Here is a 144,179-nt window from a genome sequence, read left to right on the forward strand (position 1 = left end):
TAGAGTCTAAGGTGGAGGGGGGGCTTTTTTGACGCCCCCCTGCAAAGTGCCGTCCTAGGCCTGGGCCTTGTCGGCCTAGGCCAAAATACAGCACTGCTCTAACCCTAACACTAAACCTCCCTGTACCACTAACCCTCCCTGTAACCCTAACACAAATCCTCCCTGTTGTTGGGTGGAATCTACTTTTGAGGGAAAGTTCTATTGTTGCTGGTGGGGGATCTATTGTTGCGGGAAGGATCTATTGTTGCTGCGGAAACCGACTGTTGAGGGAAAGGTCTATTGTTGCTGGGGGGTCGTTAATTGTCGCTGGGTGGGATCTACGGTTGAGAGAAAGGTATTTTGTTGCTGGGGGATCTATTGTTGCACAGTGGGATCTACTGTTGAGGGAAGGGTCTATTGTTGGCAGGGGTTCTATTGTTGCTGCAGGGATCTACTGTTGTTAGAGGAAGTAATTGTTGCTGGGTGGGATATACTGTTAAGGGAAAGGTCTGTTGTTGCTGGGGGGGGGGGGGTTAATTGTTGCTGGGTTGGATCTACTGTTGAGGGAAAGGTCTATTGTTGCTGGAGGGGGGGTTTATTGTTGCTGGGTGGGATCTACGGTTGAGATAAAGGTATTTTGTTGCTGGGGATCTATTGTTGCACGGTGGGATCTACTGTTGAGGGAAGGGTCTATTGTTGGCAGGGGTTCTATTGTTGCTGCAGCGATCTACTGTTGTTAGAGGAAGTAATTGTTGCTGGGTGGGATATACTGTTAAGGGAAAGGTCTATTGTTGCTGGGGGGGGGGGGTTAATTGTTGCTGGGTGGGATCTACTGTTGAGGGAAAGGTCTATTGTTGCTGGGTAGGATCTAATGTTGAGGGAGGGGTCTATTGTTGCTGGGGGGAGGGGATATTTGTTGCTGGGTGGGATCTACTGTTGAGGGAAAGGTTTATTGTTGCTGGATGGGTTAATTGTTGCTGAGTGGGATCTACTATTAAGGGAAAGGTATAATGTTGCTGGGGGATCTATTGTTGCTGGTGGGGGTGTACTGTTGCTGGGTGGGATCTACTGTTGAGGGAAAGGTCTATTGTTTCTGGAGGGGGGATCTATTGTTGCTGGGTGTGATTTACTGTTGAGGGAAGGGTCTATTGTTGGTGGGGGATCTGCTGTTGCTAGAAGGGGTAATTGTTGCTGGGTGGGATCTATTATTGAGTAAAAGGTCTTTTGTTGCTGAGGGAAGGGTCTAGTAACCCTAACACTAATCCTCCTATAACCCAAGTGCTAATACTAACAAACCTTCTTTAGAAAGTGTAACTTCCCCCCCTCCCCCCAACTTTGTCTTGCCCCCCCCCCTCCACTCCATGGTCTGCCCCAGCTCTGGATCTCCTGTGTAAGCTCTGTATCGATTTCTTCTAGAGCTTTCACAGGCCCAGTGACCTGCTCCCCTCCCCCATATGAGGCCGCTTAGTCAAGCCAAGTAGATGAATGGAGAAGGATGAGAACCTGGCGAAGGTGAATAATAATATGAAAGGACGTCTATCTGCCCCATTCAGGCTGCTCTTCAGATTGTACTCATAGCCCACACTTTTTGTTCTCCCCGGTTCTCTTGTATTGAAATGCATAGGTTATCGTTGCTTTGTAGTATGCTGCCACCTAGTGGCAGTTTTGAGCTACTACAACTTGTTTACTACCGTTATGTGATTTTGGTATCTTCATCTGTCCTCCCCTTCTGTTTAGTGCTAGTTAGATTGTAAGCTCTAATGAGCAGGGCCCTCTGATTCCTCCTATATTGAATTGTATTGTAACTGTGCTGTCTGCCCTCAAGTTGTAAAGTGCTGCGCAAACTGTATAAATCCTGTATAATAATAATAATCATTGCTTTGTAGTACGGTGCCATCTAGTGGCAGTTTGGGGCCACTACTTGTTTACTATGTGATTTTGGTATCTTCCTCTGTCTTCCCCTTCTGTTTAGTGCTAGTTAGTTTGGCCACTGCTAACCCTTCAAATATGCAGCAGGAAATCTCCCAAAGTGAGCGGAATTCCCCTCTAAAGGTGCCCACACACATGACAATCCGATTGTACAATCTCTTTTAGATTTACCGCCAATGATGTAGTACAAGGACCAGCCTGAGTGGATTTAAATTGAATGAATTGTTTAGGTGTGTCCACGTATTACATAGTTGATGTTAGATCTAAAGGAGATTGTACAATCAGATTGTATTGTGTATGGTGACCTTTAGATTGAACAGGTTTTCCATTGAAAGATTCCCCCTCGCCTCTTCTTCTAAGATTTCTGGATTTCCCCCTCGGCGATAATCTTCACCAAGGGCAGGTGAGTCTTCCCAGTAAGGACACAGACAGCGATGAAAACATGACAGAGGGTCTAACCTATGGGTGCTCAACCTGTGGCCCCCCAGCTGCTGCAGAACTACAAATCCCAGGAGGCATTGCAAGGCTGCCAGTTACAAGCATGACTCCGAAAGGCTGAGGCATGATGGGACTTGTAGTTCCTCAACAGCTGGAGAGTCACAGGATGAGCACCCATGGTCTAACCCAGTGATGGCGAACCTTGGCACCCCCAATGTTTTGAAACTACATTTCCCATGATGCTCAGCCACACAGCCGAGTGCATGAGCATCATGGGAAATGTAGTTAACCCACCAGCAACAGCCACACACAGCGTGGAGACAGAGCTGCCATCCGCCTGCTCAGCAGGGGATCAGCGGATCGATCCCCCACTGAGAAAAACAGAGTCCCCTGTGTGAAAGGGGCCTAAGGTTGAAAAATGACACAAGTCCATCTAGTTCTTAAAGCGGAGTTCCACCCAGTGAACGTTTTTTTTAAATAAAAATACCCCCAGGACAGTCAGGGCTAGTGCATTCCACAATGGCTAGCCTCTGATCTGTCCCGGGTCGCACTTACCTGCAATAAGAAATACTTACCTTGAAAATGTCTTCTCCAGTGCTGCCATCTCAGATGTGGGTAGCTGAAGCCAGCGCGATCCTCTTCTGTGTCCTCTTCCGTCCTCTTCGGTCCCACGATGCACTGCACCGGCCCCGCCGTCACTTCCGGTGCCGCAGCGTCATCCCTGCACAGCTTCTGGGCATGCCCAGAAGCTGTTTAGCAAGGTATGACGGTGCCCGCACCAGAACTGACGTCGGGCCCGGTGCAGGCGCATTGATTCCTGGGAGCGATGACTTTCAGCTCCCAGGAATCATTGCAAAGCCAGGAAGTGACGAATCGCCGTGGCTGCCGAGGGGAGGAAGAAGGAAGTAAGGTAGGTATATTTTCTTCCAAACGAGGTAAGTAAAAAAAAAAAAAATTGCGATTATCCATTTGTTTTTCAGGTGACCGGGAGCGAGAAGATGGAGGTAAGTATAATTTTAGGGTGGAACTCCGCTTTAAAATAAAAAAAGAGAGATCATACAATTCCTAATAAACAATCCTATACCCACAGTATATTGTGGGGAAAAAACGACGTACATTTTATTTGGGTACAGTGGCGCACAACCGCGCAATTGTCGGTTAAAGTAACTCAGTGCTGTACCGCAAAAAATTGCCTGGTCATGAAGGGGGGGGGGTAAAAAATCTTCCAGTGGTCGAGTGGTTAATATAAAGCATGTCACTTTCGCCAAAGGCAACGAATGCAGTTCTGTGCCCCCCCCCCCCCCCCGTAACCACCCCACAATTGCGGCATTCAAAGTGTTAAATCAGGTGCTGATGGGGCGACATAGCGACAGTTGTGTGCGAGCCCCTAATGGCGTATACAAAGCAAGGGTAATTAGCGTCTTTTACGCCTGCCTCAAGTCCAGATTTAATGGACGCAGCCCGGAAAAACCGCCATTTCCTCCAGGGGTTAAGAATCCACGACCTACGATTTCACAAATCTGTGCAAAAAAATAAATAAATAAATAAAATGAAAAGAAATATGAAGATCAATTCTTTTTTTTTTTTTCCCCTTTGCGGAGAATGACGGCGCGGTTCCTTTGCCCAATTATGCAGGAGGGCCCCCTTGGCAGCAGCGCTGGAGTTAATTCCGTCTCATGCCTGAAGATGATCATTACACAGGCTCAGTGGTGAAAATGACTCAGAAATCCCCAGGCCCCCACTTTCCTGTGTAACCTGACATCAACCCAGGCCTCTGGTACTGTGCACAGCCCTCCCTGAATCCCACATCAGCCAGAATGGAGAGCTGGGCCGGCTTTCAGGTTGTACACAGCTTGCACGTGTACTGGGAGGAGGATACTGGGGAGTGATGGAAGGAGAGGAGGAGGAGGGAGGCACAGCCAGGGCTTGCTTCATTTTTTTTCTTTTTTTGTAAGAGGAAACAGCCACCAAGCTGAGCTGGAAATCATTAAAAGTCTTGCCTGCCTGCCAGCGTGCAAAGACAAGAGGGAAAGATTGAAGCAGGTTCTGTCTCCTTTTTCCTTGGCCATCCCTAAGCTCCCTGTTCTGCATGGACCGCATCAACAAGGGTTATGTGTTCACTTTACCCACAGCTGGCCAGGTAAGGCTTTTCCATACTGAGACTCTACTGTCTGCATCTGGAATGGGTGCTTGAGGAGCTCAAGTGAGCTGCAAGGAAGTCCTTTCCTCACCGAAAAAGGGTGGAGGATTTGTAGGAACACCAGGGCTGGGGGGCTGGGGGGGGGGGGGGGAGAGGCGAGCCTAGCAGAGGAATGAAATAGGATGTATACAGATGTAGACTGGCTTACTGTAGCAGTGGATGGGGAGATCACAGCATTGAGTCCAAGCGTGCCATTCGTTATTCAGTTTGCGAGGAAAACATATTGTCCTTTTTTGACCCAAGCGGAAGTTACTTTGTTTTTGGAAGAGGTTGGAACAGTTTTGGCAATGTTGGTAAAGGGTTTGTTTGCCTAAAGCAGCCTTTCTCAACTGGGGTTTCTATAGAAGCCTAGGGTTCCTCCGGAGGTAGCTAGGAGTTCCTGGAATAAAGAGCAATCACTGCCTCTTAGATATGTAACCATTGACACTGAACTGTTTCTGAATTGTTATGTACAAGAATTTAATATGGAAGTTGGGTCTAGTAAAGGAGTAGATGAGTTAGATGACCCTCATCCCTATACTCAACAGTAGAGAAAAAAGGAGGGACTGTAATGGGTCCCCAGGACCCAAGACCATTCTAAGGTTCCTCCATGTTATACATGGTATACTATACACACAATTTGTTCAGTCGCTATCACACACTATACAATTTGTTCAGTCGCTATCATTCATTTTAAAGGTCACTTTTTGTATATGACAATGTATATCTATTGTTTGTTTTCTACTTGTATTTATAAATAAAAAATATAATTTTTACATAGCTTTGAGTGATCACCCGTTACAGTCCCACCTAAGGGGTCTTCCTCCTATTTTCTCTATCGTTTCTGAATTGTTAAGGGATCAGCTCGCTTTTAGTAGTCATCCTCAACCTATTTTTTTTTTAACCTTAGAACAGCCTTTTTTAGCCATGGCTCTTCGGGACCCTAGGGTCCTTTAAAGGTTGCTAGGAGTTCCTCTCAGATATGCAATGAACTACACTAAAATGTTAATGAGTTATTAAAGGGTCAGTCCATTTAAAGTGGAAAGAAAAAGGACAAGAAGGGCCCCCAGGGGTTTTTAGGCAGCAATGAGTAGAACTATATGTATAAAAATAATATCGAAATTTTTTTATAAAATCCATTAAAAAAATAGAACGTAAGCTATGAGCTTGGTTACAATGAAAAATGCATTAGTCATAGATTACTCAGATATAGTCACAATTGCAAACCATCCCCTATGAAGAGGAAACACCGACGCGTTTCGACCTGTAAGGTGAGGTCTTTCTCAAGGGGTATGTGACATCTAAGCAATAGTGACTATCTAATGGGCAAAAAGCATTTTCATGGTTTCTTGAGCTTCCCCAGAGATGGAGAGGGTTATCGTGGTCCTAAAGAGGAAGACCCGGACATACACTGGACTGCAAGGAGCCATACCAGAGGCCCGACATGGCGGGAGAGGGCACATATAACACTGTGGCAATGGGGCGACAAAGGTTTCACACACTCTCGCCAGACGCTGGCAGGACTACACTCTTAACATCTCCACAGGATTATTTCCTTCAGCATATTGCCTCAGTGTTATATGCAAGATCTTTATCACCCCAATGTCACAGTGATACAAGTGGGACATTTGTCGCCCCATTGCCACAGTGTTATATGTGCCCTGTCCAGCCATGTCGGGCCTCTGGTGTGGCTCCTTGCAGTCCAGTGTGTGTCCGTCCATGAGAACGCTTTTTGGTCATTAGATAGTCACTATTGCTTAGATGTCACATACCCCTTGAGAAAGACCTCACCTTACAGGTCGAAACGCGTCGGTGTTTGCAATTGTGACTATATCTGAGTAATCTATGACTAATGCATTTTTGATTTTAACCAAGCTCATAGCTTACGCTCTATTTTGTAATGGATTTTATAAAAAAATGTCAATAAAGATATTATTTTTATACATATAGTTCTACTCATTGCTGCCTAAAAAACCCTGGGGGGCCTTTTTGTCCTTTTTTTTTTCCAGATACATTGGGGCGAGCAGCCTCTCCACATAATGTGTTGTCCCCTTCTTGTCCGTTTAAAGTAGCCTTTCTGGACCCTTTTTACCCAAGAGCAGCCTTTCTCAACCAGGGTTCTGTAGAACTCTAGGGTTCCTCCAGGTATTGCTAGGGGTTCCTCAGGACAAGAGCAAAAATCTTCTTCTCAGATATGTAACCACTGACACCAAACTGTTAATGAATTGTTAAAGGGTCAGTCTGTTTAAAGCAGCCTTGCATGACCTTTTTTACCCCAGAACAGCATTTCTCAACTAGGGTTCAATAGATCCCAAGGGTTCCTCCAGAGGTTGTTACAGGTTCCTTGGGAAAAGAACAATCTCTGTCTCTCAGATAGGTACCCACTGACACTGCACTTGAAATTAATTGTTAAAGGGTCTGTGACGGGAGTGACTTTGGGCATGGGGGTTGTGGACCCCAAATTCCTTTAGAGAGGTTGGGGGGCACCATGCCCAGCCTTATGGGGCTCTCTTATGTTTAAGTCAACCTGCATCTGTTATGGATGCAGGGTGACCAGGAGGGTGGTGAACACCGAGAATATGGTTTGGACTACTACAAATGGGACAGTCATATTCAGGAATAATGTCTCCCTTGTAATATGAAGATTTTATTCCCAGTACAGTATGAGGTCTCTGACCAGGAAGAACAACTCCTAATATGGTCATTCCAGGAAGTTCAATGAGGAGACTGACTGTCTAACAATGTTGCTTTTGTCTGAGGTGGCTTTCCATTCACCTATTGTCGGGTGTGCTAATGAACTCACCTGTTGTCTGCTAAGGGATGTATTGACACTCAGAGTAATGTGTATTGGGGGCTCGTTATGGAACCATTGTTCTGTGTCTGGCTATTGTGTACATTGATTGTCCCCTGGGGGTTTCTGTCTCATTAAACATAACAGTCCTTCTGGTCAAGCTATCTGACCAATCCCTGCTGGCTCATTTTCAAGTCCTCATTTGCATGGCTAAGGAGGACCTGAAGGAGAACGGCATGTACTTTGCAATTGACCAATGGGAAAGCGGTTGTTGGGGGCAGGATGTTCCAAATTCTGTATATAAGTGTGTTGTGTACTTCCAATAAATCGTCTTCCTGTTTGAACTTACATACAGCCTGCCTGGTGTTTGTTCTAATGGATTCCGAACGGCACATAGCTGTAGTTCGGATCCCGGAGCCTTGGTTGACCGAGCCATCAGACGTTGCGATCTGCAAGCTGACTCACTAGAAGCAGAGGAGTGTCGGGAGAGCGGAAGCGAGCGAGCAAGGGTCTCGTTACAGGGTCAGTCTGTTTAAAGCGGCCCTTATTGACCTTTCTTTTTAGCACAGATCAGTGTTTATCAACTAGGGTTCCATAGAACCAAAGGGTTCCTCCAGAGGTTGTTATAGGTTCCTTGGGAAAAGAGCAATCTCTGCCCTTCAGATATATAACGAATGACACTAAAATGTTAATGAATTATTAAAGGGTCAGTCCGTTTATAGCAGCCTTTCTCTAACCTTTTTACCCAAGAGCAGCCTTTCTCAAACAGGGTTCTATAGAACTCTAGGGTTCCTCTAGAGCAGGGGTCTTCAAACTATGGCCCTCCAGTTGTTCAGGAACTACAATTCCCATCATACCTAGTCATGTCAGTGACTGTCAGAGTTTTACAATGCCTCATGGGAAGTGTAGTTCCGCAACATCTGGAGGGCCGTAGTTTGAGGATCCCTGCTCTAGAGGTTGCTATGGGTTCCTTAAGACAAGAGAAATCTCTGTCTCTCAGATATGTAACCAATGACACCGAACTAGTAATGAACTGTTAAAGGGTCCGTCTGTTTAGAGCAGCCTTTCTCTGCCATTTTACCCAAGAGCAGCCTTTCTCATCCAGGGTTCTGTAGAACTCTATGCTTCTTCCAGAGGTTGCTAGGGGTTCCTTACGAAAGGAGAACTTTCTGCCTCTCAAATGTGTAACCACCAACAATGAACTGTTAATGAATTGTTAAAGGGGCCGTCTGCTTAAAGCAGCCCTTCCCAACCTTTTTCATTGTAGAGCAGCCTTTCTTGACCAGGGTTCTGTAAAACCCTAGGGTTCCTCTGGACCTTGCTAGGGGTTCCTTGAGAAAAGAGTAGTCTCTACCTCTCAGATATGTAACCAATGACACTGAACTAAATTAATTAATTGTTAAAAGGTGAATCCACTTAAATCAGCCCTTGACAACCTTTTTACGCTAGAGCAGCCTTTTTCAAACAGAGCTTCTCCAGAGAATGCTAAGGGTTCCTTAAGAAAAAATAATTTTCTATATAACCACAGACATGAATTACCATTTTAGCTATCTGTAAGGAAGGCTTTCTTCACACTGACAACCAAGGTAAGAAGCATTCTTCCCACTGACCACCGTGCTAATGTACTGTGAGCTGTAAATATAGTTATTATTGTCACGGGTTCCCTGGGGCCTGAAAGGTAATTTAAGGGGACCTCTGTCTTAAAAAGGTTAAGAAGGGCTTCCCAGAGGAACCCTTAAAATTATTTTCTCCTACCCTGTATAAAAATGGGAAGGAGTTTTGGAGTTTTTCTAAGCTTTTATGGTCTGATGATTTTAAATATCGATAACATGATTTCATAACATCTAACTAAACTGCACTAGACAGGGAACCCCTAAAGGAACCCTTAACATTATTTGCAGGTCTCAAGAAACCCTGCTAAAACGAATGCATGGGGGGTCAATGGGAAACATGTTCCTTATGTTGCTGCTCTGTTTGGAAGACTTCCCTGATTGCCCCCCTTACAGACAAATAAAAGGGTCATTGGTGTCATGCTGCTTGCTCTGCCATGTGGCTTTGGCTCCGTAAGTATGAAGACAACATCAGCACAACTCAAGGAACACCAAGCAACATCTCAAATAATTTTCTGTTCTCAGGGAACCCCTGCTAAAGTGAATTTTGTGGCGATCAATGGGAATACCCCCTACAGTAGTGGTATGAATGCCCCCTTACAAACAGAGTCTGTTGGTTTTATGGTTCTGCCAAATGGTGTTGTCCTCATAGGCACCATCAGATAGGAGGCAGAGGTGTAAGTAGAACCTTCAGGGCCCCAGTGCAAGAACCCATGAAGGGCTCCTTGTCAGGGTGCCAGGAAACCAGACCACACAGAAATGCAGGTAAAAGTGAGGAGCGAGATCAGGAACAAGCCGGGGTCAAGTCCAGAAGCGGGTAGTTATCCAAGCCGGGGTTGAGTCCAGAAGCGGTTAGTCACCCAAGCCAGGGTTGAGTCTAAAAGCGGGTAGTCACCCAAGCTGGGGTTGAGTCGCCTGCAGATGTGGGGTCGAAAGCCAGGAGAGTCGTCAGCCAAGCCTGGTCATACACAGAGGAACAGAAGACTGCTAGCAGTGATGGATCTTGGAGCACAAACGCAAGGGCAAGGACTGCAACCCATCAGGTGATTGATATATTCAGGTGTGCAACATCATCACTGTGTGACACCCAGGCAGCAGGCAAGTGTTCAGAATTTATTAGAGGCAGCAGTCTGCACATGTCCAAGATAGCTGCCAACAGGAGGGCAAGGTAAGACCTTGACACTCCCCCTTACCCCTGGCCAGGACCCTTCCCCCTGAGCCTGGTGGCTTAACGCCAGGGCCCAGTTGCAAGTGCGACCTTTGTGACCCTGGTAGTTCTGCCACTGGTATCAGTCGTTTTTTTTTTTTTTTTTTTTACCATTTTTTTGTTTCAATTTTTTTTTTACAATATTACTTTTTACAATTTTTTTAGGAGCCCCATTGGGGGGGCTATGGTGAAATATGTAAACAGACCTCTGATGTTCCACCTTTGAGATAGAGAAAGGAGATTGAGGACACAGCCCTCCATCTCTGCAGCCTCAGAATGAATGGACAGGAATAGCTCATAATACATTTACTGGCTTCTTCCGGACTCTCCATCCTGACAGCATCCCTAGCAGCAGCTGGCAGGGGAGGGGGAAGCCTGCAGAGCTGCGCGGGGCGAGGGGGGGGGGGCAGGAGAGAGCACAGGGAGGCTGGAAAAGAGCACAAGGGGGCAGGAGAGCACACAGGTTGGCAGCAGAAACAAGCTGGATAGGAAGAGTGGCGGGGCAGCTGCATACAGAGGAACCAATCTTTCCATTTTACTCCCGCTGAATGCCTGCTTCTCCTCCTCTCCCTCCCGCAGGCATTCAGCGAGAGGAAATTGGAGATATCAGTTCCTCTGTATGCAGCCACCCTGCCACTCCTCCTGTCCAAGAGTACAGGGGGGGCCGCATGACCCCCCTAGAACATGGGGCAGGATCACAGTTGTGACCCCTGCTACTCCTGTAGGTACGCACCTGATAGGAGGTTAGTCAGCTGAAGCTCAAGGAACCCCTAGCAGCCTTTGAAGGAAACCTAGGGGTCCACAGAATTCTGGTTGAGAATGGGTGGTATAGGAAGTAGTAGATAGAGACTATTCACACATTAACATTTTCAGATCTATAAAATCTAATACTAAACTGCAAAAGATGCACATACAGGTCCAATTGTAGTGCTCATCTCTTTAAAGGCTGTTGATTTGTCCTAGGTTCTTTTCCCAGTTTAGTGCAACAACAGCCAGGCACTCAGCAACAGTCACTCCTCTGGCCCATTGAACAGTCTAGGGGTTGCCTTTTTTGAATAGAATTGAAATTTATAGCAGATTAGCATAGGATGGAGTAGATACCACCAAGGGTTGTCAGCTTTTAGAAGAGGTTACAGTGAAATCCTACCATTGTTCATAGGATGACAAAATAAGGCTCTGTATACAGTACAGGGGCTCATCAAACTTGGCTGTAAAAAAAATGTTCTGTCCGGTAGTTATCTGTTTGTATTTACCAGCTTTCCATTAAATCCAAAATTTCCCTTAGTCCAAGTTTTAATTGTCAAAATTAAAAATCCATTGAAACACTCAGGAAAAGAGTAATTCGTAGACAACTGGCTTATAGGCAGTGGCCTTCTGCAGGTGGACATTGGCAAACATAAGAAAAAAATGTTGAAGGCCAACCCTGCTCCTAACTTCATATTGAGTTTGGTGAGCAAGTAGCTTTTCGGCTTCAATTGGGTAAGCAAGCAGTACAAAGGGATATTAAACACAGAGGGTTGTCCTATGTTCTTCAATGGACTTCAAGAAAAATATTTTTCAAGTACAAAAATCTTATGTTCTTTATTGTCCATAGAGTGACATGGGACAACAGCAATTTTTAGACAATGGTGAAGGCCAAAAGGGGTGGACAACTGCCATCCAACGGATGTGAAAAACCTATTAGAAGAATATTCGAAGGAATCAATACCTGAACAAGGCTAGATGTAAAACAAGGTATAGCAAATATGGAAATTGCTGCTAACGAGCAAAGTCTTCATGAAAGAAGTTGGTGTTCAAGAGAAGGGCAGGTAAGATTACTAAGGGGAGAGTGATATTCTGAAAGAATGATGGACCTCAACAATAATGTGGAGGATAACAAAGCAACCACCATAAGGAAAACAAACAGGTGATAGAAAGCTCAGACCAAGGTTCTGCAAACTTTCTAAACCAGGGGCCAGTTTACTGTCCTTTAGACTTTGAGGGGGCCAGACTGTGGCAAGTGTGAGTAGAAAGTGCCCCAACATCAATGGGAGTAAAATTTGCCCCATTATTGGTATCAGTAGGAGGAATAGTGCTCCATCATTGGTATTGGTGGGAGAAATAATGCCCCATTGTTTGTATTGGTGGGAGGAATAGTGACCCATTGTTGGTAGCAGGGGAAGGCATAGTGCCCCATCGTTGGTGTCAGTAGGAGAAATAGCGCCCCATTGTTGCTTTCAGTGGGAGAAAGAGCGCCATGTCATTGGTGTCAGTGGGAGGAATAGTGGCCCATTGTTGGTATCAGGGGAAGGAATAGTGCCCCATCATTGGTGTCAGTGGGAGAAACAGTGTCCCATTGTTTATGTCATAGAGCTCCATTGTTGGTATTAGTGGCAAGAATTATGTCCCACTGTTGGTGTCAGTGGAAGGAATAGTGCCTTGTATCAGTGGGAGGAATAGTGCCCCAAGGGCAGGATAAAGTCAAGCAAAGGGCTGCAGTTTGGAGACCACTAGCTAAGAACAACAGCAAAAGTGGTTAACAAAATAAGAGTGTTGATAAACTAAAAGTAGAAACCTAGGATATTTAACACTTTGACCGCAAGGAAAGAAATGGTGGACAAGCAAAATATGTTGAAGTTCAGCTTGAATTTCACAAGCAACTCTTAAATTTAGGGCACATGTACGTTTCGTATTATTAATGTTGAGAAGTTTGCTCTTTATTTCTATTTTTTAAAGCCTTGACAGCTTAAATCACAACTTAACCCTACCCCCTTGCATGCCAACCAAAAAATCTAAATAACATATCAGATCTCAGCTGCAGAAATATAAATATTTTACCTGCCTGGCCTACCTGGCACAAAACAGCCTTTCCATCATGTGGTGCCCAGTCCTCCCTACAGGTTCTATTATATTCAGTACACATGCACTGCAAGTTAAAACGTCCTCTTCCCTGGCCAGATCTCGACTGGCCTAGAGCGTGAGGCTGGGCCAGGAGCCGAGGGCATGGCTATCGACTAGAGCAGGAATAAAAGACAACACTTCAATATGTTTGGTTTTCAAACTGATCCACTCTTTACAATCACATTATTGCAATTACATTATTTTGCTTCCATCTTTTCCTTGATCATATCTGCATCACAATTTAGAGTGTTTATTGCCATAAAGTCTCAATATTCATCTGAGCTTTAGGTTTAGTGTTAGGGGTGTAGGGTTAGCGATTATTAGCATTTGTTTGGATTAAAGTGTATCTAAAGTGTATCTATAGGTAAAACCTTTTTATAGTTTTGGATAGAGTGATGAAGGCTAAAGCTGGCCATATATGGTAGAGCTTCAAACAAAAACTCTTAGGAAAACCAATAAACCCCAAAACCCGCTCAAAGCTTTATCAAGATCACCTGGTAAATTCAACCCCAACCTCTACGACTAAGCCCATGAGTGGGTGATATGGGTTAAGGGGCGTGGCTTCAGGGGAGGCAAAGCTGAAGCCTTTCTGATGGAACACATGGAATTGTTGGTTGTGCTGGTGTGAGATTTTGTTTGCTTTTAAAGCCCCGTACACACGCAACGATTATCGGCCGACCGATCGTCCGTCTTTTGTCCAGAGTTGTGTTTTGTTGGTTGGAATGTGCCTAGACTGCACACAAATTTTCTCGCCCAACAAAATTCTACTTCAGAAGTGATATCATGTGTTGGATTGCTTTCTTTGTGTTCTTTCTTCTCTGAGCATGCCCAGTCTTGCTCATTAGATTTTTCCCTGTCGAAATCTGTACTGACTGCACGTAAATCGGCCGTGTTTTGACGGCGGACAAAAATTTTATTGCCTGCACACCAGATTTTTTTCGGCCGAAAAGTCGGAGTCGGTTGTCGGAAGCATCATACTAACAAGCCGAAAATCGGCCGATCGTACGTCGGACGAAAATTCCCTGCCAATTTTCGACGCGTGTGTACGAGGCTTAAAATGGAAGAAAACCCATTGATTTAACTGTTTGAGAAAACAGTTATGTTTCCGGCACGTGGGGGGGGGGGGGATGTAACTGTCACATTGGTTGTAATGTCAATCAAACTGTCAAACCATCCAATGACTGGTGTCATAACTGATCACATGTGCAGCATCATGGCAGTTGAAGATTAAATAGAGGCCAAGATGGCAGCTTCCTTGGCTAAAAATGATAGAAACATAGAAACATAGAAACATAGAATGTGTCGGCAGATAAGAACCATTTGGCCCATCTAGTCTGCCCAATATATCTGAATCCTATGAATAGTCCCTGGCCCTATCTTGTATGAAGGATAGCCTTATGCCTATCCCATGCATGCTTAAACTCCTTCACTGTATTTGCAGCTACCACTTCTGCAGGAAGGTTATTCCATGCATCCACTACTCTCTCAGTAAAGTAATACTTCCTCATATTACTTTTAAACCTTTGCCCCTCTAATTTAAAACTGTGTCCTCTTGTGGTAGTTTTTCTTCTTTTAAATATGCTCTCCTCCTTTACCGAGTTGATTCCCTTTATGTATTTAAATGTTTCTATCATATCCCCTCTGTCTCTTCTTTCTTCCAAGCTATACATGTTAAGGTCCTTTATCCTTTCCTGGTAAGTTTTTTCCTGCAATCCATGTACTAGTTTAGTAGCTCTTCTTTGAACTCTCTCTAGAGTATCTATATCCTTCTAGAGATATGGCCTCCAGTACTGCGCACAATACTCCAAGTGAGGTCTCACCAGTGTTCTGTACAGCGGCATAAGCACTTCTCTCTTTCTACTGCTTATACCTCTCCCTATACATCCAAGCATTCTGCTGGCATTTCGTGCTGCTCTATTACATTGTCTTCCCACCTTTAAGTCTTCTGAAATAATTACTCCTAAATCCCTTTCCTCAGATACTGAGGTCAGGACTGTGTCAAATATTCTATATTCTGCCCTTGGGTTTTTACGCCCCAGGTGCATTATCTTGCACTTATCCACATTAAATTTCAGTTGCCGGAGTTCTGACCATTCTTCTAGTTTTCCTAAATCCTTTTCCATTTGGCGTTTCCCTCCAGGAACATCAACCCTGTTAAAGCCTTGACAGCTTAAATCACAACTTAACCCTACCCCCTTGCATGCCAACCAAAAAATCTAAATAACATATCAGATCTCAGCTGCAGAAATATAAATATTTTACCTGCCTGGCCTACCTGGCACAAAACAGCCTTTCCATCATGTGGTGCCCAGTCCTCCCTACAGGTTCTATTATATTCAGTACACATGCACTGCAAGTTAAAACGTCCTCTTCCCTGGCCAGATCTCGACTGGCCTAGAGCGTGAGGCTGGGCCAGGAGCCGAGGGCATGGCTATCGACTAGAGCAGGAATAAAAGACAACACTTCAATATGTTTGGTTTTCAAACTGATCCACTCTTTACAATCACATTATTGCAATTACATTATTTTGCTTCCATCTTTTCCTTGATCATATCTGCATCACAATTTAGAGTGTTTATTGCCATAAAGTCTCAATATTCATCTGAGCTTTAGGTTTAGTGTTAGGGGTGTAGGGTTAGCGATTATTAGCATTTGTTTGGATTAAAGTGTATCTAAAGTGTATCTATAGGTAAAACCTTTTTATAGTTTTGGATAGAGTGATGAAGGCTAAAGCTGGCCATATATGGTAGAGCTTCAAACAAAAACTCTTAGGAAAACCAATAAACCCCAAAACCCGCTCAAAGCTTTATCAAGATCACCTGGTAAATTCAACCCCAACCTCTACGACTAAGCCCATGAGTGGGTGATATGGGTTAAGGGGCGTGGCTTCAGGGGAGGCAAAGCTGAAGCCTTTCTGATGGAACACATGGAATTGTTGGTTGTGCTGGTGTGAGATTTTGTTTGCTTTTAAAGCCCCGTACACACGCAACGATTATCGGCCGACCGATCGTCCGTCTTTTGTCCAGAGTTGTGTTTTGTTGGTTGGAATGTGCCTAGACTGCACACAAATTTTCTCGCCCAACAAAATTCTACTTCAGAAGTGATATCATGTGTTGGATTGCTTTCTTTGTGTTCTTTCTTCTCTGAGCATGCCCAGTCTTGCTCATTAGATTTTTCCCTGTCGAAATCTGTACTGACTGCACGTAAATCGGCCGTGTTTTGACGGCGGACAAAAATTTTATTGCCTGCACACCAGATTTTTTTCGGCCGAAAAGTCGGAGTCGGTTGTCGGAAGCATCATACTAACAAGCCGAAAATCGGCCGATCGTACGTCGGACGAAAATTCCCTGCCAATTTTCGACGCGTGTGTACGAGGCTTAAAATGGAAGAAAACCCATTGATTTAACTGTTTGAGAAAACAGTTATGTTTCCGGCACGTGGGGGGGGGGGATGTAACTGTCACATTGGTTGTAATGTCAATCAAACTGTCAAACCATCCAATGACTGGTGTCATAACTGATCACATGTGCAGCATCATGGCAGTTGAAGATTAAATAGAGGCCAAGATGGCAGCTTCCTTGGCTAAAAATGATAGGAGAGTTTATTTCCACTTTAACATTTTGTTTTGGAATGAACTGAACTAAAACCACATACGCTGTTAGAAATTTGGGCTCTTTCACACGGGCGTTCCGTATGTCCATTTTTCATCCCATCCGTTTGCGTATCTCTATGTAAATACGGATGTCATCGGATGATCATCCTCTGACATCCGTTTTTTGTCAGTTCAGTTCAGTTCAGTTCAGTTCAGTTTTTTTGAACGGAGGAGAACCCTATTTTTTCTTCCTTTCAAAAAACGGAACGGAAGCAAAAACGGATGTCAGTGGTGTCATCCGCAGACATCCGTATTTACATAGACATGCATTATGTCAGTTTTTCATCCGCAAACGGATGGGATGAAAAACGGACATACGGACCGGATGACACAAGTGTCATCCGTGTCCGTTACAAAAAAAAAAAAAAAAGGATCTGATCGGGCAAAAAAAAAAAGGAACGCCCGTGTGAAAGAGCCCTTAGCTCATTCCAAAAAAAAAATTTCCATCCTGCTCTTTCAAATTTTCTAATTATTACAGTCGAAAAATGAAGACACTTTCTTGGAACATTCTTTTCCTAAGAATTTTCGTTCAAAATTCTACCCAAGTCTGTCAAGTTTGTTTTTGCTATCTTTGTCCCTCTTGGGGAAATTAAACCTCTATTTGAACTGGTGACCATTGTTTCAAGAAAGACATTTTAGAGTTGTCCTATCAAAAAGAGAGCAAAGAAAAAACTTCCACTGGGGATACCTGTTTTGTGGACAGCTGTCTAAGGCTGGGTTCACACTATAGCATGTGATGTGGCTCGGATTTGCTTGGGCACAGCAACCTATTCATTTGAATGGGATGCTGTACCTGCATTTCTGTAGGGAAAAAGTCCCTGACCCTTGTTTGAAAACGCGCCTGCATAGAACCACATGGTGCTTTTGCGTCATGTAGTTTCACGCACCAGAAAACACACCACTTTTTCTGGTGCTTGGGGGTGCCAGTAAGAATTAACGGCACCACGTGTACCAGCCACACAGCAGCACGTTTTGGCTGTGGGTGCCTACGGGAACATCGATTTACACGCATTCCCACACCCGCAATAGTGTGAACTTAGGCTAAGATGGAAATTATCGGCACTTGGGAGACTTCCTGTTGCTTCTCGGACAGGAAGTGAGGGGAAATCCCCCCCCCCATAAAACAATGCAGATGTATGCAGGTGTAACATGTAACATGTAACATAAAGATAGCCTTTATGGCTTTTATAGCCCAAGAGAAATACATAGAGCAGTAACCAATGGCAATCAGTCACACAATCAACTTTCTAACTCTTGTAGAATAATAGTTCTAGTTTACAAAAGTCAGAACATTACCAAACTATAGACAGATGGTGGTATTTAGTAAGAGTATAAGAACTGACAGAAACCAATCATCTTCCCTTTTCACCAGTATACAAGCAGCAGCAGAGTCTTGTACAGTGTTAGGCAATAGGCATTGAAAAAGTATAAATTGGGATTTACAGTGATACCCTTTTTTGGTTAACTAAATTATTATTATTATTATTTCAGGTACTTATATAGCGCTGTCAATTTACGCAGCGCTTTACTTATACATTACACGTTCACATCAGTCCTTGCCGTCAGCGAGCGTACAATCTAAGGTCCCTAACTCACATTCATACATACATAGTAGGGCCAATTTTTTTATTTTTTATACAGGATCCAATTAACCTATCAGCATGTCTTTGGAGTGTGGGAGGAAACCAGAGTACCCGGAGGAAACCCACGCAGGCACAGGGAGAACATGCAAACTCCAGGCAGGTAGTGTCGTGGTTGGGATTCGAACCAGCGACCCTCTTGCTGCTAGGTGAAAGTACTAACCACTACACCACTGTGCCGTGGTAAATAAATTGTCATGTTCAAGGCACTCTAACTGTGTTTTCAGGCATTTCCTGAAGAGGCCAATGTGCCTTGAAAGCTTTCACTATAGTCCAATTAAGTACCTAATAAATGGTATCATCGTAAATTCCAACTTATACTTTTTTCGATGGCTAACATGGTACAAAACTATGCTGCTGCTTGCAAACTGGTAAAAAGTGGAGACTGTTTGGTGTCCTATCACTGTAGTTCTTACTGAATACTCCCATCTGCTGAGTTGTTGTTGTTTGCCCTTTAATTGCCCTGACTATTTATATTGTTATCCTGATCTGGATGATAGCCATGCCCTCGGCTTCTGGCCCAGCTTCACTCTCTGGGCCAGCCGAGACAGCAGTCTGGCCAAGAAAGGGGACGTTTCAACTCGCAGTGGTGGCAAGATGGCATTCTCTGCGGGATTATCCATTCCCCATGGGAACACTTGACCCCCAGGGATGTCACCTCCATGGCCCTGCCAAGAGTCCTGGACAAATTTTCAACAACGCTTCTCCAAAGAATCCTTTTCATTTTCTGATGTTTCATATTATAAGTACAGAAATGAGCCTGTTGTGAGAGGAGGACATTTGTCATTGTTTAAGAGTCAGAATTCCAAGAAATACTTCCCCTTTCCCAGTGGTGGCTTTAGCTTGGGAGTGATCAAATGGAGTAATGAGTATAGATTACAGAAATTGTCTTACTTTACTTCTTCTCTCTCTTTGTCTTTGTCTCTTCCCTTGCTTTCTATCCCATCCCTTTCCTGCTGCCCTCTTGTTCCATCTCCTCTGTCTCTCCTCTTTCCTCCCTCTCTCCAGCACGGAGGCGAGCGACACATTTTCCATGCTCTGTAAAGCTTTTGATTCCCGAGTAGGGATGTAACAGCTTCACACAGATTCCTGCCCAGTCTTTGCTTCCAGGCTGATGGTATAAAGGAGACTTTGTCCGGGAATATGATGTTGTGGTGAAACCACTAGATGGAATTTAAGGGGGGATTGCTAGAGGCAAAATACTTCTATGATTTTCATGGAGGGGACAACCATCTAAAATAGAATGATAAAAAAAAATGCATTTCGTATGTCTAAAAATACAGCATTTTGAAGCAACAGACAAAGCGGACCTTCTTTTCCCTGGAGCATTGTCTTGGTTTGTCCTAGCCTCATTCTTAAATTTCTCTTGTGTGCTTGGCTTCAATGTCATTTTTCACCGTGTTGGAGTTTTAAATGCCAAGTTCACACAGCATGTATTGTGACTATCTTGTAACCTTCCCCCTTTATCTCTGGGATTTCCCATTTGCTTTTATTCCGATGTTTCCTTTTTTTTTTTTTTTTTGCTTCACAATCTTTTTATGTTTGTAAAAATGGTTCCTGCAAGCAGAGTGCCCTTGTGGGCAATAGTAGCACTATTAAAATCAGTAACTCAGAAAGTATTGGAGTCGGAGGACAACCAAGTTAGTCTCTCGTAGACAGGTTGAGTCAGAGATGGCACGCAATCTAAAATTTTTTTGACCTTTGATGTAGCAAGATAAATAGTCATGTCATGTGAGCATAATTTGTAGACTACTCCTCAACCAGAGGTTCTCACAAACCCCTGGAGGAACTTGGCAAAAGCATGGAGTACTAAAGACAGTAGTGTGCAAAAAGATAGGAGGAGTAAAATTATCAAAATAGTAAACTAGGTTTTTATTTGTAGTCAATTGTCAACATGTTTCAGGGGTTAGATAAAGGCAAGAAAAGGAGCATACATTAATCAAGATAAATTCATAAGGAAAAGATATATAAATGGCACGAGGTACATCTACAACCAGGGTTCCATGGAATCCTAGGGATTCTTCAGAGATTGCTATGGTTTCCTTGAGCAATGAGCACATTCTGCTACTCAGATAAGTTCCCCCGACACCATTGCTATTTTTAGCTATCTGTAAGGGGGTAATACACCCCAATGACCACAAGTGTAAGGAGCATCCTTCTCACTGACCATCACACTAATGCATCAAGAATTGTAGGGATAGTAACTTTTAGCAAGGGTTCCTGAGACTGGAAAGGTATTTCAAGGGTTCCTCTGTGTTGATAAGGTTGAGAAAGGCTGTCCACAACATTTAAAAGACATGAAGTAGCTGAATAACTGTTTCAGGAATGGCCATTATGGGCCTGGTGAGATGTTTATTGGGCATAATATTATCTCTGACTGGTGTGTAGCAAGTTAATCATGGATACAGAGATAATACAAATGAGCACTTGATCCCGAGAGACAGCAGGTGGCTCCAGATCACCTATTGGACCTCCTTCAGTATTGCTTAGACCATTCTCATCTAGGATTCTGTGAAGCCCTAGGGTTGAGTTTCATAAGGGTTCCTTAAGTTGTTGCTATTTGGCCTCCCATCTGATGGTGCCTGGAAAGTTTTGGGGCCAACGCCACTTGGCAGAGCTAACTGATCTTTTTACCTATCTGTAAGAGGATGTTCTGATCACCAATGTAGAGAGAGATTTTTTCCACCAACCTCTAATTTAAGAGTTATTCTTCCCACTGACTGCTGATTAATTTGTTTTAGCAGGGGTTCCTTGATATCTGAAATTTTATTTAAGGGTTCCTCAGGGTTAAGAGGGTTGAGAAACGCTGGCTTAGACAGCTATGATGGTAGCTGATTCCCATGAGGTCCTTTTTGGTTTTTAATGTCTCAGAGATAGATACAGCATTATGTAAATGCAATTTCTTGTATTGAGATTGTTTCTGTTTGTTTCCACTTCGATTGTTCATAATGTGTATTTATGCAATACTCCCTGCAATGGAATTCTCAAAAAATGCTGAGTTAAAAAAATAAAGATATATACAGTAAATGCAAGCATACAAATAATGGTGGGGAATTAATATTATCTTTATCACCAGAAATAGTAATATAACTTGCCAAAAAAAAGTATTGAAAATAAGCCAAAACATTCATGACCTCGTGTGTCAGGTTCCTATGGTAGTGAGCCTATGTAGAAGGCCAACTCTGGGTTCCCCAGGGTGCGGAGTCTAAGTCCCAGCCTGCTTTTTTATCAGGGCCCCTGATGGTAGGTATGGACTTGCAGCAGACTGGAAGAAGGACACGCCCCCCTAGGTACACCCAGTTGAAGATGCGGAGACCACTCATGTGTGTACAGATGGCAGGAGGCAGGAAGAGGATCTGGGGAATGAGCCGAGGTCAGGCCATGCGTTAGGCAGGCAAACACGGTAGATGAAGCTGGGGCTGGTATATGGAAAGTCAGACACAGAATAAGTAATACGCGGGAAAGCAGGAGCACAGAGAAACTAGGAAGTTGCTCAGGCAACGCCAGCTGCACTGAGCATGTCAATATTTAGAGAAGCAGACTGGGAGGCGGACCAGGAAGTGATAGAAGGGAAAATAATATAAATCCACAGTAGAGCAGGTGACCCATAAGTGAACACAGAAGCCAGCAGCACATGTGAGTAGAAGCACAGGTCTAGCAGAAACACTGCAGCAAGGAGGTAAGAATTTCACAAGCAGGAAACTGCAATCTAGACCGTGACAGTGTGGCAAACAGACGCTAACAAAAAAAATAACAACATATGCATTATTACAAGACATCAGCAGACTGCAAAATGGCAAGGGTGGTTTTAAAAAATCCAATGAGCTTACTTTTTAAAAAATTATGATAAAGATAGACTACGAAAAATATACTGTAGTGTGTTAAGATAAACATAAACTGTCTTCACAGATGGTCTATATACTATATTTATCGGTTGAGTGACAAAAATGTTTGATAAAGGCAACATGACCCAAAGCCCAACTTAAATTCTTGCATGCAAGAGGTCCCTGAAATTTTTTAGGTGAATTTATAGCCATAATTTAAATCTCCACATTTTTTTTTTTTAGTGTTGGATGGAGTGGGGTGGATTAGAACCTCTATCAGATCACCACTGGAAAGGTTCACCTTCTCTATTGGTTCGGAGGACCACAGAAGGTGATGGGAATTTCAAAAGTTTTGAGTTGTCTCAGGAACAGAAGGTGAAGGGAAATTTTCCATCTGGGACACCTGTTCTGTGAAAGCTGGAGGTGATATCCCCTTACCCGCCTTACCCTTTGCCAGTATATGATAAGATATGTATTAGATATAAGATATGTATAAGATGTAGGGACATCTTCAAAGAAATTAACAACTTCTGGTGGTTTAATAGTTATAACCCACTGGAGTGCCCTTTTAATTTACTTTGTTTAAGTAACAGTTCAGCTATTTCCGTGGTTATTCTGCCCTCTATGCTATACCATAGTGGTGTCCAAAGAGAGATGGGGGTAAGGAGCTCGATCCAGATCCTCAGCTATTACAAGGTTTCATCAGTTATGCCTAATTCTTCAGAAGCTCTCCACAAAGCAGGGCCCCCCCTTAGAAATACGGGTCACCAAATTAGAAAATCCACTTGAAAAACCAAAACAAGCAACAAACATCAAGCAACAAAGTATCATTGGTGGTCAATATTCTTGACATAGGAGACCCCCAAAATCACCAAAGGACCACACATACTATTCAGTGAATGTAATGCTACAGAAAGGTGTCAGAGACTGCAAACTTGCAATAGCAGATGGACAGCAGACATGATATTGTCTGACAGACATGAGACTGCTAGAGATCATTGCTATTGTAGTCCCTTTAAAAATCAATGCATCCACATTTGTGTTCCCCTAAATATAACCTTTTAGGGGGATACCATTTATTGGATAATTTAAAAAAAAGTTAGACCTTGAGGGACACACTAATGGCCAAAGGGCCCTTGCCCCAGATTGGGCAGCAGAACCAAAGATTCTATGTAGCAATGCCAAGTTAGCTATGCAAATGAACAACTTCTCAAACTTGTATATGCATTGGCAGGCCTTAGGGCCCCTGTTTGCCGAAGCCTAGATCTTCCATTGGAGCTGGTATTGGGATAGGAACATCTGAATTCCTCTACAATAAAGAGGAGATGACTGGTTAGACTTTGCTAATATTTCAGACTCTTAGAAAAGTACAATATATTAGAGTGCCTTTAATTACAAAAAATTTTTTAGCTTTGGAATGTGAAGGGTTAGAACCTCTCTCAGGTCCCTACTGGGAAGATCCAGCCTCTCTATTGGTCCTAAGGAACATTTTCTCCTGTACAAATGGGATGTCCCATTGCTTTAGAGAAATGTTATCTTACTTCCTGCTGTGTAACCAGGACAAAAAGCAAGAAAAAGCTCACGCACAGGGCTCAGACACAAGATGAACTGACAGTGGTTGTAACTATTCTCTACTCTGTCCAAAACTGAAATGTATGGGCTTTAGATATATTCTGTCACTTTTCCTAAATAATTTCTTCAAAGCCAACCGACAACTCCTCATCAACTATGTGTAAGCTCTGATGCCATCTGATAGGGAGCTTTTACAGGGTTGAAGATGTCCACTCTTAAATCATGTGACAGTGTGGCCTACCAATTACCCACTTAGCCCCAAGCACTGCATTGTGGGAGGAGGTCACATGTTCCCCTACACCCAGAAGGACCAGTTATTCTGTGGCTGCACCCTGAGCTCTCTTCCTTCTGTAATTACTCCTAAATAGCTCACTAATGTTGCACTTTCTGAAACCTGATTGATTTACTGACCGGGAGAAAAATATGATCAGGTGATTGAAAAGATTGTTCAGTGAGCCATACTGATCATATTAATCTTTCTATTGTCTTATGATCGGCTTTTCTGTCCAAACGAACAGAATAATTTTGATGGAATCTATTGGTTTTGCTCAAAATGAAGTGATGACTCAGTATGTCTCTTTTCGAGAATTCATAGACCCAATCCTGAATCTGTGATGGGCCACTTTTACTCCAAAAATGTGAAAGATTGTATCAAATACCATAACTTTCCTTTCTTGGCATCAATCCATGGCAGGATTCTACCAGTTGTTTGCTACCATGTTGGCTCCAGGAAAATTGTATCAAATGGTTACCATGATTTTCTTGTTCTTGTGGCAATTCCTGGCAGCATACTATCACATGTATGCCATGATGTTGTTGCCAGGAAAATGGAAAATTGTAAGTACTACAATTACTAATTTTGTTTTCCTGGCACCAATCCTTCGCAGCATGCTACCGTATACAGTATCTCACGAAAGTGAGTACACCTCTCACATTTTTGTAAATATTTTATTATATCTTTTCATGTGACAACACTGAAGAAATTACACTTTGCTACAATGTAAAGTAGTTAGTGTACAGCTTGTATAACAGTGTAATTGTACTGTTCCCTCAAAATAACTCAACACACAGCCATTAAGCATTTGTATATACTGTAGATATGCAAAGATTTATAAGGAAAGTCAATAAAAAAACATTATATGGGAAAAGTGGACAATAATGATAGCAGTAGCTACTTACACAGTGGGCTCAAAAATAAATCCACCTTCAACCCCAAAATGTGGGTCAAACCACTTTGTGGATACCTTTAAATCACTTGTAGAACAGGATGTACAATGCATAAAGAAAAAATGGAACAGACCCAAGAAGGACATATGGGCGAGAATTCAGGAAATAGAGAAAAGGAAAAAATGTGGTAATTCGTCCAGCAGAGAAAGGGGAGGGGGGGATTGTGGTCCTTAACAAAGAGGACTACTATAGGAAACTTAACAAACTGGTACACAACACAGAAACCTACGAAAAAATGAAAAGCAACCCTTTAAATAAGTACAGGAACAAATGTAAGAAATATTTTAAAAGAGGACATAAAAAGGGAATTCTTGACAATAAGGAGTATTGATATCTCTTACCAGAAGCACCCAGGCTACCTATCATATATCAATTTCCCAAGATCCATAAGAATGCTGCGATACCTCCAGGAAGGCCCATCATAAGTGGGATAGATTCCCTTTTTTCACGCATAGGGGAATACATTGATGTATTCCTGCAACCGATGGTACAAAAATACCCATCTTATTTACTGGATAGCAAACATCTTATAAACTTATTGGAATCCTTGACAGTAGAGGGGGAGGTCCTTCTGGCCCCTGTCAATGTGGAGTCCTTGTACACCATTGGCCAGGAGGATGCCCTATGTGCAGTGGAATGGGCGCTAGTTGAACAGCACTCTATCAACAATGAACAACGCAGTTTCATCTTGAAGATATTAAAGCTGGCCATGGGTAGCAACTATTTTTGGCATCAAGGATCCTACTACCGGCAACATAGAGCGGTTGCAATGGGAGCAAAGTACGCTCCAAGTGTGACCAACCTGTTTTTAAGTAAATAGGAAGATGAAGACATTTTTGGTAAAATGAGAAAGGAAATATGTATGTACAGAAGGTTCATTGATGATATTTTTATTCTCTGGAAAAGCTCGGAGGAATCACTAAAAGAGTTTTTAAGAGAAATTAATGTCAATGCTTATAACATCAAATTTACTGGAACTTGGGATAAAAAATATATACATTTCCTGGACCTCACTGTATATAAAAAGTCCAACCATCTATATACCAAGATTTATTTTAAATCTACAGACTGAAATGGGTACATCCTGGTCCATAGCTGCCATCACCCTAGTTGGATCAAAGGTATACCAAAAGGACAGATCATGCGTATACAGAGAAATTGTAAGGAGGAGAAGGATTTTGAGGAACAGACCAAGGTGCTGGTCAACAGATTTAAAGAAAAGGGATACAAACACCAGGTCTTACACAAAGTAAGAGAGGAGGTAGCTAGAATGGATAGGAGATCACTATTGAGCGACAAAAACCAAATAGTGGATGACTCCTCCCTAACCTTCATCACAGATTTTAACATCAGATATAAGGAAGTAGAACACATCATACGTCAACACTGGCCCATTCTTCTAAGGGATGAACAGTTAAAAAGCCTTCCCGCCGAATATGCCTAAGTGTGTGTACCGTAGAGGCCCAAATTTAAGGGACAGACTGGTTAAAAATGTATCCGATCCCCCAAAAACATTAACCCCATTTTTAGACCACAAATAATTATTTTCTTGTGGAAGGTGCAAACCTTGTAAAACTATTAAAAATAGAGAAAGGAAGGTTCTGAAATTTCACTCCCAAGTCACTAAAAACGAATATAAGATAACAAAATGAATCACATGCCAAAGTACCCATGTTACATATATGTTGTCCTGCCCATGCGGTTTACAATACATTGGCCGCTCTACGAGACAACTAAGAGTGAGACTGGGGGAACATATTGATAACACCAGGAAGGGGTTCAGATACCATAGTGTATCAAATATCTTTCGGTTAGTACATAAAAGGGACCCCACCCTAGTGTCCTTTTGTGGAATAGACAAAATAGAACCCAAGTGGAGGGGGAAAAATATGAGGATAGCGGTATCCCAAAATGAGTCTAAATGGATCTTTGAATTATGTACAATGCAGCCCAAAGGTATAAATATTGATATGGATATAAATTGTTTCCTATCCAACCCATAGGTAAACCATTCAACACACCTTGATAATATAGGGAGGTACTGCATAACTATTAGAATTTATTTTAGGTATACTTAGTAAGGTTAATATAGGTTTTAGTGGTTATACATTAATATGAGCCATGGGTAATTTATATATATATATATATTATAATGGAGTAATAATAAAAGCTTTCAGGTGGTATAGTATTGAAATCATGTAAAAAAGAATAGCCCATTGGGATGACGTAGCTCACCCGTGTTGTAGTGTAGAATCTGCATTGAGTGGCCCCTCATATAATTATGACATTTCTTGTACCTATATGAATTTTAACAACCTAAAATTTTAACACTTCTAAATACAGGTTATCAATATTGGTATCGGGGCATGGTTATTTGTTTTAATTGTTTTACATGTAGCACTACTCCCTTGGGAGCTACTGGTGACAGGTTCCCCTGGGTTACCCATAGCAACAGCACAATAGTATAGCGACTTTAAAGTGCTTGGCTCAGTCAAGAAACAGTCTAGGGCAGGCATGTCCAACCTGCGGCCCGGGGGCCACATGCGGCCCAGAACCGCATGCAATGCGGCCCACTGCCCCCTGACAATTTTTATTTTTTGCTGGGGAGGAAGGAATTAGAGTCGGGGGCACGGCCCCAGCTGCTTCCAACTAACTGTAGGCAGAGGCTGCCTCGGAGGGGATCATACACTAATTGTGTTAAATTAGTGCTGGGGGAGGGGGGGCCCAGTAGCGCACGTAGGGCGCGGCAGCATTTTTTTACTTATATACCTTAACTAAAGTATATATTTTATATGCGGCCCGAGAAAATTTCTCTACACTGAATGTGGCCCAGAGAAGCCAAAAGGTTGGACACCCATGGTCTAGGGGTTTTGGTTTTTGTGGTTTTATTGAGAACTTGGATAGGAAAAGGGAATGAGTGGGATACTCCAACTTGAACAACTATGCACAATTTGCTGGGATGTTTAGATATAACTGGGTGCGGCAAGGCCGCTGCTTCACCATGTCACTATCAGTGAAGAAGAAATTTACTGAACTTGTATTACTCTGTGCATCGCTCTTCAGGGCCCAACTAGGCACCCCCTTTATCCCTATTCTTCAGGGTCCTACACGGCACCCGCTTTATTGTAATTCTCTACGTGTTTGCTAGCTTCTTGATCCCCTGACTTCACTGGAGTGGTCCCCCTTCCTGGGCCAGACCCTTTGGCAAGTCCCTGAGTACTCACGGACGCTGTTTTTCCTGAGAGACTCTGCCAGCAACTCCACCGTCAGCTACAATGGATCCTCTGCAGCTCAGCTCCACACCTAGTTCACTAGGCCGACCACCTAAGACCACCTTCCTCACACACTGCAGAAGGAAAACCAGCTGTCTGCCTCCTCCTGGCACTCTGCTTCCCGCCAAAGATGCCCTGTCATATCCCCCCTCCGTATTTAAGGTCAATCCCAGGATGCATTGCAGGAATGCCCTCCCACTGGGACTGCCATAAAACATGATGTGTCACTGGCTGGGTTTCGACTCCATCGGCTCCCGGGAAACTCCTGTGCGCATTAAAGATTATATCCAGGAGACCATAGCCGATAGTATACATCTGGTTGCTAGTGCAAGTATGCCTAGGAGCGAGCCTAAGACCAATGCACTCATGAGCACAAACAAGTGTCACCTCTGGTACTGGAAATATCCTTGAGAGCATCATTTGAATTGGAAAAGTTTTCCAAACACTTGTTAGCTTTTTAACTTATAGATCCATATATCATGGCAATAAAGGAGGCCATAGAATGGGAGCAAGACTCTCAGCCTCCAGAAAAGATAAAAAGATACTTTCCAAACCTGAAAACATAAAAAAGCAGGGAGCGATGTTTCCGTTTATGATGGAGATCTGCCAATTGTTTGAGGAGAAATGGGAAAGGCCAGAGAAGAAGACAAATGCCCAAAATTGATTTGAAAAATTATATCTATTTAGGGCCACAGATGCCAATTTCTGGGAGACACTGCCAGGAGTGGACGCAGCCTTGCAGCGCCTAGTGAGGCAGGTATCTCTTCCCTTAGAGGACTCCACCACCTTTAGGGACCCAATGGATAGATGAGCAGATGACAATTTGAAGAAAATCTATTGGTTCGCAGGTGCAGCCTGCCGTCCTACCATATCGCTAACCTCCATCTCAAGAGCCTTAAAGTTTTGCGTCACAAACTTGGAGACAGCACTGAGATCAAGAGTGGAGACAAGCAGAATTATTATGGCGCTGGAGGAACTAAATATGACACAGGCTTTTCTGGCAGAAGCATCCATAAACCTCGTAAAGTTGCTAGGAAGGCTCATGGCGCACTGTGACAGCGAAAAGGGCCCTTTGGATACGGCATTGCACGGCAGACAGCGCATCAAAACAGGTGCTTTGCAATATCCAATATAATTGCCAAAATACTCTTTGGTAAGAAGACCTTAGAAGAGGCAATTAAATGGTTCACTGAAGGGAAGACAGGTCTTTTACCACAAAGGCAGCCATCCTTTTGCCCAGGACAGACTGATTTTAGGAGGGCTCGAGAGGCGAGATCATAAAAACCTGGCCAGGAATATGCTAGGAGCTAATAGAAAGGAATACAGAGCTCCTTTTAAGGGGTGAAAAACCCGGGGCAGCCCAGATGGCCAAAAGAGCCAAAAAATATTTTTGACAGTGTAACTGTCCAACTCCTCCAGGTGGGCGCCAGGCTGACATCCTATTGGAGGCTATGGATGGAAAATAACAGGGACCAATGGGTCCAGAAGACAGTAAAGTGGGGCTAAAAGATAGTATTTCAAGAAAAACCACTGAATGTTTTTGTCCAGACAGAATGGCCACAGGACCTGAGGAAATGAGAATACTTACTTGAATATGTAACCGAATTGCATCATAAGAATGCAGTTTCACGGTTCCACTGGAGCAGCAGGAGAAATGTGTTTATTCCTAGATCTTCTTGGTGCCTAAAGCATCAGGGGACCTCAGACCAGTCCTAGACCTGAGATCTTTGAACCTATTTATCGAACCCCAAGAATTCAAGATGGAATTTTATCAGTTATACAGCCAGAGGACTAGCGGATATCAATCGATCTGGGAGATGCATATCTACAAATTACAATCAACAAGCACCACAAGAGATACCTGAGAAGAAGACCATTATCAACTAGGATGCTTGCCCTTCGGGATCAGCACTGCTCTCAGAGATTTCTCCAAGATTCTATTAGCCACCATTGTAAACATTTGTCTAAAGAGGTTAAAAATCTACCATTACTTTGACGATATCCTGGTAGTGGCCCAATCAAACGAATAACTGGCGCAACAGCTGACCAGGTGTTACAGATCTTCACCCATTTTGGCTGGCTTATAAATACTCAAAAGAGCCATTTAATACAATCCCAGGAGATGGAGTACCTGGCTTGATATTCAACACACAGGAGGGACAGATTCTCTTGCCCAACCCACAAGGTGGCCGAGTTAATAATTTGTGTTGACAGCGTGATGAGATCAGCTGCACTTTCAGCAAGAGACTGCATGACACTCCTGGAGAAGTTTACGGCAGCAACACCCGCAGTGCCCTGGGCAAAGTTTCACACAAGAGCTTTCCAGATGTCTTTTCTAAGCCATTGGAACAGTGTATCTCTAGACCAGAGAAACTGTTTGCCAGCAAGAATCTACCATAACCTGGCATGATGAATATCGCCAGAGACCCTGTTGCGAGGCATGCTCCTCAGCCCAGGTTATTGGATCTTGGTAATCTCGGATGCTAGTCTCCGAGGCTGGGGGGCCCACTTTTTAGGGCAGGTGGCACGCAACAGAGACAAAACACTAATCTCCTGGCGTTGCAGGCAGCTTACCAAGCTCTGCTTACCTTCGAGAGGCTGATTCTTGGGGCCCGGGTTAAGCTAATGCTGGACAGCATTGGCCTATATAGTCCGACAAGGTGGAACCAAGAGCCTTCTATTATTACCAAGATTTTTGTCTGTGTCGAGGCACATCTGGAGGCCTTAACAGCAGCCTACATTCCAGGCAAACAGAATTGCATTGCAGATCAGCTGAGTTGGAGGTTTCCCAGCAGCAGCGAATGGCCAGTCAACAGGCGCTACCTGGAATGGTCTTTTGCAAATGGGGGATGCCCTCCATAGACTTAATGGGAACTCCAGAGAATGCACAGGTGCCAACATTTTTGACAAGGTTTAGAGACAGCGAAGCAAAAGCACAGGATGCCTTTTCAAGTTTGTGGAATCTTCCCCTTACATACATCTTCCCTCCTGCTTCTCTGATATTGAGGACTTTTTTGAAGATTGAGAAGGAAGGGGCCCATGCCATCTTAATACTGCTTTTCTGGTCTCGAAGACCGTGGTTTTCGCTTCTATTACAGATGGTGTCAGCCCTGCCAATATCTCAGTGGAGCCATCCAAATCCAGAGAGACTGCAAATAACGGCATGACTCTTGAATCGGCCAGATTGCGGTCGCAGGGCCTCTCAGGAGATGATGTGATTACTGCACTATTGGGGGCAAGGGAAGCCTCAACAAATGCCACATATTCCAGAATTTTGGGGAAAATTCATAGACTTTTCTTCAAAACAAGGGTTCTCTCAGCTCGGGATCGCAAATGTGTTGGAATATTTGTAATCAGCTCTGAATATGGGCTTGGCCTACAACACAATCAAAGTGCAAGTGTCAGAATTGTCATCATTCACAGGCCACAAGTGGGCAGAAGAGCCCTTGATAAAACAATTGCTTAGAGCGACAATAAGAATTGGGCATAGTACTAGGGGCCCTGCTCCAACCTCCTTCCGTCCCCGCAGTAACATGTCCATTGTGGTTTATAATAGTTGAATTAACCTTTCTCACAGCCATTACGTCAGCGAGAAGAATGTCGGAACAAACAACCCTATTTTGCAGAAACCTGTTTTGCATCATTTTGGCAGGTAAAGGTATTCTGTGGCCCTCACCCGCCTTAACCAGTTTCATGTGAATCGGAAGTCGATATGACCTTAAATCACTGGATATGGTCAGCTTATTTACAACGTATCTACTTTACAAATATGTAAATCCAAAAGTTTACTCACTCTACCATTGGGACCAAAAAAAGAAGAGGTAGCATCAGCAAGGATCATAGCTACCTGGATCACCAGGACAATTAGCCTGGTGTGTAAACAACAGGGCCTAGCTCCTCCACAAGTGTTACAAGCTCATTCAATGAGAGGGGTGGCAGCCTCATAGGCAACACTCGCTAAAGTGTCAGTAGAAGACATATGCAGAACCGCCAGCTGCAGTTCCTGTGAGACCTTTGCCAAACACTATAGAGTCGACGTAGTATAAACGAATTCAACTATATTCGAAGCAGTAACGTTAGCACCCTTTTAGAGGAAATAAAAGGATTATTCATGAAGCATTAGGATGGCTTGTTTTTTATTTTTTGTTATCCTGCCCTAGATCAGCGAAGTTATATTCCAAGTATGCTGACGTGAGGCTGGCCAGGAAAACATAAATGATTTACCAATACTTACCGTAATTTTCCTTTCTTGGCTGGTCCTCACAACAGCACAACTTTTATTCCCTCCCTAGTGGCCTGTCATCGCTAAATATAGAACACAAAGGAAGGAACTCTTTTTTATTTTGCTAGGGGAAGGTGGTCCTGAGGGTTCGGAGGAGGATTAAACCCAGGTGCTGACAGGAGGACCGGCCAGAAAAGGAAAATTACGGTATGTATTGGTAACAATTTTCTGTTTTCCTGGTGCCAATCCACGGCAGCATACATGTGGTAATTGCCACTTTAAGGTATTTACACCAGTTGCAATGTATAAAAATAGACATAATTAGTTTGAAGTACATACGTGAACCTAAATTTGCGATTTGCATATATGTTTGGCATGGTTCAATAGTAAATTGCAGTTACTAGCTCCTACCATACTCTCACTTTTGGAGAAGAGAAGCCATCCTCTTCATGGTTAATTAATGAACTACATCTGTTTACAGCACAAATTGAAACCAGGCCCCTGCGTCCGAGGAATCGGGGCCAAACTGATTACTTCCATCATTTCCCGCAGAGGAAGAAAGCTGCACTTCCCTCCACCGCTCACTACAACAGATACTTTAAACTGAATAGGATATATTTTTGAATTGTTTTTTTACTGAAATTATAGCTTTTTGAAAATATTTCATGGTGAATCATTGATTCGAAATAGCTGATGTATATAGGACCTGATTTACTACTGCGAGAGGCGAGGTTAAATGAAGTGATTGTGCAGCTGACTTACTAGATCAGCCTTTCTCAACCGGGGTGCCACGGCACCCTGGGGTGCTGTCTGATCTCATCTGGGGTACAGTCATTTGAGATAATACATATATGCACACCTCACCTCTATAATGACTACAAAGGATGAGGCTCAGATCATAACACTTGGCCTGCATTTTCTGCAAACTCAGATTTGAGGCCATTCACAAAATAAGATTACCAGAGGGATTTAAAGGATGGCGTAGCCAACAAAGATGAATGGCAGGATAAAAGCTAAAGCCACAGAGCAGGTCAGCTGCGTCCAGTGAGGTTTTTATTTCTGCATACTGTAAAAGATTAAAAAGGGAAAAATGTATTCCATTTACCACACATGCTGCAATGGAGAGTAAAACAAACAAAAAAAATTCCACCCTGACTGGTACTTTCCATTGACTCAATTGATTAAAAATCACCCCCACACACGGTTTTATTTCTTCTAGATTTATGAAACGTGTGGATACCATTTGTAATTGATAGTCTTGGATTCCTACGCAGTGTATACCAGCCCCTCTCAAACTTGTTACCCCAGAAGAACCCTTGAAATTAGTTTCAGGCCTTGGGGAACCCCTACTAAAAATTATCTACAGTTCATGGTACATGAGCATGTCTACTATGTTGTATTTACAAAATTAAAATTAATAATAATATTAATTTTGGTCAGAAAAGAAATGCAAACAGACTCCCTTACATTGGTGGCCAGTGCAAGGACCCCTTATATTGTGGGCAGTAGGAGAAGTGTGCCCTTACATTAATGGTCATTGAAGAATTGGCCCCTTATATTGCGGTCAGTGAGAGGTGCCTCCTTACATCTATATTCAATGAGAGGAAGAATGCCTCTGACACTGGTGGTCAGTGAGGAAGGGGCCCTTACATTGTGCGCTTGTAAATTTTTGGTCATTGAAGAAGTGGCGCCTTATATTGTGGTCAGCAGGAGAGGTGCCTCCTATGTTCAATGAGAGGAAGAACGCTTCTTACACTGAGGGTCAGTAGGAAAGGTATGCACTTACAATGGTATCCCCTTATATTATAGTCAGTAAGGGAGGCTCCTCCTTACGTCTACTGTATGTTCATTGAGGGAAAGAATGGCACTTACATTGTGGTCAATAGGAGAGGTGAGCCCTTACATTGGTGGTCATTGAAGAAGTGCCCCCTTACAATGTAGTCAGTGAGAGAGGTGCCTCCTTACATCTATCTTCAATGAGAGAGAGAACATCTCATACATTGGAGGTCAGTAGAAGAGGTGTGCTCTTACATTAGTGGTCATTGAAGAATTGTCCCCTTATAGTATGGACTTTAAGAGAGGTACCTTGAGGAAAAAAATTGCCTCATACATTGCGATCAATGGGAGCGGTGTGTCCTTACATTGGTGGTCATTGAAGAAGTGGTCCTTTACATTGTGGTCAGTGAGAGAGGCACCTCCTTAAATTTATATTTTATATTATTATCATATTTTATTTTCATTCATGGTTTCTTCAATGAACTGTAGCTCCCTAGTGTCCGCAGCACTCATGCAGCCCCAGACCATGACACTCCCACCACCATGCTTGACTGTAGGCAAGACACACTTGTCTTTGTACTCTTCACCTGGTTGACGCCACACAGCTTGACACCATCTGAACCAAATACGTTTATCTTGGCCTCATCAGACCACAGGAAATGGTTCCAGTAATCCATGTCCTTAGTCTGCTTGTCTTCAGTAAACTGTTTGTGGGCTTTCTTGTGCATCATCTTTAGAAGAGGCTTCCTTCTGGGACAACAGTCATGCAGACCAATTTAAGGCAGTGTGCAGCGTATGGTCTAAGCACTGATAGGCTGACCCCCACCCCTTCAGACTCTGCAGCAATGCTGGCAGTACTCATACGTCTATTTCCCAAACACAACCTCTGGATAGGACGCTGACCATGTGCACTTATGCCCCATACACACGTGCAGATTATCTGCAGACTTTTGTCTGCAGACTTACCTTTTCTATGTAGTGCAAGGGCCTGCCGGATTGCATACAAATTGAAAGTGTTTAGGTTTGACCTCATATTATATGGTTTTGGTAAGTCTGCAGACAAAAGTCTGCAGATAATCTGCACGTGTGTATGGGGCATTAACCTCTTTGGTCGACCATGGCAAGGCCTGTTCTGAGTGGAGCCTGTCCTGTTAAACCGCTGTATGGTCTTGGCCACTGTGCTGCAGCTTAGTTTCAGGGTCTTGGCAATCTTCCTATAGCCTAGGCCATCTTTATGTAGAGCAACAATTATTTTTTAAGATCCTTTAGACTGTTCTTTGCCATGAGGTGCCATGTTGAACTTCCAGTCTAAAGCAGTTGCAGGAATTTGACAAAGAGTGTTCATTGAGTGTCAACAATATCACAAATTCTCCACAAATGTGGCTTGTATGGAAGGGTTGCAAGAAAAAAGCGCTCAAGAAAGGCCACATGCAGCCATGACTGAGCTTTGCTAAAAACGCACCTTGAAAATCCTACCTGAGGCCACATGGAAAAAGGTGTTCTGGTCAGATTATACTAAAACTGAATTATTTGGCCTCAATCTCGAATGATATATCTGGCAGAAATTCAATACAGCTCACCATCCAAATAACACCATTCCTACAGTAAAGCATGGAGGTGGTAATATCCTATTATGGGGGTATTTCTCTGCAGCAGGAACTGGAGCACTTGTCAGTAAAGATGGAAAAATGGACGGGGCAAAATACTGTCAAATTCTTGAGGAGAACTTGCTTCCCTCTGCCAGAAAGTTGTCAATGGGAAGAAGGTTTACCTTCCAACATGACAATGACCCAAAGCACACAGTGGTTGAAAGGGAAATAGGTGAATGTCCTTTCATTGCCTAGTCAGAGCCGAGACTTAAACCACTTCAAAATTCTGTGGAATGACTTGAGGACTGCAGTACACCAACTGTCACCATCAAATTTAACTGAACTTGAGCAGTTCTGCAAAGAAAAGTGGGCAAATATTGCAAAGTCTCGTACACACACGTCGAAATTCGGCCGGGAATTTTCGTCCGAAGACCGATCCACCGATTTTCGGCTTGTTAGTATGATGCTTCCGACAACCGACTCCGACTTTTCGGCCGAAAAATTCTGGTGTGCAGGCTATAAAATGTTTGTCCTCCGTCAAAACACGTCGGATTTTCGTGCAGTCAGTACAGATTTCGACAGGGAAAAATCTTATGAGCAAGACTGGGCATGCTCAGAGAAGAAAGAACACAAAGAAAGCAAACCAACACATGACATCACTTCTGAAGTAGAATTTTGTCGTGCGGGAAAATTCGTGTGCAGTCTAGAGCACATTCCAACCTACAAAACACCACTCTGGACAAAAGATGGACGGTCGGTCGGCGGGAATTCGTTGCGTGTGTACTAGGCTTAAAGGCTGTAATTAAAGCAAAAGGATGTTTCAACGAAATACTGACACAAGGGGGTTATTCTTTTTCCATTTTTTTTCAGTGATTCTGTTTTTGATATTTTTTTCTCGCACGTTGGCGTTATATCTTTTCACATGGACATTACTCAGTTGCACTGAGTAAATATAGCTGGATAAAAAAAAAAAAACTGTGTCTGTCTTCATTTTAGGCTGCAAAGCAACAAAATGTGATTATTTTAAAGGAGGGTGATTATTTTCTATACCCACTGTATGTTCAATGAGAGGAAGAATGTCTCTTACATTGGAGGTAAGTTGAAAGCACTGACTATTTCAATGGGGATGAGTGAGAATAATGAGACCCTACAGATAGCTAAAATAATCTTGGTGTCATACCACCAAATGGTGTCAGTTCTGGAACTATGCAGGGTGGTAGGTCAGTCCTATTATATATGAGGTATTGGTGTGTGGGGAAGAGAGGTCTGTCTAGTCCAAAAATAATTAGAGAACACAATTGTGAGCAGAAGATGGTAGGTCAGTCCGCCACTGTGCAAGGAACCCCTACAACTCCTCAAGGAACTCTAGTTGAGAACGGCTGGTGTATGCATGGGTGTGAAGCAAAAACTGATGGCATCTCTGGGGGTAGAACTGATGGCAGGAGGGAGGGGGTACGGAAACAAAGGCAGGAGCTGATGTTGGAATAGTGAGGGAGGAGGGAAGCTGAAAATGAAGGTATTTATGGGGGTGGGGGGGGGGGGGGTGAATTGTGTGAAAGATGACAGGAGGGTACTTTTCTATCCATGTACTACAGATATACACTATATTACCAAAAGTATTGGGACACCTGCCTTTACACGCACATGAACTTTAATGGCATCCCAGTGTTAGTCTGTAGGGTTCAACATTGAGTTGGCCCACCCTTTGCAGCTATAACTATTCTGGGAAGGCCGTCCACAAGGTTTAGGAGTGTGTCTATGGTAATGTTTGACCATTCTTCCAGAAGCTCATTTGTGAGGTCAGGCACTGATGTGGAACGTGAAGGCCTGGCTTGCAATCTCCACTCTAATTCATCCCAAAGGTGTTCTATCGGGTTGAGGTCAGGACTATATGCAGGCCAGTCAAGTTCCTCCACCCCAAACTCGCTCATCCATGTCTGTATGGACCTTGCTTGTGCACTGTTGCGCAGTCATGTTGGAACAGAAAGGGGCCAGCCCCAAACTGTTCCCACAAAGTTGGAAGCATGAAATTGTTCAAAATGTCTTGGTATTCTGACGCCTTAAGAGTTAACTTCACTGAAATGAAGGGACCAAGCCCAACCCCTGAAAAACAACCCCACACCATACCCCCCCCCCCCCCCCTCCACCAATTGATTTGGACCAGTGCACAAATCAACTCCATAAAGACATTGATGAGTGAGTTTGGGGTGGAGGAACTTGATTGGCCTGCACAGAGTCCTGACCTCAACCCGATAGAACACCGTTGGGATGAATTAGCGGGGAGACTGGGAGACAGACCTTCTCGTCCAACATCAGTACCTGACCTCACAAATGCGCTTCTGGAAGAATGGTCAAACATTCCCATAGACACACTCCTAAACCTTGTGGACAGCCTTCCCAGAAGAGTTGAAGCTGTCATAGTTGCAATGGGTGGGCCAACTCAATATTGAACTCTATGGACTAAGACTGGGATGCCATTAAAGTTGATGTGCGTGTAAAGGCAGGCGTCTAAATACGTTTGGTAATACAGTGTATGTTGCGTTTTGACTGGCGAACAGCTTTAAGGATCCTTTTCCAAGTCTCCATTTCAGTGCGTTTTTGTAATCTGCATGTTACCAAAATGCAAGGTAATACATTGGCATGCATGAATATAAAGGACACCGCTTTCCCGGCCAGCCCAAATAGAAGCAACCTCAGCCTACATTTCTCTACATTTCTCTGCCAGACCACCCCCCACTGATGTTTCGCCCTACCCACCGTCACTTGGCGGGGAGGAACCTGTCAAGGGTGTGGTCTGGTGAAGAATTGTAGACTGAGGCCGCTTCTTAGTTCTACTTTGCACAGGCTAGTCTGGAGAGCGGCGTCCTTTCTATTCATGCATATTACTTTCTGGATAAGTGTACCGACATGCCGGCAGCCTGTCCTTTGTGAATTTAGGGAAGAGTCTCCTCTTCAGCTTCGAGCAGCACTCCAAGCAATTTACCTTTAATGCATTGGCATGTTGCAGTACTGTTCATTTTAAATGGCACCCTTAACATACCAAGGCAATGCACCTCTGATTCGTGACATGAGTTTCAGAACACCACAACGCACAGTAACGTATTACTGTGCATTGTGGGATGCACTGCATTGGAAGAATTGCTGCATGTCTGTTTTTTGTCTTTTCTGGTGTGTTAGCAGCCCATTCATTAAAATAAGCTACTCTAATGCAATGCACAGTAATGCGTGACTAGACATGCATAAATGCAACGCACCAAAGCAAGGGCTTGTTTACATTGGCATTGTTCTCTGAAGGCATTATGTCGCTTCTTCACTGCCTGTTTTAACCCCTAAAAACTCGCTCCACTGCATATCAACCAGTTCACTAGGTCCCTTATAACCACAGGCAGCCTCAGGTCTCATGGGGTCAGGGGCGAGACAAGGGGTTGGCAGAAGGAGAACCTGCCCTGGGCACTGTGGTATCATGTGAGGTGGGGGGGAGGGGTGCCTGGGAGGAGATTGGGGGGGAATGGGCTTGTGTTGGAAGGGATAATTTGGTGGGGGGGGGGGGGTGCCGGGCGGTAAGAATTGGTCCTGGTAGGGAAGTTTGGGGGGGTGGTAGGATTGGTGATTTAGGGTGCTTTGTGATGGGAGAGAGGATTTGCACTTGGAGGGGGGATTGAAGGAGTTTGTAATAGAAGAGGTGATATGGTAGTGGGGGAGGGTAATTGTGCTATGATGGGGAAGGGAGTTTGTGCTTGGAGTGGCGTGGGGAAGCGGATGTGTACTTGGAGGGGAAAGCTGAGGGGAAGAGGATTTGTGTTGGGGGGGGGGGGGGCAAAAATCTGTGGTAGGAGGTGGGATTTCAGCAAGGGGGCGAATTTGTACTGGGAGAAGGGGGAATTTTCACTTAAGGGGTAAGCATTCAAATTAGTGCTCATTTTTGGGGGGTTTTACTGACACATAATGCTGATACATCTTGGGGGGGTGCGCAGCTTGGCATTTTCACCCTGGGCTCTAGATGACCTTGTACTGGCAGGGATGCCTAGGCCTGGTAAGGCCTGGTAAGAGGACTGCCTTCACTCCCCTACCGGTGACCCTAATGCTAACATGATAAGACAGGGGGATAACTTTAGTGCAATGCAAAGAACATTGAACTTGGAATTTGTACACCCTCATCTGCTGCCTTAGTAGTTAAAGGAGGAGCGGTTGGGGGTAGTAAAAACGCAGCTAAAACACGTGTTTTTTAGCAACCTGCACTGTAAGAAATACAAACTCTACCATTTCTGGCCTCTGTTTGACAATTGCTAGTTACCTGACCATAAAGCTGATCCTGGGCCAATAACAAGTCTGCAGATTAGAAAGCTCTGATTTCACTGGCTGCACACTTGTTTTTGGGTCAATGGACTGGAAAGCACTGAAGTCAGGCAGCCAAGCAACCAGCATTTTTGTATGGAGGTCCCCAGTTTCAGCCTCCAAATTTTCCTAAGTGCGTGTTTCCTTTAAATATTCTTTTCTTTTTGACTTAGAAAAGAGTGGTATCTGCGGGGGCCTGATGGAACAGAAAGAAAATGAATTGCCGTAGCGTATTTCTTCTTTATGCCGCTGACAACATTTGCTGAGACTCGGCTTAATATCCCGGATTCATTCACTTTGCTGCTGGTCCAATATGCATAGATTAAAAATAAAAGGGCTTTAGCTCTAAAGCCAAAGCCAGCCTCACTCGAGTCGCTTCCGGGAGAACACGTTTTGCAAAATGAAATTGACCAGATCAACGCTTAATCCGAATATTATTCCTTTAAAATGAACCCCTGGCAGATATAAAACACACAATGTAATGCCACCGTGTACTCTGGGAAAGTAATGGAATGTATTTTTGCTCACGACTAGTATCAAGGCCAAATCTCTGCATAGAAATTGTTGGCTATGACCTAAGGTGGCAGAGATGCCAGGGGCAGCACACGGCTGCCCACACGTTATGTCACTGGCTGACAGAAATACATGTATGCAAGGAGTCCTTATTGCTGCTCACCCGCCTGTACCCTTTGATGCAATTTTATTGGTGTTTTCCCACAATGTTTTAGTCATTGGTTCTAGGCATTCCAGAGTGGGCAGACTGTCTCTTTCAGCCTCTCTGCCCCCAAAATATTGGTGGCCATATTAGCTAATAGAGGAATACAGGCAGCCCTCCCATACCAGGCCAGAGCACCCCTGCTGGCCCAATGGGGTCCAGGACTACCTGCAGTTGGCCTTAGTGCAGCATCATATGGGAACCCATCCCCATAATTTTTAATGGTGGAACAGGGACCCTGCTGAAAACTCCAGAGTAGAACGTGACACTCCAGCCCCCATCCACCAGCTGCTGATTGGGACTAGGGGCAGGTTCCACCAATTCAACTCTCTCTGCAGTCTGAATTACCCCCCCCCCGTATCTATGGATCCTGCTGCTGGCTCTCATCTGTTGGGGGGCCCTTGAATAGTTTGTCATAAGAGGTCCTGTGCACTGGGCTGTATATCTTTTGGATTCTTGCATTATATACATTGTAAACACCTGACCCCAACACTTTGTGCATTACCCACCCCTGACCTCTGCACACTCTGGATGTTAAACACTTGTGATCCCTGCATTCTGTACTTTACCCGCTCCAGACTCCTGCACTGTATATGTTACATACATCTGAGCTCTGTACATTACATACACCTGACCCCTGCACTATGTACAGTGCATACATCTGACCTTGCACTCTGTACATTACATGCACCCGACCCCTGCACTCTGTACATTACCCACTCCTGACCCCTGCATTCTGTAATTTACCCAAACCTGACTCCTGCACTCTGTACATTACATACACCTGACCCCTGCACTCTGTAAATTACACACTCCTGGCCCTTGCAATCTGTACATTACATACACCTGAGTTTGCACTCTATGCATTACCCACTCTTGGCCCCTGTGCATTTCCCATTCCTGACCCCTGTCCTTTCTGTATTACCAATTCCTGCCCCTTGCACTCTGTACATTACCCACCCCTGACTTCTGCAGTTTTAAATGGTGGATTTGATGTGAATTTGTACAGGTAATGTAGATCTGGCGAACACAGTCACAAGACTTTTTATATTCCCCTAAAAACAGAATGAGAACCTTTTTTGGCAGTTGCCGGGAAGGAGTTTTTACACAAATAGATTTTATATACATATTTTCTCCCAGCTTACAAGAGAAATCTTGGCAGGTTCCTGCTGTCATCCTCTCTTATAGCGTTCACTTATTAACGCCTCCGAGACTTCTGCCAAGCTGCACCTCATTTATATAACTCAATGCTTCCTTGTAAGAGACTCTCTCTGAGCTCTGATATTCTTCAATGTTCTAATGGAGCTAATTCAAGAAAATCTAAACCTCAACATCTAAGCAGTATAATGAATCTGCATATCAGAGGCATCTACTTTCAGATATGAAAGAGATCAATGATTAATATTCCATCAGATCTAAAGTCATGGGCGCTTATGATAAGATGCTGCCGAATGTTGGATGTACCCAAGCCATTTCTTTTGTCCGTTACATAGGCTTCTTCTGGTAATTTAATATTTTAATAAAGAATGATAGCAAATCAGCACTTATGAATGAGCAGAATCTTTTGAATTGGTTAGACGTGCCTTTCGGAAATACTGAAAATCTCTGTTCAGTGCCAAGACCTTTAAAGTCAATATGTGAAAAATGAGTATAAGCCAGCATTCATCTGTATTTTCCTCCCAGAGGTGCCCCTTAAAATAATGTTAAGGTCTCCAGGAACCCCTTCTAAAATTAATTAATCTGGGTAAGGGTGCCATTTTCGCTGGTGGCCAGCAGAAGAGTGCCCCTTATGGTGGTGGTCAGTGGAAAAAAAACAAGAATCCCCCTTACTTTGGTGGTCAGTGGGAAGAATGCTCCTTACATTGGTGGTCAGTGGGAAGAATGTTCCTTACATTGGTGGTCAGTGGGAGAAATTCATTCATCTGGGGAAGGATGCTCTTCATGTTGGTGGTCACTGGGAAGGATGCCCCTTACAGTGGTGGTTAGTGGGAAAAATCAAGAATCCCCCTTACTTTGGTGGTCAGGGGGAAGAATGCTCCTTACCTTGGTGGTCATTGGGAAGAATGTTCCTTACATTGGTGGTCAGTAGGAACAATGTTTCTTTCACTGATATACACTGGGAATAGTCCCCCTTTAGTTTGGTGGTCAGTGGGAAGAATGCCTCTTTGGTGGTCAGTGGGAAGAATGCCTCTTACTTTGGTGGTCAGTGGGAAGAATACCCCTTTTGTTGGTGGTCAGTGGGAAGACTGCCCCTTACATTTATGATCAGTGGGAAGAATGCCCCTTACAATACGCTGGAGATCAGTAAAAAGAATACTCCTAACATTGGAGGTCAGTAGAAGGAATGCCTCTCTTACATTGGTGGTCACTGGGAAGGATGCCCTTTACATTAATGGTTAGTGGGAAAAATCAAGAATCCCCCTTACTTTGGTGGTCAGGGGGAATAATGCTCCTTACATTGGTGGTCAGTGAGAAGTTTGATCCTTACCTTGGTGGTCATTGGGAAGAATGTTCCTTACATTGGTGGTCAGTAGGAACAATGTTTCTTTCACTGATATACACTGGGAAGAATCCCCCTTTACTTTGGTGGTCAGTGGGAAGAATGCCTCTTACTTTGGTGGTCAGTGGGAAGAATACCCCTTTTGTTGGTGGTCAGTGGGAAGAATGCCTCTTACTTTGGTGGTCAGTGGGAAGAATACCCCTTTTGTTGGTGGTCAGTGGGAAGAATGCCCCTTACATTTATGGTCAGTGGGAAGAATGCCCCTTACATTTATGGTCACTGGGAAGAATGCCCCTTACAATACGTTGGAGATCAGTAAAAAGAATACTCCTAACATTGGAGGTCAGTAGAAAGAATGCCTCTCTTACATTGATGGTCACTGGGAAAGATGCCCTTTACATTGATGGTTAGTGGGAAAAATGCCTTTTACATTGAATGGTAGTTAGTTGGAAAAATGCTCATTGTCGCATTTGCGTCGAATGGTGCAACAAAACACTCCAGTGTAAATGGGTCAGTTGAGAAAAAAATGGATTCTTCATCTTGAGTGTTGTTGCGCTTTGGGAACATGCATCAAAATGCTTGGGTGTGAATGGGCCCCCGGAGAATACTGGGATTCTTCATCTTAAGCATTGTTGCACTTCAGCTATGGCGCAACAAAATGCTTGGGTGTGAATGGGCCCAATGAGAATAATGGGATTCTTCATCTTGAGCATTATCGCACTTTAGCAATGGCGCAACAAAATGCTTGGGTGTGAATGGGCCCATTGGGAATAATGGAATTCTTCATCTTGAGCATTGTCGCACTTCAGCAATGGCGCAACAAAACACTTAGGTGTGAATCGTCCCATTGAGAATAATGGCATTCTTTATCTTGCGCATTGTTGCACTTCAGCAATGGCACAACAAAATGCTTGGGTGCGAATGGGCCAATTGAGAATAATGGGATTCCTTGTCATGCTTAGGGAATCCGGTGTGAATGTGGGTTTACTGCTTCGGTAAGGACATATAGCGTTTGGGCACATTAAGTGGAAATTAAACGCGCCAGTGTATATTGTTCCTTTGTTCACAATAGAGATTATCATAAGAGAGAATTCTCAGCACGACCACATTTGCATGTTCTGACTTACAGTGGGAATGTACAATAACTGTGAATGGTAGGAAAACTGTTATTACACTGTTGCTTCCTTGGGTTTTTCATCAGTTTTCACCATCTCTCTGGGGTTAATGGTAAATCAAACTGGTGGGTAACCCTGCAGCGGGGTTCTCCAGCGTGTTCCAGCGTGCCATTCCTCACCTCAAACCGTCAGCCCCCAAACAAGTCACTGCACGTTCTCTGTGCCAAGTCATTTTCTTAGGCCAACACTTGAAAATAACACACAGGCTGTTCCAGGAACCTGAAATTACACATCCAGGAAAGAGACAGAGATTAGTGACTTGTCCCACTGTGTCTTCCCTTGGAGCAGAGCTTCTGTAACCCTTCAACTACCACGACAGCATCCCAGGAGGGGCTTAGTGGGCACCATGATGTCAGTTCTTTTTTTATTTTTTTCGTATTTTGTTAGAAAAGGCTTAACTATTCCCTGGCAGAAGGAAGTTATTAGGCACACAGCTTTGGGACCCTGTTAAAAAAGTGCTGATAGAAGTGCCATTGTTGGGAAAAGAGGCTTGCAGCTGCAGGCACACTGTGGCGGTCTGTACTCGGTCACGAGTTGGTATGGGGACAACTAGAGCAAGCTCACATGATTAGCTATATGCAATGATGAGATTACGTCTGTAGAGATACCACCCAGTACCGGCCTTGGTAAAGCCTAGGGGTGCTTTGTATCACATTTCCTGTCTCCAGACTATCCATCTATCTTTCATTGATCTATTCTAAAATAGATCTTAACCTAATAACTGATAGGGCTCGTGCACAAAGCCATACATCCCCCAGATCAGCCCATTTCAACAGCTATGGCCAAGTTTTTCTAATCAGCCGTGGACAGAAAGCCTGTAGAAATCAATGACAGGCCAGCACTGTCTTTGGCTGTCCATTGCTGTTTGCTGTGGTTACCTGTGCTTAGGGATGGATGTGTGCCTCTGGACCCAAACAGTTTGCATCCAGGGGTGCACATCTGTCCCTAACCACAGGTAATCACTCAATGTGTGATCACCCCATGTGTCAGCCTGTCATTGATTTTTACAGGCTTCCTGTCTGGCTGTACGTGCCACAGAAATACGCTGACCTGGCCAGTAAACTACCCTTATTAGACGCGTGCATGCTGTTAATGTAGTTTTAACCACTTGCCGACCGCCGCCAGTACATATACGGTCAGCCCCTCCTGGGCAAAGTGACGTACCGGTACGTCACTCGCCCGCAAGCTAATAGGAGGCGCGCTCCCACCCCCGCTCGTGGGGAATTTTCAAAATTGACGCAATGTTTTGTTTATAGTGCAAAAAATAAAAATCGCACAGGTGATCAAATACCACCAAAAGAAAGCCCTGTTTGTGGGAAAAAAAGGACGTCAATTTCATTTGGGTACAGCGTCGCACGACCGCGCAATTGTCCGTTAAAGTCATGCAGTGCCGGATCGCAAAATACAGTAGGCCCTGGTCTTTGAGCAGCCAAATCCTCCGGGGCTTAAGTGGTTAAAAAGTACTGTCTTAAATTTAACATTAACCCCTTACCTGAATTGTGACTTGGAAATGCTTGATGCTCTGCTCTAAGCAAGAGGAAAAGGTCTCTCTCCCTGGTCCTCAGATGTGGGGGTGCTGGCTTCCAAAGTAACACATCTAGCAGGAATGATAGCAAACATCAAGGACGCCACTCTCTCGACCCTACACGTGTAAAGTATTAGTCAGCCTAAGCCCGGGGTTACTCCACTGACCCCATCCCCACTGATGCATCTCTCCCTGCCCATGGGGGGCTTAGTCTATGACTAAGGAGAGCAGGAGAGGGGTGTCCTGGATGTTTGCTATCATTACCCTTAGGTGAATTGCTGGGTTGAGCTGAAATAGCATACTCACCCATCCCTTGAATCCAGCACTGTCCTGCTGTGATCCTCCTAAAGCCGTTGCATGCCAGTTCCTGCTCTGCCACTTTTTTTTTTTTTGGAAAAATTCTTTTTATTCTTTTTCAATAAAAAAAAGTTTAAACAAAACAGAGCCTCTGGCCATTCCCCGGCTCGAAAACACATCTCGATATAAAACTGAAAAAACTTTAATTGCTCGTTCCGCCAACAGACTAGGATATATGTTACCATTAATACCATATATGATCTCCCACTCCCCTATCCCCTCTTAGAAGAGCAAATTAAAGTTTGGATATTATAGTCAAGGGGGACCCATCGAAGGTAAGCAGGAAAAAGGGCACCTCATAAGACATGGGAGGCTAGGTCATAAGAGCATCTACTAGATGACCTTTTTTGTGATTTTATCAGGCGGTGATGAAGAAACAGGTACTGTACACCCTCGAATGTATATATACTTTTTTTTGCAACTTACAGAAAGGGTGGGGTGGGGGGGGGGGGAGCAGGATGCAATAGAGTTTAAAAAAAAGTGAGGTCCTGCTAAAAACTAATGCCAGTACTTGCTCCTCCACCTTTTCTGTGACGTCATCAGGAGGCGATGAAGAAACAGCACACCCTCTTTTTTTTTTTGTAAATTGCAGAAAAGGTAGGGGGGGAGCAAAATGAAATAGAGTATAAAATGTGGCAGGTCCGCTAAAAACGGACATGCGCCAGTTTCTGCTCTGTCACTTTTTTTGTGACTTAATCAGGATGTGACAAAGAAATAGTCACACCCCCTACATTTTTATGTATTCATTTTTTTTTTTTTTTTGTGCAAATTGCAGAAAAGGTAGGGTAAGGAGCAAGATGGAACAAGATTATAAAAAGTGAAAAAAGAGTAAAAACAGAAACGCACCAGTACCTGCTCCGCTACCTTTTTTGTGACTTCATCAGAAGATAATGAAAAAAGGGATACACCCCCTGAAAAACATTTTTTTTTTCAATTTTGGGCTTGTCTACTGCTCTCTAGGAATACTCACCTCTCTAGTGTATGCAGTGTTGAAACTTTGCTTCCCTATAGAGCTTCATATGCCTCTGCTACTAATTGTGTCGATACTGTGTCACAGGTTGGTCGCTGTGGTTCCTCACAGCAACCACTAAACCATTACAGAATGCTGTACCCAACCTGAATACGTGGATAGCAGTGGGGTTGTAAGGTTAGGATGCAGAAACTTTAGTGGGAACAAATAGCGGTTGAGTATAACTTTACCTTTAGCAGCCGCCGTAGCCCTAAGGCGCGCAGTACTATTTGGGCTAGGTTGTCCTCAGGACTGGCACTAGCGGACCCAAGGTAGAAAAGAGTAGAAGTACTGATGGCAGGGGAGAGAAACAACATTAAAACTTCAGTGGAAAAGTCAGGACTGGCAGGTGGCAGTTGGCATAACATTTGATAACAATTTAATACCATGTCAAAGGTCAGGATGGGCTGTCGACAGAAAATGTTAAATGTAGCAAAGATCAGAACAGGCAGCAGACAGGAGAGATATCCTTTAAATGGAGCAAAGGTCAAGACAGGCAGGAGAAAGGAGGTGTTCAGTATCATAGCAAAGGTCAAGACAGGCAGCAGCCAGAAGAGGTATCCAATAAATGTAGCAAAGGTCTGGTTAGGCAGTGAAAGGAGAAGTTTTCAGTAATGTAGCAAAGGTCAGGACAGGCAGCAGACAGGAGAGGTATCCATTAAATGTGGCAAAGATCAGGACAGGCAGCAGACAGGAAAGGTATCCTTTAAATATAGCAAAGGTTAAGATAGGCAGCAGACAGAAGAGGTATCCAATAAATGTAGCAAAGTTCTGGTTAGGCAGTGATAGGAGAAGTATTCAGTAATGTAGCAAAGGTCAGGACAGGCAACAGCCAGAAGAGGTATCCAATAAATGTAGCAAAGGTCTGGTTAGGCAGTGAAAGGAGAAGTTTTCAGTAATGTAGCAAAGGTCAGGACAGGCAGCAGACAGGAGAGGTATCCATTAAATGTGGCAAAGATCAGGACAGGCAGCAGACAGGAAAGGCATCCTTTAAATATAGCAAAGGTTAAGATAGGCAGCAGACAGAAGAGGTATCCAATAAATGTAGCAAAGTTCTGGTTAGGCAGTGATAGGAGAAGTATTCAGTAATGTAGCAAAGGTCAGGACAGGCAGCAGACAGGAGAGGTATCCAATAAATGTAGCAAAGGTCTGGTTAGGCAGTGAAAGGAGAAGTTTTCAGTAATGTAGCAAAGGTCAGGACAGGCAGCAGACAGGAGAGGTATCCATTAAATGTGGCAAAGATCAGGACAGGCAGCAGACAGGAGAGGTATCCATTAAATGTGTCAAAGCTCAGGACAGGCAGCAGACAGGAGAGGTATCCATTAAATGTGTCAAAGATCAGGACAGGCAGCAGACAGGAGAGGTATCCATTAAATGTGTCAAAGATCAGGACAGGCAGCAGACAGGAGAGGTATCCATTAAATGTGTCAAAGATCAGGACAGGCAGCAGACAGGAAAGGTATCCTATAAATATAGCAAAGGTTAAGATAGGCAGCAGACAGGAGAGGTATCCATTAAATGTAGCAAAGATCATCAATACCAGGAAAAAAATAAAGGAACAATTGATCAGCAGGCAAACGCTATCACAAGCACAGAGGCACAGGATGATGCACTTTAAATAAGGAGCCTTCTGCGCCATGGGCCAATCCCAGAGCTGGGGGCTTATGGCCAGACTTGTTATCTTGCAGTTGACAAGGAAGATGGGAAAAGTATAGGGTGGCTGCCAGTAAGCTCTGGGAGAAACTGGGAGGCTGCCCAACAGACCTTCATTACCCAGCAGCTGACAAAGGGGACAGGAAGAAACTGCCTAATAAGTACATAGAGATGTGCATAAAAGTGACGTTTCAACATACCACCTGCCGATTGAATGAGCATTCATCCTTATCTTTGCAAAATACTTTCAGATTTATTGTGTTTGGGAAGCAAAAGGGTTATTTTATGTGGCGGAGTTAGGAGAATGGGCAAAGTACAGATTTCGATTTGCAAGATGGCTTTTATTGTTAAAATACACAAAAATAATACAATTAAACATATGTGCAGTAAATGACTGAATGGCTTCAGTATTGCTTTTAATGAATTGAAAACAAAAAAAATGTGAGCATTAAGCAGGTAACATAGGGGAATGAAAATACCTCATGCGTTATGCTTTTGTTAATTGCACGTAACAGACATGACCTAATTACTCTCCAAATTCAAGGTTGAACAGTATTTTAAAGGATGCTATACATTGGCCTTTTATCAGCCAAGGTTCCCTGGAAGCCTAAGGTTCCTCCCGAGGTTGCTGGGGTTTCTTTGAGGATTGGTGAATTGATCTCCCACTTACAATGACCACTTATGCAAGGGGCAGAGGCGTAACTAGAACCTTCAGGGCCCCGGTGCAAGAAACCATGAAGGGCACCCCGAACCCCTGGCCGGGGCCCTTACCTTCAAGCCTGGGGCTCTTCCCACTGATCCTGGGGCCCTTTACTCTCGTTGCGGGGCCCTTTATTATGGTCCCGCAGTGGGACCCTTTCACAAGTTCTGCAGTGGGCCCCCTTCCTGCCATCTTGGGGCCTCCCCACAGTGGTGGAATGCCAGGGCCCGGTTGCAAGTGTGACCTTTGCGATCCTGGAAGTTCACCCACTGGTGTCAGTAGTTTTTATTTTTTGTATTTTAATTGTATTATTTTTTATCATTTTATTTTATTTTTTTACAATGTCACTGACTAGGACTCTGTCCATTCAGAAAAGGAAGGAGCTGGTAAATTACATATTTACCGACCCCTTCCTGGTTTTCTATTGTGACACGTCCCCTGAAGCAGCCAGCAGGGGAGGGGAGGGAGCACAGTGGGGGGGGGGGGGACCAGGGGAGCACACAGGAGCCCAGAGACAGCAGAACAAAAGTGAACTGGATAGGAGGAGTGGCAGGAGCCGCATACAGAAGAACCAATCTCCTCCATTTTCCTCCTGCAGCTACAGGAGGAAAAAGGAGGACAGTGATTTCTCTACATGCTTCCCTTGCCGCCCCTCCTATCCAGGTGTACAGGGGAGCCGCAAGGGCCCCCTGGAGCATGGGGCCCAGTTGCAATTGCAACCCTTGCAACCCATGTAGTTTATCCCCTGGCAAGGGGGCAATTTTCAACTGACCACCAATGTAAGGGGTTATTTGTACACACACCACTAGTGTAAAGGGTTATCACAATTTTCACTGTATTCTCTTATGTTCATTTTTTTCAATTCAATTTTATTACTAAAATGTATTTTATTGAGAACAGCAGGTGTGTGTTAAAAAAAATAACTGCTCTCAATCTTAAATACTTCAGGAGACTCTAAAACTTTCTACAACTTACTAATCAGTCTACGTTAGGGGGTTGTAGGCATAATCAGGGCTTTATTTTCTCAGAGAATAAGTGCAGGTACTCCCTCCTTCCAATTCACTCCTTGTCTTTGCACCTACTCATTCCTTGTCTTTGCCCTAACTACCTATTGTCGCAAGAACCAATAGACCCTTCCCTCAACTGTAGATCCCACATAGCAACAATAGATCCACGCCGACAATAGACCTCCCTAGCAACAATAGTTCCCCCAAAACGACAGTGGAAACCCAGAACTGCAGTTGTCCACGTTCCGCTGAAAAAAAAGCCCTGGGTATAATAATTTTTTAACAGGGGTTCCCCGAATCCTGAAAAGTATATCAATGATTTTTTGTTGGAAAAATGGTTTAGAAAGATTACTATACATGTACATATCAACTGGCTATAGAGGGGATAATCCCTAACCTTTCCTTTATAGCAGCCATTCTCAACCAGGATTCTGTGGAATCCTAGGGTTCCTCTAGAGCAGGGATTTTCAAACTACGGCCCTCCAGCTGTTGTGGAATTACACATCCCATGAGGCATTGTAAAACTCTGACATTCACAGACATGACTAGGCATGATGGGAATTGTAGTCCTGAACAACTGGAGGGCCATAATTTGAAGACCCCTGCTCTAGGTGTTGTCAGGGCTTACTTGAGCTATGCCTAAGTGACCTCTTATTTGGTGGCCCTTTACATAGTTCAGGGATAAACGTCACATTCTCTTTACTTATTCTATTTATATTATATATTCCTTATTTTTTCTACTGTTTGAACTAGATGGACTTTTTAATATGACTAATCATTCTTCCCACTCAGCGCCATCGTAAGTGCCATTTTTCCCATTGGCCACCAATCAACTGGTTTTCGCAAGGGTTCCCCAAGACCTGAAAATTATTTCAAGGGTTCCCTGGGGTAAAAGGGTTGAGAAAGGCTGCTTTATACTGTATGTTTACTTTCTTTGCATTGGGAAACCTGGTTATCTGTTATGTGTTTTTCTGGAATTTGGCTTATTACTTCACTATTTGTAAAATATGACTAAGTGCCGGTTCACACTAACACGGCACGACTTCGGGGGCGACCTGTGAAGTCGCGTGCACCGCAATTTCGGCGCAACTTGCACGGACTTCATATAATGAATGTCTATGCAAGTCGCTCCGATGTCGCCCCGAAGTAGTACAGGAACCTTTTCTAAGTCGGAGCGACTTGTGTCGCTCCTATTAGAACGGTTCCCGTAGCACACAATGGACTGCGACTTGTCAGACTGACCACTCGCCTGACAAGTCGCGGTAGTGTGAATGGACACTAACTCCCTATCAGAAACAACGACCATGGGAAAACCAGATTATTGGAGCTTTGTAATGGCTATTAAACCTTGTGCATCACTTCGGTACATTGAATCAAAAATGTTGTTTTTGTTCCCTTGTGACCTTCTAGTCGGAAAATGGTGTGAGCTTACTAATGGACTGTGTCATTGTTGCATGACACGGATATAAGTGTCTCTTGAGGGGTTTGATTCACTAACATCCAAAGTGGCCATTAAGGGTGGGAAGATTCCTTGTGCATCAGCTATGATCTAAGTGACTACTTCAGGGTCGCCTGTCCATTAGGAGTCACTTTAATATTATAGATTTTATCAATATCTCACAAGCTAATTGGCCATTTCAGGATGAAAGTACCTAACAGTAGGACTCATTGCCTGTGACCCGAGGTTGTAAATTATAACTTTTTTTTTTAAACATTATGCATTTTACTGGCTCTAGAAAAGTCAGTCTTTTCCTTAATATGAAAGTGTATCTAAAGCCACTTTTTTTTACAATTTTCGACCAAGTAGGCAATAGTTAAAACCCCTGTCGGATTTTTTTCCATCTTTTTCCTACTGGGAAGATCTCCCTTTACTTCCTAATCTTGAGACACAAGATGTGGGGTGCACACCCTAATGCACCCTAAATCTCTTCAAAGTGAGGTAAATCCCTATTGCAAAAAGTGCCCCAAGTGGAAGATTTCCTTTTGTTTTTGGGTGCCAACTAACAATTTTGGATTTTCCTGTTATCCAGTGATCACCAGGACAAACAGTCAGAATAAATCTCCCTAGTGGGTGACGCAGGAAGCAATGAAAACCTGTTCTAACCAATCACCACTTTATCCAAAAATGTAAACAAAAAAAGGCTTTAGATGCACATAAAAGTAGTTGTAAAAGGTTAAAGGTAAAAAACTTTCTGAGTGCTGCTCCCCCCCACAGCCCCCCCATTACTCAACTGAATACCCTCTCGATCCAGCAATATGTACGAGAGCCTGGGTTGTCCCTGGACTCCCTCTACTCATTGGCTGAGACAGCTGCAACAGCCACTGCTGTCAAATCACAGCAAGTGAGCCAATGAGAAGAGAGTGGGGCCGAACCGTGGTTCTATGTGCCTTATGGACACATAGAGCAGGGCTTGGGAGCGAGCATGCACCAGTGCCTTCATAGTAAGCAGCTTGCTGTTGGGGGCACTGGTTAAGGGGGGAGGAGCCAGGAGCACCAGTAGGAGACCCAAGAAGAAGACAATCAGGGCTGCTCTGTGCAAAATCACTGCACAGAGAAGGTAAGTATGATGTTTGTTATTTTTTCTTTTTTTTTTTTAAATTAGACACGGATATAAGGGTCTCTTGAGGGTTTGATTCACTAACATCCAAAGTGGCCATTAAGGGTGGGAAGATTCCTTGTGCGTCAGCTATGATCTAAATGACCACTATAAGCGTGAAGGGTCAAAACTGATATTTCACATAAAGTCTGCTGGCCTGGGTCCCCAACAAACATATCGCCATGCCATTGTTTCTTGCTCAATTGCCCCTGCTCATGCCCACTTTGAGAAGTTCCTATCCTGCTTTGTTTCCCATTAAGTAAAATAATTAAACATGTCAGTACACCAAGAAGTGATCCTTTAGGTCTAGATCAGGGGTCTCCAAACTTTCTAAACAAAGGGGCAGTTTACTGGGAGAAAAACAATGCCCCATCTTTGGTGTCAGTGGTAAGAGTTATGCCCCATCGTTGGTGTCAGTGAGAGGAACTGTGCCCCATCCTTGGGGTCATTGGGAGGAACTGTGCCCCATTGTTGATGTCATTGGGAGGAACTGGACACTATCGCTGGGGTCATTGGGAGGAACTGTGCCCCATCGTTGGGGTCATTGGGAGGAACTGGACCCTATCGTTGGGGTCATTGGGAGGAACTGTGCCCCATCATTGGTGTCATTGGGAGGAACTGTGCCCCATTGTTGATGTCATTGGGAGGAACTGGACCCCATCGTTGGGGTCATTGGGAGGAACTGTGCCCCATCGTTGGGGTCATTGGGAGGAACTGTGCCCCACCGTTGGTGTCATTGGGAGGAACTGTGCCCCATTGTTGTTGTCATTAGGAGGAACTGTGCCCCATCGTTGGGGTCATTGGGAGGAACTGTGCCCCACCGTTGGATAAAAATAGCAAGCAAAGGGCCACATCATGCCCCCAGGCCGCAGTTTGGAGGCCACTGGTCTAGATGGAGGCTGGTAGGCTGAGCAAATCTAAACAATTGTGCTTCCCTTAGGACATACATGCACTCTATGTAAGCGGTAGATGACAAAGCCAGATCAGATATAATGGCTTTCGCATTTACCTGTAATTTTGGACCTGAACATTTCCTGGAAAGTGCTTTAGTAGCTATTCTATGGAAACACAGCAGTCCTTCCCCTCAGAACATGTTATATAAATGCTTTTCAGCTTTCAACGAAACAGCATTTGGTTTTTTTAGGTTATCTCCTATCTGAGATATTACTCTGCTATTGTACATTCAAATAAAAACTCTAGTCTAATTAAAATCAAGATAAAGAACCTGTGGGATTCGCTTCAAGCTGTAGGAGCATTAAAGCTGTAGCCACCCGCCAACATCTTCTTTAAAGCCTTCCATTCCCACTTTTATTAAACATACATTCCTCAAAACATAAACATGTTTCCCATGCGGGTTTTTCTTTTTTCAGCATTGCTCTTCCACAAAATCAAATACTCATGCCAGCTTCCTGCCTTTATTTTGTAGCATTACTGTTTAGGCTTCAGGCTTAGGCCCCAATCAGTCTCCTCCAGAGATGGTCCTCAAACTCTGTACCACAGGTGTGTGCAGCTTTTTGCATTAGGGTGTGCACTCCAAATAGAGTTTTCACCTGGACAATCCAGGTTTTAATTATGTGTCTCGGTTTCAGACTGCCTGAAACCCGGACACGCTGTTAAGACTTTGGCTCCCCAAGTAACCAAGTACCCATAGGCGTATGCAGGGGGTGTGCCGGGTACCCTAATCACCCCATGCAGTGCAGATTTCCCCTGCTGCCCGGGATCCTCCCCCCCATGATACATCGTGGGTGAAAGGTGCCAGTTGCCTGAGCCTTCATCCTCGGGTGAGTGAGCTCATCATCCACTGTCTGTGACTGAAGTCTCCCTCTCCCTCCCTTCTATCTCCTGCCTCCAAGTGAGTGAGTACACTAAGGTTAAGCTAAGATATAAGGGGTTCTCTGCAGACTCTGATGTAAGGGGGGCACTGGGAACCCTGATTTAAAGGGGGGAATGCTGGGAACTTTGATGTATGTGGGGGCTTTGGTGAGCAGAAACCCCCTTATACCAGAGTCCACAGTGTTTCCCCTTATAATAAAAAAAAAATGCTGTGCGCCGCTAAAGTGTTAAGGTTTGACTTGAAGGAAAGCTGGCAGCTTAAACCCCAAAGCTCAAATACACGTGTACATATATATGGCTCTGGCACATTGATTTCCCTGCTGCCACACAAAGTGATAATGCTAATGTGCACTAGGGGATTAGGGTGTGCCCAGGCACAGCTGACACACCCTGTGTGACACACCATCCAGCTGATCCCAACTGCACTGACTCACAACTCTCTCCTGAGTGGAGACTTCCCCTGTCTCCCAGGGGGAAATCCAAACCTTTTTTCAGGTGGGACGGGCATCCTGATTGATGATAGATCTACATCTGGGGGACATTGTTTTTTATTTTATTTTATTTATTTTTAATAAAGGAATTGTCAAACACTGGCTAATGTGACCATGTCTTTATTTTTGACACTTTTTTTGGTGAATGAGTCATTCACATAGGGGTGGGGGGGGTGGGATCTGGGGGCCCTCTTGTTAAAGGGGGCTTACAGATTCTAATAAGCCCCCTGCCCGCAGACCCCCACAACCACCACCCAGGGTTGTCAGGAAGAGGCCCTAGACCCCATCAACATGGGGAAAAGGTGCTTTGGGGTGGGGGGGTCAAGCACCGACCCACCCCATGTTGAGGGCATGTGGCCTTATATGGTTCAATAGGGGGGGTGCTCGCTCATCACCCCCCCCCCTTCTTTCTGGCCTGCCAGGCTGCATGCTCGAATAAGGCTCTGGAATGGATTTTGAGGAGGCCCCAGTGTCGTTTTTTTTTGTCAATTTTGGTGTGGGAAGGACCCCATGCCATTTTTTTTTCATTTTTTTTTGCACACGAATCAATTTAAATGTCTTTTTTCTATAGTCAGTTTTGCTGCAGCAGGTTCTATACACAGTACAGATGTGCCACTTTACATGCTGACCCCCCCCCAGGCACATTTTTAAAGGGATTTTTCATTTTTATTGTTTACTTTAACCACTTTACGACCGCCCGCTGCAGTACATCTGCGGCAGGCAGCCGCTCCCAGGCAAATCACCATACATGTACGGCGCTTATTCTCGGGAGGCTAGGGGGCGAGCGCTCTCCTGCCCCCGCTTCTCAGCGGGGAAGCCGATACAGCGGGCAGGCGGCTCCGAATGCCGCCTGACACCCGCAATCATTCCCTGCTGAGATAGAAGGACGGGGAGCTGTTGTAAACACAGCCGACCAACCGTTCTTCTCCCTGGATTGATAATAGAGCCCATGTGATCCTTCTATATGGATCACATGTCTCTATGGTAATTTCAGAAGCTACACCCCCCCCACAGTTAGAATCACTCCCCTAGGTTTACATTTAACCCCTTGATCACCCATAATGTTAACCCCTTGCGATTTTGTTTACCAAAAATATGTAGCAGAAAACAAATTGGCTTAAAATGTTAAAAAATTTTGATTTTTACATTTTTTTTTGAGAATGTTATGTAGCAGAATGTGAAAAATATTGTTTTTTTTTTTTTTCAAAATTGTTGCTCTTTTTTTGTTTATAGCGCAAAAAATAAAAATCACACAGTTGATCAAATACCACCAAAAGAAAGCTCTATTTGTGGGGGAAAAAAGGACATCAATTTTTGTTTGGGTACAGCGTCGCACGACCGCACAATTTTCCGTTAAAGTAACGCAGTGCCGAATCGCAAAATAGGGCCTGGTCAGGAAGGGGGTCAAATCTTCCGGGGCTGAAGTGATTTAGCATCATTAAAAAATGTAAAAATCATCTTTTTTTTAAAAAAATGTTTGCATTGACACATGTCCCACAGGGCAGTACCCAGGCCCCCATACCCTTTTAATGGCCAATAACTTGCATATAAGCCTTCAAAATTAGGACTGTTGATTTTTCATGTTTGGGTCCCATAGGCTTTAATAGAGTTTGCGGCTCTGGCTCATCACTAGTATTTAGTGGGTTGCCTGATGTTTACCTTTAATGCATGATAATAAATATAATTTAATATACTATTTAACCACTTGACCTCCGGAGGATTTACCCCCCCTTCATAACCTGGCCATTTTTTGTGATATTGCACTGCGTTATTTTAACTAACAATTCTGCGATCATGCAACACTGTACCCAAATAAAATTTATGTCATTTTTTTTCCCATACCGAGCTTTCTTTTAGTGGTATTTGATCACCACTGCATTTTTAATTTTTTGCGCTATAAAACAAAAAAAACGATAATTTTGAAAAAAAAAAAAAAACAATATTTTTTTACTTTCTGCTATAAAACATATCCAATAACAACATTTTAAAAACCAAACGTCTTCGTAAATTTAGGCCAATATGTATTTTACTACATATTTATAGTTAAAAAAAAAATCAGAATAAGCGTATATTGATTGGTTTACGCAAAAGTTATAGCCTCTGAAAACTATGATATATACTGGAACTTATTTATTTTACTGGAATTTATTTATTTATTTCTTTATGCTAGTAATGGCGGTGATCAGCAGCTTATAGCCGGACTGCGATATTGGGGTGGACAGTCGGACACTAACTCCCACTTTTGACACTTTGTGGGAGCCAGTGACACTATTACTGTGATCAGTGCTAAGAATATGCACTGTCACTGTACTAATGACACTGGCTGGGAAGGGGTTAAACATGTAGGGCGATCAAAGGGATCAATGTGTGCCTAGCCAGTGTTTTTGTGTACTGTGTGAGGTTTGTTTACTAAGAGAAGTGATGGATTTTCTTTCCCTGCTTTGCAAGGAAAGAAAACACATCACTTTCACCCCTGTCAGGATGGAGCTCTGCCTTGTTTACATAGGCAGAGCTCCATCCAACCTCTGTTTCCGATAATCGGTGGGTGCCGGCGGACATCTATTGGCTGCCACCCACTGATCAACTTCTGCTGTGACAAATCACAGTAGAAGTGGTGCGCCCCCTACCAGGAAGTACATAATCATGTATACTGTACTGTATATACAGGATTCTGCACAGAACGGTCGCCCTGTAGCAGTAGATCTGCTAAGGGCCTGTCGTGAAATGGTTAATATACACTATTTGGTTGAATGTTGTAAGGATAATTGAAGTTGAGCTGTCTTGTGTCCTTATGGTGTATATGAAATGCAGGCCGTCTTGTAACATAGACCAGGTAAGATGGTACATTTCCAGAGGCTGCTTACTAAACATCTGGCAGCTGTTACAAAATGTTTGCGAAGACGACAATCAAGTTGCAAAGACCAGACATCCGTTTTGAAAGCCCCCGTTTTAAATGGATCCAGGGGAACTAAAATACCCGTTAATGCCGGCATCAAATCATACGTTTCGTTATTTTAAACAACAGAAGATGCTATATCAGAAGCAAAAGAAAAAGGTTTCGGACTTTGTATGAGGCGTGTGACCATCTATGACCATATAGCATGAGAATAAACAATATGCGTGCACAAATGAAATATATATATAGGGTAAAATTAAATTATTGGATGATTTGTTTGGTAAGCAAAAAATAATATGGACAAGGACACGGTACAACAATAAAAATGTATAAATATACAAATTCATAAAGATTGCAGCCATATATGCTCTACGCGTTTCGTGTTTGCACACTTCCTCAGGAGCTGGCGCAATCGAAAATCTACAAAAAAGGATATGTGTAAACCAACATTGCATATAAAAGTATATTGAAACAATGTTTACCACAATACATTAATTGCTTACGAGTCAGTCCAAGTTGTGCCCCTTAGGACTAGCAATGGAGGGTCCTCTGAACCGCTATATGTTTTGATGGTACGGATATCAGTTATTGCACTTTGAACATGTCTCTTTACCGTATTTAATTGTCTGTAGTATTTTAGATTTATGTAAGTCAAAGAGCTTAATTAAAATTAGAAATTAGAAAAAGGGTTCAAAGGGAATATAGCAAAAGGGACTCAGGAAAGTCCCTTCTATTGCTTTCAGCCTTCTCCAGATTTCAAGATTCCTTTTTTGCTGCTGTGATCTGACTTCCAGATCAGAGGTTCGCTACGTTGGTTCTCTATTGCCACATTGTATGTAGGAACCCTGGTTCGCTCCCTAGATGAACCTGCCTGACCACATCTAGTATAGGTGAGCCCACTGCCCCAGAAGGTCCTTATGCAGCTGTTAGAGCGCAGTTAAGGCATCATGAAGAATGGCTGCTGCTTCTCGCTTGCCCTAAAGTAATTAGTGGCCAGGTCAACATGACAACAGGAAGGAATCTCAGTGTCTACTTGACCCACATCTAGTATAAATGAGCCCACTGCCCCAGAAGGACCTTATGCAGCTGTTAGAGCACAGTTAAGACATAACGAAGAATGGCTCCTGCTTTTTACTTGTCCTAAGGCTCAGTTCACATATAGGCGTCTCGGATCGCGGGCAGAATTGCCGTGATTCTGCCCACGGTCCTGAACCATTGCAAGTCGCGGGACGCCTGTCCGATTCCCATGACTTGCAATGGCACCCCAAATGCGGCTCAATTTTGCCGTGATTGTCGCCCGACCGTGCAAACAGAATTGCGGGATGCCTGTCACCCAAAAAAGTACAAGAACTTCTTTTGGGCCACAGGCGTCCCGCGATTCTGTTTGCACGATTTTACCGCGATTTGTCAGGCAACAATCTCGGCAAAATCGTGCTGCGTTTAGGATGCCATTGCAAGTCACGGGAATCACACGGGCGTCCCGCGACTTGCAATGCTTCGGGATCGCAGGCAGAATTGTGGCAATTCTGCCCACGATCTGAGATGCCTATATGTGAATGGAACCTAAAAGTAAGCATTGCCCAGGTCAACATGAACGTGTCTCAGCACTTACCTGACCCTTATCTAGTATGAGCCCACATTAACCAGAGGATCCTTGTGCAGCTGTTAGGGCTCAGTTAGGTCATTATGAAGAATGGTTCCTGCTCCTCACCTTTCTTAAAAGTAGGCGTTGGCCAGGTCAACATGACAGCAGAAGGGAGTTTCAGAACCTGTCACATCTAGTATAAATGCACCCACAGACCCTAGAGAATGGGGGCTCAACCTGTGGCCCTCCAGCTGTTGAGGAACTACAAGTTCCATGAGGCATTGCCAGGCTGACAGTTAAAAGCATGACTCCCAAAGGCAAAGGTAAGATGGAACTTGTAGTTCTGCAGGAGTTGGAGAGCCACAGGCTGAGCACCCATGCCCTAGATAAGGGGTCTGCAACCTTGAAGACATAAAGAGCCACTTGGACCCGTTTCTGAAGGAAAAAAAAAACTGGGAGCCGCAAAACCTACAAAAACCTACCGGGGGGTGGAAAACAGGGACGTAATTAGAAATCACAGGGCCCCATAGCAAAATTTGCTATGCCCAATGATCATACCCCAATGCAGAGACCAGCGTACATGCCCCTTTCAATGCAGTGACCAGCATACATGCCCCTTTCAATGTAGTGACTAGCATACATGCCCCTTTCAATGTAGTGACCAGCGTACATGCCCCCTTACAATGTAGTGACCAGCGTACATGCCCCTTACAATGTAGTGACCAGCATACATGCCCCCTTACAATGTAGTGACCAGCATACATGCCCCTTTCAATGCAGTGACCAGCATACATGCCCTCTTTCAATGCAGAGACCAGCGTGCGTGCGTGCCCCCTTCAAAGCAGTGTGTGGGCCCCCCCCCTGAGGCATCACTTCACTTGCCTCACACTGGTACCTGGCGTGCTGCTGCTGACGTCTTCTTCGTCCTGCATGCGCGCCGCTGCCCTCCTCTCCGACAGCGGGCGGGAAGGTGACGTTGGGACGGTGCGTGACTAACGCACGCACCGCCCCCCACGCGACGTCACAGCCAGGACAGCTCCACAGTGGGGAGTGTCGGGGCGCACAGTGCGCCTCCTCCCCTCGCTATCATCCGCCCGGAGCCGTGGCAAAGGTTCAAAAGAGCCGCATGCGGCTCCGGAGCTGCGGGTTGCAGACCTATGCCCTAGAGAGTGTTGTGCAGCTGAACAGTGTGCAACTGTTAGAGTACTTAGGAAATCATGAAGGTCAGCTACTGCTTCTCACCTGCCCTAAAAGTAAGCGATGGCCAGGTCAACATAACAGTAGGACAGAGCACGTGCCTGACCCACATCTGGTATAAACGAGCCCACAGGACCCGGAAAGCCCTTTGCAGCCGCACAGTGTGCACAAATGCCCACCTCTACACCACAAATTTTAAAAGGCTTAGATATTTGATGAAAGATTCACATATTTAAGTGTCACACTAGTACAGTGTCTGTCATACTTTTATTGTGCCTTGCACAAGTTGGAGAAAACCTTGGTCGCAGGATCTGCTTTTCTTATGCAGAAAAATTGTACATCTCTTCTTCGTATTTTCCTGTTAAATAATGTCCATAAAGCTGCTATGTTTCCTTAACATTGCTGAAAGTGTGATGAATATGGAGCTCACTCAGCTCATGGAACCCTTGTATCACATCCTCTTCCACTGCTGAGGTCATGTCAGTAGGAAGCCTGCTAGCACCATAGAGACATACGAGGGTCTTGAGGGAGGAAACTGGAAAGGGGGGGTTGGATTTCCAGGAAAAAGTACAGTTAAAGCCTCTCCCTCTGGTTTGTCAATTATTCCCTACATGCAGCACAAGCTCGCCAACTCAGTCTGCTCTTTTTCCTTCTTTTCAGTTCTGTAGGATCCTCCAAGTCAGACTCTGTGCAGCAACACAGGACTTAACCACAGCAAAACTGAAGAGCAACAAAGGGAGAAAAGACTTTTGAGAGCCATCTCACTTCCCATACTGGAATATACCTGGATGCCTTCACGCCAAAGACGCATGACAAAGAAAGCAGCTTCTTTACCTGGATTGCAGCTTGGAATGTCCTGTGGTTTTGGATAGCCAACTAAAGACACCTAACTTTTCGAAAGAGAAAATCTGAGTCTGCAACTCCAAGGAAATGCATTGTAATGTAGACCAGAGACAGATCTATAGGACAGAGAGCAGAGCTGCTGCTTCTGAACCAAGAGGACAGTGCCTATAGGAGGGGGACCTGTTGCCTATATGGGTCTTCAGTAGAGACTTTGACATTACCTAGCTGGATTATCAGCGTACACGATGCCATTGAGGTATTTCCTGGAAAAAGCACATAGTAATTAAATTTCATCTAGCTCACGGAGGATCATTATGTTTGCTTCAATGTTCAGACCATATAATAGTTGAGAATTGTGAGTCATTGCCTGCTGACAAGCAGTAACTCCAGAGCAAGACGAGCATTCTCTGGAGAAAGGTAAGAACATGTTTATGCATTCATAATAGATGCAAAATAAAAAAGAAAAACACACAAATTTGCGTAAAAACAATTTTCATGGGAACTAGCAGTGGCTTAGGAATAAGCTAGTTAGTTATAAGCGATCATATCAATACTCAGACTTATATAGCATTGGGAAGAAAAGCAGTCTCCTGGGAAAGGTAAGAACATATTCTTATGCATTTAAAAGAGATACAGAAAAAGACAAAAAATTGCGTAAAAACAATTTTCATGGGAAGTAGCAGTGGCTTAGGAATAAGCTAGTTAGTTATTAGTGATCATGACCATACTCAGACTTATAAAGCATTGGGGAGACGAGCAGTCTCCTGGGAAAGGTAAGAACATATTCTTATGCATTTAAAAGAGATACAGAAAAATACAAAAAATTGCGTAAAAACAATTTTCACAAGAAGTAGCAGTGGCTTAGGGATAAGCTAGTTAGTTATTAGTGATCATGACCATACTCAGACTTATAAAGCATTGGGAAGACGAGCAGTCTCCTGGGAAAGGTAGGAACATACAGTATGTTTATGCATTATTTGAGATGCAGAAGAAGAAAAGGACAAAAATTTGCGTAAAAACTATTTTCATGGGAAGAAGTGGTGGCTTAGTAATAAGCTAGTTAGTTATAAGTGATCATATCAATACTCAGACTTATATAGCATTGGGAAGAAAAGCAGTCTCCTGGGAAAGGTAAGAACATATTCTTATGCATTTAAAAGAGATACAGAAAAAGACAAAAAATTGCGTAAAAACAATTTTTACGAGAAGTACCAGTGACTTAGGAATAAGTTAGTTAGTTATTAGTGATCATGACCATACTCAGACTTATAAAGCATTGGGAAGACGAGCAGTCTCCTGGGAAAGGTAAGAACATACAGTATGTTCATGCATTATTTGAAATGCAGAAGTAGAAAAGGACAAAAATTTGCGTAAAAACTATTTTCATGGGAAGAAATGGTGGCTTAGGAATAAGCTAGGTAGTTATTAGTGATCATAGCCATACTGAGATTTACACAGTCTTGGGAAGAGAACTGTGCATTAGAGGCACAGCTGTGTAGTGGAGGGAGAAACTGCGAGTTGGCTCCAAGCATTGGGAGGCCCAATTCTGACCCTCATTCTTGGACTTTTCCACAAAGCATCTGAAGGATGTGTGAAACCAATTTTCATGGACAGTAGTGGTGGCTTGGGAATAAACTAGTTAGCTATTAGTGATCATAATCACACTCAAACTTTTAGAGTGAGGCATTGGTAAGAGAAATGTGTATTAAAGGCACAGCAACAAGCGTAGTGGAGGAAGCAACTACAAGTTGGACCTAGCCATTGGGGAGGCCATGCTGACCATTATTACAGAATTTTTAATCTTTCCTTCACAAAGCATCTTAAGGATGTGTTAAAGTAAATGTGAGGCATCACACCCATAAAGAACTACAGTTCTAAATTGCGCATACCACCTATAGAAAGGTTTCAAAATCATTTGGTAAATACCATTTTCTTTTAGTTATACTTTGGCTTGGTGATGGCCAGTGGGCTTTCCCTGTTGTGTGCAGCCAGATCAGTTAAGAAGCAGTAATGGTGCACTGGGTCAAGGACATGAATTTCAAGAAGCCTTTGCTGCCCTTTCCACTGCTGAGGGTGGAGAGTGACACTGATGGGCTGTATGGCATGTGCCAACAATGGGGAGAGCACTAGTATGCTGTAGTCAATCTCTGTGAGCGAATATAGCAGGGTGACAACGCCACTGCTAAATTTCAAAGCAGTAGGTGAGTGTTGTTACCATATTACAAGAAGTGCTGTGACTGGTAGGATTTCTAGTTAATAACTATTCGATTGAAAACCCTACCGCATAAGAATTCTTGCTCAAGGTGCATCATTTACATTTGTGTTATATTAGGATTTACAAATACGCCAATCAATTTCAAGAGTTTTTTGTGTTTAAACATTTGTTGTAATTTGTGTGTCATTTGAGGGCAGTATGTATAATGTTGCATGGTTTTGGTTCGCGCCTTGCAGTTGGCCCAAAGGTGTACAGTTGCCGGTAATTGTGGTCTAGCTTAAAATGATATTACACCCACAGGTTTTAAGCACTTTCAGCATCTGATTTAATCAACTAAGGCAGGCCATACATTATGTAATTTTCTTTCCTTCAACCATGAGTTGTCAGAGACTGGGGACATGTTACAGGAGATAGTTAGAGGCTGAGGACATGCTATGGAAGATGGTCTGAGACTGCGGACATGCTATAGGATATGGTCTAAGACAACGAACATGCTACAAAAGGTGGTATGAGACTGCAAACATGCTACAGAAGATGGTTAGAGAATGGGGACATGCTAGAGAAGATGGTCAGAGACTGTAGACACGCTACAGGAGATGGTCATAGACTGGGAACATGCTACAGGAGATGGTCAGAGACTGGGGACATGCTACAGGGGATGGTCAGAGACTGGGGACATGCTACAGGAAATGGTCAGAAACTGGGGACATGCTACAGGAGATAGTCAGAGACTGGGGACATGCTACAGGAGATGGTCAGAGACTGGGGACATGCTACAGGAAATGGTCAGAAACTGGGGACATGCTACAGGAGATTGTCAGAGGCTGAGGGACATGCTACAGGAGATGGTCAGAGACTGGGGACATGCTACAGGAAATGGTCAGAAACTGGGGACATGCTACAGGAGATTGTCAGAGGCTGAGGGACATGCCGCAGGAGATGATCAGAGGCTGAGGGACATGGTACAGGAGATGATCAGAGGCTGAGGGACATGCTACAGGAGATGGTCAGAAACTGCAGACATGCTGAAGGATATGGTCCGAGACCACAGACATGCTACAGAAAGTGGTCTGAGACTGCGGACATGATACAGAAGATGGTCAAAGACTGAGGACATGCAACACGAGATGGTCAGAGACTGGGGGCATGCTACAAGAGATAGTAAAAGACTGGGAACATGCTACAGGAGATGGTCAGAGACTGGGGAAATGCTACAAGAGATAGTCAGAGACTGAGGGCTTGCTACAGGAGATGGTCAAAGACTGAGGACATGCTACAGGAAAAAGTAAAAGACTGGGGACATACTACAGGAGATGGTCAGAGATTTGGGACATACTACAGGAGATAGTAAAAGACTGGGGACATGCTACAGGAGATGTTCCCTTTAGATTGCAAGCTCCCTGGCCAGGGCCCCCCTAGTCCTTCTGTATTGACCTGTATTGTAATTGCACTGTCCCCCCTTTACATTGTAAAGTGCTGCGTAAACTATTGGTGCTATTTAAATCATGTATAATAATAATAGTGGTCAGAGACTGGGGACATGCTACAGGAGATAGTCAGAGACTGCAGGCACACTACAAGAGATGGTCATAGATTGCAGACATACTATAGGAGATAGTCAGACACTGCCATCATAATACAGGAGATGGTCAAAGATTGGGGGCATGCTACAGAAAATGGCCAGAGACTGGGGACATAATATTGAAGATAGCCTGAGACTGCAGACATTCTACAAGAGATGGTCAGAGACTGGGGACATGCTACAGGAGATAGTCAGAGACTGGGGACATGCTACAGGAGATAGTCAGAGACTGGGGACATGCTACAGGAGATAGTCAGAGACTGGGGACATGCTACAGGAGATGGTCAGAGACTGGGGACATGCTACAGGAGATAGTCGAAGACTGGGGGCATGCTACAGGAGATAGTCAGAGAGTGGGGACGTGCTACAGGAGATGGTCAGAGACTGGGGACATGCTACAGGAGATGGTCAGAGACTGGGGACATGCTACAGGAGATAGTCGAAGACTGGGGGCATGCTACAGGAGATAGTCAGAGAGTGGGGACGTGCTACAGGAGATGGTCAGAGACTGGGGACATGCTACAGGAGATGGTCAGAGACTGGGGACATGCTACAGGAGATAGTCGAAGACTGGGGGCATGCTACAGGAGATGGTCAGAGACTGGGGACATGCTACAGGAGATGGTCAGAGACTAGGGACATGCTACAGGAGATAGTCGAAGACTGGGGGCATGCTACAGGAGATGGTCAGAGACTGGGGACATGCTACAAGAGATGGTCAGAGACTGGGGACATGCTACAGGAGATAGTCGAAGACTGGGGGCATGCTACAGGAGATGGTTAGAGACTGGGGACATGCTACAGGAGATAGTCAGAGAGTGGGGACGTGCTACAGGAGATGGTCAGAGACTGGGGACATGCTACAGGAGATGGTCAGAGACTGGGGACATGCTACAGGAGATGGTCAGAGACTGGGGACATGCTACAGGAGATACTGAAGAAAGGAAAGACACTGCTCCAGGTGTATAGTGTGTGGTGATTGCCAGGAGATAGGATATCCAGTGCTGGCCCCGGCCCACCTCCGTGGGAACACTTGTAGGAAAAGAATTAGCCGCACATCCAGGGATTCCAATAGGTTTCAAATACCTTTATTTCCAAAAGTTGCAAATGATGACACCAAAGACACCAGCATGAAGTCTCGTAGACGCGTTTCACACATACATCTTGTGCTCAGTAATGATTAAGCACAAGATGTATGTGTGAAACGCGTCTACGAGACTTCATGCTGGTGTCTTTGGTGTCATCATTTGCAACTTTTGGAAATAAAGGTATTTGAAACCTATTGGAATCCCTGGATGTGCGGCTAATTATTTTCCTACAGGAGATAGGAAGAGACTGGGGACATGCTACAGGAGATAGGAAGAGACTGGGGACATGCTACAGGAGATAGGAAGAGACTGGGGACATGCTACAGGAGATAGGAAGAGACTGCACACATGCTACAAGGGATCTACAGGGGCCTCAAGGACCGCACAAAGAAAATGCTACAGGTTGGGCACCAGGACATTAGAAGATTGTGGTCTAATCTTGCAAAAATCAGCAGGAATGGGCTGCAATAAGTATATCTACAGGGTACCAGAGACCTTGATAAGCTCTACTGGTAGGAGTTAGTAAACAAAAAAAAGAAAAAGCAAGAGGCTGGAATTTTTCAGCCAGGTAATACTGTAGGTGGTAAGTTGTCAAAAATATTTCAATGTGGTCAGGAAAGGCATAAAAACTAGAAAAAAAATAAATATGGTTGTTGCCCTATGGTGCTGCCTCCTCTTCTTGTCCTTCAGCACTAAACACAGACCCACAAGCACCTAATATTACATTGTGCCTTGGATGATCTTAGCCCTTAAAAATAGTCTACAGTTTTTAACAACTTGTACTTGATTAGCTCTCAGGCATTCCAGATGGTATCAATGTGTAGGTTTGTGAATAGGAACAAATGTTGGAGCATCCGTCAAGGCCGGATCTCAATTTTCAGGAAGAACACAAAGACCTGGGACAATATCAAGAATTGTATTCATTGTGGTGTTGGGTGTATTTAGGATGGTGCAGACAAGAGAGACCAGAAGGCAAAACCTAAAAATGGAGCTGAAACTGTATAAAAATGTAATAGAATAGCAAAAAGACTTCACTGTACTGTATGTGCACTGTGCTACACGTATTGTAGCTGATAGAGAGAATGATGCCCCTTCCTATGTCTCCTCTCACACTAACCTTACCTGTAACCCTAACACTAACCCTACCTGTAACCCTAACACTAACCCTACCTGTAAACCTTAAATAAACGTATTCACTAATTCTAACTGTAACACTAACCCTACCTGTAACCCTAACACTAACCCTATCTGTAACCCTAACACTAACCCTACCTGTAACCCTAGCACTAACCCTACCTGTAACTCTAGCACTAACCCTACCTGTAACCCTAACACTAACCCTACCTGTAACCCTAACACTAATCATACATGTAACTCTAACACTAACCCTGCCTGTAACCCTAACACTAACCCTGCTTGTAGCCCTAACACTAACCCTACCTGTAACCCTAACACTAACCCTACCTGTAACCCTAACACTAATCCTACCTGTAACCCTAACACTAACCCTACCTGTAACCCTAACACTAACCCTACCTGTAACCCTAACACTAACCCTCCTTGTAATCCTAACACTAGCCCTACCTGTAACCCTAACACTAACCCTATCTGTAACCCTAACACTAACCCTACCTGTAACCCTAACACTAACCCTACCTGTAACCCTAACACTAATCATACCTGTAACCCTAACACTAACCCTCCCTGTAACCCTAACACTAACCCTGCCTGTAACCCTAACACTATCCCCACCTGTAACCCTAACACTATCCCCGCCTGTAACCCTAACACTCTCCCTGCCTGTAACCCTAACACTATCCATGCCTGTAACCCTAACACTATCCCTGCTTGTAGCCCTAACACTAGCCCTACCTGTAACCCTAACACTAACCCTACCTGTAACCCTAACATTAATCCTACCTTTAACCCTAACACTAACCCTACCTGTAACCCTAACACTAACCCTCCTTGTAATCCTAACACTAGCCCTACCTGTAACCCTAACACTAACCCTACCTGTAACTCTAACACTAACCCTACCTGTAAACCTAACACTAACCCTCCCTGTAACCCTAACACTAACCCTCCCTGTAACCCTTAACACTAACCCTCCCTGTAACCCTAACACTAACCCTCCCTATAATCCTAACACTATTCTTTTCTATAACCTTAACCTAACACTACCTGTGATCCAACAGTAGCCCTTCCTATAAACCCAACCCTCCCTGTAATCCTAACACTAACCCTGCCTGTATCCTTCATACTAATCCTCCCTGTAACCCTAATATTAACCCTTTCTGTAACCATCACGCTAACCCTACATTTAACACTAACACTCCATGTACCCCTAACACTAACCCTCTCTGTAATCCTAACAATATTCTTTTCTATAACCTTAACCTAATACTACCTGTGATCCAACAATAGCCCTTCCTATAACCCCAACCCTCCCTGTAACCCTAACATTAACCCTCCCTGTATCCTTTACCCTAAACCTCCCTGTAACCCTAATTCTTTCTGTAACCTTTACACTAACCCTACTTTTAACCCTAACACTAACTATCCCTGTAACCCTAACACTAACCCTCCCTTTAATGCTAGCATTAACCCTTTCTACAACTCTAACACTAACCGCCCCTGTAATTCCAACACTAACCTTTTCTATAGCTCTAAAAATAACCCTAATTTTAACACTAATCCTACCTGTAACCCTAACACTAATCCTACCTGTAACCCCAACCCTATTAATACCTGTAACCCCAACACTATTCCTACCTGTAATCCCAACACTATTCCTACCTGTAACCCCAACACTATTCCTACCTGTAACCTCAACACTAATCCTACCTGTAACCCCCAACACTATTCCTACCTGTAACCTCAACACTAATCCTACCTATAACCCCAACACTAATCCTACCTGTAACCCCAACACTAATCCTACCTGTAACCCTAACAATACCATACCTGTAATTCTAACAGTAGCCCTTTCTATAACACCGACACAAACTGCAACCCTAACACTAGCTCTCCCTGTAACCTTCACACTAATCCTCCCTGTAACCCTAACAATAACCTTTTCTATACCCTTAACCTAACACTACCTGTGATCCAACAGTGGCCCTTCCTATAACCCCAACCCTCCCTATAATCCTAACACTAACACTCCCTGTAATCCTAATATTAACCCTTTCTTTAACCCTGCCCATACTCCTAATGGTAATCCTTTCTAAAGGACCAACCCTCTCTGTAACCTTCACAGTAAACCTGCTTTTAACCCTAGCACTAACCCTCCCTGTAACTGTAACCCTAACATTAACCCTCCTTGAAATCCTAACTTTAACCCCTTTTTTTAACCCCTAACTCTAACCCTACCTACACTCCTAATGGTAATCCTTCACAGTAAACCTGCTTTCTATAACACCAACACTAACTTTAACCCTAACACTAGCCCTCCCTATAACCTTCACACTAATTGTCCCTGAAACCCTAACACTAATATTTTAATATATTGTTTCAGTTACTATTTCATTACAGTTTTTTAAAACCACCTATGCTTAAAATCATAGAAACAGTTATCCAGCCCTTTCCTTCAGTATATTTTATTAAGTATTGCGACCTAATCAGCTGATGTTCCTGCAGCTTGTTTAGGAAAAAGCAGGAGAGAGAGCCAATAAGTTCATGTTTTGACAAGGAACATGCTGATAGAAGGAGAGAGCAGAGTGACAGAGAGATGAGCTGTGCTGCTTATCCTTTCACTGTCCAGTCACAGGCTGGGGGCACGCCTGGGATAAATTGGTTTAGAAGTAATGGGTTGAATAATGCTGGCCATCAATCTGAGGACATCCAAGGGCAGAAAGAAAAGTACTGTAGGTAAATCTCTGGATGGTTATTTTACCTTTGAATCGGGCTATTCATTTCTTATCTGTTTTTTTTTTTGGCTGGAGTTCTATTTTCGTAATCTTCATACGTATAAATGTTATTATTTATTTTATCACTTTTTTTTAAGAGCACCTATGATTGAAATGCTGGGGACACCAATCCAACCCTTCCTTTCAGTATGTTTTATGAGGTATCCCCACCTAATCAGCCTACTCCATTGTATCCGCTCATGATTTATACGGCACCCTTTAAATCTGCTGCCTGTTGATAATAAATGTGTTTGTTCCGCAAAATACGTTTTCTTCTCCGTCTCTACACCCAGGTATAAAAGCAGCAGACTTTATAGAAGAGATATCTCACATTGGCAGGATACTGATAAAATGCATGGATTTAACCACTTAAGCCCCGGAAGATTTACCCCCTTCCTGACCAGGCCCTATTTTGCGATTCGGCACTGCGTGAGTTTAATGGACAATTGCGCGGTCGTGCGACACTGTACCCAAATGAAATTGACGTCCTTTTTTCCCCACAAATAGAGCTTTCTTTTGGTGGTATTTGATCACCTGTGCGATTTTTACTTTTTGCGCTATAAACAAAAAAATAGCGACAATTTTGAAAAAATAACAATATTTTTCACATTTTTTTACATGAAATTCCCCCCAAAAAAATGTAAAAATCAAAATTTTTTAACATTTTACGCCAATTTGTTTTCTGCTACCTATGTTTGGTAAAAAAAAAAGCGTATTTTGTTATTGCGTTTACTAACTATGGGAAAGATTTATGTAATTTTTATTGTTTTTTTTTTAACTAGTAATGGCGGCGATCTGCGATTTTTTTTGCAGGACTGCGACATTGTGGCGGACAGATCGGACCCTTGACTGACATTTTTGACACTTTTGGGAGTACCAGTGACATTACTACAGTAATCAGTGCTATACATATGCACTGTTACTGTCAAAATGACACTGGCAGGGAAGGGGTTAACTTTATTAGTGATCAGTGGGTTAAATGTATCCCTAGGGGCGTGATTCTAACTGTGGGGGGGGCGTGGCTTGTGATGTAAACACAGAGACATACGATCCTACATAGCAGGATCGTATAGTCTCTGCAATCACACCAGGAGGAATGACAGGCGGCTTTGTTTACATCAGCCGCCTGCCTTTCTCCCTCTCCAGCGGGAGATCGCGAGTGACCGGCGGACATCGGAGCCGCCGGTCACTCGCGCGAGGATGTCAGGGAACGAGCGGGGGCGAGCGACGTAGCCCTACGTCGGTTTGCCCAGGAGAGCCAGACTGGTGCAGTAAATAGTCGTGCAGCGGTCGGCAAGCGGTTAAAGGGAAGTATCATTTATTTTCCATGAGCATAGATATTGAGTTACTATTGCTGCATTTACCTTAAAGGAAAACTACTGTTAAAAATAACAAGTAGCCCTATTCAAAAGTAAAATAAAAAAATAAAAAAACAGCTTTAGCTGCAATATTTACCTATCGTTAGTAGATTTTCCCTGCATTACTTTTTTCTGACACTAGATGTCCTTAATCTGATGGCCAGCATCATGAAACCCACTTCCTCTGAGCCCAGACCATCCCTAACTTGTGCAAAGCAGCACAGTGATGAGTTCATATCTCTGCTCATGAATGCCCTTTCTTATTTTTGTCATTGTATGAAATGTAAAGGTCTGTAGATTAATTACTAGAGACGGAGCACCGTACCCGCCAATCAGCGGGAGCTGATTGGCGGGTACGGTGGACTCGATGTCCGTGGACATCCGCTGATGCTTCGGTACAGTGACAGAACAGCGGATCTGTAATCAAGGCAGATCGCCGTCAGTGCCATCTTAAGAGTATTAAAGGGCCCGGGCAATGCAGTGCACTGGGGCCCTGCCTACACAATCACCCACGAGAATAAAAATGTAAATTATCGATAAGGCTATATTTATTGGTACAGCAGTGCCAGGCTAATGACAGCTTAAAATTTGGGTGGCTGGGTCCGGAGAACACACACGGATGGGAGTCAGACTCGACTGTCCTGTGTGCCTGTTCCTGTGGAAGCGGACAGGCATTCCTGCAGTTGTGGGCTCCCCTCCATGGCCCAAGTGGCCTGACAGCAGCGCAGGGCTCACAGGCGCTTGCCACCTGCTAAGTTCGGTGGTGCGATGCACACGGGAATTGGGAGTAATGCTTAGCTGGGACTGGGTTGCTGGGCAGGTGGGGCCCCCGGGCAACTGCCCAGCGTGCCCATTCTATAAGATGGCCCTGATCGCCGTTCTGTCACTACAGAAGACATTGACCCTCATGCTAAGCAGAGGAACCAATCCATGCCTTCTCCTTGTACAAACCCCCCCCCCCCCCCACAGTAGTAAAGCACATGTCAAGCACACATTAAACCCTCTGATCGCCCCTGATGTTAACCCCTTCCCTGCCAGTGTCTATGCTATAGTGACAGTGCATATTTTTTTAGTACTGATCATTGTATTAGTGTCACTGCTCTCTAAAAAGTGTCAGTTAGTGTCCCGACTGTCCACCGCAATATTGCAGTCCCACTATAAGTCTCTGATCGCCACCATTACTAGTAAAAAAATAAAATGTAAAAAAAGTTGTAAAAAAATAAAAATAAAAATATTGCATAGTTTGTAGACACTATAACTTTTGTGCAAACCAATCAATATACGCTTATTGGGATTTTTTTCTTTACCAAAAATATGTAGCAGAATACATATTGGCATACATTTATGAAAAATTTTGATTTTTTTACATTTTTATTGGATATGTTTTATAGCAGAAAGTAAAAAATATTGTTTTTTTTTTGTTTTTTTTTTTTAAATTATAGGCCTTTTTTTGTTTATAGTACAAAAAACTAAAACCACAGAGGTGATGAAATACCACCAAACAAAAGCTCTATTTGTAGGGAAAAAAATGACATAAATTTTGTTTAGGTACAGTGTTGCACGACTGCGTAATTGTTAAAATAATGCAGTGCCATATCGCAAAAAATGGCCTGGTCATGAAGGGGGGTAAACCTTCTGGAGCTGAAGTGGTTAAGATAAAAAAAGTTTCAGTATTTCTATTGCCCCCTGCCCCCCCCCCCCCCCACCTGAGCCCCCTCTCACGCCAGCATTGTGCCTCTCTGCAGAATCGCTGATCTATCTCCCTCTCCTCACAGGACACAGAGGCAGCAGAGGAAGCCATTGGCTTTTGCTCTCAATCAAAACCTGTTAGGAGGTAGTGAGGGGCGTGGATGAGCTACGCTGTGTGTGTCTATGGATGTACACCACCTGGCTCAGAAACTAGCTGGCAGGTGCACCCCCATAACAAGCGGCTTGCTATAGTGACCCATGTAAAAGAGGAGAAGCCAAGAGCGCCGGCAGGGACCCCAGAAGACGTTTGGGGCCACTCTGTTTTTTTTTTCCATTTCCTTTAAGAGGACAAGCAACAAAATACAGTTGCATGGGTTGGAACTAACTACACTAAACAAAATTATAAACACAACACTTTTGTTTTTGCCCCCATTTTTCATGAGCTGCACTTAAAAATCTAAGACTTTTTCTATGTACACAAAAGGCCTATTTCTCTCAAATATTTTTCACAAATCTGTCTAAATCTGTGTTAGTGATCATTTCTCCTTTGCCCAGATAATCCATCCACCTCACAGGTGTGGCATATCAAGATGCTGATTAGACAGCATGATTATTGCACAGGGGTGCCTTAGGCTGGACACAATAAAAGGCCACTCTAAAATGTGCAGTTTTACTGTATTGAGGGGGGTCTGGAGGGATCCGAAAACCAGTCAGTATCTGGTGTGATTTTGTTCAGTGTATTTAACCACTTGCCAACTGCCGCACGACTATATACTGCACTCGCCCACGAGCTTGTAGGGCACTGTCACGGAACCATGAACCAGACGTACAACAACAGATAAGTGAAAATAAGAAGGCTTTATTGAAAATCAAGCTGTAAAGCAGAAGTCCAAACGGATGGCGAAACCGAGGCAGAGTCCTTGCGAAGCCAGAGGTCAGGAACCAGGAGGGTAGTCAGACGAAGCCGGGATCAGGAACCAGCAGGGTAGTCAGACGAAGCCAGGATCAGGAACCAGCAGGGTAGTCAGACGAAGCCAGGATCAGGAACCAGCAGGGTAGTCAGACGAAGCCAGGATCAGGAACCAGCAGGGTAGTCAGACGAAGCCAGGATCAGGGACCAGAAGCAGCAGCAGTCTTAGAAGCATGTGAACACAGGAGGACCAAGCAAGGAACTGAAGCCACAGACCTCCTATATATATGAGCTAGGCATCCAGCTCCTCCCAGTGGGAAGGAGGAGCCGCAGGGTGGGAGGCTACAAGAAACCCAGAAACCAAGATGGCCGCCAGCACATGTCAAACGAAAGAGAACAGCAAGAAGGTAAGACCATGACAGTACCTCCCCCTCAAGGGCTCCTCCTCCGCGGAGTAAAGAACGGTTTCTGAGGGAAGCGTGCGTGGAAGGCTCGGAGCAAGGCAGGAGCATGGACATCTGCGGAGGGAACCCAGGAACGCTCCTCTGGACCATAACCACGCCAATGAACCAAAAACTGCACCCGACCGCGGACCAGGCGTGAGTCCAGGATATTGCTCACCTCATACTCACCATACTCCTCACGATTGCCCACTTGGACCGGACGGGGCCGAGGAACCGAGGAAGTGAAACGATTACACACCAGTGGCTTCAACAGGGAGACATGAAACACGTTGGAGATCCGCATGCCAGGAGGAAGCGCAAGGGCATAGGCTACCGGGTTTACCCTGCGAAGCACTCGGAAGGGACCAACAAAGCGAGGCGCCAGCTTGGGAGTGGGCACTCGAAGGTTGAGGTTGCGGGTGGACAACCATACACGGTCTCCGGCCTGGTAGGAAGGAGCAGGCGCTCGTCTGCGATCAGCCTGGAGTCTCTGGCGCTGCGCAGAGACCTCAAGGGACTTCTGGATCCGTACCCAAGAAGCACGTAGGACGGAAAGGTGATCCTCCACAGCCGGAATATCCTGGGGAGAGAATACCTCCGGTAACACGGCAGGTTGGAACCCATAATTGGCCATGAAGGGAGACGTCCCAGAGGAGGAGTTCACCGCCGTGTTCCTGGCAAACTCAGCCCAAGGCAGGAGGTCAACCCAATTGTCTTGGTGATCGGAGACATAGCAACGAAGGAATTGCTCCAAGGCCTGATTGGATCGTTCTGCGGCCCCATTGGACTGAGGGTGGTAGGCAGAGGAGAAGGAGAGATGAATCCCCAACTGGGAGCAAAAGGCGCGCCAGAACCTGGACACAAACTGACTCCCCCGATCCGACACAATCTCCTTGGGCAGACCGTGCAACCGGAAGACCTCCCTGGCAAAAATCGTGGCCAACTCCTGTGCAGAGGGTAACTTCTTGAGAGGAACACAGTGGCACATTTTGGAAAATCGATCCACAATCATGAGAATGACCGTATGGCCTCGGGATGCAGGGAGGTCCACAATGAAATCCATCCCCAGGTGTGACCATGGGCGCTCCCCAGTGGCTATGGGTTGCAGAAGGCCCAACGGAAGGTGCCGAGGGGACTTACTCTGGGCACAAACGGAGCATGCCGCTACATATGCGGCGATGTCGGAACGTAGGGAAGGCCACCAGAACAGACGTGAAACAGCCCAGGACAGCTGATTCTTTCCAGGATGCCCCGCGATCTTGGAGTTATGGTAGGTTCGCAACAACCGAGTGCGCAACTCCTCAGGCACAAAACATCTGCCGTTGGGTCTCCCAGAGGGAGCACCAGATTGAGCCGCCAAAATCTGCTCACCCAGGGGAGAGGTCAGGCTGGTGCGAATGGCGGCCAGGATCTGATTCGGAGGTATGACCGAAGTCGGAATCGACTCCTCCCTGGACAGGTCGGAGTACTGCCGTGATAAGGCATCCGCCCTGATGTTCTTGGAACCGGGTAGGTAGGAGACCACGTAATTAAAACGTGACAAGAACAGAGCCCATCTGGCCTGACGTGGTGTCAATCTCTTGGCCTCAGAAAGGTAGGTCAGATTCTTGTGGTCCGTCAGGATGAGGACCGGAACCACCGAACCCTCGAGCAAGTGCCTCCATTCTTTAAGGGCCTGCACGATGGCCAATAACTCCCTGTCACCAATCTGATAGTTGCACTCCGCGGAAGACAGTTTCCGGGAGTAAAACCCACAAGGAAGCAGAGGACCCTCTGGTGTTCTACGCTGAGACAGAAGGGCGCCTACTCCCATCTCAGACGCGTCCACCTCGAGGACAAAGGGCAACCCAGGGTTGGGATGCGACAGAATCGGAGCCGACACAAAGGCGGACTTTAGAGCCTAAAAAGCTCGGATGGCCTCGAGCGGCCAGACCTGGGAATTACTGCCCTTCCTGGTCAGATCCGTGAGAGGCTTGGCTAGCATGGAAAAGTCCCTGATGAACTTCCGATAATAATTGGCGAAGCCCAAAAAGCGCTGCAGGGAGCGAAGACCACTGGGCTGGGGCCACTGTAAGACAGCCGAAACCTTCTCAGGATCCATGGAGAACCCCTCAGCGGAAATGATGTAACCTAAGAAGGTTACCTGGGATCGGTGAAATTCGCATTTCTCAAGCTTACCGAACAGCTTGTTCTCTCGTAACCGTTGCAACACTCGTCTGACATCCAGAATGTGGGTCTCCATGGATTCAGAATATACCAAGATGTCATCCAAATAGACCACCACACACTGCTGCAACAGGTCACGGAAAACATCGTTAATGAATTCCTGAAAGACTGGGGCGCATTGCACAACCCAAAGGGCATAACCAAGGATTCATAATGACCGGTCCTGGTGTTAAACGCGGTCTTCCACTCATCGCCCGCCTTGATCCTTACGAGGTTATATGCCGCCCTCAGGTCGAGTTTGGTAAAGACCGTGGCCCCTTTAAGGCGATCGAACAGCTCGGAAATCAAGGGAATCGGGTAAGCGTTCTTGATCGTGATGCGATTGAGACCCCTGTAATCGATGCAAGGCCTCAACTCACCGCCCTTCTTTTTCACAAAGAAAAATCCAGCCCCTGCCGGGGACGAGGATTTGCGAATGTGTCCACGTGAAAGCGCCTCCTTCACGTACTCCTCCATGGCCTCATTCTCCGCTACCGACAGTGGATAGACCTTGCCACGAGGAGGAACGGCACCAGGTTGTAACTCGATGGCACAATCGTATGGGCGGTGCGGAGGTAGGGCAACCGCGCGCACCTTATCGAATACATCCCGGTACTCCTCGTATTCAGGAGGCAACAGAGAGTCCGAGGAAGTACACAGCAACTTGACAGGCCCATGGATGCAACTAGCCCCACACTGCGGTGACCACGAGAGGATCTCGGCCGATCTCCAATCGAAAGTCGGATTATGCTTCTGGAGCCAGGGGTACCCCAAGACCACCGAGTAGTGTGGAGACGAAATAACCTGGAAGCAGACCGACTCTCTGTGAACGGCACCAATGGCTATCCCCACTGGAAGGGTCTCATGAGTCACGTGTGGCGGCAGAAGGGGTCTGCCGTCTATCGCCTCAAGAGCCAGTGGAGAACCTCGGGCCTGCAGAGGAATGGAATTGGCGGCAGCGAACACACTATCAATGAACAAACCACCAGCACCAGAGTCCACCAATGCCTGGGTCGTCACTGAGCCCCCGACCCAGGAGAGGACAACAGTGATCAGTGGTTTGTCAACACGGGAAACCGGGGACGAGGAGACTCCACCCAAGATCTGCCCCCGACAGGATCTCAGGTGCGAGCGTTTCCCGGACGGTTCGGACATGCCAACCGAAAATGCCCACCGAGACCACAGTACATGCATCGACCCTCGCGTCTTCGGAGTACCCTCTCCCCCTCGGACAGGCGAGCAAAGCCCAGCTGCATGGGTTCACCCCCAGCCAAGTCATCCCCAGGAGGCGTGGGAGGAGAGGGAGGCACGGGTGGGACAGCAAAGGTAGGCGCCAATCTGTTAGGAGGCCTCCGCAGACTCTCCTTAAAGGAAGGTCTCTCCCTGAGTCTGGTGTCAATCAAAATCAAGAAAGAAATAAGAGACTCGAGCTCCACTGGTAGGTCCTTAGCTGCAACCTCATCCTTCAAGGCATCCGAGAGACCATGAGAGAAAGCAGCGACCAGAGCCTCATTATTCCAGCCCACCTCTGCTGCCAGGGTACGAAACTCAATGGCGTATTCAGCTACGGATCGTGAACCCTGTCCGATGGACATAAGGAGCTTTGCAGCAGAGGCAGCACGAGCCGGCACATCGAATACCCTCCGAAGAGAAGCAACAAAACCGGAAAACTCGGCAACCACCGGATTGTTGTTCTCCCATAAAGGGCTGGCCCAGGCCAAGGCCTTGTCCGAGAGCAGCGAAATTAAGAAGCCCACCTTTGATCTCTCAGTAGGAAAGGCATGTGGCAGCAACTCGAAATAAATGCCCACCTGGTTAAGGAAACCTCGGCACTGAGTTGGCTCTCCCCCAAAGCGCTGTGGAAGGGGGGCAGAACCGGTCATACCCCGAAACACCGCAGGCGCAACAACAGGTGTCGGGGTAGACTCTGGCACAACAACCGGAGCGGCAGTAGGAGCGGGCCCAGGAGCGACAACCGACCCATCGGCAACGGGAGCGAAATGAACCGTGCGTTCAAGCAGGGTTTGCAACGCCACGGCGAACCGACCCAACAGGTGATCCTGATGATCAAGTCTGGCAACCAGCGTGGGTAGCGAGGATGGCCCTATACCGTCAGAATTCATGGCTTGGTCCTAATGTCACGGAACCATGAACCAGACGTACAACAACAGATAAGTGAAAATAAGAAGGCTTTATTGAAAATCAAGCTGTAAAGCAGAAGTCCAAACGGATGGCGAAACCGAGGCAGAGTCCTTGCGAAGCCAGAGGTCAGGAACCAGGAGGGTAGTCAGACGAAGCCGGGATCAGGAACCAGCAGGGTAGTCAGACGAAGCCAGGATCAGGAACCAGCAGGGTAGTCAGACGAAGCCAGGATCAGGAACCAGCAGGGTAGTCAGACGAAGCCAGGATCAGGAACCAGCAGGGTAGTCAGACGAAGCCAGGATCAGGGACCAGAAGCAGCAGCAGTCTTAGAAGCATGTGAACACAGGAGGACCAAGCAAGGAACTGAAGCCACAGACCTCCTATATATATGAGCTAGGCATCCAGCTCCTCCCAGTGGGAAGGAGGAGCCGCAGGGTGGGAGGCTACAAGAAACCCAGAAACCAAGATGGCCGCCAGCACATGTCAAACGAAGGAGAACAGCAAGAAGGTAAGACCATGACAGGCACGCTCCCGCCCCCGCTCGTTCCCTGCCTTCCCCGCACGTGTGACCGCCGGCTCCGCTGTCCGCCGGCCACTCGCGATCTCCCACAGGAGATGGAGAAAGACAGACGGCTGATGTAAACACAGCCGTCTGTCATTCTCCCTTAGATCATCACAGAGGTTATGCGATCCTACTACGTAGGATCGTATGTCTCTGTGATGATCTAACAAGCCACGCCCCCTGACAGTTAGAATCACGCCCCTAGGGACACACTTAACCCCTTGATCACCAATAAAATTAACCCCTTCCCTGCCGGTGTCATTTTGACAGTAACAGTGCATATTTATAGCACTGATTACTGTAGTAATGTCCCTGGTACTCCCAAAAGTGTCAAAAATGTCAGTCAGGGGTCTGATCTGTCCGCCGCAATATTGCAGTCCCGCAAAAAATCCGCAGATCGCCGCCATTACTAGTTAAAAAAAAAAAACAATAAAAATGACATACTGTAAATCTTTCCCGTAGTTAGTAAATGCAATAACTTTTGCGCAAACCAATCAAGATACGCTTATTGCGATTTTTTTATACAAAAAAATTAGATTTTTACATTTTTTTTGAGAATTTTATATAAAAAAAAATGTGAAAAATATTGTTATTTTTTCAAAATTGTCACTCTTTTTTTTGTTTATAGCTCAAAAAATAAAAATTGCACAGGTGATCAAATACCACCAAAAGAAAGCTCTGTTTGTGGGGAAAAAAAGGACGTCAATTTCATTTTGGTACATCGTCGCACGACCGTGCAATTGTCCGTTAAATTCACGCAGTGCCGAATCGCAAAATAGGGCCTGGTCTTTCAGCAGCCAAATCCTCTGGGGCTTAAGTGGTTAATACTGTCAGGGGTACTTACATGGGTGTAGGAGTATCTTACTCATATGGCTTAAACTTTTTTTTCCTAAATAAAATTTTTTTTTGCTGTAACTGCTTAAAACGTATTAGCTAGAGTTATGCATAAAGTAGTATTAAACCTTCAGCCCAATTAGCATAGCACTCTAAGCACAATAAAATAAACATTCTACAGTAGACATTTGTTAAAATTATTCCCCCAGAAATTACAGTTTACAACTTTCAATGCTGCTGGTTCCTGCTCTCTAAGTGCTCCTGAACTTCCAGTCTTCATAGGAAAGAGATACCGTAACTGTGGGCAGTGCAGTCTGCAGCCAGTCTGGTAGCTTGGAGGAGGAGGAAAGAGCAGAGGAGTGCCTTGCCATCCTTGGCTATGGGGCTTTGTGTTTCTGTTGATGCCAAGTCTTGTCCCTGCATACAAGGGTGGCTCCATAGGATGCTGCAGGAGAAAGGAGCCACCCTAAAATAGAAAACCTGGGGCAGCTACCATGGCACCGGCTTAAACACGAACAAAGGGCAAGGATTAAAAGATAAAGAAGTTTCATAATCAGTAAGTGATTAAATTAGCTGATAAAAGTGCTTAAATACTGACAGTTGAATATTACTTTAACTTATTTGTCTAGGAGTATGTATGTTGTGGTATGCTGCAAGTCTTAATGAAGTGTTTTACCTGTCAGATTCAAGGATTTGTATTTCTGTCTATCCGGGCCTAAGATTTACACAGCTCTGCCACATTGCACAGCCCTGTTTGGCATACCAGAAGACTACAGAGGTCTAATGTCCTGAAGTTATCAAGACCAATGCAGTATCCATAGCCTTGTGGTGGTGTGATGACACAGAGGGATAGTCCACTGCTGGAGAAGGGAGGAGCACGGGGAGAGGAAGGTCAGCCTAAAGTGTTTTTACTCCCCCCCCCCAGACCTAAACGAGCAGTTAACCCTTGCTGTGCTGGCATAGCCCAACTGATAGCAAAAAATCAGTGCTTGGGAATAGGGATCAGCTTGGGTTCGGTCCAAACCTGGAAGGAAGCTGTCAGTGCCAGGCCAACCACCTGCAGGTGGGGATTTCCCCATTCCACAGCTCCAGATACACATGAGATGGGAATGTTTGAAACATCAATGACCTAGCATGGTCACATGGCCATATTAGGTAAATTACATTATTGACCTAGTCTAGTTACGTGGCCATATTAAGTCAATGACATCATTGGGCTAGTATGGTCACATAGCCATCTTAGGTCAATGACATCATTGACCTAGTATGGTCCCGTGGCTATATTAGGTCAATGACGTCTTGAGAACTCCATGGTATGTGCTACTCTGGTCCGACCGCATCTGGAGTATTCTGTCCAGTTCTGGTCGCCAGCCCTCAGGAGGGATGTGTTGGAGCTGGAGAGAGTCCAGAGAAGGGCAACTAAACTAATTAGGGGATTGGAGGACCTTAATTATGAAGAGCGTCTGCAATCACTTGATTTATTCTCCCTGTAGAAGAGATGCCTGAGGGGGGACACGATAGCAATTTTTAAATATCTCAATGGGGATCTCAGCTTAGAAAAAAAGCTGTTCAATCGAAGGGATTGCATGAGGACTCGAGGGCATACAATGCAATTAGAGGAGAAGCGTTTTAACCTCAGGCAACGAGGGGGGTTCTTTACTGTTAGGGCTACAAGATTGTGGAATTCTCTACCACAAGAGGTGGTTTCTGCGGGTAGTATGGTGGCTTTCAAAAGACTCTTAGACGTACATCTCAAGGACATTCAGGGCTATGTGAGATGATTACAGCCACACACACCTACACAGGTTGAACTGGATGGACTATTGTCTTTATTCAACCTCACCTACTATGTAACTAAGAACCAGAGCTTGACCAAACCAACCCTTAACCCAAGCTCATTCTTAATTAGGAACTGCATGACCTTGGTGACAATATGTTTTATGGAGATTCAGAGCTTAAGATTTGTCAGCCCTCGTTATTGATTGTTTATACTCAAATCTTTTCTCTTTACAAGTATTTTGTGTTCTTATTTTCCAGGGAAATGCCCTGAACCATTGAGAAACACCACAGAAAGAACCTTTACCTCCATTCCTTGTTGTGAGGGAACCTCAAAACCTTTCAAGCAAATCCATTCCGGTGGAAAGACATTCTCCTCCCTTTCGCTCCTATGGTTGCTCTCATGTGAGCTGGACAGATGGAGCCCCTCTGTAAAACCACCACCTGGCTGCGGGATGAGCTGGACTCTCCTGCTCAGAACATTCGTATTTTGGACTGTCGTAGTCGGGAGCTTTATGACTCCTCTCATGTAGAGAAGGCTCTCCATGTGGCATTGCCTGGCCTGATGCTTCGAAGGCTACGCAAAGGAAACCTTACTGCCCACTCCCTTCTTCCAGGCTCCCCTCCGGTGTCAAGAGGGGTGGCTCTTCTGTACGATGAGTGCACCGCAAGCCTCCCAACACGTGTTGGGGTTCAGTCAGAAGAACAGGAATCGGTTCTCGTAACCCTGCTGCAGAAACTTAGGAAGGAAGGGTGCACAGCCTACTACTTGCAAGGTAAGTGATGACATCTGTACTGTAAGTTTTTAAAAAGTTCTTAAAGCTGAACTCCAGGTTTGATCTGTATTGTATAGTTACATTGGTTTAGTTTGGACCAATGTTTATATATATGCATATTTGTGATATCTCTGATCTTCTGGGTCCTGTGTCGAGCAGCATATTTGTAGGTGGGGTGCAGCGTGGTGTAGTGGCATTAAGAAACACCCCCCTCCATGAAAGAACTTGTATTGAAATGATGCAAGACAGTTCACAAATAACCCAGGGGAAGGCAGCCCAGCTGGGAACTCTCACAGTTCCAACAGTGTGTATAGAGCAGGATTCAGCCAAACTGATAGCACCTGTTGAGAGGGGCAGAATGTGGCCAGACTGTCTTCTGCTTAAGCAGGAAGATGTTCAAGGAGATTGCAAGCCCTACGTTTTCCCTCCTCATTAGAAACCTTTCCCTGCTACTTATTCTGTGCCTACCAGACGGGGTACCTGTCCCCACTATACCAACTTGCAAAATGCAAGCCAAACCTGGGAGCCAGGGCCTTAAAATGGGTCTGCCTGACCCAAGATGGCTGCTAGAGTCACATGGAGTGGCAGTATCCATGGGGTTTCCCAGTGACCCAGGAAGCCATAGAGAAACCATGTTCCTATCGATTTCCTCTCCAACTGCAGTGCCGCTGTGGAAGAGCACCACCTGCAGTGGAGAAAGTAGATTGCATTTGCCTACACAATGACCTCAATGAAAAGCACTCTATGAATGGTGGAGGTGGATATTCCTTTCATCTGCCTGTCCTTCCTTTATGGAGTGCTTTTCACTGTCGGAAACTTCTATGAATGGAGGAGAGGGACATAGTCAGCACTCTTGGCAAGTGACAGTATTAACTCCCACATCCAGCACTGGGATAGGTTTATCCAATGCTCAGGGCAAAAATGCAGAACTATGCCCTCCTCTCCCGCTGCTAATGCAAGCTATAGACTGGGTATGCTAATCTGAACCGATTCTCTGCCCCCTTTTTCGCGTCATTTGTGCGTGGATGGGGTGGAAAGTGGACATGTTGGAGTACAGCACGACAGCAGTAGCTGGCAGAGCAGATATGGAGCAATGACCCACTGGTTGCAAACCACTAATCTGGAGAATGTGTGCGGTGAGGGAGTGCCTTCCTTCCCACTCCTTGACCCTCCTGCCTACCCCTCTTTCCTCCTTCCTAACTTGCAGTTGCTCCTTCTCCCCGCCTTTTGTCCCAGCCCTGCCCATGGCACTGGAAGCTTACCACTGCGGGGGTATGGGGGGAGGGTAGGGGTGGCGAGCAGAGGACTTGTGATTTCAACTAAGAAAGCAACCAGCAGCACAACGGACATTTCTCACCGAAAATAGGTACTGCCTTTTATGCTGTTTTAAAAAATAAAAAAAAATAAACCTAGTCTCTAATGTTAAATAAGATCCTGCTTGCAAATCATGAAACACGCAGTCTTACAGAAATGAACAAGAAATTACTCCCTAGAGATGGGATTATAAAGACAATCACTATCCAAATTTAATAAAAATAACGTTTATTGAAACATCATAAAAAAATAGTAATCACTATCTATACATACAAAGTGACAGTGCACAGTCATGCGACAAAAGCCGCGTTAGATAAAAAGACAGCCAAATAAAAATCTAAATGCATAAATATTACAACTGAATGATGCAGGGAGTAGTGAGTGTTCCTCAGATGCCCGACGCGTTTCACGTGGTGTACACCTTTTCTCAGGGGGACGGAGAGTAGAGGCTTACACACATTCCCAATACAGAGGTGTTATGTAAAAAGATTAAAGGCCGTATAAGGTTAAAAGAAGAAGTGCAAGTTGAAAAGAGACTGCTGGAACCATGTAGGGATGGCAGCTGGATCGAGCTGCTGGACATCATAGGCACTTATTGTTACAACCTGAATGATATACCTTGCCTACATGTTATCCCCTTCTGTGACCAGTCATATTTAAGGGAGTCACCTCATGTTAGATGGCCCATATCACATCTAATACTTTTATGGCGCATTAAATGGACACCAGTTGGCCTTTATTTGGGATCGTTGTGAGATTTGTTGTCACGTGATTGGCTGGGATATCTGATGCAGACTTCTTGCCATGCAGGTTGTAACGATAAGTGCCTGCAATGTCCAACAGCTCGATCCACCTGCCATCCCTACATGGTTCCAGCAGTCTCTCTTCAACTTGCACTTCTTCTTTTAACCTTATACGACCTTTAATTGTTTTACATAACACCTCTGTATTGGGAATGTGTGTAAGCCTCTACTCTCTGTCCCCCTGAGGAAAGGTGTACACCACCTGAAACGCGTCGGAAAATCTGAGGAACACTTACTACTCCCTGCATCATTCAGTTGTAATATTTATGCATTTAGATTTCTATTTGGCCATCTTTTTATCTAATGCGGCTTTTGTCGCATGACTGTGCACTGTCACTTCGTATGTGTATATATAGTGATTACTATTTTTTTACGATGTTTCTATAAACTTTATTTTTAATAAATTTGGATAGTGGTCGCCTTTATAATCCCATCTCTAGGGGGTAATTTCTTGTTCATTTCAACCAGGGATGATGGCCACCCCTATCCAGGACCTCCACTGATTGTTTTTACTCAGTTTTGCAGAAAGAGTTAAAAAAACAAGCCGGAAATGTGTTTCAAGTTATGTATTTTTAATTTAATTTATTAAATTGTATTCAGCTTCAAGAAATGTATGCAGAATCTATAATTTAATGCAGTATTATAAATTCAATGCAAGTAATAATTTTAGCGAAAGTGATTTCATTCATTAGGACGATCATATAAGGTCGTTTGCTTTTCTCCCAGTGTTCTCCAATCAATAAATACATTTCACGCTGAAGCATATATTTAGATATTATTCTGTGGGCGCACAAAGAGAAAGCTAACAAGGGCAGGCCTTGGAAAATGATTGTTTACCGGGAGAATAAACTTGTGCAGGGCATGTTGTGAGCTTTGCATGCTTATGGCAGGTGATACCCTGTTTCCCTGAAAATAAGCCCTACCCCTGGAAATAAGACCTAGCGTAATTTTCAGGGATGACTGCAATATAAGCCCTCCCCCTAAAATAAGCCCTAGTAAAATCCTTGTAAAAACATGTAATACAGATTGTAAAAAGATTATATAATGAGCAGTGTGTCTCCTTTTGTAACTTTATAGCTGGATGCTCACGTGACCCGCCGGAGATCTTCTCCTCCCGGCTGACGTTACTGGTCCCTCCCTCTGCAGTTCTTGGAGCGGGGCTGACATCAGCGGGGATCTCAGCCCCTCCCTCTGCAGTATTCTGAGAGGGAAAGTAGAGCTCCAGAGGGTCACGTGAGTGCCCAGCGGCGCTGTAAATAAGGTATTTTCCACAATAAAGTTACAAAAGGAGACACGCTGTGACTGCACATTACATAATCTTTTTACAAAATCGAATTACATAATTTTACAATGACTTTATCCAAGGTTTATTTTTGGGATTACAGAATGTCATAATGCTGACTCCTGAGCTGACAGGGGGAGAGGGGGAGAGAAGACAGGGGACACAAACTTTTTTTAACATTTTATTGTTTTATTCCAGGTTTTTAGAAAATAGAGAGGGCTATATGACACAGCACAAGCACTGTGCTCTCTATCATTCTTTAAAGGATCAGGATATTTATTCATTTATTTTAGGGTTACAATCACTTTAACCACTTTAGGACCGGAGCATTTTCCTGCTTTACATCCAGGCCACTTTTTGCAACTTGGCACTGGCTGGGAATACATGGGTCGAATTCTGAACCAATTTTCTTTCTAAAATCAGAAATTTTGTGCGTTTTGTGATCCGAAGGTGCCACAATTGATTTCGAAAAACAACCAACCAAGCCTACAATTTCACCTCATGTTGCTACAGAAAATAATTTTTGTGGCCGGGAATCTTCTTTTCTTTCCAGGTCCCAGCTCATGCACATTTCATTTTCAATTATATTTCTCGCATGATTCTCTCATCATTGATTAGAAATTAATTTGTTTTTCCAAAAATTTCCTACATGCCTGATCACTCAAGTTCGATGGCTGCTTGAAAATCGGCCGTTGCTGCAGCCCACTAATGGTGCAAAATTCTAAAGAAAATTCTTAGTTATGATTTTCGTAAGAAAATTATTTCGGGATTCGACCTATGTATGGTCTGCTTTAGGCCTAGTACACACTGCCCGACATTTGGCCTCTGTGTATGGCAGCCGGTCTGAAAGAAGCTCCGGCTCTTGACCAAAAAAAGTCTATAGACTGGCTCCCAATCAGCACTTTCATGGGCCGAGACCACTAACCAGAGTGTTCTGGCGGGGGAGGTGCGTTCCCCCTGTCAGAACACAATAGCTCAGCAGGGGAGATCACTGTATTAACATCAGATTGTTGGTACAGTGGCTCTAAATGGAGATGAATAAAAAAAACAAGTAGTGTCTACGAGGCTTAAAGTGGTTGTTAAGGCACTTAGTGTTTGTGCTACAATCCCCTCTGTTATAATAGATTATTATCCCTAGTGTATGTGTTTTGTAAAAAAAATATGCCGCTAAATACCGCCACCAGGCGCTTGTGTGACCAGCTGCTTTTCACCTCTCTCGATCTGACAGCAAAGCGGGCGGGGCTGAGAATCCCCGCTGACGTCAGCCAAGGGGAGGAGAAAAGAGAGGCGGTCAGTCACGTGAGCACCAAGCGGCGCTATAAAATAAGGTATTTAGCGGTGTATTATTTACAAAACACACACACTGGGGCAAATCATTTATTATAACAGGGAATTGTAGCATCAACATTAAGTTATGATACCAGCAGGAAGGAAGGGCCAGGGAGCGGATTGGAGCTGACAGGCAGGGAGGGAGGGTTGAGAGGAGGACAGAGGAGAGCTGCAGATGACAGAGGCACGTAAACTGACCATGGTGCCAGGGCTCAGCAGCGATGATAACCCATGATCACTTTACAGGGGGAGGGCAGAACTAGGCAGGATCAGCCAGGTTTTTCAGGTGATAAAAAGAGACAAATTACACAAGCAACATACTTTAAGGGAACAGGAACCTTTTTTTTTTAAATTTTTGTTTTAGGGTAACAAATGCTTTAAGAATAAATGGCCCCATGTGCAAGGGGATTTAAACTAGGGATAGACGGATATGTTTTTTTCAGGGCCGATACTGATACCGATATTGTGTTCACAACGTATCGGTATCGGACGATATTTTGTACATTTAAAGTTTTGAAAAATAAAGACAATTTTTTACACAAATCTGGTACTGAACATGTAAATTTTTGTTTAATGCTTAATGGCTGGCTTGCTGGCACCCTGATGTGGGTGGCTGGCTGGCACCCTGTAGTGGATGGCTGGCTGTCTGGTAACCTGTGGTGGGTGGCTGGGTGTCTGGCATCCTGTGGTGGGTGGGTGGCTGGCTGTCTGGCACCCTGTGGGGGGTTCCTGGCTGTTTGGCACCCTGTGGTGGGTGACTGGTTGGCTCAGGGGCTGTGGGTGGCTGGCTGGAACAGGGCCTGTGGGTGGCTGGCTGGAACAGGGCCTGTGGGCAGCTGGTTGGTACAGGGCCTGTGGCTGGCTGGTACAGGGTCTGTGGGTGGCTGGCTGTCTGGCACCCTGTCGGTGGGTGGGTGGCTGGCTGGAACAGGGCCTGTGGGCAGCTGGTTGGTACAGGGCCTGTGGCTGGCTGGTACAGGGTCTGTGGGTGGCTGGCTGTCTGGCACCCTGTCGGTGGGTGGCTGGCTGGCACCCTGTGGTGGGTGGCTGGCTGACTGGCACCCTGTGATGGGTGGCTGGCTGGCACAGGGCCGTGGGTAGTTGGCTGGTACAGGGCCTGTGGGTGGCTGGCTGGTACAGTGCCTGTGGCTGGCAGGTGCAGGGCCTGTGGGTGGCTGGCTGGTACAGTGCTTGTGGGCAGCTGGCAGGCTCTCTGGTACAGTGCCGGTGGCTGGCTGGCACAGGGCCTGTGGATGGGGGTGGTTGCCTGGCACTGGGCTGCTGTGGGTGGGTGTATGGCTGTAATACACTCCCGCGAGACTAGTCCCGACTCCAGACAAGGCTGTCCAAGACGAGGGAGGCGGCCTAAGAAGGCAGAGTGACTTCACAAAAATATCCGCCAGTTCCAGGGCCGATACCGATATATCGGGGAAAGTGCATATCGGCCTTACCGATAATCGGCCTATCCTTACTTTAAACACCTGGTTTAAAAAGGGTTGTAATGTGTACCCTGGGCCCAGTCTTCAGTGAGAAGTGGTAGTATGTGTCCCACAAACAATAGGAAATGCCTCTTATGCATTCTGCAAGGATTGACTCTCAATCTTTTTTTTTTTTTCGCGTGTTTATGTGTGAAGCACTTACCTTGAAATATGCCCTCCCGTTTTCCTGTCAAGTCTTTAGCATCCGCACTAGATAATTGCAGTACAAAGCAAGCGCAAATCATTTATAGAAGCTTCCTGCCAATGATCAGACCTTCACTGGAGACTTATGAGAACACTGGCTATTTATAGCAGATTTTAAAGTCAGCCGTCAGAAGTTCACTTATTGCTTTTGTTGTCTGGATGAAAGCGTGTTGTAAAACATCGTGTTTAATTTAGCAGTTACTAGAAAAGATTTAATATAATATACAGCATGCTGTGACTCTACTATCACAGGGAGTAAGGTCAACTAAGTCCATTCTGTAAAAAATAATTGTTTTATATCATTGTTGACATGCCCGTACATTGTCTCCTAACATATTAAGACAAAACTGGTTGTTCCTGGCTTTGATCCACATCTGATCCATTGAACCCAACTATCACCATGTTTGGACAAAACCATATAAATTTTTATAAACTTTTAGGTATATTATAAAGGAGTACCGTGTTGCTATAATATGGTCGGTTGGGTTATAGCTTCCATCTACTACTGTAGCAAAAATCAAAAATCTGTGGACCTCATACAACTCAAAACCAAACCCCTGTACAATGTACAACACACTGTGATTCTACTATCAAATCGAGAGTACGATCAACTAAATCTATTCATTAAAAACAAATTGTTTTATATCATTATTGACATGCCTGTACATTGTCTGCCAACATAATTAGACAAAAACTAGTACAAATGGTGTTCCAGGCTTTGAACCATATTTGATCTAACAGGCATGTCATTGATTACATGCCTGTACATCGTCTCCTAACATATTACGACAAAACTGGTTGTTCCTGGCTTTGATTTACATCTGATCCATTAAACCCAACTATCACCATGTTTGGACAAAACCATATCAATTTTTATAAACTTTTAGGTATATTATAAGGAGTACCGGGTTGCTATAATATGGTCGGTTGGGTTATAGCTTCCATCTACTTCTGTAGCAAAAATCTGAAATCTGTGGACCTCCTACAACTCAAAACTAAACCCCTGTACAATGTACAACACATTGTGATTCTACTATCACATTGGGAGTACTGTCAACTAAATCTGTTCATTAAAAACAAATTGTTTTATATCATTGTTGACATGCCCGTACATTGTCTCCCAAAATAATAAGACAAAAACTAATAGAAATGGTGTTCCAGGCTCTGATCCACATTTGATCTATCACACCTCTTTATGACCATATTTGGACAAAACCATATCCATTTTTATAAGCTTTTAAGTAAATTATAATGAGTACTCGGTTGGTATAATAGGGTTGGTTGGGTTACAGCTTCCATCTACTACTGCAGCAAAAATCAGAAATCTGTGGTCCTCCTACAACTCAAAACCAAACCCCTGTACAATGTACAACACACTGCAATTCTACTATCACATCGGGAGTAATGTCATCTAAATCTGTTCAGCAAAAAGTAATTGTTTTAAATCATTGTTGACATGCCCGTAAGTTTCCTCCCAACATATTAAGACAAAAACTAGGACACATGGTGTTCGAGGCTCTGATCCACATTTGATCCATCACACCCATTTATGATCATATTTGGACAAAATTCTAACCATTTTTAGAAGCTTTTAGGTAAATTATAATGAGTTGCGAGTTGGTATAATATGGTCGGTTGGGTTACATCTACTACTACATCTACAACATCTACTACTGCTCTACCTCCTACAACTCAAAACCAAACTCATGTACAATGTACAACATGCTATGAATCTACTATCTCATTTGAAGTAAGGTCAGCTAAGTCCATACAGTAAAAAGTAATTGTTTTATGTCCTTGTTGATATGCCTGTACATCATCCGCCAACAAATTAAGACAAAAACTAGGACACATGGTGTTCCAGGCTCTGATCCACATTTGATCCATCAATCCCATTTATGATCATATTTGGACAAAATTCTGACCATTTTTAGAAGCTTTTAGGTAAATTATAATGAGTAGCGAGTTGGTATAATATGGTCGGTTGGGTTACAGCTTTCATCTACTACTGCTCGACCTCCTACAACTCAAAACCAAACTCATGTACAATGTACAACATGCTATGAATCTACTATCTCATTTGGAGTAAGGTCAGCTAAGTACATACAGTAATAAGTAATTGTTTTATGTCCTTGTTGACATGCCTGTACATCGTCCCCCAACAAATTAAGACAAAAACTGGGACAAAAGCTGTTGCTGGCCTTGATCCATACTGTATCTTATCCATCATACCCAACTATGACCATATTTGGATAAAAATGCATCCATCTCTATAAGCTTTTAGGTATATTAAAATGAGTACGGTGTTGGTATAATAGGGTCATTTTTAAATACAGTTTTCTGGTACAATAGATTTATTGAAAATAATAACATAACAAAGTACAAGCTGAGCATATAAGTCCATACGGGGGATCAAAACAGGTGAAAGATCAAGAAGAAGCACACTTTTGTGTGCAGAAACATCTGACATCTGGTGCCAGAAGTGGCAATGAGTGTCCAGGCACAAAGGCCCAGGGCTGAGGATTTCCCATGCCTTGGTAGAAAATAAAAAAACGTTAATGGGGGGAGGTATAGCCCAGGTGCGGGTCTGAGTCTGGGGGGGGGTGGGGTGGGAAGGGAAAGTTTTCATCTACTACTGTAGCCAAAATCAGAAATTGGTCAACCTCCTACAAGCAAAACCCTTGACTGTGATTCAAAGACTACAACCTTCGGCTCATATACCTTATTCTTTAGGTAGCAATGTAATTTTCCACTTGTTTGTGACAGTCAGTAAAAAAAAATAAAGTAATAAATCAAGGTCAAGGTTTTAAGAAAAAAGACACAGAGAATTTAGGAATAGAATTAACTAGATCTGGTAATTTTCTTTGATGGGAATTTGATGGAATTGTTAGGCTCCTTTCACACACTCCGTCCGTTGGACGGAGTCCATTTTTCTCAGCGGGGGATCGAGCCGCCGATCCCCCGCTGAGCAGCAGGAGGACAGCTGTGTCTCCGCGCTGTGTGCGGAGACACAGATGACAGTTCCCCATGCATCTCTATGGGGGAAATCGGATGTCAACGGACCATCAGTCCGTTCTCCCCCGATCCCATCCGATCCGATCCGCTGGACGGATGGAAAATAGGGTTTCCATCCGTCCAGATTTGACGGATCGGATCGGGTCGGATGTCAGCGGACATGTCTCCGCTGACATCCGATGCCCCATAGGAATGCATGGGGGGACCGTTCAGATCCGCCAAAAAAACGGACAGGCGGATCTGAACGGTCCGCCTGTGTGAAAGGGGCCTTAGTCCTCGCTACCTCAGTGAGGCCTGAGGAAAGAGATAGGTTAGTGCTTGCTATTTTACCCGAAGAGGCAATGGCAGAGTGGTGATAAGCATAAGCCCATAGCCTGAGGAGGTCTTTCTGTTGACATAGGAAGCAATCCAGGTGGAATGGGATAAGTGTGGACCTAAAATGTGTGGTACCCATATGCTGCTGTCATTGGAAAGCATCTGGAATACCGGTAAAAGGATCTTGCTCTGCTGTTGTACAACTACTACTAAAAAGAAGGAAATGTTTCATGTGTTGCTCCCTGTGACTATATATACAGGTTTACTGACCTAGGGAGGCACCCAAAAAAAATCCTCCCTTATGGTTACTAAAACAAACCGACGCAAGATTTAAATGATGAAATGAACATTTATTTAAACATTAGTTAATATTTCATTTTTAATTAAAAATATCAAGAACAAAAATAAATTAAAAGCAAAATCCCATGAAATTACACAAATTTGAAATTATTTCTAAAGCTGGCTATCATTTTTCTTTAATTCAGTTGAACATTTGCAGTTTCTTTGGAAGTAATTTCTTTTAACATAACAAACACTAGTTCATTACTTTTCCTATTTTTTTTTTTTACAGTTAAAAAACTATAATTATGAAAAAGATTAAAGTTTTTTTTTTGCTGAATCCTCATTAGATTAGTTCTTGCTGCGTTTTAAACAAATAAATTGATAAAAATAAAATGTATATATTACACGCTGCAATAGGCATACAACAAAGAAATTATCATACGCAACAGACATTGGAAAAAAGAGTGGTTTTGTAGTAATTATTAGGCTGGTGGTAATTCTGAATGGGGGGGGGGGGGGGGGTGCACTCTTGTTGTTCCGATGAAGAAAGCTGCAGGGCATGCATCCCTTAGGCCCCTTTCACACTGGCGGACCGTTCTGATCCGCCTGTTCGTTTTTATGGCGGATCTGAACGGTCCCCCCATGCATTCCTATGAGGCATCGGATGTCAGCGGAGACATGTCCACTGACATCCGATCTGATCCGTCAAATCTGGACGGATGGAAACCCTATTTTCCATCCATCCAGCGGATGGGATCGGATGAGAACGGACCGACGGCCCGTTCCCATCCGATTTCCCCCATAGAGATGCATGGGGAACTGACAGCGGATCGATCCCCCGCTGAGAAAAGCGGAGTCCGTTTGACGGACTACAAGTGTGAAAGAGCCCTTAAAGTGATTGTAAAGGTTGTTTTTTTTTTTTTTTTTTTTTTTAAATAACAAACATGTTATACTTACCTGCTCTGTGCAAAGGTTTTGCACAGAGCAGGCCCAATCCTCCTTCTCCGAGGTGCCCTGGAGGCACTCCTGGCTCCTCCTCTTCATTGGGTGCCCCCACAGAGAGCCGCTTTTCATGGGGGCACCTGAGTGGGCACATTCACGAGTCCCGCTGCTGCATCCAATGGCTCCTGCTGCTATCAATATATCCAATGAGGACCCAAGACAGTGGCTGTAGCCGCTGGGCTCGTGCTCGCCGCTGGAACGATAGGGTTCAGGTAAGAATAATGGGGGGTCTGGGGGGCAGCTGCAACCAAGAAGGTTTTTAACCTTAATGCATAGAACGCAATAAGGTGGAAACCTTGAGACTTTACAGCTCCTTGAAGAATTTATCTCACTATAACTGAAAGTCCTATTGCAGGGGATTCCTAAAATTTGACCTGTATCTTAGCGCAGACTTCTGGGAAAATCAATAAGCCAATCACACATGCAGGAAATGACTTTTCCAGGGGTGTTTCGTACATCAGCGGTATAGAGAATGCCTTTAGGTTGCCACATTGCATTGAATTTTACAGATAATGTCATCAGCTGCAGGTTGAAAAGGAAAGGTAATTTAGTACCATTAATTTCCAACATGGCTAAGTGCCGGTTCACACTAGGGCGACCTGTGAGGTGACCTGGTCGCCTCACAGGTCGCCGCAGGTCGCCTCCCATAGGGAAGCTACGGACCCGTTCTAATAGGAGCGACACAAGTCGCTCCGACCTAGAAAAAGGGTCCGCAGCTTCTTTGGGGCGACCAGGAGGCGACCGCCATAGACTTCAATGTTATGAAGTCCGTGGCGGCCGCTCCGAGGTCGCGGCGCGCCTCGGAGGTCGCCACCCGAAGTAGCGTCGCGGTAGTGTGAACCGGCGCTAATGCAGCAATTGCTACATTATTTATTTATTTTCTTTTTTTCTTTTCACGACAGAGGTTCTATGTAGTTAGATTAAAATATAAAGCTGGGTCCTCCAAATGTCAGTTGCACCTTCCCTTCCCATGAACCGCAGATATTATCCGCTGTGTGTAGGTGTTAATTTGCGGTTTCCATTTTTGGCCTTGCATCCTTACATAACGAGATACCGAAACAGCATACATTCTAGTTACAGCCCATTCATGTGCAGCTTGCAATGCTTGACTCAGAATGGTTAGCTATCCTTCCAGTTACCAGGAAACAGTCCAGTCTGGAAGCAAAACAGAGCCAGAGAAAGCAGAAATATAGACAATTAGAACTAATTATAGTATGTGGACATGTGTTTTCATATTATCTAAGGATGCATCCCACAGAATAGATGCAGTTAACCCTGCGACAGCGATCCTTCACAAGATAAAGAGAAATGCATTTTTATTTTTCACTTGAATCGACTTCTCGTTGTACAGTTTGTATTGAGAAAATTCTAAAACAAAAAAAAATGATAAATATGTAAATGTAGGTGGTGCCACCTTTGAATTTGGCAATCTTGGACTTGCCATATTAAGAGGGCAGGACTCAACTTCACTCAATGCCCCCAAAAATGGGCATTTCCATGGTTGAATATATGGTTTAGGTTTAAACAGCCAGTCTTTGGGAAGGTTCTTTGGGACTAAAGGGTTCCTCCAGAGGATCCTACGGGTCCCTAAAGAGTTAGTCTGGTTAAAAAAAGACACAAGTCCACCCCGTTCAACCAATAAAAGGGAAAAAAAAGTAATCATATACACACAATCCTATACCCATAGTTGATCTAGTCTAGAGGAAGGCAAAAAAATCCAGCAAAGCATGATCCAATTTGCTCAAGCAGCAGAAAAAAATCCTTCTTGAGCTTCCAAGAGGCAATTGGATATTCCCTGGATCAACTTAACCTATACATGTTAGTATCCAGTTATATTATGCACATTTAGGAAAAAAATCTTTTTTAAAGCAATCTACTACGAACCACCTCTGGAGGGAGTCTATTCCACATTTTCACAGCTCTTACTGTGAAGAAACCTTTCCATATTTGGAGATGAAATCTCTTTTCCTCTAGATGCAAAGAGTGCCCCCTTGTCCTCTGTGATGACCTTAAGTGAATAACTCAACTCCAAGTTCACTAATAGGACCCCTTATGTATTTATACATGTTGATCATATCCCACCGTAAAGTGATTGTACAGGCAGAAGGTTTTATATCCTAATGCATTCTATACATTAGGATAAAAAGCCTTCTGTGTGCAGCAGCCCCCCCCCCCCCCAGCCCCCCTAATACTTACCTGAACCTATCTCTATCCAGCGATGTTGCAGGAGAGAATTGGCTGCCCAGGACTCTCCCTTCTCATTGGCTGAGACATTGGCTCCTGCTGCTGTCAATCAAAGTCAGTGAGCCAATGAGGAGAGAGAGGGTGCGGGGCTTAGCCACAACTCTGCGTCTGAATTGACACACAGAGCTGCGGCTTGGCTCCGGTGCCCCCACAGCAAGCTGCTTGCTGTGGGAGCACTCCTCAGAGGGGAGGGGCCAGGAGCGCTAAACAGGGACTTGAGAAGAGGAGGATTGAGTCTGCTCTGTGCAAAGTCCCTGTGACTTTAGTATCACTTTAATCTCCTCTTCTCAAGAGAGAATAAATTCAATTACTCTAATCTTTCCTCATAGCTGAGCTCCTCGAAGCCTCGTATCAGTTTGGTTGCCCTTCTCTTCTTTCTCCAGTTCCCAGATACATTTTTTGTGAACTGGTGCCCAAAACTGAACTGCATATTCCAGATGAGGTCTTATTAATGATTTGTATAATGAAAATTAAAAGCCAGCAGCTACAAATACTGTAGCTGCTGACTTTTGATAAAAGCATGCTTACATGTCCAAGGATCCAGTGCCGTCTTCATCTAGGCTGGTTCTTCGCCAGTCTTCAGGTCCCAGCGCCAGCATGTCTTGTGTGAGAAGCCGGCTCTGACTCCTGCTTCCCACTGCCCACTGTAAATGGTCCCGTAGCCTCTTGGGACCTGTGACATGTCCCAAGAGGTTGCAGGCAGGGAGGCAGGGGGTGCAATTCCTGTGGAATCGCCTAGGAGATGCCAGCGAAAGTGGGAGTAGGTACCTGCCAAAACTAGATACCCGCTCCCCCCCAAAATAATAAACTTTTAATAATGTCAGAGGAGGAAGATTCTTAAAAGGAGAACGTCCTACTTCCCACTTAGGGTAAAGTTAAATTTTAGGCTGTGTCTGAGTGACCTCCCATCTGATGGTTCTTGTATAGTTTCAGGGCCAACACCACTTGGCAGAGCCAGTGGCATGACACCAATGAACTTTTTAGCTGTGGCATTCTCATATGGGGAGCATTCTTCCCACTGAACTTAATTCATTTTACCTGGTGTTTCCTGAGACCTGAAAATTATTTCAAGGGTTCCTCTGGGGTAAGATTGAGAAAAACTGGTTTAATGGGTAGGAATTAATCTGAGCATAGTAGGATCCATACGGTTTAAGGAAACCATGATTGGATCACATTCTTCTCCATACCTGGAAGTACTGGGCATTTTCATTGCTTCTGACAGCTGAATAGAGCTGTAGGGGAGTTAATGAAAGGTATGTACCTGCTGATGGAGAAGGGTGAAAGGGTGCTCTATAGAGAACATTGCGTTCCTCTGCTCTTACAAAAAATACTAAAGGCTGCAGGGAGAAAAACCCCAAGATTCAGGTAAAGGGTGATAAGGGCTGCGAAATAGCCGCACATCTAATGACACAGGGGTGGTTGTATTATGAAATAACATCAGAAAGATAGAATTATCCTTTAAAACGAATCTATTAAATTTATTTGTTATGTGCAATTTCTCTTAAAACTTCCCACCTAATTTTGTCTCTTTTCTGTGATCACAGGTGGTTTCAGCAAGTTTCAGGCAGAATTTCCTCAACATTGTGAAACCAACCTGGACTCCACCAGTTGTGCCAGTAGCTCACCGCTGCCCCCGACTCCGGTGCTAGGACTTGGAGGTTTGTCCATCACTTCTGACTGCTCTGACGTTGAGTCTGACCTTGACCGGGAGCCATTGAGCGGGATGGACTCTGAAGGCATGAGTCCACGTAACCAGCCCCCATCATTCCCAGTTCAAATCCTGCCACACTTATACCTGGGCAGTGCAAGGGATTCTGGGAATATGGACACTTTGGCCAAGCTAGGTATACGTTACATCCTAAATGTCACCCCAAATCTCCCCAACATCTTTGAGAAGGATGGCGACTTCCATTACAAGCAGATCCCTATATCTGATCACTGGAGTCAGAACTTGTCTCAATTTTTCCCAGAAGCCATTGAGTTCATTGGTGAGTTAGATTGGAGAACATGATTAATATTGCTTGTTAAATACATATGCATAGAAATTTTATATTGATTTCTCTTACCTTATATTGACCCTCCATGTCAGTGTTACCCCAATTCTTTACACAAGAAACCAGTACTATTTATCCCTAGGGTAGATAGTTGTCAAGGAGGTCAAATGGCTGGTAAAAGGACCAGTTCTTCCTGGAGAATGCTGTGTGATCAATGAGAAACTGATTGCACTGGAACTCATTTCTTTAGGCCTCTTTCACACGGGCTTTCTGATCCGATCAGATCCGCCTGTCAGATTTTCAGGCAGACTGAATCGGAAGCTCCATGCAGCCGTATGGAGCAGCGGGTGTCAGCGGAGACATCTCTGCTGATACCCGCTGCTATACGATCCTATTTGTGAAATCAGGACGGATGGAAACCCTATTTTCCATCCATCTGGAGGTTTGGATCGGATAAGATCGGATGAAAACAGACAGGCGGTCCGTGTTCATCTGATCTCCCCATAGAGGAGAACAGGGATCTGACAGCTCGGTCTCTGCACACAGAGCGGAGACGGAGCTGTCAACTGCCTGCTCAGCCGGGATCGGTGGATCGATTCCCCGCTGAGCAGAACGGACTCCGTCGGGCGCATCGCCCATGTGAAAGGAGTCCGAGAATGCCAGTAAAGTTTTTTTGGAATAAGAATCCAGGAGCTGGTTATCAGGATACAGTAAAGGGCAATTTATTAATGAAAGGTTGAAAAAATTTAACTTTTAAAGTGGAACTTAACTCTCCCAATCAACATTAATTATTTTTAATCCTCATGCTGCTAGTATTAGTAAAGAGATAGGAAAGTATATCATATGTACTTGTTTTAAACTTTTACATTTATTCAGTTATTTCCTGGTTTCTTGCCTAGGCAAATGGTGCCATAGATCCCAGGAGTCTTCAGGAGGGGAGGGGGTTTTCTCAGCTAAGCGATGAACATCTAAAGAGAAGGATCAAAGTTTTCTCCCTAACAAATTACATTTTAAAAAAATGTTTTGTTTTTTTTTTTTAGGAAAGATTGTACTTGATATAATGCCTATTAGCATCTAGAAAATGAACTTGGAATTCAAAACACTGGCATGGCAAATACATTTTTTTAGGGTTTTTAATACAGAATTTTTTGAGTCCATAAATCTGACAAATGGTTTTTATGAATTTCTGTATTATGATTTAAAAGACCTTCTTCTAATGCATGGGTGTCCAACCTTTTGGCTTCTCTGGGCCACATTGAGTGTAGAGAAATTTTCTCAGGCCGCGTATAAAATATATACTATAGTTAAGGCATGTAATAAAATGTCGCCGCGCCCCCCGCACTAATTTAACACAACTAGAGGATGATCAAATGAAATGGAATCAGTATACAGAGATTTACTAATTCTGAGAGATATTAAAGGAACACTCTAACCACCATGACAACTTCAGTGATTTGAAGTGGTCATGGTGGTAGGAGTCAGAAACACTGCACATGCTCGCCTCCCCCCTCCCCTCCGAGGCAGCCTCTGCCTACCATTAGTTGGAAGCCGCTGTGGGCATGCCCCCGACCCGACTTCCTTCCTCCCCAGCAAAAAATAAATTGTCAGGGGGCAGTGGGCCGCATTGCCTGGGGTTTCCGGGCCACATGTGGCCCCCGGGCCGCAAGTTGAACATGCCTGTTCTAATGTATAGCCCAGCTTTAGGGTTGTCCCCGTTTCAGTGGCTAGCTCAGGGGAGCCCAGGGACTTTAAGGCAACTCTACAAGGCAATAACACGTAGTGACCATTAATGCGCACAAAGATTTTCCTGATTTCCCCCAGGAAGAGGAGAAAAGGTTTTACTCACATGTACAATAATTCTGTGTGAGTTGCAGAACCTGATGGTCCTGAGGATGGGCAGATGTTGTATCCTAAAATGATCATCAAGAAGACATCAGCCTGTCCTTAGTTAGAGGTGAGGATTTTTAGGACTTTATTTCCACTTTAAAAACATTATATAGTAACTCTGTAAATATATATTTTTTAAATTATGAGCAAGACAAAAAAAAAATACATTTACAATGTTTGGTATAGATGAAATATTCTTATATCCAGCAGATGGAGATTTTGCATGTGTTTCTCTATCTTCTTGCCTCGTGCTGAAAAAACTCTGTTGTATACAGAGTTAAATAGCTCAAGCCGAAATTTACAAACACAAATTAGGAAGTCAGGACAGTGACTCCTCCCTTAAGCTTATGTTTAAACATTAGCCTTTCCGAACATATCTTTAGGCTTCTATGTTGGGCGTATCTGTGCATATGGGCGTCAAAATACTAACAGCAACGCAGATTTTTCTATTTATTTTATTTTTTTTACTGATCAATACACAGCTCTTGCCAAAAGCGGAGTTCCACCTAAAACCAAGAAAAATACATAAAAATACCCCCGGGACAGTCAGGGCTAGTGCATTCCACAATGGATAGCCTCTGAACTGTCCCGGGTTGCACTTACCTGCAAGAAGAAATACAGTGGGTACGGAAAGTATTCAGACACCCTTAAATTTTGCACTCTTTGTTATATTGCAGCCATTTGCTAAAATCATTTAGGTTCATTCTTCTTCCTCATGAATGTACACATAGCACCCCATACTGACAGAAAAACACAGAATTGTTGACATTGTTGCAGATTTATTAAAAAAGAAAAACTGAAATATCACATGGTCCTAAGTATTCAGACCCTTTGCTGTGACACTCATATATTTAACTCAGGAGCTTTCCATTTCTTCGGATCATCCTTGAGATGGTTCTACACCTTCAGTTGAGTCCAGCTGTGTTTGATTATATTGATTGGACTTGATTAGGAAAGCCACACACCTGTCTATATAAGACCTTCCAGATCACAATGCATGTCAGAGCAAATGAGAATCATGAGGTCAAAGGAACTGCCTGAAGAGCTCAGAGACAGAATTGTGGCAAGGCACAGATCTGGCCAAGGTTACAAAAAGATTTCTGCTGCACTTAAGGTTCCTAAGAGCACAGTGGCCTCCATAATCCTCAAATGTAAGACGTTTGGGACGACCAGAACCCTTCCTAGAGCTGGCCGTCCAGCCAAACTGAGCTATCGGGGGAGAAGAGCCTTGGTGAGAGAGGTAAAGAAGAACCCAAAGATCACTGTGGCTGAGCTCCAGAGATGCAGTCAGGAGATGGGAGAAAGTTGTAGAAAGTCAACCATCACTGCAGCCCTCCACAAGTCGGGGCTTTATGGCAGAGTGGCCCGACGGAAGCCTCTCCTCAGTGTAAGACACATGAAAGCCCGCATGGAGTTTGCTAAAAAAACACCTGAAGGACTCCAAGATGGTGAGAAATAAGATTCTCTGGTCTGATGAGACCAAAATAGAACTTTTTGGCCTTAATTCTAAGCGGTATGTGTGGAGAAAACCAGGCACTGCTCATCACCTGTCCAATACAGTCCCAACAGTGAAGCATGGTGGTGGCAGCATCATGCTGTGGGGGTGTTTTTCAGCTGCAGGGACAGGACGACTGGTTGCAATCGAGGGAAAGATGAATGCGGCCAAGTACAGGGATATCCTGGACAAAAACCTTCTCCAGAGTGCTCTGGACCTCAGACTGGGCCGAAGGTTTACCTACCAACAAGACAATGACCCTAAGCACACAGCTAAAATAACGAAGGAGTGGCTTCACAACAACTCAGTGACTGTTCTTGAATGGCCCAGCCAGAGCCCTGACTTAAACCCAATTGAGCATCTCTGGAGAGACCTAAAAATGGCTGTCCACCAACGTTTACCATCCAACCTGACAGAACTGGAGAGGATCTGCAAGGAGGAATGGCAGAGGATCCCCAAATCCAGGTGTGAAAGACTTGTTGCATCTTTCCCAAAAAGACTCCTGGCTGTATTAGATCAAAAGGGGGCTTCTACTAAATACTGAGCAAAGGGTCTGAATACTTAGGACCATGTGATATTTCAGTTTTTCTTTTTTAATAAATCTGAAACAATGTCAACAATTCTGTGTTTTTCTGTCAGTATGGGGTGTTATGTGTACATTCATGAGGAAGAAGAATGAACCTAAATGATTTTAGCAAATGGCTGCAATATAACAAAGAGTGAAAAATTTAAGGGGGTCTGAATACTTTCCGTACCCACTGTACTTACCTTGAAAATGTCTTGTCCAGCGCTGCCATCTCAGGTCTGGGAAGCTTGAAGCCAGCGCGATCCTCTTCTGCGTCCTCTTCCGTCTTCTTCGGTCCCTCAATGCACTGCACCGGCCCCGCCGTCACTTCCGGGGCTGCAGCGTCATCCCTGCACAGCTTCTGGGCATGCCCTGAAGCTGTTTAGCAAGGTATGACGGCGCCCGCACCGGAACTGACGTCGGGGCCGGTGCAGGCGCATTGATTCCTGGGAGCAATGACGTTCAGCTCCCAGGAATCATTGCAAGCCAGGAAGTGACGACTCGCCGTGGCCGCCGAGGGGGAGGAAGAGGAAGTAAGGTAAGTATATTATCTTTTAAACAAGGTAAGTAAAAAAAAAAAAAAATTGCGATTATCCATTTGTTTTTCAGGTGACCCCGGGCATATAGATGGACGGAACTTGCATTTTAGGTTGGAACTCTGCTTTAAGCTTGATGACAATGGGCTGCATTTTAGATCAGATAAATAAAAAAATGCTGTATGCCTGAAAATTGAGTGTTTATTAGGCAACAGTGAGCAAGAGGCCTTATACCCCCACTCCACCCTTATGGCTTGGTCTGAGGTTTCACCAAGAGACAATGCTCCTGAAAAGAGATAAGTGCTGCTGCACCCTGTTTTCTCTTTGGTCTCTCATAGTGCTCTGGGAATCATTTCTCATGTTTTAACTGTTTTGCTGGAAAACAAGGATTATATACACTGCTGTGCAAGGGCTTTAGGCAGGTGTGAAAAAATGCTGTTAATTAGCAATGCTTTCAGAAATAGAAGTGTTAATAGTTCATTTTTTTTTCAATTACCAAAATGGAAAGTAAATGAACAAAAGAGAAATCCACATCAAATCAATATTTGGTGTGAGCCCCCCTTTGGCTTTAAACCAGCATCAATTCTTCTAGGTACAGTACACTTGCATACAGTTTTTGAAGGAACTCGGCAGGTAGGTTCTTCTAAACATCTTGGAGAACTAAGTACAGATCTTCTGTAGATGAAGGCTGCCTCAAATCCTTCCGTCCCTTCATGTAATCCCAGACAAACTCCATGATTTTGAGATCAGCGCTCTGTGGGGGCCAAACCATTACTTCCAGGACTCTTTGTTCCTCTTTACACTGAAAATTGTTATTAATGACATTGGCTGTATGTTTGAGGTCGTTGTCCTGCTGCAGAATAAATTTGGGGCCAATCACACGCCTTCCTGATGGTATGGCATAATGGGTAATATCTGCCTGAATGTCTCAGCATTATGGACACCATTGATCCTGGCCAAATCTCCAACTCCATTTGCAGAAATTCAGCCTAAAACTTGCAAGGAACCTCCACCATGCTTCACAGTTGCCTGCAGACACTAATCATTGTACCGCTCTCCAGCCCTTCACCATCAAACTGCCTCCTACTACAGCCATTTTTTGATATGAGCTATTTTGACTCATCAGTCCGGAGCACCTGCTGCCATTTTTCTGCACCCCAGTGCCTATGTTTGTCTGCATAGTTGAATCGCTTAGCCTTGTTTCCACGTCGGAGGTTTGACTTTTTTACTGCAATTCTTCCATGAAGACCACTTCTGACCAGACTTCTACGGACTGTAGATGGGTGTACCTGGTTCCCACTGGTTTCCACCAGTTCTGTGCTAAAGGCACTGCTGCATTAATTTCCCTGGCCGACCACTGCATCTACCGTCCTCAGCGTTGCTCATTTCTTTATGCTTCTTCAAAAGAGCTTAAACAGCACATCTTGAACCGCCAGTCTGCTTTAAAATATTTGCCTGGGAGAGACCTTGCTGATGCAGTATAACTACTAGGATTGCACAGTTGCCGTTTTTTACCGACGAGTACAAGTACTGATACTTTCAGTCAAGTACTCGCCAATATCGAGTCCTGATACCTTTGCAGTGCAATTTTGGCCCATACCAAATTAATGGGCTCAAATCACACTGCAAAGAATCGCTTGCAATTTGAACAGGAATGTGGTGCGATTCCTGCCCGAAAGGCATGCAGTTTCCTGTGTCGCTCCTGTGTGAACCCAGGCTGAAGTCACTATGACAAGCAGTGCGGGAAATCACATGTGAATCAGACAGGAATCACATCACATTCCTGTTCAGATCACATGCAATTCTTTGCAGTGCGATTTGAGTCCATTCATTTGTATTAACTCAAATCGCACCACAAAGGTATTGGTTTCAAGTATTGGAGCATTTGCATGAGTACTCATGCAAATGCTTAGTATCGGCACCAGTACTGGTATTGGTGCAAACCTAATAACTACCTTGTGTCTTGTTGTTGTGCTCAGTCTTGCCATGGTGTATGACCTGTGACAGGAAACTGCCTTCTAAAATCTCACCTTAATAGCAGAGTTTGGCTGTTCCTCACCCAATTTTAAGCCTCCTACACAGCTGTTTCAGTTTCAGTTAGTGGCTGTGTTTCAGCTTACATATGAAATTGATGATCATTAGCACCTGCTTAGTTTAATTAGTTCATCATACACCTGACTCTAATCCTCCAAAATCCCAGACTCTATGCAAGTGTAAAAAGTGTGCAAGTTTAAGAAGTGAAGCTGGTTTAAAGCCAAAGGCAACTCACACCAAATATTGATTTGGTTTAGATTTTTCTTCTGTTTGCTTACTTTGCATCTTGTAAATGTATTAAAATAAACAATTAAAATATATTTAAATCATTCTTGCTTTACAGCATTTCTTCACATCTGCCTAAAACTTTTTCACTATAGTATACAGTCAGGGCCGTCTTTAGTATTGATAGGACCCTGGGCAAATATTTTCTTGGGCCCTACAAAATGCACTTATCAACTATTTGGTGGGCAGTGCGGGCACAAGGGGGTGCTGCTTTGGGCCCCACAACAATGACTAGGCCCGGGGCAGCTGCCCCTTTTGCCCTGTGTTAAAGACGGCCCTGTAAACAGTACTTGCTGATAAGCACTTGATTGTGGTGCACTCCAATGCACACTCAGCCTGCTGGTCTCTGGCAAGATTTGGATGCTAGGTTGGAGGCTTCTTCTCACCCAAAGCACTTCGAACCCTCGAGCTCCTAACTCTGATTTTGGAATTACAAAACCTGGAGAGAGACATTCTGGAGCCCCCTCAAACTGTATCATTGAGAACCTCATGTTTTGGATTGATGACTCAGATAGTATGGAAACCAAGAGATCGACATGACAAACAGACAACTTGCATTTGCAGAAAGGGAGTTCAACAGTTATAGCGTCCTGTTTTTCTCCAAGTACAGGTTTTAAAAAAGGAATGCACCCCTTGTTTTTTTAGAATGTGAATAATGCAAAACACTTCTAAACACAAAACTTTTGTTCATTTATCTAGCACGGGGGGCTCTAAACCTTCTAAACAAAGGGCCAGTTTACTGTCCGTCCAATTTTAGGGGGTTTCCGGATTGTGGCCAGTGGGAGTAGAAAATGTCCCAACGTTAGTGGCAATAAACAATGTCCCATCTTTGGGATTAGTGAAAGGAATAGTGCCCCATCATTGGTTTCAATGGGAGGAATAGTGCCCCATCACTGGTGTCAGTGAGAAGTATAGTGCCCCATAATGGGTGTCAGTGGGAGGAATAGTCCCCCATCACTGGTGTCAGTGGAAGGAATAGCGCCCCATCACTGCTGTCAGTGGGAGGAATAGTGCCCCATCACTGCTGTCAGTGGAAGGAATAGTGCCCCATCACTGCTGTCAGTGGAAGGAATAGTGCCCCATCACTGCTGTCAGTGGAAGGAATAGCGCCCCATCACTGCTGTCAGTGGGAGGAATAGTGCCCCATCACTGGTGTCAGTGGGAGGAATAGTGCCCCATCATTGATGGCAGTGGGAGGAATAGTGCCCCTTCATTGGTGGCAATGGGAACAGTGCCCCATCACTGGTGGCAGTGGATATACTGCCCCATTACTGGTGCCAGTGGGAGGTGAAGTGCCCCATCATTGGTGTCAGTGAGAAGAATAGTGCTCCATCATTGGTGTCAGTGAGAGGAATAGTGCTCCATCATTGGTGTCAGTGGGAGGAATAGTGCCCCATCACTGGTGTCAGTGGGAGGAATAGTGCCCCATCATTGATGGCAGTGGGAGGAATTGTGCCCCTTCATTGGTGGCAATGGGAACAGTGCCCCATCACTGGTGGCAGTGGATATACTGCCCCATTACTGGTGCCAGTGGGAGGTGAAGTGCCCCATCATTGGTGTCAGTGAGAAGAATAGTGCTCCATCATTGGTGTCAGTGAGAGGAATAGTGCTCCATCATTGGTGTCAGTGAGAGGAATAGTGCCCCATTGTCAGTGTCAGTGGAAGGAATAGTGCCCCATTATTGGTGTCAGTGGAAGGAATAGTGCCCCACTGCCTGTGTCAGTGAGAGGAATAGTGCCCCACTGTCAGTGTCAGTTGGAGGAATAGTTCTCCATTGTCGGTGTCAGTGAGAGGAATAGTTCTCCATTGTTGGTGTTAGTGAGAGGAATAGTGCCGTATTGTCGGTGTCAGTGGCGGGAACTATTACCCACTGTTGTTGACAGTGAGGGGAATAATGCCTCAGGTGCCGAATAAAAGTAAGCAAAGGGCCGTAGTTTGGAGACCACTGATCTAGCTTGATACTTTAAATCTTAAATTAGGAATCATATGGCACCAACAGTTTCTGAAATTTTGTTCTAAATAAAAAGAGACAGTACAGTTACAATATAACTCAAGAGGGTTGGGGGGGGGGGGGGCTGCTCATGGGAGCTTACAATCTAAAGATCGTATTACAATGCAGTGACACTGCTCAAAAAAAATAAAGGAACACTTTTTAATCTGTTTAGCATCAAGTCAGTTTAACTCCTGGGAAATTGGTCTGGTCAGTTAAGTTGCAGAGGGGGTTGTTAATCAGTTTCCGCTGATTTGGTGTTAATGAAATTAACAGGTGCACTAGGTGGGCAACAATGAGACAACCTGCAAAACAGGAATGGTTTGACAGGTGGAGGCCACTGGCATTTTTTCCCTACCCATCTTTTATAACTGTTTTTCACTTGCATTTGACTAGGGTCAGTGTCACTACTGGTAGCATGAGGGATACCTGGACCCTATAGAGGTTGTACAGGCAGTTCAACTCCTCCAAGATGGTACATCAATACGTGCCATTGCCAGAAGGTTTGCTGTGTCTCCCAGCACAGTCTCAAGAACATGGAGGAGATTCCAGGAGACAGGCAGTTACTCTAGGAGTGTTGGACAGGGCCGTAGGAGGTGTTTAACCCATCAGCAAAACTGGTATCTGATCCTTTGTGCAAGGAGGAAACAGGGTGAGCACTGCCAGAGCCCTACAAAATGACCTCCAGCAGGTCACTGGTGTGAATGTCTCTGACCAAACAATCAGAAACAGACTTCATAAGGGTGGCCTGAGGACCTATCGTCCTCTAGTGGGCCCTGTGCTCACTGCCCGGTACCATGGAGCTTGATTGGCATTTGCCATTGAACACCAGAATTGGCAGGTCCACCACTGGCGCATTGTGCTTGATGACAGCAGGTTCACCCTGAGCATGTGACAGACGTCAAAGGGTCTGTAGAAGCCGTGAAGATTGTTATGCTGCCTGTAACATCGTTCAGCATGACTGGTTTGGTGGTGGGTCAGTGATGGTCTGGGGAGGCATGGAGGGACGCACAGACCTCTACAGGCTAGACATTGGCACCCTGACTGCTATTAGGTATCGCAATAAAATCCTTGGACCCATTGTCGGACCCTGCAATGGTGCAGTGGGTCCTGGGTTCCTCCTGGTGCATGACAATGCCCGGCCTCATGTGGTGAGAGTATAATGCTAAGTCCAATAGAACACCTCTGGAACCTTATGTTTTGGTCCATCCGATGCCACCAGGTTGCACCTCAGTCTGGTCAGGAGCTCAGTGAGGCCCTGGTACAGATATTGGAGGAAATACCCCAGGACACAATCCGTTGTCTCATTAGGAGCATGCCCCAACGTTGTCAGGCATGCATACAAGCATGTGGGGCCATACAAACTACTGAGTATCATTTTGAGTTGCTGCAATGACATTTCAGCAAAATGGACTAGCCTGCTGCATCATTTTTTACTTTGATTTTCGGGGTGTCTTTGAATTCAGCCTTCTGTAGGTTGATAATTTTCATTTACATCAAATGATGTGGCATCCTTTTGTTCCTAACACCCATTACCCAGTCCATATCAGTATAGATATCCAGAATTATATTTTTTAAGTGTTTTCAAAGTATTCCTTCATTTTCTTGAGCAGTGCATATCCATAGTAATAGATAACTGATAAAATTCAGCTTCTCTAATGGATGTGAAAAAGCTATCACACTGGTCATATAGGAGTGGTAGTAAATTTGAAGTAGTAAACGATCCTTGTTTCTATCTATATGGGCATCTTAAGGACACGATTGTGTGTGCATGTCTTTGAGAATGACCTTGTGTCTGGCATCTAGCTGCCTCCCGGATAAGGTTACCTTAATGGATGTCCCTCCTCCCTTTTCCCCGCCACTTATTGCCTTTGTCTGAGAGCTATTTTTACATTACTCCACTCTGTGGTGTTATTGGGATTGTTGTTTGATTAGGACACACAGTTGGATAATGATAAATAGTCTAATAGTCTTCTCTCGACTTTGGGGTGAAGTAAACACATTATGTCTCTCCTTGGAACAAAACATTGCCATTGTATTGCCTAGTGTCTATGCCAACCCTGAAAAATCTCTGTAATTCAAAACTTTTAAATTTTAAACTCAAAATTTTTTTAAATTGCTATATGGGTGTCAATCACATAAACATACATTAGAATATAAGCAAGTATTCAATATAGGGTTAGTGAAAAAGACTTCTGAAGATTGTTTTCTAAAGCTGGTTGGCTTTGGGAAACAATCTCCTAAAGACCATTTCACCAACTCATTGTCACAGGAACATACATGTACATGTGTGTATTCTAATCAGTGCCAGGACAAGGTCATCCAGTGCCCAGGGCAAAGATGTCAAATTGTGCCCCAAACCCCAATCCGCACCAGTGTGGGTGACCCTAAAGGACTTCTGAAGATTGTTTTCTAATGCTGGTTGGCTTTGGGAAACAATCTCCTAAAGACCATTTCACCAACTCATTGTCACAGGCACATACATGTAGATGTGTGTATTTTAATCAGTGCCCAGGGCGAAGATGCCAAATTGTGCCCCCCAATGTGGGTGACCCCAAAGGAATTCTTGAGATTGTTTTCTAAAGCTGGTTGGCTTTGGGAAACAATCTCCGAAAGACCATTTCACCAACTCATTGTCACCGGCACATATGTACACATGTGTATTCTAATCAGTGCCAGGACAAGGTCATTCCTTGCCCAAGGTTTGAGACCAAACTGCGCCCCCTTCCTGATGTGGGTTACCCCAAAGGACTTCTGAAGATTGTTTTCCAAAGCGTGTTGGCTTTAGGAAACAATCTATGAAAGACCATTTCACCTACTCATTGTCACATATTTACATACGTGTATCCTAATCAGTGCCAGGACAAGGTCATCCAGTGCCCAAGGCAAGAAATGCCAAATTATGCCCCCTCTCTCCCTGATGTGGGTGCCTGTAGTTGTCTTTTGCTGGCTGACCTGACAACCGCACGCCCCCCCCCCCCCCCCCCCAGTTCCAGTCCTCATTGTGGAACACATACCACTAAGTACGCCACTGGTGCAGACAATGGACCTCACCACCAGAGACACTTCTGCTGCTCTGCTTGGGCTCTTCCTTTCAGGTAAGGCAGCCCCCTGGCAGCAGAAGGGTCAGCAAAGGATGGAAGTGGTGAGGACAGGCTCTCAGCTTGGTTGAATGTATTCTATGGGTTGCACCCCACCAACACATAAAGACACGTCTCCCAGGGCAGCTGCCCCCCTTCATAGTCCTGACCCTAATTTTAATGCATGTTTAGGAGATTGAATTTTAAAAATTCTCCAGTTCCATAGACTTTTCGGTGACAATGGAGGCCCTTGGATATCTGTCTTGGTTCTCATAGATGGTTACATTGTTATCGCAATGACAGGCCTAAACAAAGCGTTTTACAAAAGGCTATACAAGGAGCTACTGTATATATACCAGAAAAAAAGGCAGTTGGAGAGGCATGCCTTATTGTGACCCAGGTGCTTATCTTCTGTTCCATTTCTTTCTTGATTGACCTAAAGATGAGCAAGTACGTCTGTAAATCAGGCAGATTGAAGAAACTTGACCCTTTCTAGTCAATTGCAATTCTCTGAGGCTCCTGAACATTTACAAATCACACTATTAACTTGGACTTATACAATGAATGAATACAAGTTGACTGGATTCAAGTATTACAAAATGAATCGTATATTGCATAATATTCATAGCAAGTATGCACGAATCTCAGATCAATTAACTCATCTCTACTGACAACCCTTTGCAAATAGTCCTCGGGTATTTACTGAACTGTCTATACACACAGAGCTTTTAAAGGCATTGGAGTCATCTAACCCTATTACTAGCCTGAAAAAATAACTATTCACACGCAAGTGTATTTGGCAAAAAGGTTAAAGCAAACCTGTGACACTAGAAATACGAAAGCTGGTATTGATGACTTGTTTATAATGATGGAGGCTTCCCAACCTGCATGCTTGTTCCAGGTCAGTAACTCACTAAATAGTGAAGCCTCCATCAGGATAAAATCATTTACACTGTACAGCCATATCACCCATATGTCTATCCTCACAAGCTCCCTTTAAAGCGACCCTGTCACAAATGAGAAATTAGCAAAGAAAAGATAGTAGGCTCATCTATCACACCACTTGGGCCATTGATCTTCATCCTCTTCAAGAGGTATGGATCTCAGGGAATTTCCTTCATATGGCACATTTCTGGGAGTGTGAAATTTCCGGTCCTTTGCTGATTGCCTGGGCTCCTTCCCCGGCCACCATGTCACTACTGTGTGCTGCAGGGATGTAGGGGATGGTGAAAAGAGACACAACACTCAATGGGGGGACCAGGAATCCAACACGCCCAGGAAATGTGTCATATAATTTATTATCTTTACAAGGTAACATTCTTTGTGAATAAGTAATTTGGACAAGTCACCCCTTGTCTCTGCCCCCTACCCACCCCCAAGCACCTTCCCTTGGTTCCACCCCCTACCCACCTCCCAGTACCACCCCTTTTAGAGAAAAAAGAACAATGAATTTTGTGGTGCTAAGTAATTTGTATGGAATTTGTTAATAATAGCAGGAAAACCAATAAAATAGATCCCCTGCAGCCAACAACAATACACCCCCCCAGCGACAATAGATTGCCCCAGCAACAATAGATCTCCCCAACAGCAATAGACCCCCCTGCAGCAAAAAACCCTCCAGTAACAATAAATGTACCCTAGCAACAATAGATATCACGGCATCCAACATCAATAGACCCTCCAGTAGTCAGCAACAATAGACCCCTCCCTCAACAGTGGATTTCTCCCAGCAACATAAGACCCCCAGAAACATATAACCCTCCCAGCAACAATAGACCTCCCCATAACAATAGACCCCCCCCCCCACAGCTACAATGGATCCTCCAGTGACAATAGATCCCCAAGCAGCCAGCAACAATAAACCCTCCAGCACACCCCAGCACCCCTTGCCATTACATACATTCTGTGCTGGAACTGTGTTCCCCCATGTTCCTGCTGAAAAAAAAGCCCTGCACTGTACTTGAGTATACAGCCTGTTTAATCTTAAAGTGGAAGTAAACTCGCATCTCTGACCTTTACCTATAGGTAAGCCTATACTAAGGCAACCCCGGCCGTTCCTTCAGAGTCCCGTGCCGTAAGCGGTGGCTCCCACGTGCATGCGCGGGATTGACGTCATTGCGGCTCCGGCCACTCACACAGCCAGAGTCTGCGAACCTGGAAGGAAGACCGGGTAAAGTTGGAAGCCCTTTCAGTGGGGACATTGCGGCGCTGGAGGGCTTTGTTTTTTAGGTAAGTTTCACATAATATGCTATTATGCGATGCATACTAGCACGTTATGGGTTTATCTTGCAGGTTGCAAAAAAAAAAAAACATGCACACACAGTGGTTTGCTATTGCTTTAGGTATTAGTGCCCCTACTAGTGTTAAGCACTAGTGGAAGGAAGACCGTCTGAAAATGGAAGCCCTTTCAGTAGGGGAAAGCGCGTCGCTGGAGGGCTTTGTTTTTTATGTAATTTTCACAAAATGTGCTTGTATGCGCTGCAGGGCCGTAGATTCATTTTTGATCCCGGGGGGGGGGTTCAGCAGTAGGCACTAAGTAAAAGTATTTTTAAAAAAAACAAATTGCGCCAAATTAAAAAAAGCTGGAATAAGGAAAAAACTATAGTAAGCAATCACATTCTTAATTCTATTTTCTCAGATCCTCTTGAAAATTGAGCCTGATTTCAGTTTTGCCTTCTTCCAGTTCTTATGAACATTGCCCAGTTTGGTTGACTATTGTTGCTGGGTACTGGCTGAAGGAAAAAAAACGGACAGATCACTGTACTAAAACTCGCTGTGTTAGTACATCTCCCCAGCTATGCTATTGTGTTCCCCCCCTCATCAGAACACAGTGTAAAGTGCCCTCAGCCATTGGACTGCCCACAGTGTGGTGCACTGTAATAGCCAATCTTACTGGGCAGGTGCAAAGGGCACCATCTTGTGGAAGGAAGCACTCACTGATTTTTTTGTTAACCTGGCATACCAGATAAGAGAAGTGGCATTGTGCATTGTTCATACATACAGAACATACCTCACAACTTCCGAGCTTCCGAGAATGAGGGACATGATAGGAAGGAAGTGACCGCACCAAAGAAGTGGGTGTGGCACAACATTAGAGTGGGCGGGTCTAAGAGACATGGGTAAACAAAACCTGGGCTTCCTTGTACTTATAAAATACTTTGAGGCCGGGGGCCTCCATTATTGCTGTTGTATTAGCCTGTTAGGCCCTGACTTTTCACATGTAGCAGTTTGAGATCTTTACTGGGCAGATGCATAGGGCACCATCTTGTGGAATGAAGCAGCAAAGCACACACTGATTTTTTGTTAAACAGGCATACAGAACAAGAGAAGTGGTACTTTGCAGACACCGCCATACATAAAGAAAAAGAGAAGATACTTAGAATGCGGTGCACCTGGGAAACACAAAAGTATCACAACAGCAATGGAAGACTCAGCCCAGCCTTAGTCAATGTCATTAAGGCCCGTTCACACTTAGTTATTTGGGATCACGGGCTGGCAGTATCCCTGTGATTCTGCCTGCAATTCCAAATCACACTGCAATGCTGGCAAAACGCATCACGTGTGTTTGTGTTCCATTCATTTTTAGTGGCACCAAAACATGGTGTGGTTTTGGATGCTTGTGTGATAAATCGCTCAACAATCACAGCAAAACCACACCACATTTTGGTGTCACTAAAAATGAATAGAACACAAATACACGTGCTGCATTTTGCCAGCATTGCCGTGCGATTTGGATTGGAATCTGGGTGTGGCAGCAGGCGGAATCACAGGGATATCCCAAATTGCTACATGTGAACTGTCAGGGCCTAACAGACTAACACAACAGCAATTATAGAAGACTCAGCACCTCAATCAACAAACTTTGCCAGCACTTCCCATTATCTCAGATACCTAGTTATAGTATGAATCTGTTTTAGCCTGAGGAGCACACAAGGGAAAGAGGCACAGACACACACACACACATATATATGTATATATATATAAATATATATACATATATATATATATACATATATCTATAAATATATATATATATATAAATATACAGTATATATATATATATATAATACAAAATTTGAAACTGCGCTTGAAAAACATCATTATTAAAACCACAACTAATTGGTGATACAAGCAGCGACTCTGCTCTGCTGTGAGATAATTAACACAGAATACATTAAAAAATGTAACAAAACAGCCGCGCAAAAATAAAGTGGTAATAAAAATGTGATAATAATAATAATAATGTTTGCGATGCATACTAGCACATTATGCATTAACTTTCAGGGAGAAGATTATTTGTGGTTTAAGCTAAGACCAGTAGGCCTAGCATTGCATGGAAAGGGTCAACAACTTCCTCAGCAGGACTTGCAGCATACATTTAAATAGGGATTAATAACCTTCAGGGCAGCATTCAAATGTAGTAGCACAGCACTCCATACAGCCAAGTGTAAATCTCAGAATGTTCCCACTGCAATGTGAATGTGCAGATAGCACACACATGGGGAGAGAGAGCCTGTTCATTTGTAGGTCTCCTTCCTTTTTTTCAGAGCCAATCTTTGTCATAAAATAGATAACACAAGGGCAAACAAAAAAAAAATCCATCCTGCCCACTGTGCTTATATTCAGAATGGCAGGATTGTCTTTTGTAAGAGATCATCAACCTTACACCTATTTTCCACTCTAATGTTGAGACCGAGGTATGCATTGCAAGCATGAAATAAAAGGAGGATAAGAAGAGATATTATGAAAGAGTTTATAAAAGAACAGAAGAAACAACTTAACTCCAACTGTTCAAGCAGCCATGAACTTAATCCATGGTTGAAGTTCAGATCTAGAACACAGCACACAGAGAGAGACACACCTGGTGGTTGTTGGCGACCTGTCCTCCTGAAGTTAAGGTGAAGGTCCAGACTCCAGCTCAGCACAGCAGCACTTCAGAGAAAATTAAGATGATCCTTCCACATGGTACTCTCAAGCAGCCAGGCAGGCAGGCTCAGCTGAGATAAGAGCACTCAGACGCAGGCTCAGGAAGCTCCTTCCCCAAGTGACAGCCAATAGCAGGGAGTGGCAGCTCGAAAAGAGGTGGAGCCGATCATATGTGTCAGTGGGCGGGATAGGTGCTGGCCGCTTCCTCCCGCTCTCAGTGCTGTTGTCCTCCTGGAAGCTTCTGTAACTGGCTGGACAAAGCAAGACATGTCTCTGGAGTTTCAGTCTGGACTAGAGAGGAGGTGTGGAGGTGGAGCAGACAGACAAGAGCACTGTCAGCCAGAGCCTCCCTCATCCCAAGCCAAGCCTACAGCCTGGGTGGCACTCCAGGTGGTCAGGTGGAGTAACAGCAGGCAGCTGCATTAAAATAACAATGCATTAGTGCCTAGTGCGGCGCAAAAAAAAAAAAATGTAAATGTATATTGTACACTGATGTTCTTATCTACATCCCTGATGTGATGCATACTAGTACATTATGACTTTACCTTGCAGGTTGCAAAAAAAAAAAAAAAAAACACGCACACACAGCGGTTTGCTACTGCTTTAAGTACTAGTAAATCTTCCCAATTTAGGCTAACTACAGTTGGAAGACAAAAGTGCTCATTCATGGGTTGTTCATTTACTGAGGTTAAGGAAAGGAGATTATGTATCTACTCAGAAACACCATCCAGTGGCTTTTGTGTTGGAAAGCATCCTTACCAAAGTTATTGCACCTTGATTGTGGACACCACAATCTGTACATCAGGTAAACTAGAATACCTAGAATTTTGAGACCCAGCTCTACAGAAGTTACATTTGCAGCTTGTATACTTATCTGCACCATTCTTGCTTGTATAACCTCCCCAGAAAATTTCTAAACACTAATTGTATTAATAGAATCAGCATAAAACATTAACTTTATTAGATGTCTAGTAATATTTCATGCTTCTGTTTTGTAATAATAGCGGTTCCATTTCTCTTTTCAGATGAGGCAGCGTCTCACAATTGTGGGGTGCTTGTTCATTGTCTAGCTGGCATCAGTCGATCTGTCACTGTCACAGTGGCTTACCTCATGCAGAAACTCAACCTGTCTCTGAATGATGCCTATGATTTTGTAAAACGCAAGAAAACCAACATTTCCCCCAATTTCAACTTCATGGGCCAGTTGTTGGATTTTGAGAAAAGTTTGGGTCTGAGCAGCCCGGATGACAATCGGCCGCATGGCCACTCGTTTTTCACCAGTCCTTCCAGCGATGATGTCTTTGAACTAGACTCACTGGACTCCACGTAGGAGAGCTATTTCTTATTATGAGCATTTTTCAAAATGTTATATCTGTTTTGAGCCTAACCATCTATAGAGGAACATCAGATAAATTGAAAAATATGTCTTCTCCTTCAAGTCTTGAGATTAAGCAAACATAACTCTAATGAGTCCAGTGTCTCTTTTCCAGTCGAGCATGAAGGATTTCTGTGAAAGGGAAGAGATTTACATACATTAGGTGGGCATTTTCAAAACCCAACAGTATTTCCTCGGCGGTGGCTCTAGTTTGATGTGTCTTGACCTGAACAGTCAAGCACAGCTCTTTCTCAAGGAAGTTGGTGGGATAATGTATCACACATAAGAACCAAAGCATTCAAAAGAAAGATGACCTCAGAGAAGACCCTTTTGAAGACCAGCAGCAGTTTACATTGTAGCCTTTAACTGAAGTCATCAGTCAGTAAGCTATCAGCAGTACGCAATCCCTTTCCAGCATCCAGTGGGTTAGCCTTGTTCTGATTTATTTTTCCTAATTGCTGAATTTTAGAATAGAGGCATCAGCTGCTCTAAATGAAGTATACTCAACTGGGAATATAAACTCAGACCGGGAACATACCACGTTCCTTTTTGAAATGGATCACGACAAGGACTGACTCACTTGTTTTGCTTGACTGGAATGATAAATCCTGTGAGAGGAATTCTCCGAGTTTGGAAAGTGAAGGAGCAGGTGGTAAATACACTAACTCCATCTGGAGTCCACGAACATCGATCAAGATTCTACTTCATTGCACAGGATGAATCCAGGCCATTGCAGGTTGGGCCTGAGCATACAAAGCCATGTGTTTTTTTTTCTCTTGACTTTTGTACAGTATTTCTATTCTAATGTTTTACTAGCTTTGTGTTGAACTGTGTATCTCCTTGGCTGGTTGCCATAGGTGTTTTCTTAAACATGTCACTCTTCTCAGGCCCAAGGCTACAACAATTTACAAAGCAAAGAGATAAATATAAGAACTCAGGATTTTGTCTGGCACTCAAAATAACCTTGTAGGCAGATGGGCTGTTTTCAAGAATTTGAATTTACATATTATTACGTAAGCTCTACAACCCTGCAGTGCAGGATGGGAATTATCGCTGCTTTAAGTCATGGTGTCCTCCAAAGGCCAAACCACTTTGAAAAACCACTTCTGGCCTATTGGGGGCAACATATCCCTCTAGAGCTGAAGAAGATGGCTTGTTTTATTAATATGATTGTTACATAAATTCTAAAAAGTATTGATAGGATTTGTCGGCAAGATTTGATTTTAAGGGGGTGCAATTACAAATTCATACCATTTATTAACCTCTGAAACTTCTTATTCTCAAAGGTGTAAAATAGGATATTTTTAAGACTGCCCATTGATCCATACAATCTGACTATATTTGGGTAAACCAATGTCACTTTCGTTGTGTTGAGTCTAAAGATTTGGACTGTCCAACAAAGTGTAGGAGGTATTCTTTTAGCTTTTTATTTTAGTTTCCGCGTTCATTATGAATTAAAAAAATCTAGTTGTTGGCTGCCTTATACCAGAGTATAAAACTAAGGGTGCCCAAACCCGTGAGGTTGTTTTACAACTAAAGGGACCCTGTCACAAGAGTAAAGATATTGCACCAGAGGCACCCTGCAAAAGAAGAGAAATATTTACCTGTCAAGTGGAAACTCCCTTCTTTGCAGATCTACCAACACCGCTGCTATCCGACACTTGTAGGTGTGTCAAATAAAATAACCCCCCCCCCCCCCCGTTTTGAGTTGTGGTTTTACCCACCCACAGGAGACATAGTAGTGATGTAACAAAATTTTCCTGAATTCGTACCTGAAATGAAGCCAAAGACACACTGGACCCTTTTTCAGTGTGGACCGCAGCCACCCCTGAGGTGTCTAAATCGGCTTCATTTAGAGCCAGTAACAGCCTCCTGTCATGCGAATTGAATGTGGGGAAACCTGCATGCAATTTCTATAAGTGTGAACCCAGCCCCATAGAGTTAAGTTTGATTAAACTTAAAAGTACATATTCTTCTTTTACATGGTTGCTCTGGTGTAACTTCTTTCTGCCCACAGCAGGATCATTTTAATTTGCCAATAATTGCAGAGTATGTAGGTCATCAACAATTTTATGTATAAGGGTATATTGCAAATATATGTCTATTAATGTATTTCTCCTTAAATTATGAATAATTTCCTATCTTTATATATTTTTCTCCTTCAGCCTTAAAGGCCTGTGGAAACTAGTGTTGTCTGCTTTCCATTAGACAGACCTATACCCTAAATGTAAATGGCTTTTTGAAAAGTTGCCCCAAGTAAAAACTTTATGTGCTGTTTGATTTTTATTTAAATTATTGGCCACAGAGCCATCATCATTTTTCAAAGGGTCAATTACATTTCAAGTCGTTTATCACAAGGGCCTAAAATTAGCACTTATTGAAAGAGAGATATATACGGTTTACTCTTCTTGCTTAATATAACAATATTCAATACACTGCTCAACAGATATGAAAGAGCCATTTATACTACAAGAGTATTTATTAAAATATAAATATGTAGTATATTTCAGACATAGAAATTGGGTGATGCGCCGCTCCAGGTGAGATGGATTTGTAGCCTGATAGACTCCACAAATGGGTGCCCGCCCCCAGCTCGCCTCTGTAAAACATGCATTACAAGAATAGATGGCTGAACACAACGGCTGGTCCTGAATCCTTTTGTTGAATATCTCCAAAGGTGATACAACCAGGACACTGACAGGCTGCTAATGGTTGACACGTTTCAAACAAATACTGTGCTTAATCATAACCAAACCAGGATCAGCCATTGTGTGCAGCCATTTTTTCTTCTACTACATATTATATTTGAGGATTTTGAAGAGATATTGCTAGAGATGAAGTAAAAAGCACCACATCCCTTTAATTGAGTAACTACAATGGAGGGGGGCAAGTGGGACTTTAGAAAGTTATTAAAGTCCCACTTGCCCCCCTCCATTGTAATTATATTTGAGGAGTTTAGAAGATATCTGAGATGAATTTGCTTTTATGTAAAATGGCATTTTCAAACATGCAGAATTCCTGTGCTGCACTTCTATTAAAAGAATACTGCCTGCCTTCGTGTATAACATGTATGTATAGCCCAAACTTTTTTTTTAATGTTTTGGATAGCGTCATTTATTTTTTGCAAGGTTATTTTATGCTGACTGAGTACTATTAGGGAAATTTCCCTTCACATCCTGCCCCAGACATACAACAGAAAGTTAGAGCAAATTTCCCAAAGTTGTCAGTTTTGAATTCCCCCTCACTTTGTTTGGTAACAGTGGTCACCAGTACAAATAGAGAAAGCGAGTTTCCTCAATAGGGACACAGACTCTAAACAAAATTTGACAGAGGATCTATTCTTCCTCCACTCTATACAAAACATAAAAAAAAGTTTTTCCTAGAGATACACTGTAATGGCCTGAATACACGATTAGAATATCGCCCGATCATTCGACCACCGACTTTTGAAAAAGTATTTGTTGGTCGAAAACGTTGCCGAATATTGGCCGACCGTTGCCCGCCGACCATCGAAACAGTCGAATCGAAAAATATTTCGGGGCATGAGTGATGATGTTCTACAGATTTCAAATGAACGACCTCAACACCAACGTATAGAATATCGTTCATTCGCAAACGAGACGACAGAATTTTTCGGGTTTTTCAAATGGTATTTTTCGTTCACAATATCAATATCACTCATTGATGGCTGGGCATTAACGAATAGAATATTGGCCGATCGCTCGCTGAACGGAATTTTTCGGCCGATTTTCTTAACGTGTATTCGGGCCATAAGTTTTCTTTAGCCTTAAAGGGCTGATAACATGCACAATAAAGTTATAGTGTGGAATAATCCAAATTAAAAAAAAAAATGAATCTTCCGTACTGGTGTTACTAAAAGTATAAAAGCAATAGTAAATTTTAGGTTTAGATTTCAGGAGCCAGAGGATACAATATATCTGACTGTTCTGGTAACAGTAATAAGGGGTCAAAAATGTAATGTCATAACCATTAGAGGGTAAAGCTGGATACACACTATCCAACTTTTGTGGTTAGATTTCCTTCAGATTTACCTTTTCTATGTAGTGCAAGGGCATGCAAGATTGCATACAAATTGAAAGTGTTTAGTTTTGACCTCATATTATATGGTTTTGGTAAGTCTAAAGGAAAAAGTCTTCAGAAAATCTTATAGTGTGTATGGCCCATTAGTCCACCCAAAATAGAAGATGCAACAACAGTTGTACTTGAGTTTGCAGGACTGCAAAGATGCTCTGGCAACTTTCCCAGTTAGATTTTAATTGAGTTTATACTTTGAAGGATGCAGCAGAAAGGGAGGGAATAGCCTGTAAGTAAGACCACCCAAAATACCAAGATAGCTAGAAACAGACCCACAAACTATGGCAAGCATATCTCGTCATTGGAGTCTCCAAGAGATGTAGCTGGCTATAAGATAATCCTGTTTTCCAGAGTATTGATAGAAAAGAGAAGGTACTGGAGAGTTCAAAAACCAAATGATTTCCTAAAAACCTTAGGGATTACGCTGGTAAGATATCACCTAAATTTGCAGGACTGTCAAGCTGCTGAAACCACTCTCCCTGTTATATTTTTTAAATTTGGTTTATATTTGGGAGGATACAACAAGAAGAGTTGGAACACCCTATAGGTGGAACACTCAAAATTTCAAAATAGTTGGATATTGACCCGAAAAGTATTACAGGCAGATCTCCCCACTGGAGCCTCCAAAAGATACAAGAAGCTATCAGATCACCCTGCTCTCCAGAATATTGATAGAAAATAGAATATACTGGAGAGTTCAACAACCTAATGGTTTCCCTAAAAATCTTAGGGAATACACTGGTGAGATTGCACTTGAGTATGTAGGACTGCTACACTGATGGAACCACTGCCCCGGTTAATTTTTTTTATTTGGTTTATATTATGAAGGATGCAGCCAGAAGAGTGGGAACACCCTACAGTGTATAGGCGGCCACTGGATTGCAAAGAGATACAAGTAATTATCCTGAGTATTGATAGATCAAATATAATTTTAGGTAGACTTATCCTTAAACCTGTCCTCTTTCTTATAGTTACCTTAAAGCGTTGTTAATTGACTTTTGCAGATTTGAAGTCACAGTTCTTGGCAATTCAAAGATAACAGTATTTTTAAGTTCCAGAAATGTATCTGCTATGTCATGGGTCAGGGAGGCCAGTGACATTAATAAGGGTGCAGCCTGACAATACCATCAATTCCTTGCTTTCTCAACTTAGGTCTCCCTCCAGAGATACTAATAATGAGTATCTTTGTTATAATGCTTTCCCGACTTTAACTGGGATCATTTTCCTATAAGTGGAGAGTCTTGTTGAGTCTATAGGGGCTTTCTGAGATCTTCAGCTCATCTATTCTAAGAGTCTTTGGAGGAACTGCAACCTTTATTTTGTCAGAGCTTATTGTTGTATCTCTTGGAAATAATAGTAGTCAGTGACAAAAAGGAACTTTTATATAACCTATTTATTAAAGCGAAATTGTCCCAACTTTCATAGGTCTATGAGTACCAAATATTGTGACGATGGGCAGCCAATTGGGTTTGAAAATGGCTTTATAAGAAACCTGGAAAAAACATTGCCATCATTGCTGACTATTGTTCTGAAAATGTCAGTTTCCTGACTATCATGCTGCACCTCTAGATTCAATGCTTTGGGTCAATGATCAAAAATAAGCTTGCAAATGAGGACTTCTTACCTTCCAGATCTGCATACATGTTCTAGCTCAGTGACTAAGAAAGTAAATGAAACTAAAAAAGGACTTAAGGCAACACAACCAAGCAACTAACATTTTCAGAAAGTCAACAATGGCAGCTACCATATGTTTGTGCATTGGAAACCAGACCGATGAATGCATGGTATGAAAAACTTTGTAAGTTCACTTAAATGGCCAGCTCCATCCACTTGATATACTCACAAAAGCTCTTTGTAACCTCCAATTTGCTGTGGTCAGAGCTTGCTGTCTTCCCACCCCACATGACTAAAGCCCCGTACACACGTACTGATCGTCGGCCGAACGATTGGCCGTCTTTTGTCCAGGGCTGTCGTGTCTGTTGAAAACTGCAAAAGACTGCACACGAATTTTGTCGGCCAACAACAGCCGACTGCAGAAGTGATGTCATGTGATGGTTAACTTTCCTTGTCTTTTTTCTTTTCTGAGCATGCCCAGTCTTGCTAATCGGCTGTCTGTCGGCCGAAATCTGTACTGACTGGCTCACAATCGGCCGTTCTGGTGTTGGCCAACAAAAATTTTAATGCTTGCAAGACGGATTCTGTTCGGCCGAAAATGCGCTGTCGGCTGTCGGAAGTATCATACTAACAAGCCTACAATCGGCCGCTCGGTCGTCGGCCGAATATTTACGGCCGACAATCGGTACGTGTGTACGGGGCTATAGACTTCTACAGCAGGAGAGACATTAGTCAACGTACACTCAGGTAGGAAATGGCTGAATGATATTTCCCATCAAAGTATACATAAAACTGTACCAAGGGACTCTTATGTGTTCCCTTTTGTCCATTAAATATACTATTGGAAGTGTTTCTTTATATCTGTTTGACAAGTACTTGCTGATCCTGCTACAAATGCAGTGCTGTCCTGTATGCTCTACAGTGTTATCTCAAGCAGTCTTATCAACCTTGCCAAGTTCTCTTATATGAACTATGGAATGCCTCCCCTATGCTATGGAGAAACGTAGGACAGGAGGTGTTCTTTAGTCCTAACTCACTTCCTGTTCTAGGGTGATAAGACCACTCCTCCATGGATACACTAAAGTGAGTGTTGTCACCTTAGAAAAGAAAGTGCCTTTCTGGCAGAATCACCAGGTAAAAGTAAAAGAAAACGGATGCAGACTCCTCTTCTAATGACTAGTGAGCTGCATTATATTATATTTTCGTGGGGGGTTTTGACACTCTTTAAATTATCTGCCTACCAATGATATTTGATGAGACTAAAGCTCACCGCACAGGTTACAGTCTGATTGTACAATCTCCCAAGAACTATGTAGTGCAAAAGTCTACCTGATTGATTGCAAATTGATTGGATAGATTAAGTAGGCCCTTATATTACATTGTTTAATTCTAAAGTTGATTGCACAAAAACACCCTTGCCACTATCTCTCAGCAGCCCTTAAAGTGGATGTTAATGCCAGAGGGGGCAGAGGTGGCTCCCTGATCACATGGTCTCTGTGATTGGCTGTCACAGCTGTCATATGATTGGTAACCCATTACGTTTGCAAATGATGTCTGGGATATGTTAGTGTGCTAATGAGCATGCTCTCAACAAAGAACTTATGCCACATATGTGGAGTGGCTGAGTGTTAAGGAACACTCACCAGGCTGCATAATATATGGGTTACAGTGTCAGCAGATGGGTAAGTTGCGCAAAATAGAGTTTTTTTTTTAAATAAAAAATATTTCTGTAGCCCCAACATTTGAGTGCCTAAAGTCTTTACCAATCCAGCCTCTAAAACATACATGGCCTTGGGTCAGGCCAATAATGCTCCTGTGAATGTTGTTCCTATGCAGAGAGGAGGCACTTGATTGACATCTTCAACCCAGCCTATCTCATGCAAGAACAAAAGCAATTGGTTGAAAGCTTGGCCAGGGAGAGTTAGGGAAGACCTACTGACCAACAAGCGTTGGTTCCTAAGCAGAGAGGAGACACTTGGCCGACATCTCTAACTCAGCCTCCCTCATGCAAGAACAATAGCAACTGGTTAAAAGCTTGGCCAGGGAGAATTTTGAAGCACCCACTGAATAACAAGCTTTGGGTGATATGACCATAAATGGCCACATTGGATGAATGTTCCCTAATGTCTATAGTACCTTTCACCAACATACGATTTATGAAAGCTAAAAGGTATTAGTAGCCTTTCTTCACTAAGTGCTAGCTCATTTTCTGGACAAACATATACTGACATCAGAATTCCTAGTAGACATCAATGACTACTCATATGCTTTCTCTTTTGCGGAATACTAGTCTTGTTTGGATATTTTGATGGGTATTTGAAACTTGTGAATATATATTATCAGCAGTATTACAGATCTATATATTTATATTTAGTATATTATTGCTGCTTATAAACTGCACAGTTACATTCCCCGGAGCTGGGGCAGTCTATAAAGAAATGTTCCATCAGACCTCTACTCAACTATCTAAGCTATGTTAACAGATAAATCTTAATGAATGTGCTAAAATACTGCTCCAGGTTCCCCGCAGTGCTGGTTGGTCATGTTGGTCATGTTCTTTTTTGTTGAAGGGGAGAATCAAAGTCAAGATGGATGTCCTCCATAAACAGAAATATTTTATGTATTCACCCAGAAGTTGTATTCTCTCCAAGGATAGTAAGTATTTCAGGCCTTCTGTTGTCCTTTATCCATCCTGGCAAAACTGTTCATAAAGATTTACCATAAAGGTCCACTTTTTGCACTTAAGTGATAAAAATACCACCAAACTTTGCCAGAGGCCTTTACATAGAACTGGCATTTTTTGGTGTGCAATAGTCAGTCAAAATAGGGTCGACACGTAGGGCACTTTCACACTATGTGCGGTGTCTGGCATTTTTCTGCACTGGATCAATGGTAGCCACCACAAGGGCACATAGTAAACAATGCTGGTGCGATGTGCGGTCTAGAGTTGAAAAATGTATTGTTATAATACAAAGCACCAATTCTCACCACACAACTTACACCAACCTGTACCCTAAATAGAATTGTTTTAGCATGCAGGCATGTGTGAACAGGCCCTTACACAAATTAAAATCATTACAAGCATTTATATATGTTTGTCAATGCCTTAAGTTGGATCTGTACAGAACCCCCATCCCTCAGACTGTCTTGTCCCATCATAGTTACAGAGTAAAACATGTAGTCAATTACCTTTTCTGATGAATGTGCTGTGTTGGGCTCCCTCAGGTGCCAGTTTTGTGAATAAATGCTGGGTTATTGGTCAAGGAAACTCAGCAAGGAATGTATATTGGTGTTGTGGGTAAAATGAACAACTCTATGCCTTCCTCACCCAATTTAGTTTGAGGGGAACACCCATGCACATCTTTAACATCTGCAGGCCATAGTAAAAAACTATGTTGCAAAGGAGTTGGCACTTTGGTAATAACTATTGCAAATAATTTCCTATTATAGATGGCTAAAATCCAACCCAACAGAGACGCCAACATGTTTCGGCCATTCTGACCTTAATCATAGAGATTGGTATTCCGGTACAGAAACAAAATGGGCAAGTTTTGATTAACATCAGTCACCTAAGTTTGATTGCTGAGCTCAAAAGACCAATGATTTGATCACAAGACCAGCATTAGAAGGGGCCCGGAGCATAAATGTTACCAGGAAAGGTATGGGGGGATTTTATTAGAGTATAGGAGAACGAATAGGAAAAGGGAAAGGAGAACAATGAAGAGTTGAACAGCTGGGGAAATAAGTTATGGACAAAAGGCATTTTAGAGGGCAGAAGTTTTCTGACTGTAACAGATCCCTATTGGGGGGTACAGTCTGTACTCATTTACTACAAAGCTTCCAACTGTCCCTCATTTGGAGGAACTGTCCCGCCTTTAAATCCAAATCCCTTGTGCAACCTCTGTTTCCCCTCTTTTTGGTCTGATGTGCACATCTTGTTACAAAATATACTATTTTACTACCAAAACTTTTATACTGCACTAAATGTTTTATCCAACCTCTATATTATTGCATTGGTTATTTTAAAAAGTCAATTAAACGGAAAATAAGAGGTCAGAAAAGCACTTGCATGTTTTAGCCAATGATTTTCTACACATTAGATCTTTGTAGTCTGTGTAACAGTGGCTGTGGCAGGGAAGTGTCCTTTGCCTACACATTGTGTGCTAAATATGTCCCTCTTCAGCATTTCAGAATGTTGTAAGGTATACTGTATTGGGCACCATAGAGTTGGCAGGAGGGCCCGAGCCTGGCCTCCCCTCCACCCAGTCCAGACACTCTTCAGTACCAATGCCATAGTGTTCCAAGCTTGCCAATATATGAGTCACTAGTGATGTCTCCACTCCTCGCCTGCTGCTATCCACAGGCTCAAGGAGCTTCTACTCACAAATCACTGAGTTGGCCAGGTTGTGTGCACTCAGTTGGGTGCCTGGTTTGTGTTACACTGAAAAGGAAAGGCAGCAGCCAGGTGATCAGATAATGAGTGGCAGCTCCTGGCTCACTCTACTCCTCATGGAGCCCTTCCTTGGTAATAGAGATGCACAGATAGTCTGGGTTCCTCTACCTGAAGGTATCTTGGCATTAACAGGATCTAAGGCTCGCCTTCCCGAGAGGCCCTAGAAGCTGTGGAACCTCTTGGATGTATGCACACATACCCCTCAGATCTTCTCCTGAGAACATGGGGTATCTGCACTACCATTTATTGGGGGGTTCTTGGTGTTATTACATTGTAAGAAATTATCCCAATTCTATGTACTGTATTACTTTTTTCATATAAAAATTGGTTAGTCAGTTAGTGGTCAACTTTCCATCTGCTTTGATGTAAGCAAAGGCAGCAGTGATCATTGGCCGGATTGTGGGCAGGCTAGTCTAGGCAGAATTAGCAGTGAACATGGACAGCATGTACATGAGGTTTTTATTAAAAAGATCCTGTAACCTTGCCTATTCAGGGCAGAATTAGGAATGCCCCATGTGAAACCTATCTCATTACCATTTTTTACTTACCTCTCCGTTGCTCCTCTACCACTTCTTCCTTAGTTGCATCAAAATGCCATCATAATATCCATAACAGATGTGTTGAAGATTAGATGATGCATTGGTAGGAGGTCACATGCTTCTTATTATCTATTAGCACTGTGTATTTTGCAGTGGCAACCAGAAGTAAGTCAGCTTACAGAGTCTGCTGAATGCCGAGACCAGGGGAGGCAAAGACAAGGTGGTGTTGTGGCTTCACAGAGAGGTGCAGGATCTGTAGGAGGAGTTCTGCCCTCCTCTTCGCTTCAGACTGCTGAGAAGGGCTGGTGGGCAAAGACGAGCCTTTCTGCAGCAGCGCCGAGAAGCACAGGATCTGGCAAAGCAGTTCTGTCCTCTGCTGCCGACTGCTGAGACAAGCTGGGGACAGAGACAAGGGGTGTGCCACAGCTGCAGGAGAGGTGCGAGGGCCACATGAAATGGCCTGGGGGGCCGCATTTGGCCGCGGGCCTTGTGTTTGACACCTGTGACCTACAGGCTTTATATATCTCTGGACAATTTCTGTTCATTATCGCTGATGGCTTGCATAATCTATAGGCTTTATATATCTTTTGAAGTTTTCTGTTGGTTAATGCTGATGGTCTGAATTGCTTACAGACTTTATATATCTCTGGAGGCTTTCTGTTGGTTATCACTGATGGTCTGAAGCACTTACAGGCTTCATATATCTCTTGAAGTTTTCAGTTGGTTAATGGTGGTAGTCTGAATCTCACTCAGGCTTTATATATCTCTGGAAGTTTTCTGTTGGTTAATGCTGTTGGTCTGAATTGCCTACAGACTTCATATATCTCTGGAAGTTTTCTGTTGGTTCTTGCTGATGGTCTGAATCACTTGCTGGCTTCATATATCTCTTGATGTTTTCTGTTGGTTAACACGGATGGCCTGAATCATCTATAGGCTTCATATACCTTTGGAAGTTTTCTGTGGGTTACCATTCATGGTCTGAATCACCTTCAGGATTCATACATCTCTGGAAGGTTTCTGTGGGTTAATGTTGATGGTCTGAATCACCTATAGACTTCATATATCTCTGGAGAACTTTCCTGATATTTACTGGATCTGTGCCCTATCAACAATGAGCCCTAACCCAATTTCCACAACAGTAAATTTTACTCATCCTGTTGCATCTTCTGTTATATAAAATAAATTAAAAGTGCTAAAAGCATAAAACAACTCTTACCCATCACAGTGGGTAGGTAGGCAGACCTCAGGACTCAGGTCACTTTACACTGGAAATGTAAGAAGCCAGTATGGGATTCAACCTGCAGAAATAACAGTAGGGTTGGCGTGTCCCTATAATCAGGGGCAGCAAATGGTAGTAATAACATGAAAGGTGCAGCAATCCATTAAAGCCAATCAAGATTAACTTTTTTTTACTCAGACCATTAAGGGCTGAATCTCAAAGATTTACAGCATAGTGCATGTTACGTCTTACTAATGCCTCGCTTCCTCTGAGCGGAACGGTTCGGGTCGGTACAGTTTGGAAGGGTTAGAATGGTCCGGTCTATTCAGGTGAGCGTTTCCACTGCAAGTCGGGCCATCAGGGACCATGCGGGGTTTACACCAAATGAGGTGTTTGTTTTGCTCTTTCATTTGACGTGAGCATTGAAGTTTTCCTGTCCGCCAATCAGTGGAATCTATCGTGTGACGCCAGTAGCTCCGCCCTAACCATACCGTACCATTTCCTATGGCCCTACATCTGAAGCAGGACCAGGAATGGTGCGGTTTGGTTCGGTTGTATGGGCCACTTTCATAATGGAAACACTCAAATTAGCGTACCGTACCAAACCGACCAGATCCGATCCGCTCAGTGGAAACGAGGCATAAGTCTGTATGTTCTGCTTTGCCTGGCATCCACCTTTCAGTTGAGTATTAACACAGGACACAACAATGTATAATAACCTTCTTCTGATCAACTATTACAAAATTTTGATCAAATCTCAAGAGAAAATAGGATTTTTGATTTAGATGTAAAATCCTTTTCTTGGAGTACAGTACAGGACACAGGATCTTTAGTCTTAGCTCAGGATAAGCTTGGGTTCTGTTTAGGTTTGGTGCAAGCCCATGTTATGCCAAACCTGGAAGGAAGCTGTCAGTGTCATCACTGACTTAATATGGCCAGGTAGCCATATTAGGTCAATGATGTCATACCCATCTCCACCCCTTTGAGTACATGCAGATGCAGGAAAGCAAATGCCTGGTCCACAGCCGAATGGCCCGGGACTGACAGATTCCTAGTGGGTTTGACAAAACATGGGTTGAGACTGAACCCAAGCTTTACCATGGTGGAGAAGGCTGCCCGTTCACCAGCAGATAGCTGCATATAACCCATGTCCTGTACTGTACGATTAAGAGAAAAACCAAACTCTATTGGGATTTTTTAGTTGGAAGGTTTTAGTCTTTTTTATCACTGCATTGTAGCATATTGATTTTTTTTTAAATTTGATCTTTTTACAGCATGCAAAAAAATCACCTGAATGAAAATGTATTGGACGATGATTGTATATATGATCATAATTTTGAATGAATCATAGTTTTAAAAAAAAGCAGATGTGTGGAGAATCTTCTAAAGAAAACATTCCCAAATCTGAACAAATTCAGTGTAGAACTGATGAATGTGTAGCTGGCATTTCCATGCCACCTTAAAACCATGTACACCAACTATTAAGCTGGAAGCAGAAATAGCCCATTCATATGTATACATGTGCAGTCATCCCCACAGTTGATTCTTTGCAGGGCTGTGGCTCCCCAGCGCCGCCATCTTGGATTTGGGAGCCAGCTGTAACTTATTAATTGCTCACAGCTGGCACTCCACTACGCATTCATATAAAATTATTTTCGAATACAAGCTGTGTCATTAAAAAAAAAATAAAAAAAAATATCAAATTAAAGTTTTAACACAAAAGGCCCAGTATGGTGCGGTGCACTAGTTGACCATAAGTGTCCATTCAGACACTCCATCCAAGAACACCCTTGTGTAATCCCACTCCCTTGGACCAACATACACCTTCTATACTTCATATATCTTCTATGACCTAAGCTATAATATTATGTATTGGATGGAGACCAAGGCTGGTTTAATCTATATCAATATCAAAGCGTACCGGTTCATTTATTCAGTAGGAAGCTCCTGGACTGGTGTTTTTTCCCAAGAGAATCTATTGACAGCATTCCCTCAAATATTGGCACTCTCCTTCTATATATTGCCTAAGCCATTACAAGTGTTCGATGGGGACCAAGCCAGGTTTATTGTATAATTGACAGTTTCAAAGCGTACCAGTTCCTTTATTTAGTAATAAGTTATGTCAGTGGTGTTTTCTTCTGCAAGAGAATCTATTGACTGCGTTTCCTCAATTATTGGCCTACCCCATAAGTCGGCTCAGTCTGTTGGGTCTAGGTGAGAAACACTCAGTATAGGCAACCAGTACTGAGAGAAATATGAGTGATGCCATTGCTGACCACCTTCTGAATGAGAGACGTCCAGCTTCCTTAAACTTTAATTGTTTGAGTCACTGACCCATAGCAAATATGCAGGAAGTGATTAAGAACTCCTGATTTGCATGCTGTTCAGTGATTCGGAAGGTTTTAAATCCAATGGATTCTTATGACAGCCAGGCAGCTAACATTTTCAGATGAGGGAAGTCAGCACTGGCAGTCTACATATTTCCCACAGTAGGGGTATCCTTTAAAATGCATGTTGGTAAAAAATCCAATCAAGCTAGAACCAAAACATATTGAGCTACTTTATTATCCATGAATGTTCTGAGCTCCTTCTCCCCGTCCACCCAAAGTCGCATTCTCCATAACAGAAAGTAAAAAATAAAATGTCTGTTTTAGGGTGGAGCTTGAAACTCCAGCTTAAGGTTGGACTTTTGAACTTGCGGTCGTTTTCTTTTACAAAAAAAGTATTTAAACTTTCATATAGGTGGTTTGGCTGTATTTTTCAGCTCGCCACCAATTTCTGAACGTATTTTGCATTGTGATTATGACAGGGATAAAGGAAGTTCCTTCTATCACCTGACAATATAACATTCTAGAAAACTGTCTAGATGGGGCAGAAAAGAAAACAAAATGTATTATGCAAGGATGGGGGGAATAAGTCTTTTTAATTAATGACTTGTATATTCTTTATTTGTTGTACGATTTTTAAATAAAATGCACTTTTTTTTCTACATGTGTGCATTGTTTTTCTTGGTAGTTGTTTTACGCATTCTTTATTTCTGTCAGTTTTCAAGGTTTACAACAGTAAGAAAGTTGTTCAGGTACAGCAAACATCATTATTAGTAGGAATAAACATACAGTCAAGCTTGCAGGTCCATATAAAGAGACTGGACATCATACACACAAAATGATCTCAAGATATGGGTCTAGGTTGTCATGTCAGCTAGCCCTGTGGACTGCGAGGGAGATAACCCATCCTCTAACTGTATTACACATAGTAGAGTAGAGATAAGAGTGGTGCAAAAAGTAGTTACAGGATAGAAAGGAAGGTAGATAGTACAAAAGAGAATCACAAAAAAAGGGGGGAGATAATATTAATTTAAGTACTAGGTGGGAGAAAAAACAAATTCCAGTTACCAGGAATCACCTCCAGTGCGTCCTCCAAGGATAGGGAGCAAGCCCCATGTCCGTCAGCTGTTTCATGGGTAGATGTGTATCCGGTATCCGGTGAGTTACAGTAATCAACCTGCTAATATTTTCTCAGATTCCTCTGTGCAGGAATTAGGGATGGGCCGAACACCCCCCCCCCCCACACTTTTCGGTTCGCACCACAACATCTCGAACAGGGAAAAAGTTTTAGCGAACATGCAAACTCTATTAAAGTCTATGGGACACGAACATGAAAAATCAAAAGCCCTCATTTTAGAGGCTTATATGCAAATTATTGCCAAGGAAGTGTATGGGGACCCGGGTACTGCCCTGGGGGACATGTATCAATGCAAACATTTTTTTGTTAAAACAATCATTTTTAAAGGAGCAGTGATTTTAATGATGGTTAAAGCGAAACAATAAAAATGAAAAATTCCTTTAAATATTGTGCCTGGGGGGGACCCCTTAATGTGCCTGTAAAGTGGTACATCTATACTATGTATGGAGCCTGCTGCAGCAATACTGACATTTCTAAAGGAAAGAATGTCATCTAAACTTGCTCGCGGCTGTAATGTATTGCCGGCTCCCAAAATGTGAAAAAAACGGAGTAGGGTCCCCCCAAGATCCATACCAGACCCTTATCTGAGCATGCAGCCTGGCTGGTCAGGAAAGGGGGGGCGAGCGAGCCTCCCCCCTCCTGAAGCATACCAGGCCACATGCTCTCAACATGAGGGGGTGGGTGCTTTAGGGCGGGAGGGTCTCTGCTATGTTGATGGGGACAAGGGCCTCTGCCCAACAACCCTGGGCTGTGGTTGTCAGGGTCTGCGGGTGGGGGGCTTATCAGAATCTGGCCACCAGATCCAGCTCCCACCCATGTGAATTGGTATCGGGTACATCGCACCCCTACCCATTCACCAAAAAAAGGGTCAAAGAGTAAGAAACACAGGAAACAGATTTTTAACAAGTCCTTTATAAAAAAGAAAAATGACTGCCCCTCGATGTAAATCCATCATCAATCACGACGCCCACCGGACCCGAAAAAATAGAAAAAATAAAAAACACATCCGCCTCTTGGGAGGCGCCCTGCGGTCTGCCCGATCATCCAGGGGATGTTGGTTTTGTGGTTTTATTGAGAACTTGGATAGGAGAAGGGATGAGTGGGATACTCCAACTGACAACTATTCACAATGGTGAGGACAGCTGACATTAGAATGTGGCAAGGCCGCTGCTTCACCTTGCCACTGAAGTGAAGATAGACAAAGTGTTCCCGCTTGAATAACTCTTCAGGGTTCTAACTTGGCACCCCCTTTCTCATCTGCTGTGTGTGCTGAAACCCATCCACTGACTCTCCACTGCAGTGGCCCCCTTCCTGGGCAGACCCCCGGAAAACTTCCCGGTACTCACGGGCACTTTTTCCTAAGGTTGGTCTGCCTCCAACTCCACCAGTCAGCTTTCATGGACCTCCTGGCTCAGCTCCACACTCCTGGCTCACAAGGCCGACCGCCTGTGACCACCGTCCACAGCAGCAGAAGGAGAGGCTAATGTCACCCTCCTTCTGGGACCTGGCTTCCTGCCCAAAGACACCCTACCACATGTGCCCTTGGCTTTTATAGCAGAAGGAGATACTAGGCTTTACCTACCTAGGAGGGTGCTACATAGGCAAGGGCAGGGCCACCCGCCTTTGTCACCCGGTGGCACTTCCTCTTTTGACATCATGTAACATCACATGACGTCAGAAGGAGTGGTGCCACCGGGTGAATTTGCCGGGTGGCCCCGCCCCCTGTCTATATAAGAACTGTCAAAGCACAGATCAGGCAAACGGGGAGATGCCTACCAAGAGACGGAAGCTTTTTTATTTTTTCGTGTCCGACGGGTGTCGTGATTGGCGATGGATTTACATTGAGGTACACTATTTTTTTTTTTTTTAATAAAGGAGTTAAAAACTGTTTGCTGCGGTCCTTACTTTTTGTCACTTTTTTGGTGAATGAGTAGGGGTACTATGTACCCGATACCCATTCACATAGGGGAAGGGCCGGGAACTGGGGGCTCCCTTGTTAAAGGGTGATTCCATATTCTGATAAGCCCCCCACCCGTAGACCCCAACAACCACAGCCCAGGGTTGTCGTGAAGAGGCCCTTGTCCCCATCAACATAGGGACAAGGTGCTTAAGGGGGCACCACGAAGCACCCTCCCCATGTTGAGGGCAAGCAGCCTGGTATGGTTCAGGAGGGGGGTGCTCGCTTGTCACCTCCCTTTCCTGCGTGCCAGGCTGCATGCTCAGATAAGGGTCTCGTATAGATTATGGTGGGGGGGAAATCCCATGCCGTTTTTTTTATTTTTTTATTTTGGCTTGGAGTTGCCTTTAAAATCTATGCCAGACCCAAAGGGCCTGGCATTGGTTTTTCTTTTTTCGGGGGGGCCCCACACTGTTTTTTTTTCTTAAGTCTGTCATGGGGCTCCCCTTAAATACCATACTAGACCCAAAGGGTGCCCCCAAGCAGTTTTTACCCCAATTTTACAATTATTTTTTTAAATTCTTTTTTTTTTTTTTTTTTTTTTTGCACCGGTCCTGGAGGTACTGCAATACCAGGTCGATGCGTGGAGTGGACAGAGCAAGCTATCGCTTCTCGGCCTTTTGGCTAAGATCAAGTGTAGTATTTTTTTAAATTCATTTCTTAGCAGGAAAGCCTTAACAACCTATTGACTGTGCATTCAGCGGGAACATCCCACTAAGTGCTGAGAAAGTTCAGGTGTTAGGCGAGTACCTGAGGTGATGTTCAGGCCAAACTTATGCTCGGCCCAAACCGTTCGCCCATCCCTAGTGGTGCCTGAACACTGTAACCACTCACAGTTACTCTTTCTGGGCGCAGGAATGGGCTCTGCTGTTAAAAATTAAAAATAAAACAAAATTACATGCACCTGTCAAACTAGTTTTATTATTGTTTTATTTTTTTTTTTTGAGGGGAGGGGGTTTATAACTTTTTATCAGAGTATGAGAACGGAAATACGGTGCTTGGGCGCAATACTTTTGTGGTTGGCGCACTCTAAACCGTTTTATTATATATTTTTTTTTAAGAAAGCCAAAAAAAAACGGAACCACTGCTGATGCATAGAAGGAATGCCTGCAATGCAGAATGAAGGAACTGCAATTATGCCCTAAATATTTTTTAGTGCTGCTGCGGAAAAAAAAAAAGGAAGCCACTGCTGACGCAGAAAGAGGAACCCCCACAATGCAGAAGGGGGGGGGGGGCAGCATATATGCCCTAAATATTATTACTGCTGCAGTGCCACAAAAAAAAAAAAAAGAAGAAAACCACTGCTGACGCAGAAGGAATAGCACCTGCGATGCAGAAGGGGGGACAGCAAATGCTGCCTTTGGCCAATCATGGCTCTCACAGTACACTGTGCTGTGATTGGCCAAAGCATACAGGTTAGGTGCATGCTTTGGCCAATCATCAGCAGCCAATGCACTGCGAGATCACAGTGCATTATGGGGCACTCATTGGCAGGCGAACTTCCTGCGAGCGCCCCGGCTGTTCGTGTGTTCAGCGAACACATGAACACCCGATGTTCAACTCAAACATCCAGCCCATCCCTAGCAGAAATACTAAATCCAACAAAATCATATGTTATTGCATCTTTTATGGGTACCTTTCATGGGCACCCATGAACTAGTTTTCATGGTAGATTTTTGAAATTATGCTCCCTCTAAGGCAGGCCTCCTCAACCAGGGTTTTTCCACTGGTTACCAGGGGTTCCCTGAGCAATGAACAGTGGTGGATAACTTCTACCTGCATTGACAACTATTGTAACTGTTTCTAATGACAGCCAATGTTAGCGTTTGGGACCATTTCTTAATTTGCAAATAACAACATAAAGGATGGAAGGAGGTTGGATTGCCAAATCAACATAGGAAAAACCTGGCATCTAAGGAGGGAATTAGGAGAATGTGTATGACTGTTGGCCGAGCAAATGGTACCTGTATGAAGGCATAAGCAAAACCTCTGTGGCCAGATCAGGGATAGGCATGGACCAAGGCTTTGGCGGACATTTTCCAAAGTCCAGACCTTAGTGAAGGACACCAAGGTACATTTCAAATTAAAACCATCAAAAAACACTACTCTCTACTAGGAATAAGGCCCTTCTCTAAAGAGGGATCTATGGGGACCCTTTTCTAAAGGAGGATCTAGAGGTACCCTGCTCTAAAGGGGGATCTACGGGGACCCTGCTCTAAAGGGAGATCTATGGCATAGATCTCCCTTTAGAGCAGGGTCCCCATAGATCTCTCTTTAGAGCAGGGTCCCCATAGATCTCTCTTTAGAGCAGACCAGGGTCCCTATAGATCTCCCTTTTGAGCATTGTCCCCCATAGATCCCCCTTTAGAGAAGGGTCCCACATAGATCCACCTTAAACCAGGGTCTCCCATAGATCTCCCTTTCAAATAGGGTCCCCATAGAATTTATGAGGGCCCTGCTCTAAAGGGGAATCTATGGGGACCCTGGCTTACTCTAAAGGGAGATCAATGATGACCCTGCCCTAAAGGGGGCTCTATGGGGACCCTGCTCTAAAGAGGGATATATGGCATAGATCCCCCCCTTTAGAGCAGGGTCCCCATAGATCTCCCTTTAGAGCAGGCCAGGGTCCCAAAATATCCCCCTTTACTAGAGCAGGTCCCCCCATAGATCCCCTTTAGAGCTGGCCAGGCCAGGTCCCCCATAGATTCCCTATTAGCAAAGGCCGCTGCACACACAGACACTCCCTCCCCCAGGGCCCAGACAGTCACAGAGAGATCACTCCGCGGCCATGCACGCAGGTCTCTCTACACCACCACTTCACTTGAGTGGGCAGCACCGAGCAAATCTAGAGCCGAGCAGGCGAGCCGCCAAACCGAGGGAGACCCGAGGCCCCGCCCCCAAGCCATCGCATCAGGGATTGGTCTAAAGAGAGTCTCAGTGAGTCAGAGACAAAAAAGTCGATGGAGGCCCTGCAAGGACTGCTCACAGACACCAGTGTCCCGTGTGCGGACACCTTGCCGACTCCCGGGTCAGATGAATGTAAGGTTACTTAATGAAAATATTGTGGGAAATCACTGGGTAATCAGAGACAAGTTTTGATTTGCAGATTTGAATGCCAACCAACATGCACTCTGATACCGTAGTATGTATCCAAATTTCATTGCACTTTATCTTCCATACTGCAGTATAGATCCACCCTTAGGAATCAGTCTCTCTCTTGTTGCAATCAGTTGTCTCCAGTGTACAGAAATAAGACATTTTGCAACATTGATTCTTACGTACAGTGGAACAGTAAAATACAGGGGGCCCTTTCAAATGCAACTAGTAACATCAGCTCCAGTCCAAGGACTTTTCGATACATGCTAGCCATTATAAAATAGTTTGCGAAGCTCTACAATGAAGGTAATGTTGAGCTACCCCCAAAGGAGCCGCTAGAGTTCTGGCCTTTTCCCTCACACATCGCCCACAGGTAGGCGACAGGAATTTTCTACAATATCCAAATAACTCAAGAAACAGTCTAGGACAGTGATGGCAAACTTTGGCACCCCAGATGTTTTGGAACTAAATTTCCCATGGTGCTCATAAACTCTAGGGGTTTTAGTTTTTAGAATTTATTGGAGAATGATGAACTTGGATAATGATGGGGGTACATGGGATACCCAGAACTTGAAGAGCCAGGGGCGTAACTACAGGGGTTGCAGGGGTTGCGATTGCTACCGGGCCCCACGGTCAAGGGGGCCTGTGTGGCTCCCCTGCACACCTGGATAGGAGGGGCTTCGGGGGCAGCATGTAGAGAAATCACTGTACTCCTTTTTCCTCCTGTAGCTGCAGGAGAAAATGGAGGAGATTGGTTCCTCTGTATGCTGCCCTTGCCACTCCTCCTATCCAGTTCACTTGTCTTATGCTGTCTCTGGGCCCCTGTGTGCTCCCCTGCCCCCCCCCACTGTGCTGCCCCCCCCCCACTGTGCTCCCCCCAGGCTTGAAGGGAAGGGCCCCGGCCAGGGGTCCGGGGGGCCCTTCATGGTTTCTTGCACCGGGGCCCTGAAGGTTCTAGTTACGCCTCTGTGAAGAGCTATAAATTCCAAGCTGAGACTGGAAAAAGTGAAGACTTGAAGCTTCCCACTCTCTCTCTCTCTTGCTCTTTCTTCTGCCCCAGGGACAGAGCCCCCAGCGCCAGGGTGTCCTCCAGATGACTAGACCCTGGACTCTGCTCTCAGACTACCAGACTCCTGAGTATTTCCTCACCCTCTTGGCCCTGCCTCCCCAGGGATTGGTGGAAACTCCATAAATTTCAGGCTGCAGCCTCTGTCCCACTGTCCACTATGTTCGGGAAGTTTCCAGTTAGTTCTAAATTTACCTACATTAGCAATAGCGAAGGTGCTACAGTAAAATTCACATTATTTGCAATAGCAGGCATAAATCACTTCTTACATACAGATTAAAATTATTATCAATGCTGCAAACTACAACCAGAATGTTAAATAAGGCAAACTTTTGCGTCTGTGGTCTAAATAGAATGCAGCGTTATCTGTTAGAGGTCATTCCTTTTACTTGGGATGCTTATGATACAACCCTTAGTATAATCATTGGGGATATGTGTCAGGCGATGTTTTTGAAGGAATATAGACTCATCCTCTTATGAACGGAAAATACTGTGTCATAAGAACCAATGACAAAGCCATTAACGTTGCCCACAGCAGGTTGGAGCTATCTATATCGGGTTGCCACTGCGCTTTCATGATAAAACAATGCCTCTAATAAATTCATTTTTTTAATAGAACATTTCGATTTGGAAAGGGAGGCATAAAAATATTTTATTTGTTGGAACTCCCATTAGTCGAAGGCACATGTGTCAAACACCCGGCCTGCCTGGTCATTTCATGTGGCCTTTGCACCTCTCCTGATGCTGCGGCACCCCCCTTGTCTCCACCCGCACCTTGTCTCAGCAATCAGCAGCAGAGAGGAGGGCAGAACTCCTCCTCTACACCCGGCGCTTCTCCGTGCAGCTAATCTCTCCTCCACTCCCTCCCCATCTCAGCAGTTGGCAGCAGAGAGGAGGACAGAATTCCTCCTACAGATCCTGTACCGCTCTCTGCAGCTGCAGCACCCTCTCTTCTCCGCCTCCCCTGGTCTCAGCATTTAGCAGCTGACTCCAGCCCTCCTCTAGTCCTCCTCTAGACCCTGCACTTTCTGCTTCCCAGCCCTACCCCAGCTTCTTTCCAGCAGCAGCACACAGTAAGGGGGGATGCACTGTGATGTAAAGGGGTGAGAGAATCTTGACTTCTGATAGTGGGGGGGGGGGGCTCTTGACACCTGATGAGTGATGAAACCTGATGTAAGGAGATTTTGGGGCTCCTATATTATTATTATAATAGCACTATTCTATGCCAGTTGAAAAGCTGGGTCACACACTACTAGTGTCATAAAGAGTAGAAGCACTTATATTACAGATACAGCTGGCTCTTTAGGGGCATCCTTAATGCTGGTGCAGCCCACGATGAAACTGAGTTTGACACCCCTGATCTAAGGGGTATGTGCCCAATTTAGATCTTTTATCTTCCACTGAGAGGAGGAGGATTTCTTTTAATAGGTAATGTAATCTAAGCGAGCATTCCATTATGCAGCTCTTAAAAGCCCCGTGGGGAACAAAGGTGAGTTTATAATAGATACCATTGGAAAATTATACCTTCATGTTGTCAATATCTAAAAGACTTGTTTTATGAGGGGGGATGTTGAAATTTAAAGTTGTCTATGATGCTTCAGTATCCATCAATTTAAATGGACTTAGATATGGCCGAGTACAAATTCCAAATGGACCCATTGTTTTTGAGAGGCATGAAGGTGTTAGCCTAATACCCTCATGAGTATTACTGCTTCATGGTATTTTTTAACACTTCAAAAGGCTCAGCCCTCCATCCGCCTTGGGTCTATAGAACAGTTTCATTTTTAGGCTTGGTTTTGCTTTGCAAGAATTACAATTTTGATTGTAACAAAGAAGGAAGTAGGATAGGAAGCATCTGCATGTGGTACAATATTCTCGGGAGTATGGTCATCGTTATATTATTTATGTGACCCAGCCAAGTGAAGTGGGGGAAGTCCAATCTATTTAGGTCCTGGGCAAGAGTGTCAAGTAAAGGTTTGTAATTGTGGTGCAATAACTCTGCTGCATTAGCAGAAAGGTTAAGTACTTTAGGATAAGAGGTTTCCGGAAAAATTGGATAGATTCTTGTTGCCATTTTACCCTTCCTGGAAATAGGTTTATATTTAGTATTTCAGACTTGGACATGTTGAGTTTGAAGTTAGACAACTAGTGAATGGTTTCTAGCTATGACATACAGTAAGTGATGGCAAAGAGATCCCCAACTTTTGAACAAAAAAGAGCACTTCATCAGCATATGTCACTAATTTGCATTCAGAAGATCCTACACTTGGGCCTTTAACCACTTAAGTCCTGGAAGATTTTACCCCCTTCCTGACCAGGGCCTATTTTGCGATTCGGCACTGCGTGAATTTTACGGACAATTGCACGGTCGTGCAACACTGTACCCAAATGAAATTGACGCCTTTTTTTTCTTCCACAAACAGAGCTTTATTTTGGTGGTATTTGAACACCTGTGCGATTTTTTGATCATGTGCTATAAACAAAAAAAGAGCGACAATTTTGCAAAAATAACAATATTTTTCACATTTTTTATATAAAATTCCCCCCCCAAAAAAATGTAAAAATCTAAATTTTTTAACATTTTAGGCCAATTTGTTTTCTGCTACATATGTTTGGTAAAAAAAAACGCAAAAAGCGTATTTTGATTTGTTTGCGCAAAAGTTATTGCATTTACTAACTAAGGGAAAGATTTTTGTAATTTTTATTGTTTTTTTTTTTACAAGTAATGGTGGCGATCTGCGATTTTTTTTGCGGGACTGCGACATTGCGGTGGACAGATCGGACCCTTGACTGAGATTTTTGACACTTTTGGGGGTACCAGTGACATTACTACAGTAATCAGTGCTAAAAATATGCACTGTTACTGTAAAAATGACACTGGCAGGGAAGGGGTTAACTTTATTGGAGAGGGAGCGGTTAAGTGTGTCCCTAGGGGCGTGCTTCTAACTGTGATTGGATGTGGCTGTGTGTGTAACAGCAGAGATCAACTGTCCTACATAGCAGGACCGTATGATCTGTGCTGTTACACAGGGTAGAATGACAGGCGGCTGTGTTTACATTAGACGCCTGCCTTTCTTCCACTGTATCCGACGATCGCGAGTGTCCCGATGCCCGCCGGTCAAGTGCGTGGGCTGCTTAGTGAACGAGCGGGGGCAGGAGCGTGCCTCCGGCGGCGCGTGCTCGCCCCCTATTGGCTCACAGGCTAGTGACGTACCGGTACGTCACTTTGCCTGGGAGGGGCTGACCGCCGCCGTATATAGTCGCGCGGCGGTCGGCGAGTGGTTAAAGTAGAACTTTACCCTCTGGCCCCTTTTTTTTTTTTTTTTTTTTTAAGCCTTACCTACCTAGTGGTAAGTTCTGCTAACTTTTGATACTCACCCACCCAGCGAATCCTGTGCTGTCCAGCTGAGAGCTTCTTCTTTTCTGGCAGCTCTTGTTCCCCCACTGCCATATTTCCCTGTGACGTCATCGCTAGGCAGACGGCTGTTACGGGTTCAGCATGCATGCCTCCCAATGTATACAAAAAATAGTGCAGCGCTCATAAAATATAATCCTAATAAGATGTATAGAATGCATAAGATGAAAGTCCCATTGTGAATTGATTGTGATCATGTACAAGACAGACAAGGATGTGCTCCACTCAGTGAGTCCTCCACCCGGTCACACTATCTCCTCACCTCAATTTTAGCCCCTGTGTCACCAGACGGGCTATTGGAGCAAGATGTAATTTTCCAAAGATAGCGTGGTGCTGTTCCCAAGGACCCAATTCAAATGGCCGCAGATCCTCCACCATGAACATTCCACAATGTACCGGACTCAGTAATGGTATGCACACTCCCCTCTAAGGAACTCAGTGCACCCAAACCTTAAAGAAGATCTTCATTACAACCTGCAAGTTTTTTAGACTGACACTCAGTGCCTCCCAATGTCCCAATTGTACATGATAGTGTTTAGGAGAGGTTCCAGAAGCCAGGGCTCTGAAGAAGAAGGTTCTCCCTCGAAACGTGTCAGCCAGGCATATACAGACGCCATCACGTCTCTGTAACGCTCCGGCGTTTATTTGTGTGGTGTGGATTTGCACCTGCGGAAGTTACACTCAGTAGTCATGTAGAGATGTGTTGAACTACCATATCCAACTCTCAAGACTCATCATTGTGCATCAGCCTGTCTCAGCAAGCACATACACAAACACAGACACTCATTAAAGATGTTCCTGGAGTGATATGTTTATATGTGAAAGTATAGAGGTGATACTGAGGGGACAGGCGTGGATAGTGATAGCAATGGTAAGAGGTAACAGATGGTGATAGTAAGCACTTAGGATAGCAATCATGTACAGGTAACAGGTGGTAGTGAAGAGCAGATGAAGTGTACAGGAGATGCTAGGCTAGTGCAGTGACAAGATGGTAATAGGCTCAAGAGCTTGCAATCTAAGTAGCGGTGCAGATGTTAGATGTAACAGTATAGTTCTTAGAGTAGCAATAGTCTTTAGTAAGCAGAGTAGTAGTGAAAGTAGATTAGGAAGGTATTCCCCTGTGGGGTACTTATCACTGGTAGGTTTGTAAGGAGAGGGTTCTGGCGGTGAGGTAATGATCTTGTAGCGAGATACAAGATGTTGTAGCAAGTCTTCGGTCAATCCAGGTATTAGGGAATAGCTGGAGGATTCGGCAGCGTTAGGTAATGCTGTAGCAAGCGGTTTGCACGAACACATGTGAGTGAATGCCAGCGGTTGAAATAGCCGCTCAGAGCGGCACTCACTGATGAGGTCATGGAATTTAAAGGGACAGGTACTAGATGCGTTCCACCTATCTATATGGTGGAATGTAATGTACAAATAATAGGCTGGAAGGGTACCGCAGGTACCAGGATCTTACAGTACCCCCCCCCCCTAAGGCCGGCTCCGGAAGGCCTATAACACTGGTCTCTCCGGGTATTTGGAGTGGAACCTTTGTATAAGCCTGGGTGCGTGGACGTCAGAAGCATCCAACCAGGTGTCATCTTGGGGACCATAATTTTTCCATCTTATGAAATATTGGAGCTTTCCTCTGTGGATACGAGAATCCAAAATTTCTTTAATCTCAAATTCTTCTCCACTTTCAACTTGTATTGGAGGTGGAGGCGCGATGGTAGGTCTAATCCCTTGGTTGGGTGTATGTTGCTTCAATAGAGATACATAGAACGTGGGGTGTATTTTAAGATCTGCCGGTAAAGTGAGTCGAACTGCAGATTCCCCAATGAGCTTCTCAATTGGGAAAGGTCCCAGGAATAGAGGTCCAAGCTTTTTACTAGGAATTTTCAACCTCAAGTTCCTCGTAGATAGCCAAACAAGATCCCCAATAGCATATTGAGGTGAAGGTCTTCTGCGGAGGTCATAGTACCTCTTTTGTTGGCTATGAGCATGTGAGATGGTGGTGTTAAGTAAGCCCAAAGAGTCTTTTATTTGGGTGAGATAGTCAGAGGCTTCTGGGTTACTTGATGGTAGGATGCGTGGTGGAAGAATTGTGGGATGGAACCCATAGTTCAGGTAGAACAGACTTTGCTTAG

At 44.1% G+C, this 144,179-nt stretch overlaps 1 protein-coding gene and 1 pseudogene across 3 annotated transcripts; both read left to right on the forward strand.

Moving 5' to 3' along the window:
* Positions 1 to 4,252: 4,252 nt before the first annotated feature.
* On the forward strand, positions 4,253 to 118,769 carry DUSP9 (dual specificity phosphatase 9). 2 transcript variants are annotated; one of them, XM_082263515.1, is made up of 5 exons: positions 4,253 to 4,486; positions 62,023 to 62,622; positions 83,182 to 83,696; positions 98,509 to 98,952; positions 116,782 to 118,769. In XM_082263515.1, the coding sequence occupies exons 3-5, from the start codon at positions 83,339 to 83,341 to the stop codon at positions 117,084 to 117,086; spliced, it is 1,107 nt and encodes a 368-aa protein (XP_082119641.1). In that variant the 5' UTR covers positions 4,253 to 4,486; positions 62,023 to 62,622; positions 83,182 to 83,338; the 3' UTR covers positions 117,087 to 118,769. The 2 variants fall into 2 exon arrangements, with proteins under 2 accessions (XP_082119641.1, XP_082119642.1); XM_082263516.1 differs by lacking the exon at positions 4,253 to 4,486 and having other exon boundaries at positions 61,967 to 62,622.
* LOC309560602 (lamina-associated polypeptide 2-like) lies at positions 28,680 to 29,481 on the forward strand (annotated as a pseudogene). The gene has a single exon. The product of its transcript is annotated as a lamina-associated polypeptide 2-like (transcript).
* Positions 118,770 to 144,179: the final 25,410 nt, after the last annotated feature.

This window comes from Pelophylax lessonae, assembly GCF_965119305.1.
Source record: "Pelophylax lessonae genome assembly, chromosome: 7".
NCBI classification, from domain to species: Eukaryota; Metazoa; Chordata; class Amphibia; order Anura; family Ranidae; genus Pelophylax; species Pelophylax lessonae.

What these genes read in the sequence shown, in the direction of transcription:
- DUSP9 (XM_082263515.1), top strand. Translation starts at nt 83,339, where the DNA reads ATGGAGCCCCTCTGTAAAACCACCACCTGGCTGCGGGATGAGCTGGAC. An exon ending in CACAGCCTACTACTTGCAAG is followed by an intron (nt 83,697 to 98,508) that starts GTAAGTGATGAC and finishes CTGTGATCACAG; the next exon opens with GTGGTTTCAGCAAGTTTCAG. An exon ending in AGAAGCCATTGAGTTCATTG is followed by an intron (nt 98,953 to 116,781) that starts GTGAGTTAGATT and finishes TTCTCTTTTCAG; the next exon opens with ATGAGGCAGCGTCTCACAAT.